This window comes from Uloborus diversus, unplaced genomic scaffold, assembly GCF_026930045.1.
Source record: "Uloborus diversus isolate 005 unplaced genomic scaffold, Udiv.v.3.1 scaffold_14, whole genome shotgun sequence".
NCBI lineage: Eukaryota > Metazoa > Arthropoda > Arachnida > Araneae > Uloboridae > Uloborus > Uloborus diversus.
Window position 1 is genome coordinate 4,975,992 of NW_026558098.1, and position 144,179 is coordinate 5,120,170.

The window sequence follows — 144,179 nt, forward strand, 5'->3', positions numbered from 1 at the left end:
ATCCAATCCAAAATTCATATTATTAGGTAAATCCATTATCTCATCAATGTCGTTGTTTCACAAGCAATTTAACCGAAAAGCGAATACGAAAATTTATACTCACTTTTTCAATTCCGGTATTTGAGTACGACTCTTAAACTGAAGTCAAAAAATACCAAACAAAAGAGCTGCAATAAACTACCGACGTAACGTTAAACCGTAAGTATGCTCGGGTTCGCTCTGCTATAATAATTACGGCTTCAAATCCGTGAATGCGTAGAACTTGCATAAAAACCCTATTTTCGCGCATTCATCCCAGGAGTTCCGTCAGTTGGAAGTTCGCAGATGTACGTAATTATTCATCTAACCCAACGAGTGTCTATTTTGGATTCTATCTGAGTATCAAAATGCAACGAGTGAATTCTCTTACGGCAACCCTGTTGGTTTTAAACACGGCGCGGCGCTGCTTTGCAGTCCACAAAACGCTCGTAGCACCAAAATTGGCGAGGTACAATTTTTTTTTTTTCTGTAAAGCACGAAAATACTCAAATTTTTTTCGTGATTAGGTCAACGAAAAAAGGCATGAAAATCCGTAAAACTTCTAGGAAATCTGGAGGAATTAGCAGGCATGATCCACTCATTAAGCACAAAGAATTATGAATCAATATGTATTTTTAAGTCGTTATTTCAATTAGTTATTAATTAAGTCCGGTTCTTCGATATATCGTTACCGCGGTAATAGCGCGGTACCCAGCCTTAGTTATGCCCAGCCTTAGTTAGTGGTCGCCCAGCCTTAGTTACGACCTCATTCTATCCTTATTTTTTACTTTGATTTTTTTTATTCACTCGTAACAATCGTAAACCATAGGACAAAACAAATTTTGTATTTTTCATTCAAGTTTCAATTTGATTAGAAGTTGGTCTAATAATTTGCTTTCATTGTTGTAATATCATCCTCTATGGAGCAATTTTTGTTTCAGTTCTGGCAGCGTTTCTTATCTGTAACTCTTGTAGTTTTGTTCTGTGTCGTAATGATGTCAGAATAAACATGTGTTCTTGTTCGCAAGGATTCTTTTAATTCCATGTCCATCGTATTCAATTTCTTCTCTTCGTGGTGTTAATTATATCATTAGAGGCGGAAAATGTTCGTAGATTACCATTGATAATTTTTGGGAAATGTTCTAGAAAATGTGATATTTTTCATTAATTTCAGTTTTGAATCGGCATCGCAACGATTTTTTTTTTAAATCGCAATTACTTTTTAGCATCTACTTTATTTCATTTATTGAGCAATCATTTTGCTTATTGTTCTCACTTGATTCTATTTGGCGTTACGCTGATTTTATTTTCCGCTCGCCTCCCTCTGCAGCACCACCATCGACCGGCTCCTCCCGATGCTGCCCCGCTAGCGAAAACCGTCCATAGTTTATGTCCATATCCTACACACACACGCATGCAAACACACACCTACACACACACATAAACACACGCCTACATATACACACACCCACACACTCATGTCTGTATACAGACGCAAACACACATGCGTACACACACCCACACGCCTACATATACACACTCGTGATTGCGAAAAACATAATTTGAATTCAAGATGTCAAAATTCAACTTAATTTTTTTATTTATTTTTTGGATTTGTATCGTAATGTACGAAAGAGAGTTACACCATGACTAAGCCAAACATTTGCTACTACAGCCGCTATATCAATAGGCCGTCCCATCAGCTTAAGTTTAGCCATTTTTGATCGGAATTTCCATTTTTGCGGAGCTAGGGTTACCAGAGCAAAGTTTCGGGTTTCGCCAAATTGACCAAAAATACTACAGTATACTCCCGATTATCCGTGCTAATCACCGGGCGGCGTAGCACGGATAATCGAAAAACACGGATAATCTGAAAAATCATTTCAGGAATATGCAGGGTAACAAAAAAGAGGAAATTAGAAAAAACTAAATAATATATATATACTCACACAAACCAGGAACTTTTCTTCAAGTTTATTGCTTAAAAAAATCGGTGATACATTTTTGTTTTCTTAGTTTGTTTAAATTGTTGTGTATGTCCGTACGAATTTTTCTTACTGCAATTATTTCTCCGTAATCGTAACCTCTTTCACTCATGTAATCCAATAAATGTCCCGCAGATTGTAGAGCAGTAGAATGTGAAATTGTATTTTCTTCATGTTCTTTATCTTCGTCTTCGGTATCATCACTTGCGCCTGAAAGAAGCTTTAAAAAAGTGTGATTCCGAAATGATGCACGGATAATCCGCAAACCGGATAATCCGCACACGAATAATCGGAAGTATACTGTACTTTATTTAATGAACAATTCACGTGCCGCTAATAATTGCTCGATCAAACGAATAACTCGCCAGAAAAAACAACCACTCAAACACGTGCTCCGATCCAAATTAAGCTGATGCTATTCGCAACTCCTATAAACTATAGAGTGCGCTGCAGCCACTCTAATGGCGGATGAAAAAGGTAGAATACACAAATGCCGTAACTTATAACTTGCTTTTGACGCTTAGTAAAGGACATTAATTTTTCATCGTGTTTGTGGGAATCTTTCTTTTTGATTCCTCTGAAATTACATTACACCACACACTGTCTGAAGCCTGTCATTTATCCCAAAGGAAACACGTGGAATGGAATGTTTTACCTTTTTCGGTTGCATTGTTAACCAACGCAAGGTAGCGTATTCGAGCTCTGGAGTTGCGAATATAGGGAGGGGCCTTATTTGCTACCACTGCTGCCAGATGGTCAAATCCAGATTTCCCAATTCCCTGCCAACTTTTCCCCAAAAAGCTATGTTTTCTATCGAAATTCCCCAAATTCAAAAATTATTTTTTCACTAATATTTTCATAAAATGAAAGGACTTTCTCTGATATTTTTGTCTCTTGATTTTTTTCCCCCAAATAGCAAAATTTTCTTATAAAATTCCCCAACTTTTGTTTTCTTCCCATTTTTGCTTATTTTTTGTCTTCTTTATCTTTAGCTTTTTTTTTTTATCTTTACTAATAATAAAGCTGAAAGTCTCTCTTTCTGGATCTCTGTGACGCGCATTGCACCTAGACCGTTCGACCGATTTTCATGAAATTTGGCAAAGAATTAGTTTGTAGCATGGGGGTGTGCACCTTCAAGCGATTTTTTGAAAATTCGATTTTGTTCTTTTTCTATTCCAATTTTAAGAACATTTTCCTGAGCAAAATCATAAGATGGACGACTAAATTACGCATTTATTACTCTGCTTCAGTATGTGCATTTAAATTATGATTTTTGTATATATTTATCCAAGAACTTTCTGCCTCACACTTATTTTTGCTTGTTTCACGAATCGACTAGTAACTCGCGCAGAACTATTAATCTGGATTCCATAGCATAATATTCCACATAATGCGAAATGCGAATTCCATAAAGTTGAGCAAAGGTAAACCAAAGCTGCTTGATACAAACAATGTAACTACCAGATGTCAAGACGCGAATTTAAATACGAATTTTTTTTTTCCCGATGCTTTCCCCCCCCCCCCCCCCCAGGTTTTCCCCAAGAAAAAATCTTTCCCCAAAAAATTCCCCTCAAAACCCAATTCCCCAAATTTTCCCCAGAGAGCACCAGATTTCCCCAAAATGGGGAAATTTTCCCCAATCTGGCAACACTGTTTGCTACTACGATTTTCCTGCATCAATAGGTCCCACTTCGCACTACATGTAAATAAACAGTCCTTTGAAAATCAATGAATCATTTTGGCTCTCATTCCGTATAAATAGATTTATCGTTTGATTGAAACAAGATTTTAATTTCTTGTCATCTCATTAGAACCTAACAAAGATGTTATCAAGATGCAATTCATCTCCTTTTCATCATTACGTCAAGTGTTACTTCAGAATGCTCAGAGTCAAATAATACGATGAGAATGCTTGCGCATGACTTCTGAGTTCGCAAACAACTCCATGAAAACCTAAGGCGTGTCTGCTGAGAGTTGGGGTAACGTGTAGAAAAGTACACTTAACAACACGTTTCGCCAGGTCCACACATCCTCATATAAATAGTAGCCAATGATCGAGTAACAACGAGTTTCAACAATGAAACTCGCGCCACGGCATGGTCATTTGATACTGTGCTTTGGTAATGTTCAACATGCAGGGAAAGGCTTTATCGTGACAGGGCTGAACTGGATCCGTCAACTTAACTGCTTTTCCTAACCTTCGGCGTCGCTTATCGCCGAGAGGAAAAGTTGATTCTTCTGCGCATGCGCGGACGAGCGAAATCGACGTCGTGAGTGGTCACGCCGGAATCACTTGACTTTGATTTCAGCGTCACGCCGAGTAGTGACGCCAAAGCTCGGTGATTTCGCTTCTGGGAAACCAGGGCTTTACTGGTAAGACTGTGGCATTTCAGGGGAATGAAGAAACGAAGAATGGTCAACGATGAACGCTGCCCACTGGAGTTTAGGGTTCATCTACTGGAGTTAGGGTTAAAATGCCAACTATCAAAATATCATCAAGCAGGCAATGGCTGTCTTCAAATGTAGAAGCAATTTTCACCCGTCATACCTTGACGGGCGATTTTCTAGTTAAAATGAACTTCAAGCTAGGCTGAAGCCCAGCACGGGGCCTTTCCCGGTGCAATACACCACGCCCGTGGACAGGAGTGCTCACGGGGGGAGATTATGGCGCAAGTTGCGCCATCAAAATTTTTGGGGGGATTTGAAATTTTTTTTAAAGTTTATTTATTTAAATTTATTTATCGATTTATTTTTGAGTTAAATTATTTTTTATTTTATTTTATTCTGTTTATATTTTATTTCATTTATTTATTCAGTTGGCGTGTGTGTTATTGGTGTAGCGCTCAGAACTTTTCGAATAAAATATTAATAATGATTAAAAAGAAATAAATAAATGAAAAATATTTTTTTTAAATAAATAAAATAAAAAAGGGAGCTAAAAATAAAAAGAGAAAGAGAGTTGAGAAAAAAATGGGGGGGGGGGGGGGGTCAGGAATTTGCGCCATTGAACTTGGGGGGGGGGATATGCACCCCTGCCCGCAGACCACTAACGACTATCAGCTGCCAAAAACCAAGCCAAACTAGGGGCCCTCTTCGTGGATCTAAAGCCCTAGATCGTAGCTTAAGCAGCGACACGTCCGCCATCTTGGGGCTAAACGATGCTCTCCTCTGTCTGCTATGGTGGAGTCGCGTGATTTGTTTCTTGATTGTGAATTCACAAAAACCAAGCTAAACTAGGGGCCCTCTTCGTGGATCTAAAGCCCTAGATCGTAGCTTAAGCATCGACACGTCCGCCATCTTGGGGCTAAACGATGCTCTCCTCTGTCTGCTACGGTGGAGTCACGTGTTTTGTTTCTTGATTGTGAATTCACAAAAACCAAGCTAAACTAGGGGCCCTCTTCGCGGATCTAAAGCCCTAGATCGTAGCTTAAGCAGCGACACGTCCGCCATCTTGGGGCTAAACGATGCTATCCTCTGTCTGCTACGGTGGAGTCGCGTGTTTTGTTTCTTGATTGTGAATTCACAAAAACCAAGCTAAACTAGGGGCCCTCTTCGTGGATCTAAAGCCTTAGATCGTAGCTTAAGCAGCGACACGTCCGCCATCTTGGGGCTGAACGATGCTCTCCTCTGTCTGCTACGATGATGTCGTGTGTTTCGTTTCTCGATTGTGAATTAACATGGAGTTAATAAGAAACCACAATTAAGTAGCAAAACACGCTACTTTTCCACAGCAGGCATAGACAGAGCCTGATTACCGCAGGGGCATGCGGGGCACAGGCCCCTCCTCTTAGATTTCGGGGGGGGGGGGGACCAAAATCCACTTAATTTATCATTCTTATTTAAAATAAATGATGATTTCACTCTGAATCTAGAGTACAGTGGTATCATTGATATTTTTGCAAATGCCAAGACAAGTTAAAAAATCTCTTATTTATTGATAAAAAATCCCCTTAAAAATTTCATCTCTTTGCAAATCCCAAAACCACTTAAAATTTAGTCTGTATTTACCATTAAAAGTTATATCATAGATAATTTTGATGTTTACGATTTACTGCAACCGGCAAAGTTTAACCACATCTCATTTAATTATCGAATAATATATCTTTTCTACTTTTTAAATGTATATACTATATTGTGATATGAGGTACCATCAAATTTAGCATGGTTCTGTTAATACGCAAGTATCCAAATATTTTATAACTTCATTATATTGAATGAGGGGGTGGGGTCGGGGCACGGAATGAATTTCATGCCCAGTGTCTTCAAAAATCTTTGTCCGGCCCTAGGGGGTCCTGAAATAGAAATGTGCCCCATGTCGAATTTCAGAATGATCGGGCTCTGGGCATAGAAGAAAGCATCTTTAGCCCCAAGATGGCGGACGTGTGTCTACTTAAGCTGCGATTCAGGGCTTTACGTGGATCAACCGTCGGGCACCAGTATCGCTAGAGAGGTGGAGTGAGGTGGAGAGAAGTACAATCAATAACCTAAGGCTTCATGCTAAAAATAGGGGGTAAGGGCAGAAAAGAAGTGAGAAAAAACGTATTATAAATATATTATTCAAAGGTGTGTTTTTGTCCATTAGATTAAAAAAAAACTTAGTTTCCCTGTGTAGCTACTTTATTTTATAATTTATATTTATTATTATTATTATTTTAATTATATTTATTTATTCATTACATTCACTCGAGTTTTATTTTCGGTGCACTATTTCTTATCTTATACAGGGTGTTTCAAAATGAATAGCGGGGTTTTAACACGTTATAATATTTATTACACCAAACTTACAGCCACAAGTGATATATCAAATGAAAGAAAAACTCGCACAGTTTTACATAATAGCCTACAAGTGTTCAATGTGAGCACCATTCATCACTCGGCACACGTCAAGACGATATGCGAGTTCTTCCCAAACTTTGATGAGTGTCTCATTAGTAATTGTTGCAACAGCTGTTTCAATCCTGTTCTTAATTCGGGAAGGTCGGCTGGCAGTGGAGGCACATACACACGGTCCTTAATAAACCCCCACAGATAGAAATCACACGGCGTTAGGTCGGGTGACCGTGGAGGCCATGGGAAACAAGCCCTGTCATTAGGCCCCTTACGGCCAATCCAGCAATCGGGTAAAGTTAGGTTAAGCCAATCGCGTACCTCATTATGCAAGTGAGGCACGCACCATCTTGCTGAAAGATAAAACACAAAACGCTAGCTTATTGCAGCAGAAACATTCAACGCGCATGCGCACTGATGCCAACAAACAAAACTTTTTGAGTTTTTCTCTCATTTGATACATCACTTGTGGCTGTAAGTTTGGTGTAATAAGTATTATAACATGTTAAAACCCCGCTATTCATTTTGAAGCACCCTGTATATCCTTTGTATTTTAAGTTATTTCTCATAGACCCTAAGACTTTTCGTTTCTTTTCAGCAATGATATGGAATGCATGTTTTTGGATCTGAACAAGCATGATGCCAAAATTGGATGCCCTCCGTATTAATACACATTTACTAAGAAATTCGATAAAAGAAATTGTTTGAAAAAGCGTATTCAGAAGTTCCGACTGTAATTTGTTCAGACAGTTAGCATTATTTAGCAGTTAATATTTCAAGCAATGTAAACATTCGAATTCTGGTATGTCTCGTTCTTGCTTAGACTGACATCTATTGATCTTAATATAATAAAGTGGATGAGTTAATGAAGGTGATCGGTGAAAATATATGGAAGTGTTCATCAGTTATGAGAGAATATACTGTGAATTCTGCACTAACAAGAAATAATTTGATAAGCAAGAGTTTATTTAATAACTCACGGCTTTAATTTTGTCCTGAGTTCTAATATCAAAGTGGAAAAGGCGGAAAGAAAATAATAATATAATGACTCACTTGATTTTTAATTATAATTTTATTCTACATGCCAGCAAAAGATGATTTAACTAAACAAAGACATTGCGAAAAAGCAAGAACCATGTAATAAAAAAACTGCTAATCAAAAGAAGACTAAGGTTTGCTGTCTGACCCGAAACTTCTCGTTTGATCTCCGTTAAAAACTTCACCGCGTTTCGTGCAATCAGCAGCAATTACAGTTCTAATCTACATGCCAGCAAAAGGTGGTTCAAATAAACAAAAACATTGCGAGGTAGCTAAACAATAACAAAAAAAGCTACTAATCAAAAGATGACAAAGGTGTCTGTCTAACACGAAACTTCTCGTTTGATCTCCGTTCAACATTTCACCGTGTTTCGTGCAATCATCAGTAATTATAGTTCTTATCTACATGCTAGCAAAAGGTGGTTCAAATAAACAAAAACATTGCGAGGTAGCAAAACAATAACAAAAAAGCTACTAATCAAAAGATGACAAAAGTTGCTGTCTGTCACGAAACTTCTCGTTTGATCTCCGTTCAACATTTCACCGTGTTTCGTGCATTCATCAGTAATTATAGTTCTTATCTACATGCCAGCGAAAGGTGGTTCAAATAAACAAAAACATTGCGAGGTAGCAAAACAATAACAAAAAAGCTACTAATCAAAAGATGACTAATCGAAACTTCTCGTTTGATCCCGTTCAACATTTCACCGTGTTTTGTGCAATCATCAGTACCAGGAGTTTAAAACTCATGTATTTATCGTTCTCATGTTTCCCACTTTGTTAAGAAGACCTTGTGCTACATTTATAACTTACTAAATATCGATTCACCCAATTACGAGGGATAAAGTGTGTCGTATTCAAGTTGCAAAAAGCATAATTGCGTTGTTTTGAATTCTCAGATCGCATAAAAATAGTCCCTTAGCAGCACAACAGTAGTTTTGCTTTTCTAAACAGAAAGTAAAAATGCTGTAAAACTAAAAACTGTGATGTAAAAGTCTTTGTGTGTGCAAGAAATATGACTAGAAACCGAATATATACTTCTACTTATGAAATCACGTTCTTTAAAATTTAATTTTGTGTCTGTTTTGCGATAGATCTTCGTCGCAATTTCGTTTTCTAAATCCAAGTATCGTATCCATCGAACCATCTGAAAAGATAAACAAAAAGGAATGTTTGTGAATCTTACCTGGAAAAAACACTTAAAATATGAACACTCTGAAATAATATCTAAGAATAAAGGCTATGAAAATTTTGTTCCTTTTTACAGCCAAAGCCGTTTTAAAGTTTGATTGACGATCTATAGCTAGAATTACTGTGCTTTTTAAATTTTTGCTTTAACGGTTTTTACGCCGACACAAAGTTCTTATTTGAAAAAAAAAAACTTTTCTAGTGGAAAGAGTTTTTAAATGTTTTAGGACGGAAAGTACATTGAAAAACCCCTAATATTGTGAGCTCATCGGACTCGCACACGTTTTGGCAATGGAACATCTTTCGGAGATACATGATGCTGGAAACCAGTTTTCGTGCGAACAGGCCCCAAAATCATTTTCTTTCTCTTCTCGCTTTAAGATGCACACCCGATACCACACTGGCGAGAAGCCAGTGCGACAAGCCGAGAAGTATCCCTGCACGGATTGTTCAAAGGCATTTTACACAGCTTCACTTTTGAAAAGACACGTAATCAGAACCCATACTGGACAGGAACTACATTCCTGTGAAGCTTGCTTTAAGGAATTCAACAACGCTTACAGTTTAAAAACCCATTTGCAAAGCCATGCGCCGTATGCCTGTGAACATTGCTTAAAGATATACTCCCAAGCTTCTAGCTTAAAGAGGCATCTGAGGATTTGTTCCGAGGCATTCTCCGACGATACAAATTTTAAAGCAAGCCCGAGACCCCATGCAAGCGAGAAACCTTATTCCTGTGAACAGTGCTCACAGGCGTTTTCCGCTTCTTCACATTTAAAGTCACACCTGAGAATACACAGTGGCGAGAAACCACATTCCTGTGAATATTGTTTGAAGACATTTTCCACCATTGGGGGTTTGAAATCGCATCTGAGAACCCATACTAAGGAGAAACCTTATTCTTGTGAGCACTGTCCAAAAGTATTTTCCCACCCTACTAGCTTAAAGAGACACCTGAGAATCCACACCAACGAGAAACCTTACAGCTGTGAAATTTGCTCTAAAGCATTTACCAACGGTTCACATTTAAAGACACACTTGAGAATTCATACTGGCGAGAAACCGCATTCCTGTGACCATTGCTCTAAGGCATTTTCCGACGGTACACATCTAAAGGTTCACTTGAGAATCCACAGTGGCGAGAAACCTTTTTCCTGTGAGTATTGTTTGAAGACATTTTCCAGGGTTTCGCGCTTAAAATCGCACGTGACAATCCATACTAACAAGAAACCTTATTCCTGTGAACATTGCTTGAAGACATTCAGCGACATGCCAGGACTCAGAAGACATCTGAGGACCCATACTGGTGAGAAACCATATGCCTGTGAAGTTTGTTCTAAGAAGTTTTCACAGTCGGTACACTTGAAATGGCATTTGCGAACCCATACTGGTAAAAAGTCAGTTCTGTGAACATTGCTTGAAGACATTTAGCGACATGCCAGGACTCAAAAGACATCTGAGGACCCATACTGGTGAGAAACCATATGCCTGTGAAGTTTGTTCTAAGAAGTTTTCACAGTCGGTACACTTGAAATGGCATTTGCGAACCCATACTGGTAAAAAGTCAGTCCTGTGAACATTGCTTGAAGACATCTAGCGACATGCCAGGACTCAGAAGACATCTGAGGATCCATACTGGTGAGAAACCATATGCCTGTGAAATTTGTTCTAAGAAGTGTTCTCAGTCGGTACACTTGAAAAGGCACTTGCGAACCCATACTGGTAAAAAGTCAGTCCTGTGAACATTGCTTGAAGACATTTAGCGACATGCCAGGACTCAAAAGACATCTGAGGACCCATACTGGTGAGAAACCATATGCCTGTGAAGTTTGTTCTAAGAAGTTTTCACAGTCGGTACACTTGAAAAGGCATTTGCGAACCCATACTGGTAAAAAGTCAGTCCTGTGAACATTGCTTGAAGACATTTAGCGACATGCCAGGACTCAGAAGACATCTGAGGACCCATACTGGCGAGAAACCATATGCCTGTGAAGTTTGTTGTAAGAAGTTTTCTCAGTCGGTACACTTGAAAAGGCATTTGCGAACCCATACTGGTGAAAAGTCAGTCCTGTGAACATTGCTTGAAGACATTTAGCGACATGCCAGGACTCAGAAGACATCTGAGGATCCATACTGGTGAGAAACCATATGCCTGTGAAGTTTGCTGTAAGAAGTTTTCTCAGTCGGTACACTTGAAAAGGCACTTGCGAACCCATACTGGTGAGGAGTCAGTCCTTCGAACATTGTTTAAAGACATTTAGCGACATGCCAGGACTCAGAAGACATCTGAGGATCCATACTGGTGAGAAACCATATGCCTGTGAAATTTGTTCTAAGAAGTGTTCTCAGTCGGTACACTTGAAAAGGCACTTGCGAACCCATACTGGTGAAGAGTCAGTCCTTCGAACATTGTTTGAAGACATTTAGCGACATGCCAGAACTCAGAGGACAATTGAGGATCCATGCTGGTGAGAAACCATATGCCTGTGAAATTTGTTCTACGAAGTGTTCTTAGTCGGTACACTTGAAAAGGCACTTGCGAACCCATACTGGTGAAGAGTCAGTCCTTCGAACATTGTTTGAAGACATTTAGCGACATTCCATTACTCAGAGGACAATTGAGGATCCATGCTGGTGAGAAACCATATGCCTGTGAAGTTTGTTCTAAGAAGTTTTCTCAGTCGGTACACTTGAAAAGGCACTTGCGAACCCATACTGTTGAAAAGTCAGTCCTGTGAACATTGTTTTAGAGCACTTCCCGAACTGTGGTCCGCGGGCTCCTTGTGGGTCCCACGCAATATTTGAAAAGAAATAATAATAATGCTAAAGGATATTCAGATAAGCTTTTGCATTTGAAAACAAGAAATACCAACCCCTCATTGAAAAAACAAACCCCATTCTTGCACTAGTCACAACTTAACCTTTGTGAATTTCCGTATTTTGCATTATGCAGTCACCAAAACGATAAAACGAAGCGATCTTAATGCCAAAGACATTCGACCGCATGCACCAAAACTTAAACCAAATACATTAAAATTGTGCCATCTAAAACAACGTGTCACTCTTCCAAATAATTCGATGCTCTACTTTGAATTTTATGATTTTGTTAACCATTGAAACAACGTGTCACTCTTCCAAATAATTCGATGCTCTACTTTGAATTTTAATGATTTTGTTAACCATTGATTTCTGTCTGTTTTATTTGATTTTTGTACTACAGAAATTCTAAATAAACTTCAGCCCTGTACACTACCGACCTCGTGTTTTTTTAAATAGCAATGTTCCTATGTAATTAGTAATGGCTAGTGATCTATTTACTCTAATGACAAGGGTCCGCAGTGAATATTGGTTTATGAAACTGGTCCGCTGCTTTTAAAGTTTGGGAACCTGCTTTAGAGGTTTTTCGGGCGATTCAATTTTAAGAATCAATTCCGGCGGGAAACTAAATACCTGTGAATTCTTCTCTGAGGAATTTCCTCGGCTACCTTTACTGAAAGCACACTTAATTACCTATTCTGAAAAAAAAAAAACCTTATGCCCCTGATTTTTCTTCAAAGGTAATTTCTTATCAGACCGTACTAAAAGCATATTTGAGACGATTTTAAGAGAAGTTAGATTACGTTCTAGAACTTAAGATAAGTTTAAGGACTGCGATTTTTTTATTCGTTCCACTTCTTGTTATCCCCGACTTTTCCCCCTTGTCACAAATCCACAAATGATGTCAAAGCGGGCATCTCATTTGTGGGTGAAACCCTTTGGTGAATAAAAAAGTCAAGTCCAGCCATGGCCACCACTCAATACTTACTGGTCGTTGCAATCGTTGAATCCCATGGCAACAAAGAGGGCGCTACAGGGCGCACCCGTTTTCAATTTCTTTGCCATTGATTGGTGGATGCAGTGCTACTCTGTAGCGCCTCCTGCGGTCAAAATGGGCGACGTCCAATCAAAATTAAACAAACTTTAAAACAATGACATTGATTGGTTGATGCATGAGCTGCATTTGTTCAACACTGAAAAGTCAAACATTGTCAAGGCCCGTTAAGCGCCAGCGATATCTAGTGGGGCCATGGTCAGGCACACTGGTCGTGTCTTTGACTTTGTCTTTCAATCTGTTTGCTTACTGACACCATTGCTGAATTGATACTAAATATTGCTTGTATCTTTTACCGGATGGCTTTTAAAAAATCATTCAAGGTGGATCTATTTAAATGTGGCATAAACTAACTGAAAGGAAAGAATTTATATTACATAAACTGGTAGCGAAACCTAACTTTTGGTTTAAAAAATTAGTATAAATACATTTATGCGTAATTTATAGCCTATGTCACTCAGTAAGAACGCAGCTTCCATAAAGTGAAAGATTTTTTTCAAATAAGTGCAATGGTTCCGGAGATATAAACATAGAAATCTCTCTCTTTATAATATTAGTATAGATTTTATATTTATGTTATGTATATGATACTGTAATGTTCCTCTGTGACTTTAACAGGGTACATGTGTGTAATCAATGTCCAAGAGTCCAGATAAATACATGTTATATTTTATTTTTAAAACATTAACACACTGCACAAATGCAATATAATCTTTTTTTAATGGAGTACACTACTGAACTATATTTTACCACATTCATTTCGAGGTGTTTATTAATGCACGTTTATTCTTTTATGCAGCTATAGTCTGAACTGCTTGATATCGGATTCCAACCGTGGGGATGTCTGATGTTTATTATGTGTCAGCATACACAGTCGTTTGAATTCATCCAAGAATCGGATCCAACCATGGGGATGTCTGATGTTTATTATGTGTCAGCATACACCGTCGTTTGAATTCATCCAAGAATCGGATCCAACCATGGGGATGTCTGATTTTTATTATGTATCAGCATACACCGTCGTTTGAATTCAACCAAGAATCGGATCCAACCATGGGGATGTCTGATGTTTATTGTGTGTCAGCATACACCGTCGTTTGAATTCATCCAAGAATCGGATCCAACCATGGGGATGTCTGATGTTTATTATGTGTCAGCATACACCGTCATTTGAATTCATCCAAGAATCGGATCCAACCATGCGGATGTCTGATTTTTATTATGTATCAGCATGCACCGTCGTTTGAATTCATCCAAGAACTGAATAAATTGTTTGAACTAATGGAACTCAACTGAAGTATTTCTCGCATGTCTATGAAATGAAGTGAAGAAGCGACGACACCCCTGCGAAAATGTATATTCTGGCATCTTCAGCTTTACAGTTAAGATATATGAGCGTTGATGCTGTCGCATTATCCTTAATTTTGTGCTCGCTGTTCGTAGACCTTTTTCTAATGGTTCACTTTTAATGTAGCCAAGTTCTCTTTTGCAGCAATGAGCTGGACTACATGATCTAAAGCATGAAGTTTCGAACCTAACTGCATGCGAAAATTCTACCCGAAATCCATATTCGGGCATTATTGTTCAATACCATCGGAACCGTTTCCGTAACTTTAAAAGTATTTTCTTTTTCTAAAAGAACATGCTTAAACACATATGATTTGACCATTTTAAAAATAATTTGACAAAGTTTAATATTTTTCAACAGTTATTTTAATCGGTGCGCAGATTGGAATTCAGTTTTTACGCTTCTGCACATGACACCACAAGTGATGAAATGCCATTCAATGATGCCATTAGCATACAGAGCAAATGATCATAACCTGGCAACGTGGTTGACAGCAAATTGTAAACATTTAGAGCGGCAATGGAGCAGCGCGCCAAAATACATAACTTGTGACGTACGCCTTATTTCCGAAATCGATAGTTAAAAAATGAAATAAAAATAGCTGTTGGAAAAATAAAAGTTTTTCTAAATCCATGTTTTTTTTTTGCTTATTCTAGCAATTTTAGTGACTAAAAGTAGTACTTTTGACTGAAGAAAACAACCTCTTCAAAGGGACATGAGTGTCCAGGCTGACGAAAAACGTTACCCGTGTGAGTATTGTTTAAAGACATTTTCTCAAAATTCAAATTTAAAGACACATCAGAGAGTCCATACTGGCGAAAAACCATTTTCATGTGACATTTGTTCAAAGAGATTTTCCCAATTTTCAAGCTTAAAGAGACACGTGAAAAGTCATTCCGGCGAGAAACCGTTTTTATGTGACATTTGCTCAAAGACCTTTACTGAATATTCAAGTTTGAAAACACATTTGAGAATTCATACTGGCGAGAAACCTTATTCATGTCAAGATTGTGCGAAAAGATTTAAAGACTTTTCACATTTCAGAGAACATTTAAGAATCCACACTGGCGAGAAACCATTTGCATGTGACATTTGCTCAAAGACATTTACTTACATTACAAGCCTAAGGAAGCATTTAAACTCCCACACAGGCGAAAAACCGTTTTTATGTGACATTTGTTCAAAGACATTTTTACAGTCTCATGACTTAAAGAGACATGCAAGAATTCACACAGGCGAAAAACGCTTTTCATGTGACATTTGCTCAAAGACATTTTCTTTCGCTTGCAATTTAAAAACTCATTTGAGGATCCACACAGGCGAAAAGCCTTATTCGTGCGACTACTGTTCAAAACAGTTTTATGACTGTTCAAATTTCAGAGTACATTTGAGACTCCACGCCGGAGTGAAACCTTCTGCATGTGAATCAAAATCAGAAACGTTTCTGGAAGATCATGATGATCAACCACAATGTGCTTAGTTTCTGCCCTTGTGCTGCCATAGTTGGCGAAAGATAAGAGAGTTTCCCGCTGAAAAGTAACAAGGTAAAACATCTTGGGGCCGTGGTAGCATTGATCGGTAAGGCATTGGACTTGGGACCGGAGGGTCTCGGGTTCGATCCTCACTGGTCGAAGACCCACCGTCGTCATTAATGGTGACTGGGCGACGTTAAATATGCTCGTGGTCACGATGTCCTCCAAGTGAAACGATACCTCTGGGGGTGACAGACTAGGAAGTTATTCGGCTCCTGGCCTGGTTCTAAATTGTCTCGAACTGTCCATAGATGACACCACCATCTATTGTGTTGTCTTTGTACTGTCCTGGAAAAACAAATCCTGGAAACGTTGTAGATTAATAGAGGTATAAGCTTCCTTAGTGGAATATCAGAAACCTCAATCTGTGAGTAAAGAAAGAAAGAAAACACCACTAGGGGCCACTTCAAAGTTTGAAACGCGCTTGTATTAGCCACAGTTAAGTATATTTTTAAACTGTGGGTCTACAATATTAATTACCTCTCTTAAAACTCAATGTGAGTTAAAATAATCATAAATTATCCAACGTATTGAAGCTCAAAACATGCAAATTATTACAGACACGTGTTTTGGTGTTACGAGGAACACCTTTTTCAATGCAAAGAAGTGTGAGCTACTGGATGAAAAGTCATCCGAGAAAAGCAACACGCTGGAACAAGAGATAGTATAAATATCAAAAATCAGAAATTAAACAAAACAAAAAAAGATAAAATGACAAGTTTATTATGTAATTCCCATCAGGAAAAAAACCGTTAAGTAATTAAAAAAAAAAACCCATAAACAATTTAAAAAAAATTTTTTTTTCCTGATGGGAATTTTTTTTTTCCATTGTTTAAGGGTTTTCTTTGAAATTTATTACTTAACGATTTTTTTTCTGATGGGAATTATGTAATAAATTTGTCATTTTATCTTTTTTTTGTTTTGTTTAATTTCTGATTTTTGATCTTTATACTATCTCTTGTTCCAGCGTGTTGCTTTCTCGGATGACTTTTCATCCAGTAGCTCACACTTCTTTGCATTGAAAAAGGTGTTCCTTGTAACACCAAAACACGTGTCTGCAATAATTTGCATCTTTTGTGCTTCAATACGATGGATAATTGATTATTTTAATTTTCAGCACATTCGTTACTCAATGAGAGTATTATAGCCCAACTCCTTCCTTAATCTTCCCATTTTCTAAAAATGCCAGAATTTCAATTTGATTAATACTTTCCAACTCTACCGTTTTTAACGGGAGACTCCCATTTTTTACTTCCATCTCCCGATTTCCCGTTTTTTACCATTTTCTCCCGTTTTTGCAGTTTTTTCAATCAATCATCAAAAAGTTTCACTTTCTTCTCGATAGATGGCGCTCTTTTCTAGCCCTCCACCACCATGAGGGGAAAAGAAATTTTCCGATTAATAACTCATTTGGTAAAAATTTATTTTTGGAAGTTTTCCACACTGTATGTTCAACGCAACACGTGCTTTGCCGAAAATTGCAGCAGATTTCAGTCTTTTGGCATCTTGAAAATATTTCAATAAGTTTCAAAGTTTGAAGTTATTTTAACATGTCTTACCCTATACCTACGTATTTTACATTTTATTTTAATAAAATATTGATTTTTTTTTTGGATATTGATAATTAAAATTTGTAGCGACTTTTTTTGGTAGAGACTAAAATATACAAAATGTTAAGCAAATTTACTCATTATTTGTTTTTTCCTTTTGCGGTATTTTTTATTTCTCTTTCTGCTACCAATTAGCTTACATCTGCAAAAAATCCTCATTTCACTTTAAATGTAGTATTCATATTATTTAAAATTATAATTTAATAATTTTGTTGTAAAATATGTCGCTGGTGAATCCCCTATTTATTAACTAGTTGAATCTCCTGTTTTTTTTTTCTTCGAAGATTGGCAAGTATGTTAATGTTTTATCCACTTTTTCCCAAAACTCAAATTTGATCCAGTACTGGCTACTCCAAAATCTGAAAATTTCAGTTGTTGCCATCTGAAATTCTTCCTTCCGAAATACAGTCAACTGTCGATAACTCAAAGTCCCAAGGGACCGGCTAAATCGTTCGAGGTATTGATTGTTCGACTTATGTGAAGTTTCCACAATTGTCTCAAGGATTTGGGACCCAATGAAAACTTCGAGATAAAGGAATATTCGAGTTTCGACCGTATTTACATTTTACTTACATCAAGTTACAAGTTCAAATAACTGAAGAATAAAATTTAGTATATAAGTTTAGTTGCTTGACTTTTTATTAATTACGACTTTTGATATTTATTTTTAAAGCTACAAATGAAACTAATACCATAGTTTGCTTTTATTCCGATTTGCAGGTGAAAATAAATATATTAAAATAAAAATATGCACTTAAATGAAGTTAATGTGTCATTTTTGCTTCAGGCCAAAAAAAAAAAAAAAAAGACTATCCTTGTACATGAAATACACCGCCAGCTCAGTCATTTCAAACCCGAGGACTGCAGTTTCGTGCTTATTAGCACTCATCAGCCCGGCATAGGAAAGTGACTGAGCTGGAGATGGAAAACCTCTTAAGAAAGCCAAGAGCGCCAAACAAACTGGTAGCTAATATAAAATCAGCACAGACCAAACGAGTGACCGAAGCAATGGTTCGGTTCAACTCGAAGATTGAAGGCAAGACATGATATATTCTGGTATATTGATGAGTGCTAATAAGCACGAAGCTGCAGTCCTCGGCTGGAAATGACTGAGCTAGCGGTGTATTTCATGTATTTCTGCTTTCGCCCTGGCTAATGGGCGGTAATTTACTGACTATCCTTGTGTTCTCATCATAGAGCCACCGGTTACCCCATTTGGCTGATTTGATGCTCAATTCGAACACAAGCCGCAAGGTCTCCAAGTTTTCCCGATCGACAGTCTGTCCGATCGTCTGGTGCCGAATCAAAAAATATTCAAGGATGTCACAGTGACGTGTCATTTACATTTACATCGCCACCTTTACTACCACGTTAATCGTACAAACGAATTTAGACAGTTTGTTTTTGGAGAAATTTTTTTTATTTTTTTTTTGGGGGGGGGGAGGGTACTTGCTTTTTGGGGGGATGTTCGTGAAATTTAGGAGGTTGGGCTCTTGCTCTTAGGGGGCTGGGCATCCCTGGGGTGCAGAGATTTTGGTGTAGGGAAAAAAATGATTCTTACCAATTCATACTAGCTACCCGGTTGGAAGATAAGTACTCCAGTTAGCAAAACAAGTCAGTGTAAATAAGGAACAGTTTTTCCTCCAAATTTACCCTACGCTCCTCCCATTCTATGTTCTAAGTATCTGTGAGGGCCGTGGTAGCCCGATCGGTAGAGTGTTGGATTCGGGGCCGGAGGGTCCTGATTTCGAACCTCGATGGTCGAAGATCCACCGTCGTCATTAAAGGGGACTGGGCGACGTTAAATATGCTCGTGGTCCCAATGTCTTCCAAGTGAAACGATACCTCTTGGGGCGCTAGCACCAGGTAGCTATTAGCTCCTGGTCTAGTTCTAAATTTTCATTAAGTGTTCGATCCGGTGATGGTGCTGCCATCTATCGGTATAAAAAAAATAACGGAGGCAAGGCACTTAGTATGCAGTCCTCGACATAAATACAGTTGTAGTAAGTTGTGACTCGGAATCGAAATCGAAATTCCCGATCGACAGTCTATCCGATCGTCTGGAACCGAATCAGAAAATATTCAAGGATGTCACAGTGACGTGTCATTTATATTTACATCGCCACCTTTACTACCACGTTAATCGTACAAACGAATTTAGACAGCTTGTTTTTGAAGAAAATTTTTCTTTTTTTTCGGTGGGGGCACTTCCTTTTTTGTGGGGGGGGGGGGAATCGTGAAATTTAGGAGGTTGGGCTCTTATCTTAGGGGGCTGGGCATCCCTGGGGTGCAGAGATTTTGGTGGCGGTGAAAAATGATTCTCACCGATTCATACTAGCTACCCGGTTGGAAGATAAGTACTCCAGTTTGCAAAACAAGTCAGTGTAAATAAGGAGCAGTTTTTCCTCCAAAATTACCCAACGTTCCTCCCATTCTATGTTCTAAGTATCTGTGCTTTTTACTCGCAACCGTCAGAATCTCCGAAGCGAGATTGTTTACTCCGTAGCGTGCGATTTGTTGAGAATGATTTTTGCGAACTTCATAAGTCGACAAATTTTACGTGGCTGAGCTAGAAGTTTTGATTGAAAGATTTAGAAGTCGTGAAGAGGAATAATATTTCTTCGTTGATGCTTGGACATACATACTGACTCATACACCTGACCTCGGAAGTTGTTGCACTTGGAACTTAATGTCAGATTGAAAATTTTAATCGATTATCCAGTAAGTTTTTAGATTGTTTTGAAACGTAACGTACATAATGCTTAGAATTTTTTCGTTAAATTACATTCATTGCATTAAAAAGTATTATTCAATCGAAAACATTGACTGCAAAGTGCTAGTGCATTGTGAATCTATATATATATATTTTTTTTTTTTTTTTTTTTTTTTTGAAATATTTTGCGGTAGCATTGAAATAAAAAAAAAAAAATTGTTCATAAAATTTCTCACGACCAAACGGCACGACCTAGAGGGTCACGGATTTGGACAAAATTCTTGCTATAGGTCCATTCCCACTAGATATGAGTGCAGGTAAAGCGGTTTGACTGCATAGGTCCTAGTTTCTCTGCAACGAGGATCCAAATTTGCTAGTTTGACCCCAGAAAGGCAATGGCGTTTCCATTGGAATTTCAGAATTCGACACTATGTTCGATCTCTCAACACCTTTGGCATCTTTTGTTAGTAAATTGAGTATAAGGGAGAACACAGATTTATTTAAGGGCATTATCTAAGTTATTTAAAAAGTCGAAACGATCGTGTATTTTTGTACTTTAGTGTGCCATGTGCAATAAATCATCTCTTCTCCCATTTTTTGCTTTTCAATGTGGGATACATTTGGTAGCAGACAATAAATATCCAGTTAAAGTAAATGCTTTTATTCGCATTTCCAGAGCTCGAATACGCTACCTTGCGGTGATTTACAAAACTGCCGAAAAAGCTAAAACATTGCGTTCCACGTGTTCATTTTGGGCAAAACAAACAGTTTGTTGTTATGTGTTTTTTTTTTTTTTTTTTTTTTTTTTTGCGTAATTCATCATTTGGAATCGTCATTCGCAACAGCATAACATCAAAAATATCTGATATAAACTGAGTACACATTTTATTTATCTTGTTCTGAGTGAATTTGAATAAATATCAGTTTTTCAATTAGATGAAAAAAAGCGGACTTAACAACATTGACTGGACATTATAGGGCCATACTGAAAAATTGCTGCTTTTCCTTAACCTAATTCCACATAAATGATTTAAATAATCTTGTTACTATAGCATCCAACTGAAATGGACAGTATGCAAATAAATTTTCTTGAAAATACTTATCGCAGAACAGATTGAAAAATCCAGAAAGAACGTTAAGAATTTGAACAATAAAAAATAAAAGCTTGGAATTTTTATCGCTAAAATATCGCGCCAAATTTACTTTATTGCTCTGCAAAAGCTGACATTATCGGTGGAAGAATTTCGCCAAAAATCTGTTTATAGGGTTATGGGGTTAGTATTGTGTGAAAGAATAATGTATCTTGAAAATATTTCGCATATCAGTTAAATCATTTCCGTGACGAATGAATTAAATGCATGATGATTTCTTTTGATATCCAATCATATAGTCATAGAAATAAATTATCTAGTGTTAAATGTTACGCTTGACATTCTGTCACGTATGTGCACTATGTGACAAAAATGTCAACAAATGCCGGAAATGTCACGAAACTGGACATAATATGTACTAATGTATAGAAAAAATAGTACAAAATGAAAATGCTGTTCGAAGCGAACCAAAAATTTATGAATACCGAATTCAACATCGTGAAAATGGCAGCTTCAGAACAACTTACTGTGTGTTCTGCATTATTTTTTTACTTTCGTAATACTTTTTGATTTCTAATCTCTTTCTACATGGGTCAAAATAACCAAAAGACTTTGAAAAATCTTTTCAAATGAATAAAGAACAAAAAATCATACCTGCGAATAAAAATTTCTGTCATTTCCCAAGTTTAGAAGCAAATTTATACGTTACGGCGTGCGTTTGTTTTAGTTTTTTCGTCCGCCATTAGACAGTGACTGCAGCGTCCCCTACAGTTTGTTGGAGTTGCGAATTAGCAAACGATCAGTACTTTTTACTGGCAGACGATTAATATAAAACAAAATTAATTCCATTTGCAAACAATGGATATCCTGTAACTATGTTATTTTGGCATTCAAGTAAGTGAAATTAAAAGTAGTAACCAATCTGTATTTGAGAACTGTTTTTTAAAAATTAGTGTTCAAGGTAATTAATTTAAAAAAAAGCATGCAGAGGGCTTATACTATAGTACAATAGTAGAAAAAGCGATAAAAATGGTAATTTTAAAGGTAACTCCATTGCATTTCTGGGTCCAAATTATCAACTTTGGACCCCCTTTGCAGCTGAACTAGGGCCTATGCAGTCAAACCGCTTTACCTGGGCTCATACCTAGTGGGAATCGACCTATATCTAGGATTTTGTCCAAATCCGTGACCCTCAAGGTCGGGCCGTTTGGTCGTCAGATCTGGGCAAGGGAACCTAAGATGTCAAACTTTTAATTTTAAGAATGTGTTTTTTTTTTTTTTTTTTTTTTTTTTTTTGTGATTTCAACTTCTGCAATTGGTTTATTATTCATTAAAAAATGTGCAAAATTTGTCAACAGCTGCTACTAAAAAAATGTTTTGTTTGTAGTATGTAAGATACAATTTATGCAGATAGTATAAGACAGATTAGCTGAAAAGATTTATAAAAGTGATCTTTAACTCGTTGCTCCTGGACTTGCTGTGTAGATTTCACTTTTTTTTTCTGAGTAATGCTAGTGCATCAAATGGAACTTATTCTGTTTTAATGTAATAGTGATTTACATGAGAAGTTTAGCCTATCGGATTTTTATTAACAACAGCAATTTACAGCTCTCACGCTCTGTTTACAATATCTCTTTTGAGCCAGATACAGTTCGACCTCGATATCTCGAATCTCTCGAAACAGGAGAAGAATTCGAGATATTGAGTTTTTGAGTCGTCAAGGTTTTGAAAAAATTACACCACTAAATCACAATTACACACACATATGCAAGATACATTCATATATATATGTACAATAGGATTGCTTTGAATTACGATAAATAAGTTAATCTTCAATATTTTAAATGATTTGAAATTTAATAATTGTCGAAAGTGTACAAGATGAAGTTTTGAAATGAACAACAATTTTGACTTTATTTTTTTTAATCTGAAAATTTTAAAATTTTAATTTTCTCTTCAACCAGTAGCCCCAACACTTTCAAAAACTTTTTGCCAACATTTTGTAGGAGTTAAAAAAGCAGAATGGTAATAATGAGAAACGCATTTTCCATTTTCGCTTGAAAACTGACGAAAAATCAACCTCTCTGTCCCCAAAGTGGGCAACATCTTCATAAGAAATGAATGAAGATTCTCAACTCTGGGGAAAACACTAAGACTACAGCACCCCCTTCATGCTCACACTCCCCTATTATCTTGCCCCAATTCCCAATTCTCGAAATTTCCAAGAAAAGGGATGAAAAACTTGAAGCAATTGTCTTTGGAACTGGTTTTACTACAAAATTTGCTCAAAAAAAACAACAATTGAAATTTATTCCTGTGCAAAAATTTCGACGCATCAAAGGATTTCCAAAAATAAATTTTGAGATAACTATGGAAAATACATGGGAGTTTTTATGGATAATGCGGGAGGAAATTTTTTTCCAGACATCAAGGGTTTCGAGATATCAAGGATCGACTATTACATGTGTGAGAAACTATTCCCCAAAATATAGAATATTACTAGCTGACCCAGCCACACGTTGCTGTGGCTGAGAATGGAAATAATTTTTTACTAATTATTTTAAGACGATCAAATTAATATTTTTGACAAAACTCAAAAAAGTTCAGTCGATTTTCAAATCACAGGGAATTGAGAATGGTCGAGTTAATATTTTTGACGAAGCTCAAAAAAGTTCAGTCGATTTTCAAATCACAAGGAATTGAGAATGGTCAAAGTAATATTTTTGACAAAGCTCAAAAAAGTTCAGTCGATTTTCAAATCACAGGGAATTGAGAATGGCCGAGTTAATATTTTTGACAAAGCTCGAAAAAGTTCAGTCGATTTTCAAATCATAGGGAATTGAGAATGGTCGAGTTTTGCCGAAGTAGGAACTTATTACATTTAGTAAGTACAATGACTAAAATTTCTGTAGTAAAAGCATTACTCACTATACTTACGTTTAGTAAATTTAGTAAGTACTTACTTCGGACAAACGTGCAAAATAACTTGAAAGTGTACGTAAAGTACCGGAATGTTGAAATTTAGCATTAACCAACATACAAATTTTTGTATGTACATTTTATTCATCTAAGCTTTAACTATAGTTTTTGATCAATGACTTCTCACAAAATATACCAAATAAATTGATAAGCTATAAAAATGGAATTTTATAAATAAGGTAGATAACATTGATCTCGAACTATTTTTTCGATTATTTTAAATTACTAAAATTGAATATTATCTTTGTACTAATTTGTTCACAATATATTTGTTAATCTGTCTTTTGCTAACATGAATAGATTTGACGGTTTTTCCTTTAAACTTTCCCGTCAAAATTGTTGCTTCAATAATATTTCCGGTGATCGTTTTGATAAAAATACGTGTATATTTGCGAAATTCGGATGGGTTTAAGTTATGGAGAAGATTTATTGGTGAACCAATTTTTACCTGGAGATTGTGTGGTGTCATTCCTGGTATATCCAGAGAATTTAAAATTCAGTTGGAAATTTTACGGATTCGTTCTCATCAACAATTGTATCGATTGATTTAAATGACTTCAAATTACTGGGCAATAAATGTTGCATCTAAAAAATAATTGTGCCTGCATCAACATTTCTTGCTGCCAAAATAGTGCAATAACAGAGGCAATTATGATTTAAAAAAAAAAAAAAAAATATCCGGGAATGCACTCTCAATAAGTTCACTTTTCGTCTCAACGGCAATGCAGAAATTGTCTGGCTATTTGATGTAGCTTATTTTGATACAGTTAAATTTCACCCTTTCCAATATACAGCAACTGCTTAGAAAATACTTGGGCGAATATGTCATTTTGCATTTGTACTCGCATGTTCATGGTCAATCGCATTATCTCGACATCTATATATATATAAAAATGAATGTTTGTCTGTATGTCAACCATAAACTCAAAAACTAACCGGCAGATTTGGCTGAAACTTTCACCGTTTGTTATTTTTGGTACTGGCAATGTTTATAGACCAGTTCGAAAAAAATCCGATCGATAGTTCCTTTTTTATTTCCCCGGGGCAGTAGCCCCACCTGACCTCCCCTAAATCCGGCCCTGCCTGAAAGTGTTAAAAAGCCATTCAGGCCCGTGTCCAGGATTTCATAAAGGGAGGAGTTGAAACATTTTGCCTTTGTAACTTACGTTGTCAAAGGAAAACTAACTATATATGTTGAATGGTTCATTTTAGTTCAATAACTAGGCTTTTTTTAAACGTTTTGTGTGTTTTTTTAAAAGAAATCTTATTTGTTCGGTTGAACATTTTGTAAAAGCGGAAAAAAGTCACACATATTCCTTTTATGCCACCTAATGTTAGTTTCTTTTTTTTTTCTCTTGTTTTTCCATCAAATAACATTGAACAGGAATTTAATGAAAACAAAAATTTTATTTAAAAAAAAATGCTGTTTCGCATAGAAACATTTTTGTAATGTGTGAAACGACTAATTCATCCAACACTAAAGACGTACCAAAAAAAACCTAATAGTAAGCAAAGTAACCATTTTCCCTGCCCCTAAGTTTTTTTTTTTTTTGGCTACATCATTGTCTAATATTCTTTTAAATAATTTTCCCCTGCATGCTTACACCATTGCCGGACTCTTCAGCCATTCCTCCATCGATAATTTTTTCAAGCACTTAGAAGCGAAGGTGCTTGGGAATCCTACAATTGAGGAAAATGTTAATTGTTAAAGATGTGGAAATATTAAAGAGGGTGAATACTGTATCAAAGTTCAACTCTAAAATTAATTAAAACTTAAAATATGTTTTGGAAAATCGTTTAATGATTCATTGATTTCTTTTTCAATGGGAGGGGTTTAACCCCTAAAACCCTCCCCTTGGACACGGCTCTGCATCCGATACTTTGATATATATCAGAATATTTTGATATATATGCATACATCCGATATTTTCGACCCGTGAAAGTTAGGATATTTTGTAAAAATTTTATTATGGGGCCCCTTTGTTGTGGAGGCCCCGGGGCAGTAGCCCCACCTGACCTCCCCTAAATCCGGCCCTGCCTGAAAGTGTTAAAAAGCCATTTATTGTTAATGTTTGGCCATCAATTATTGTCAGCTCTAGAATACACTCTTTTTCTGAAATAACACTTGATCCTTGCACCGGAAATTTAAAATTATGCTGTTCAGTAAAATTCTGGTGCGATTTAAAAGATGAATGTTCTCAACTGTCACGAAATTCCGTGGTGACACGTTTACTATTTGAAACTAAATTTATGTTCTCAACTTATTGATCGTCAAAAACTAGGTATCACCACCGACTCATTGCTGAACCCGATTCGCAAATTACCTGATTTGAATGCTACCGGGGTGTAACGTAGCAGGCCTTCTCGTGGTGCACCCTGGATAACGCTAAATCAGCTACAGCGTCTGCCGCTCTCCTTGTGATCGGCATTTGTGAAAAAAATTTGAATGCTACTTTCATTCATTAAGTCTGATATTAATGATGTATCTGTCTTAGTAAAACCTTATATCATTAAAATTAAAAGTCTAATTCTGTCTGAAACGAGTTATCGACGTTTCGAGAAATTTGTGTTAAGTTTGAAATGACTTTTTTTTTCTCCCCTTCAGTCGAAATTATGAAATATTGGACTAAAAATGTTGATATTTGGTACACAGCGTACTATGGTAAAGGGTATCTTATAGACAAAATTTTGAGTTTGTAGAGAAAAATTAAAAGAGTTATGGCACGTCCAATATTCCGGACTTATATTTTTGAAATCAATATTTCATATACAAAAACGATAAAATACCGAACAAACTTCATCATAAAATGTTTTACAAACAATTATAAAACATAATATAAGCGTTTGAAACGATTAATTAAAGATTATTTTTTTAAAAAAATCAGGAAAAAACCTCGCTTTTCAGATGAAAATCCATGGTGGGAAAAATGAGCCACTCTCTACCTCTCAATCCTTATATGTCAGTGTTGTCAATCCCAAAACGAAAAATTATTTCACAGATTATAACAAGTAGAATGTAAAAAGTCAACTACAAAAAAAATCAACTAATTAAATCAATCATTAAATGATAAGCAGCTTCATAAATTGTATGTCCGGTATACCGGACACCAAGTCTGAAGGGGTTAATTAAAAAATATTTTTTTCAGTAAAAAAAAATTGTTGGAAATAAACCAATTTTAGAATGTTATATAAAAACTATATACTATTGAGGGAAAAACGGGTTCCACAATAAAAGTCAACATTCGAAATGGTTCATTTTATTAAACATATTAAGAAACACTATAATGTAATGAACCTACCTCGTGTGTTTAAAAATGTTTTTTTTTTTAATGTAGCCTAATTCTTTTTTGCAGCAGCAATAAGTTGGACTGCAGGATCTGAAGTTTCGAAGCGATTGCAAGGGAAAAATGGTGCCTGTGGAAATCCATTTTCCGGCAGTATTGTTCTACAGCTTCACACTTAAAGCGGCATGAGTGTCCACCCTGGCGAAAGGCTTTTTCCCTGTGAGTATTGCTCAAAGACATTTACTCAATCTTCAAATTTAAAGACACATCGGAGAGTTCATACTGGCGAAAAACCGTATTCATGTTACACTTGTTCAAAAACATTTTCTCAATCCTCAAATTTAAAGACACATTTAAAGACGCATTTAAAGATCCATGGTGGCAAAAAACCATGTGTGTGTGACATTTGTTCAAAAGCATTTTTAAACACTTCGGACTTAAAGAGACACATTAGTACCCACTTTGAGGAAAAACCATTCGCGTGTGACATTTGCTCAAAGACATTTGCTCAATTTTCAAATTTAAAGACACATAAAAGAGTCCATAGCGGTGAAAAACCGTATCTGTGTGAATATTGTTTGAAGGTGTTTTCAAGTGCATCAAACCTAAAGTATCATGTTACTACCCACACTGGCGAAAAGAAATTTTCGTGTGACATTTGTTCAAAGACTTTTTCTCAATCTTCTCACTTAGAAGATCATAGGAAAGTCCACACGGGCGAGAAGGGTTATCCGTGTGAATACTGTTCGAAGTCGTTTTCAAAGTTTTCAAATTTAAAGACGCATTTGAGGATTCACACCGGTGAGAAACCGTTTTCATGCGAATATTGCTCGAAGGCTTTTGCTAATGCTTCGGACGTGAGGAATCATGCCAGGACCCACACTGGCGAAAAACCGTTTGGATGTGACATTTGTTCAAGGACATTTTCTCAGTCTTCAAGCTTAAGCAGACACAAAAGAGTGCATGTTGGCAAAACACCTTATTTGCGTGAGACATTTGTTCAAAAGCATTTTTAAACGCTCCACACTTAAAGAGACATATTAGTACCTTCGAGGAAAAACCATTTGCGTGTGACATTTGCTCAAAGACATTTGCCCAATTTTCAAATTTAAAGTCGCATGAAAGAGTCCATAGCGGTGAAAAACCGTATCTGTGTGAATATTGTTTGAAGGTGTTTTCAAGTGCATCAAACCTAAAGTATCATGTTACTACCCACACTGGCGAAAAGAAATTTTCGTGTGACATTTGTTCAAAAACTTTTTCTCAATCTTCTCACTTAGAAGATCATAGGAAAGTCCACACGGGCGAGAAGGACTATCCGTGTGAATATTGTTCGAAGTCGTTTTCTAAGTTTTCAAATTTAAAGACGCATTTGAGGATTCACACCGGTGAGAAACCGTTTTCATGCGAATATTGTTCGAAGGCTTTTGCTAATGCTTCGGACGTGAGGAATCATGCGAGGATCCACACTGGTGAAAAACCGTTTGGATGTGACATTTGTTCAAGGACATTTTCTCAGTCTTCAAGCTTAAGCAGACACAAGAGAGTGCATGTTGGCAAAACACCTTATTTGCGTGAGACATTTGTTCAAAAGCATTTCTAAACGCTTCAGACTTAAAGAGACACATTAGTACCCACTTTGAGGAAAAACCATTTGCGTGTGACATTTGCTCAAAAACATTTGCTCAATTTTCAAATTTAAAGACGCATAAAAGAGTCCATAGCGGTGAAAAACCGTATCTATGTGAATATTGTTTGAAGGTGTTTTCAAGTGCATCAAACCTAAAGTATCATATTACTACCCACACTGGCGAAAAGAAATTTTCGTGTGACATTTGTTCAAAGACTTTTTCTCAATCTTCTCACTTAGAAGATCATAGGAAAGTCCACACGAGCGAGAAGGACTATCCGTGTGAATATTGTTCGAAGTCGTTTTCTAAGTTTTCAAATTTAAAGACGCATTTGAGGATTCACACCGGTGAGAAACCGTTTTCATGTCACATTTGTTCGAAGACTTATGCTAATGCTTCGGACGTGAGGAATCATGCGAGGACCCACACTGGTGAAAAACCATTTGAATGTGACATTTGTTCAAGGACATTTTCTCAGTCTTCAAGCTTAAGCAGACACAAGAGAGTGCATGTTGCCAAAACACATTATTCGCATGAACAATGTTAGATATTTTACAGCACTTCAAAACAGAAAATGCATTTGAGAGCCCCAGCCCATACAAGACAAAAGCCTTGTGAGGTATTTTCTGAAGCTACAAACTTGAAGACGTATTTTGCAAGTCACTGATAAAGAGTCATAATGTCAAAAAGCATTTACACAATCCTAGCATCTGAAGAATATGAGAATCCGTACTTTGTGTGAATTTTGTTTAAAGGTAGTTTCTCATGCTGTAAGCTTAAAACAATGTATGATATGTGAGGATTGGGGTAATTTGCATCATGGTTGGCTTTCTGCCGGCAGAAATTAGTTTTTGCCGTGCCAGTGGCAGAAACTGGTTATAACCGGTAAATACTGACAGAAACTGCCTAAAACTAAAAAGTATCTTTTATAAGTCAAGTCATTACTAAATGATATCTGTTTAGGTAAAAAAAAAATTAACTTTATTTCATCATTGTGAAAAATAAGATCCATTGCTAGTGCCCTTGATTTAGTTTAGAAAGAGAACTTTTCAATCCCAGATGCTCGTAATATCTGTATTAATCTAACAAAGGACAAAATTGTAATAAAAATAAAATAAAGGGATAAAAATAAATCAAAAAGGATAAAAATAAAATATTTTTTCCCTGTGTTTGAGATACATTTGAAATAATTCAGGGGAAATTATTTTTTAGGTCTCGCAATGGCCCTGCATATATGCGTCTTGGGCAAGTTACATAAAAAGCGTTCCTATTTTTTATTTGTCTTGGATATTAACCAACTTCAAATTTTGACAAAACACAATTGTAATTGTTTCTGAAAAAAAAATGTTTAAATTTCATGTTTTCATCGAACATTAAAACTTTTTTTTTTTGCATTTACGGAGGGGGGGCGGGGGTGACACCACAAATAACCATCCCGAGTGTCACATATTCTAGTTATGCCACTGTTTGTATTTAATGACACAGCTTTGCGAAACAACATTGGCCCCATTTCCCGAAACATTATAAGAATATTTTTAAGTTTCTCGTTTGTGCATGTTAAATTGGGAAATTGCTTAGGTTTTTGAAATCACTTTTTCTAAGAGGCAACTGTCGCAAATTTGGCAGAAAGTGGTTTTTGCCATGCCGGTTTTAAGCAGTTTCTACCAGTGGTTTTAACTGTCTCTGCAGAAACTTGCCAACCCTGATTTGCACAAAAGTTCATTTTTCTATTAAATGAAATTGAAACTAATTAATTTATGTATCTACAAAAATGTAGAGACATAAATAGCATCATTATCTGTGATTGTTTGCTGAACATATACAGTATAACTTTGATTTAATGATATCCGATTTAACGACTTCCTCAATTTAATGATACATTTCACTGGTCCGTATTTAACTGTATTGAATGCATATGCGATTAATAATATCCGATTTAACGACTTCCTCAGTTTAATGATACATTTCACTGGTCCGTATTTAACTGTATAGAATGCATATGCGATTAATAATATCCGATTTAATGACTTCCTCAATTTAATGATACATTTCACTGGTCCGTATTTAACTGCATTGAATGCATATGCTCCTTGATTTAACAATAACTTTTTCCAGTCCCTTGACAATCGTTAAAATGGGGTATACTGTACAGAAGAGTCTCTTTATCTGAACATCCAAAGGGCAATTCCATAATAAGGTCAACCAGATGATCAAATTTTCAAAATTAAAATTTCTAACAAATAAGGTATCATTTTAAAGGTAAAGAGTTGTATATTTTGAAATGCCTATCTAAAATTTGATGACTTCAGTTATAAATAAGTTACAGGAGGTTAAACTAAGGTCAACATCTTGAGTATTTTCAAACCATATTTGGCAACTCTCAAAGAAATTTTTTTTCCAAAAAATACATACTAATATTATGAATTGAGATAAATAACCATTTAAAGATACAATGTGTTGCTGGTGATGTTGCAAAAATGTGTCAAAATATAATTCATTTTGATTTGTAAAAGAATTCCTGTAGGGCACATTAATTGTTTTACGTCTGACACCAAAATGTGCAAATAATTATGCTGAGTCAATAATTTTAAAGGTACATGCATGTATTTTTGGGTACAAAGTAAGATTTTCAATTTCATTAATGTAACCTACTTACATTTTGTAACAAGTGAATATTTTTCACTAAAATCTTGATGTCGGACGCAAAAAATATTTTACTTCCGACACTGTTACATTCCATTAAACAGCATAATCTTTGACCTAGAAAAAAATTCTACGAAACCCAAATATATGCAAAACCAATCACTGTTATGAACTATGACATGATCTATGTAAAAAAAGTATGAAAACCATATGCATATTTTAGTTTTTGAGGGGTGACCCACTTATCCCAGTGACCCACTTCCCCCAATCAACCCTACTTTTGAATTTACTTCGTAAATTTTGTTTCAGTATATGTAACCTTTATTTTACATATTTATAACTGTAATCATTGTTATGTATTTACGCTTAAGAGCAATATTTTACGTCCAATATGAATAATTTACATCCTACACCTAAAATTTACGTCCGACACCAAGCTAAAACTATTTTTTAAATAATTTTATTATTTATTATTTTATTTGAAAACTGTGAAATATGTTTCAATCATAAGTACACTTAAGAATTAAGCCGTTTTTAAAATTGAATAGTAAGCCAATTCACAGACTTTTAATAATTTTTAAGTGAACCATCAATTGTACTATTTGTGTGTTTACGTCAGACAACAACTTTTTAATTTGTGCTTTAGGGATCTATTTTGAAAAACTAACATGACTTTTTCTTCAGTGGGATGTAGTAAGTATCTTGAAAATAAATTTAATCGTTTTGGATCAGTTTATATTTGGTAAATAGAATTAAAACTGAGAAAATTTTCTTCATTTTTTCTGGGTTCGTACGCTCCTTCAAAACTCCTCCAATGCTCCTTCATTTATGAAATTGTTTTGAAGGGCCCTTCAAACTCCTTCATTTTGGTTTTAACTCCTTCAAAACTCCTTCTTTTTTAGTTCAAGACCACATACTCTTCCTCTATGACAGAAACTTAAAATACTTTGATCGACAACTAACGTCATGAGAAGGGCGATTTTAATGTAGTCATTTCGTGCATTAATTTTTTTTCAGAAAGATGTGATTTACAAATTGATCATTGTTAAGTAATAAAATTTGAAGGGGAAAATTTTTTTTGAAGACCAAGACATTTCATAAGTGAAGTAAAACATGTTGGTGATTGGTCTCCACCCCCCCCCCCCCCCCGCCAAGTTTTATGATTGCTGTTTTTCCCTCCTCCACACTCTCAGCAGCAAAAGTCAGGTTGTCAAATTATCATTTAAATATTTAAATATAAGTAGATGTACTATGTTAAGTGATTGTGTTAAAAAAAGCAATTGTTTAGTAAATCAAAGTTATGATATTGTAAAATAAAAAGGGTCATCCACAAGTGATGTCATGCCTTGAGGAAGAGACGGGCTCATGAAATTCTGACAAGGGGAGGAGAGAGGGTGACAAAAAGTGACATCACACAGTTATTGTAACAATATGTTATAAAAAATTCGACATGTGACAATAGGAGGAGTTAGCTGAAGTTTGACACTTTGTGATAAAGGGGAAGAGGTCAAAATTTGTTGGAAAAAAATGTGACATCATTTGATGACAGCCTGTTAGTACTCCTTGAAAATCTCAGTTTACTCTTTCATTTTATTTCTGAAATTAAGTACGAACCCTGTTTTTACGTTAGACACCATGGAATTGCCCCTAACGTGATCATTCCGATATTCTGAAATCTGAACACACATTAATGGTCCCTGCAAATTCACATTTCCTGCCTCCGTCTACCCCCATAATGTGAACGCTTTTGTTCTGTCCCATGAGTGTTCAGAATAAGGGTAATCTACCCTATTAGCCTCCCAATATTGGAATTGATGAAAAATAAATAAAGTTTTCTGGAGATGGAAATGCGACCAAACCATCAACTTCTTAATGGTGCTGTTAATTGATCCTTTACCTTTTAGATTCTAAATTTAGGTATGCGTACATTAAATATGTTTGCATCAATTTGTAATTGAATCCACACATTTATCTTTAATAGATCTCATGCAATTAATGATTTTTAAAAATGAGGTATATTTTGTACACATTTGATTTTATGAATTACTAGTGGTACCCGCACGGCTTTGCCCGTAATACGAAAATTAAAAGGTCTTTTGGTTCGCCTGTGTATTTACGAATAATGTATGGTGAATTGGCTTGTGCCCATGTTACGGTTCCACGTTATGATAATTTCGCAATTTACTCGTCCATCTTATGATAGTTTTGTTCTTAAAATTGGAATAGAAAAAGAACCACATCGAATTTTCAAAAAATCGCTTCGAGGTGCACACCCCTATGCTACAAACTAAACTTTGTGTCAAATTTCATGAAAATCGGCCGAACGGTCTAGGCGCTATGCGCGTCACAGAGATCCAGACATCCAGACATCCTACAGACATCCTCCGGACAGAGAGACTTTCAGCTTTATTATTAGTAAATATAATGAAAAATGAATCATTATCATTTGATCATATGCTACATAATTTCATTTTTTAAAATGCTATATAAATGAGCATCTATGTACATTATCATTACCCTGTATCATATATGTTGAAAATCTGTTGGTAACAATGGTATAGGCTATTTATACCATGAATAATTGGTATCTTCGTTATAATTGTGTGATTTTTTGGCTAAATTTAGTTCAACTAAAAATGATTCTTTCAAAAATCTCTTCTTTTCTTTTTTATTGTCAAGCATTAAAAAAAAAAAAAAAAAAGAAAGAAAGAAAACGAGCTGATGTGTGCATCACATGACTTCCTTTTACTCCAATTTAATGTCATTTTTTCATTATTGGTAATTTTAATATGATTCAATAGTTTACTCTCTAAATATCACCGACAACGGCCAAATTGAAATCAGATTTTAAAAAAAATTAAAAAAATCGCCAAATTTGTCGCCAAGTTGGCGACCAAAAGACTGACGATATATCGCCAAGTGTCCGACAAATTATAACACCACTTGAGTTTACATCGAAATTAACAATGATTTCCCCCCAAAAAGGGGCAAAAGACCCCCTTTGGAGAATACGAATACCCCCAAAAAGGAAGATGCACAACTAGACCCCACTAGGAGTCTACGTACCAAATTTCAACTTTATAGGACATTCCGATCTTGAGTTATGCGACATACATACACACATACATACGCACATACAGACGTTACGAGAAAACTCGTTGTAATTAACTCGGGGATCGTCAAAATGGGTATTTCGGGTGTCTGTACGTTCCTAGGCACTTATCCACGTGTGGTCGAGTTGAAAAAAAAAACTAAACATTCATTTGGGGCTGAGCAAAATGGAAATTAAGGCCGATTTTTGGGTGAAATTTTTTTTCGCGAATACAATACTTCCTTTTTACTTCCTTTTACAAAAAAGGAAGTTTTGTGTTATTGTGTGCTTCAAGAAAGTGCCAGAATTTTACTTGCGAATATTAACATAGATTTTTTCGCTATGTCACAGCTTTATAAAAAAAAAATGGCCCCCATTTCTCAAAACTTATTTTTCCAGTCAAATTTTTACCATTACCCCAGTTACTACATGGTGGACCAGTTTAAAAAAATACACAATAGATGAAAGTTTCACAAACATTGCTTGTTCCTTGATGCATTGCCTACTAGCTGTTCTGTAGCAAGACTATTCTAAAATTTCTTGTTTGTGCACATTAAATTGAGAAACTGTTTAGAGTTTAGAAAACACCTTTTCTAAGAGACAACTGCAGGGTTAAAACAACGTCACATTTAAGTTTTAACTGTGAAGATATTGTAATTAAAGTATGCTTTGGGGTTAACAACTAATTATGTTTTTCCATGCATTTTCTATTGTATGTCAGTAATTATTATTATTTTTTTTTTCGAGCAATCACGATTGCTTATTGTCCTCACTTCACCATCCTTGACGTTGTGGTTCCTTTTTCAGCTTGGACCAGAAGCCTCAGCAGCACCACAGCCCACCGTCCTCTGCAGGCGGCGCGGCTGCTCCGGTCCTGAGTTATCCGCTTCTCCTGGTCGGAGGCGTCCATGTCCTACACACACGCACGCTCACACACATACACTCACATACGCCAACGTTCATACACACAGGTCTACGCACACACACAACTATGCACACGCAATCGCCCAGGAGGAGAGGCAGGCTTCGGAGGGGGGGGACAAGAACCGTTTCTAGAAACAATAACTCCAATGAGTAGGGTCCTGTCTCAGTCCGTGATTGCGAAAAACATAATTTGAGTTCAAAATTTCAGAATTCAAATTAATTTTCATTTTTTTAATTTTTTTTTGTCATTTTGTGAGTTTTTGCCAGTTTCTGCCGCAAATGTGGCAAAAAGTGGTTTTTGCCGTGCCGGTTTTAACCGGTTTCTACCAGTGTTTTTAACCACCTCGGCAGAAACTTGCCAACCCTGGCCATAACCCATGCACAAAAAATGCCACATTTATGCGAATGTTGTTTCAAAGTATTTGATACGGATTCAAAAATTAGAGAAACATATTAGGACCTATATTAGTGAGAAACCATTTCAGAGTAAGAAATTACTGCTGGTCCACTGGTCCCATACCAGTGAAACCTGCCTGGGACTACCATAAAAAATAATTGGTAGTCCCTGGGACCACCAACTGTTGTATATTTCTGATCACACTCTTCTTCTTCTTCGGCACTACAGCCTAGGGCGGGCCAAGACCGTCTCAATCAGTTTCCTCCATCCCGCCCTGTCAGAAACAGATTTCCTCCATCCCGCCCTGTCAGAAACAGATTTCCTCCATCCCGCCCTGTCAGAAACAGATTTACTCCATCCCGCCCTGTCAGAAACAGATTTCCTCCATCCCGCCCTGTCAGAAACAGATTTACTCCATCCCGCCCTGTCAGAAACAGATTTACTCCATCCCGCCCTGTCAGAAACAGATTTACTCCATCCACTGAGGCAAATAGTTTTTAAGTCTTTTTCGGCGATCCAGATGGTGCGCGCAAGAGGGTCGCACAGTCGAGGTTGGGCCGCCCACCAACCTCGACTGTGCGACCCTCTTGCACGCACCATCTGGATTTGTGAAGGTGACTTTATGGGCTGAGTCCCTACTACCTAGTCTAAAGAGGTGCCCCAGCCATCTGATGCGATTAGCTTTAATAAAGTGGATAATATCTAGCTGTTTATAGAATTTTTTATACATCTCAAAATTATAGAGAGTGCGCCATCTATTGTTTTCCTGGACAGCACTAAAAATTCTTCTAAAAATTTTCCTTTCAATAACCATTAATCTCTGTTCTTCTGCTTTAGTTAAAGCCCAACACTCACTTCCATAAGTTAGGACTGGCCTTAAAAGGGTCTTGTAAAGGGTGTCCCAAAATTAACGCAAGATTTGAATTTGCCACCATTTTTTCCATAAATTGTTGGCAGCCATGAAAAAAGAACAATTTGACAGTTGAGAGTTTAGGGTTAGTAAAAATGGGGTGTTATTGTGCCATACAGCTAGAGAGAGAGTGAAACATTTCAATGACTGCATAAGGCATTTCTTAGTCGCGTACTCTCTCATTTCGGTCATCAGAATTGGCACCCTAGATCGAGTGATTTAACTTTTTTAAATTTCTTCTTATGGGGTTATTTGAATTCAAAAGTCTATGTCAACAAGCCCACAACCACCCGTGCATTACCGTGTTGCGATACCGAGCGCCAATAACAGTAACTGCTTGACCAACCTCAACTTTCATTATTTTTGAAACAATTGTTCAATAATGAAAGTGCGTTATTGTATCGTATAACGCTCCATTTTTGATTGCCCTAAACTCTCAGCTGTCAAATTGTTCTTTTTTCAGGGTTGCCAAACATTTATTGCAAAAATGGCGGCAAATTCAAATCTTGCGTTAATTTTGGGGCACCCTTTATATGTTTATTTTTGTACTTTGGCGCAGAAGTTTACTTTTTAATTGGCTTTTCCAACCAAAGTAGCATTTGTTTGCCATAGCCAGGCGGCAATTGAGTTCAACGCTAATATCATTGTTTCTATTGATGGCGCTTCCAAGATATTTAAACTCCTCAACGGATTCAAATGAGTAGCCATTAACAAAGAATGGCGTAGAATCAAATGATTTGTGGTTTGATCACACTCTGCTATAAAAAATTCAAGAGCATTTGCTTAGCCAATGTTTAGTTATTTATTAGACAAACCTTTGGTTAACTTATTTTACAATTTTTGTTTTCTTTTCAAAAGTTTTACATAAGTTTAAATCACACATTTTTACATTTTATTCAATATTTATCACACTTAGAGGGGAAAATAACGTCCTGAAACTAAGTAAAAATGATCAAATTAAATTCAAATTTTTGGTAGCCTATCTCAATGGTTGTTTAAATGAAATTTGTTTTCATGCTATATACTTCGCAAATTTAAATGTTTATTGCCAAACTTTGCCAAACGAAAATCTTAAATTTTGAAACATTCAAGTATATTAAAAAATCCTCATCAGTAGAAAAATGTGCTTAAATGTGCTTTGCACTGTTATTTAATTTTAAGTATCCAGATTATTATTTAATATTATGTTTACCATTTTGGACAGTTAAGTGTTTTATTTAATGTTTAATCAATGAGCTAAAATGAAACAGTTATATTTAAAATAACTGAACGAATGTAATCATCCTAAAGTGCAAATAATTTTTGGTGCAAACATATATAGAAGTTTGGCAAGACCTCATTTGGAGTATGCTGTTCAGTTTTGGTCTCCTTATCTTAAGAAAGATATTAATGTATTGGGAAGGGTTCAAAGGAGAGCGACACGGCTAATAAATGGATTTTCCCATTTCTACGATTCCAGGCTTAGAAGGCTAAAAATGTACAGTCTTGAGCAAAGAAGAGACTGAGGGGACATGATTCAGCTGTTCAAATTTATTAAAACGAAAGATGATACGGGCTGAAGTTTAGCACTGAAAACAGGACAAGGGGTCATTGTTTTAAGCTATTTAAATCTCAGGCTAACATGGATATTAGGAAAAATTATTATTATAGCAGGTTAGTGGAACCTTGGAACAGCTTACCGGAAGAGGTGGTCATGAGCAAGGGAGTAGATAGTTTTAAGAGGGCCATTGATCTTCACTGGGGATTGTAAATTGACTAGGACCAGTCTAGCTGGGCCCAGAGCCTGTTGCTGGTCGTCACTTTTGTATTTGTATATTAAGTGTTTAATCTAAAGCGGACCAGTGATGTTTTGAGGACCAGTACATATTTATGTTGACTGGTCTGAAGGACCAGTAGGATTTTTTACTGATTTCTAACGCTGCATTTTCTTTAGAACTTTGTTTAGAAGCATAGTGTGGTATTACAGACTTCAGTATCACTTGACAGTCCTTACTGTTAGGGTTTTTTTTAAATTGAAAATTACAGAATCATAGGAGGGTCGTCGTGGCAATAAAACAATGTCCTGCACTACATCAAGAAACATTCTACTAGGGAAAAACCTTTTCTCTGTGAATGCTGCACAAAAGCATTCAGAACGTGCAAAGACTTAGGGAAATGTAGATGAAGGAGATACAGCTATTTTGTCTAAAAGCGTTTACTTCAGTAGAACTGTCGAGAAGGTCTATTGATGACTGTCCATACGACCAAGAACCAGGCCCTGTATAAATGTTGGCCAAAGACATTTTATTGTTGACTAGTGATACCCGCACGGCTTTGCCCGTAATAGAAAAATCAAAAGGTCTTTTGGTTCGCCTGTATATTTACAAATAATGTATGGTGAATTTTCTCGCCAGTTGGCTTGTACCCACGTTACAGTTCCACGTTATGATAATTTCGTATCTCGCCAATTCGCTTGTGCCCATGTTACGGTTCCACGTTATGATAATTTCGTCGTTAATGATAGTTTTTTCTTAAAATTGGAATAGAAAAAGAACTAGATCAAATTTTCGAAAAATCGCTTCGAGGTGCACACCCCCATGTGGCATACTAACTTTGTGCCAAATTTCATGAAAATCGGCAGAACGGTCTAGGCGCTATGCACGTCACATACATCCTACAGACATCCAGACATCCTCCGGACAGAGAGACTTTCAGCTTTATTATTAGTAAAGAAGATGTCAATTGGAGAGAGGTAATAGAGTTTATAGGCTGTCCATGAATGATGTTAATTTCTATTTGGGGGGGGGGTGAGGGGGCGTTGCAATATTGGGAGAGTTAGCCAACAACTGTGAAATCACTTTTTTGTAAGAGAAATAGCATGACTTTACGACAAAGGATGGGGGGCGGGGGGGTCAAAAGTGTTGAAAAAAAAGTGACCTCATTTATGGTCAGCTCCTTGCTGCACAGAATCACATGAGCATTCACGCCAAAAATATCATGCAAAAATGTTGTAGATCGGGATTAAGCAACACGCTTACAGTGGCGTTTAATCCCGATTAATAATGTGTGTGGCTAATCCCACTTGTGGCTCGCAGCAGCATCTAACCAAGTCCATTAAGAGGAAATCTCGCAGGCACCAAAATACTGCAGTAGGATTGGAGTTCAGTTGAATCCTACCACATCCTATGCACATGAAAATATGGATGCTTCACTTGCCAAATAGATTAACTCCATAAAACCAAAAGTCGAGGAAAGTGATGAAGATAATCCATAGGAGGGTATGTGCCCTCGTGTTACGTTTTCTGCCATCGCAGGATCAGAAATGTACTGAACCGAAAGTTTAATATAAATTCACATTCTAAGCATTGATTAAGCATTATTAAAGCAGAAATGAGGATTTTTTATAAAGAAAAAAAAGTGGAGTTAATCGATTTGGCAACTGAGGCATAAATTTGTGATGGAGTAGCCTCAATGGTGTTGCACTTGGTGCAACTTTCTGTTTCGCCACATGACGTTGGGCCCGAACGCAACGTGGAAATAATTGTCTATTGACATCTACTCTTAGCTTCGTGCAATGCCGCGGCAGAGGCATACCTATCGTGCAAAGGGGCTCTTTTCCAGAAGGAATTGACTTCTAATTTCACCCTTGAGGCAATTTCTGAGAAAGAGAGACAGCCATCACCAGTATAATCTTCAAGGCTGCCCTCCTTAGCCACTACATCTGCAGTCCCATTACCCACATGTGACAGGATCCACTGAAAGTAGACAGCATGATGAAATTTGTCCAAAAGCTCTACAATATTAACAATGCACCCACATGTGACGGGATCCACTGAAAGCAGACAGTATGATGAAATTTGTTCAAAAGCTCTACAATATTAACAATGCACCCACATGTGACGGGATCCACTGAAAGCAGACATCATGATGAAATCTGTCCGAAAGCTCTACAATATTAACAATGCACCCACATGTGACGGGATCCACTGAAAGCAGACAGCATGATGAAATTTGTCCAAATGCTCTACAATATTAACAATGCACCCACATGTGACGGGATCCACTGAAAGCAGACATCATGATGAAATCTGTCCAAAAGCTCTACACTATTAACAATGCACCCACATGTGACGGGATCCACTGAAAGCAGACATCATGATGAAATCTGTCCGACAGCTCTACAATATTAACAATGCTCCCACATGTGACGGGATCCACTGAAAGCAGACATCATGATGAAATCTGTCCGAAAGCTCTGCACTATTAACAATGCACCCACATGTGACGGGATCCACTGAAAGTAGACAGCATGATGAAATTTGTCCAAAAGCTCTACAATATTAACAATGCTACCACATGTGACGGGATCCACTGAAAGTAGACAGCATGATGAAATCTGTCCGAAAGCTCTACAATATTAACAATGCTCCCACATGTGACGGGATCCACTGAAAGCGGACAGCATGATGAAATCCGTCCAAAAGCTCTACACTATTAACAATGCTCCCACATGTGACGGGATCCATAGCAGACAGCATGATGAAATCTGTCTGAAAGTTCTACAATATTAACAGTGCTCTATCTCCATGCTTCCACCATTCTGCCAGATGAAACTTTTTATTTTCACAGCAGGAACATATGATCCGAGTCTTTATGTTTCATCGATTTGGTGCTGTGATGGCAACAGTACGTCCCTAGATTTTTCCTTCTTTGCTCGTGCGATAATAATTTGGATGCACAAAAAGTCATCGTAAAAGCCAGTCCTACGTTGGATGAATATTATTTACTCGCTGCGTGTCGCCCGGCTTTGCATGGTGTATCTCGAATATAAAAGTTATATCAAGTGATACGAGTTCAACAATTAAGCTTTCAGTTAGAGGGAGAAATAAAAGCAAGTACACTGCAAAATTTTCCGTTAAAATAATGATTCTTAAATAAAGTTGTTGGCAAATGAAAAAGTCCGGAATAAATTAAATGCAACCCTCCATCAATGCAACTAAAGTCCTTGATTATTTTCTACTGGCAGTACAAAAAAAGAAAAAGATAAATCGCTGAAAAATAATCAAAAGTGAAAACTTTGCCTCAAAGCAAAAGCAACACTGTTATTTGTTTACAGTCGCGGGAAAAAATGGCAACCAATCTCTCTTCTCAATGGTTTTATTCACGCTAATTTAAACTGAGCTCGTGGCAAACGATAAATTTCTAGTTTGATATTGATATTCCATAAAACATAAAAATGCTTATAACTTTTCTCTTGGTGATTTTACATCCTCGGTTTTCTTTGAAACTCGAAAGAAGTAAAGCCACTTCGGGGTATTTTCCACGGGCTTTCGAAGGAGACCTAAATCAAGAAAATCGGATGATTATTTCGGGTGAAAAAAGCAATTGAATGCCATTTTCGGATCCTAAAATTAAAGTTCATGCGGTTCGGATCTTTTTTGGTGTTCGACCGCCCTCCCCCCCCCCCCTCTGTGGATTTGCATAAGGGACATACAAATACATATGCAATACATATATAGACTTTTATTCTTTGTTTTATTTAGATAGATTTATTATTGCCATGAAGTGAAAACGCCTCATGAATTTTTACGGGATGAGTAACGAGAATAACCTTACTGACTTTCCTAAATCAACTATGTTTTTTTCCTTGTTAGATTTATTATGTAATTATGAAAAATGTCAAATATGGCTTACAAATCTTATTGAGTACTTTTTCTTCTTTTTCGTAACTCATAGCATTTTCGTCTTGTTTGATTTCAGACTGTGAGCTCTGGCATACGAACAGTCGCTGAAGAAAGTCATTTAAGAAACCTTTTCAGGGAATTTCAGCTTGGATTGCAAAATCCAACTGAACTGATGGTCGACTTATTGGTTGAACTCTGGCATACGAACAGTCGCCGAAGAAAGTCATTTAAGAAACCTTTTCAGCGAATTTCAGCTCGGATTGCAAAATCCAAATGAACTGATAGTCGACTTATTAGTTGAACTCTGGCATACAAACAGTCGCCGAAGAAAGTCATTTAAGAAACCTTTTCAGGGAATTTCAGCTCGGATTGCAAAATCCAAATGAACTGATGGTCGACTTATTGATTAGTCCAGAAGAAAAAGAGATCGAATTGGAGGATCAGAGAGCTACGAGCACAGAAATCAGTCCGGGATGGTTTTTCGTTAAATACGAAGTAAAGCTCTGTGCTTTATATTTCTCAAAGATTTGCTGATTTTCAATCACCAGAAATCCATTAACTAGCAAGAAATAAGTGTTTGTACTGCATCAAAAATTTTTTCCCCTTTATGATAGAAAACTGATGTTAATATGAATTCTGTTGGAATAGTATATCTGCTGATGATTGCAGATAATGTTCTAAAGTATTCATCTCGGTAAAGTCTCTTGTTCCGATGATTTCTGTACAAAATGAAAAAACAGGATTTTTTCATTTAAATCACAATTTGTATGATTTAAATTTGTTTTTTTTTTCTTTTTTTTTTTTTGAAATATGAACTCGAATTATCTGGCATGCCTCTAAATTCGAATTTTCCGGCATGTTGGTCAATCTCATGGTAAGTCAGCTAAAAAGCTGTAATACAGTAAACTGATTGCATGGAAAGTTTCAGTATGTTTATGTTTTATTATTTTTATGCATGGAAAACTGAATAACGCAAACTAAGAATTTATTTTCAAATACTTCCATTATTTGCATCAATATTTACTTTATAAACGAACTGAAATACACCATACCAAAATTTATATAATTGATGCTCAGAATGCTGATAAACGTAAAAACTGGACTGTAACTGATATTTTGAATCTACAAATTTTAAAACTTTAATTTTTGAAACTACAATTAGTTTTAAATAAAAATAAAATACACACCACACACACCCGCGCGTGCACAAACATACCAAATTAATTTTTTTAGTTATAAGTTTTCACTTCTGTCGGAAGTCCCATAACTGCTTATTTTTGTTTTTTTTTTTAGAAAAATGGACTTTTGCCCTTTGTGACCCCTTCAATACAGGGTTGGCCGGATCGGACCCAATTGGGTTGGACCCAATGGGTTTTTTTTGAAAAAACCCATAAAAAACCCATCATTTAACCCACTTTTGTTTTTTTTAATTTTCTGAGAAGGGTTTTTTAAAAAAATAATTTAAATACTTTCACAATTTAAACTTCTTTTTTATTTGTTCTTCACCACAGACAATGGACATAAAAAATGAATTTTACACTTTAACAGTATTTCTTATAACTCTTAACGGCATTAAAAATACTTCAAAGATTTTAAATAAATATATTTAACTTTTTTCTTTAACTGGTCAATAAATAACTCAAATTATCTTGACTAAGTCCTGTCACGTCTGATTTTCTCAATATTTGTAGATTGTACAGAGGAAACTACTCTAGCTAAAAGGCTTTCATTTGAATTACTTTCTGCAAACCAACACGTCACAAATCTCGAATAAACAAGGTATATTTTTTAGAAATTAACAGGTGTTACAAACGGTCGGACAGAAAACAGATCAGGATGTACAGTATTTTCAAAATTCAGTATCTTGCGAAAAAGTTTAATATCTCTTACTCTGTACACTGAAATAGAAAAAACAGGCAACATAAAATTCAAAGAAATGTCTTGATTAAGCTGGAATTCAGTAAAAAGGGATTTAAACTACTTGAGGTTCTACGGTTCATTCCATTTCAAATCAGGCAGGCAGGTATGAAAAGTGTCATATGACCATCACCGATTTTTTTGAAAAAAATACAGTAGTTACAACTAAGGTACATATGAACTATCCCAAAAGGATTTTGCAAGAAAAATTTTTTTTCTTCAGTTACAGCCCATTAAAATTCTGCACAAAATCCGCCATTTTGGAAAAAACCGGCAAAACACTCCATTTGAAATGGACACTATTTCGAAAGTATTTAACCTATTCGAATAATTATTTTTTCTAAAAATAAACAAGGACCCATATATCCTCTAGACATCGTTTTTGGAAGTTTAGTTAGGTTTTTTGATAAAGAAAAAAATTCATTTTTGCCGCCAAAAAACTGCATTTTTACCAATTTTATGATTTTTTTTCTCCAGAAAAAAAAAGTTTTTTTTACTAAACGGAGATGGCAGTCTAAAGCCCTTATATGATAGTTTCATAACATATTTTATTAGAATCCTTGAGTGCATACAGCCTCGTAAATAAAATATGAAATTTTGAAAATTTTCAAAAATTAGCGATTTTTGAAGTGATTTTACTCAAAAAACCCATTTTTTAAAAATCTAAAAATTGGCTCATTTGTACCCCATATAATGCTTAACTAGTGTACAGACACCGCATCCGGTATTTTTTCCCATAAAATGTTTTATGATTTTTTGAAAGTGACCTTATCGCCCATGGCATGCATGTAAAATAAAAATGTCTAATAATTTCAGTCACTGAAAATCTGATTATATTAATGCCCAATAGCTACAAAAACGGTGCACTTTATCAGGAACAACTAAAATCTTACTGACTTTTAAGAATATATTAGTAACAAACTGCTTTTGATGATCCAGTCAATTCGTATTTTTGTAAGACTCTGTGTGTAGTTTATAGGTAGAAGAGCCTTTGGTGATTATATTAATGACTAGCTATGATAATGATGTACTTTATCAGTAACAGTTAAAATCTTTCCTTTTTTTAAATAAAAATTAGTTTATTTCGTCTCCAAAGCTATGCATTCACCGTTACTTTCATATGCAGCAACAAATCATATTTTTTCTCTTTCAATAGTCATTCTCTTCAACTCAATTACACAACAGGGGAAATCATCAAAGGGAAGAACAATACAATGCATTTAAAACGATTAATTTTAATTTCGTGCTTTGGTTGTCATTGGCGAATGTTGTCACATAATTTTTGGATCCTACCTCGTATGATTACTTTTATACGTAAGAATATTTATACTAAATTCAAACCGCAAAACTCACTTGTAGTTTAAGACTTTAAAAAGCCCACCTGTTTTATGAGAGAAGTAATCAATTGAACATGGTTGTAAGTTGAGGTAACCAAACAGATCTCACTAAAGGTGACTATTATAGCCAGGGATCCAATTTCTAACAAAAGAAGTGCATGATCCCTATAGTCTTCAGAACTTGTTTTAATGCTTTAAGTGGCCTGAATTCGGTCAAAAATACAAAAATTCGAGTAAAACAAATAAGGAAGTATGGGAGCTCAGCTCCCATAACAATTAAACGCTGATCAACAGAAAAATATATTTATATAACGAAATACAAAAAGGCAATTGACTGGGTCATCAGATATTTTGAAAAAAAAAAACTGCTGGGTTTTATTCAGAATGGCATAGGAATGATGTGAAAAAAAATTGGACTTCATATTCGAATTCAGTTTTGCGTTATTTTGGTTTTACTACAAAATTTCAAGGTGTACGAACGCTTTTGGGAGCCACTGAATTAGTCATTAATATAATCACCAAAGGCTCTTCTATCTAAAGGCTACACACAGAGTCTTACAAAAAGACGAATTGACTGGGTCATCAAAAGCGGTTTGATATTGCTATATTATTAAGAGTCAGTAAAATTTTATTTGCTGCTGATAAAGTGCACCATCATTGTAGCTATTAGGCATTAATCCATTAATATGATCAGATTTTCAGTGACTGAAATTATTAGAAATTTTTATTTTACATGCATACCATGGGCGATAAGGTCACTTTCAAAAAATCATAAAACATTTTATGGGAAAAAATACTGGATGCGGTGTTTATCCACTTGTTAAGCATTATATGGGGTACAAATGAGCCAATTTTTAGATTTAAAAAATGGGTTTTTTTGAGTAAAATCACTTTAAAAATCGCTAATTTTTGAAAATTTTCAAAATTTCAAATTTTATTTCCGAGGCTGTATGCATCCAAGGATTCTAATAAAATATATTATGAAACTATCATATAAGGGCTTTAGACTGCCATCTCCGTTTAGTAAAAAAAAACTTTTTTTTCATGGAGAAAAAAAATCATGAAATCGGTAAAAATGCAGTTTTTTCGCGGCAAAAATGAATTTTTTTCTTTATCAAAAAATCTAAATAAACTTTCAAAAATGATGTCTAGAGGATATATGGGTCCTTATTTATTTTTAGAAAAAAGAATTATTCAAATAGGTTAAATACTTTTGAAATAGTGTCCATTTCAAATGGAGTGTTTTGCCGGTTTTTTCCAAAATGGCGGATTTTGTGCAGAATTTTAATCGGCTGTAACTGAAGAAAAAGAATTTTTCTTGCAAAATCCTTTTGGGATATTTCATATGTCCCTTAGTTGTAACTACTGTAATTTTCTCAAAAAAATCGGTGATGGTCATGTGACAGACCCTGCCTGATCTGAAATGGAATGGCTCGGTAGTTTTGCATAACCAAATGAAATATGATAAAATGCAAAAAAAAAAAAAAAAAAAAAAAAAAAAAAAATGTAGCAATTAAAAACGAACAAACGAACAAAAGATTTTATCACTCGAGAAGTAACTTTGCCTTAACTGTTGATAATTATGGAAACTAAAAAATCTGAAACTTTACCATTCCTGAGTTTCGTCGTCTTTTAAACTTTTCTTCAGAAAACGCTGAAATTTTCCAGCTTTTTTTACCCTAAGACAATTTTTGTGCTTTGTCCATATACTTATGCTACAAGTACCCACATTTTCGCTAAAAAAAGACAAAAAAATCCACATTTCTTTTAAAAAAAACCCAGCTTTAGTTGGGTTTTATTTAAAAAAAACCCAAAAAACCCTGAGTCCATGTGCTTTTTTTTTTTTTTAAACGGGTTTTTGCCAACCCTGCTTCAATAACCTGAAAGTCTAGTTAAGAGTGCTAAAAAGTAAGTCAAAAAACAAATTTTTTTCAAACTAATTTATGATTTTGAAAATAAACGACTATAGAAAAATAACTAACTATAGACTATAGAAAATAACAAACCGACAAAAATAGTTAGTGAAGTCCGTATGCTCAAAATCATCATCAAAGGAAATACTCTTCTTGTATTTTCTTCTTTCTCTCGTCTTGTTTTTGGGAAATAATAAATACTGAAGTAAAAATATGCGACAAATAATAAGAATTAGAAAACTGGGAAAAAATTAAAATGTTCATAACAGTATAAGATTAATTGTCTTCATGAGATACACCCTCTTTTTAGATCTATTATCCTTTTTATCATTTTCTTTTCTGGTTTTTCTGGGTGAAGTAACTAGTTCGATATACAGGGTGTCTCAAAAGGTCGTTTACAAACTTAACATGCTGGTCTGTCATATCATGATGAACAAGATTTACATAGGAACATGTGTTCGCAAACGCAATGCTGGCGCACTCCATGCACACAAAGTCAGACACTAACGGATGCACAACATGTCACATATCTATTATACAAAGACGGTTTTATACAACATTTTAGTCTTTTAGGAAAGCTTAAAGCAGTTGCTAAAATGTAGTCCTGCCAGCTCTCATAATCACGTTGCAACGACAACGCAGCGATCAGAGAAATCTTGTCAGAATGGATCGTTATTTCGACGGTCAGTACTTCGTTCGTTGCGACGGTGTCTGACAGTTAAAGGCAGCAAATTTCAACAACAGCTATAAGCCTTCCTTGAAAACTAAAATGTTGTGTAAAATCGTCTTTGTGTAATAAATATGCCACATGTTCTGCATCCGTTAGTGCCTGACTTGGTGTGCGTAGTGCGCCAGCATTGGGCTTGCGATACTATGTAAATCTTGTTCATCATGATATGGCAGACCAGCATGTTAAGTTTGTAAACGACCTTTTGGGACACCCTGTAGAAATGAATGTGATTAAGGTCAATGTACTGCATCATCTTCTTGACATCAGTTATTTTCTCTGCAATTATGGGAATTTTTTCCTTGATATGCATTTGCTAGAAGAGGTCGGTTAATTGATCAGACTCACTTTGAATGGACAAAAGTGTGCTCATTGAAGACCAATCAATAAAAGGCCTAGATTTAATCACTCTTTGGTGCTCTGCCGAAATTTCTCACATCATGAAAATGAAGTGAAATTGGTGTTTAAATTGTAAATGCTGATTGAAATATTTGAACATTCATAAAGGTTGAAAATTTATTTATTTATTTATTTATTTATTTTTTTTTTTTTTGAGCAATCACGATTGCTTATTGTTCTCATTTGACTGCTTTTGGCGTTACGCTTATTTTATTTTCCCACCGCCACCCTCCGCACCATCACCGTCGACCGGCTCCTCACGATGCTGCTCCTATAGCGAAAGCCGTCTCCAGGTTTCATCCATGTCCTACACACACGCGCATACATACACAACCACACACACGCACACATACAAACACGCATACATACAGACACCCACACATACACACAGATACACACGCACACACACACACAGAAACACATACACACAGAAACATACACACAACTACCCACACATTCATGCCTGCACACAGACACACAAGCGCATACATACACAACTACACGCACACGCACACACACACAGAGAAACACATACACACACATACATACATACAGACACCCACACATACACACACAAAAACATACACACACATACACACAACTACCCACACATTCATGTCTGCACACAGACACAAACACATATGCCTACACACACACACATTCATACACACAACTACCCACACACTTATGTCAGCACACAGACACAAACACGCATGCCTACACACATACACATACCCCTACACAAAACACACATACCCCTACACAAAACACACATACCCCCACACACAAACACACACGCCTTCTTACACATACTCGTGATTGCGAAAAACATAATTTGAATTCAAGATGTCAAAATTCAAATTATTTTTTTTTATTCTGTGGAACTTGTCTTTCCCAAGCTCTCATTTGAAAGACAAGTTCTCCTACATAATGAAGGTCACCAGCCTTTGAAGTCGTAAATTTCCTTTTCTTTCCACAGATTTGACTGTGAACTTTGACGTAATTTCCACAATTCCACTCATAAGAGATGAGATTTCACGATGTGTCGCATCGGTTTCACTTTCGTTTTAGAGCTCCAAAATTTCGGTCGCAAGGGAGAAAGGAATGTCTTTGCAGAGGAAAGTAATGTGGGGGAATGTGGGGCAAATTGAAACAGTTGAGATGATTTAGTTTTTTCAAAATGGGCAAATTGGATTTTTTTTTAAATTACAGTACATGAAGAAACAGTTTTTGATATGCCTTCAAAAAAAAAAAAGTGGAAAGTTTTGATTTTTTTATGGGGCAAAGTAAAAAAATGAAATATTTTTCTGATGAAATAATTTCTATTCAATTGTAAAAAATACTTTTCATCCAATGAATGAGTAAATAAAAGGATGAGTGAATAAATGGAACGATAATGGAACAGTCCACTAATGTGGAAACTAGCTGACAAGCCCCAACTCAACTACGATTTCGATTCCAAATCACAACTGACTACAACTGTATTTATGTCGAGGACTGCATACTAAGTGCCTTGCCTCCATTATTTTTTATACCGATAGGTAGCAGCACCATCACCGGATCGAACAGTTAATGAGAATTTAGAACTAGACCAGGAGCTAATAGCTACCTGGTGCTAGCACCCCAAGAGGTATCGTTTCACTTGGAGGATATTGAGACCACGAGCATATTTAACGTCGCCCAGTCCCCTTCAATGACGACGGTGGGTCTTACACCATCGAGGTTCGAACTCAGGACCCTCCGGCCCCGAATCCGACACTCTACCGATCAGGCTACCACGGCCCAACTCAACTACATGACAAGAGATCGTGCAGTGGCGCTGCCAGCGTCTACGTGGCAGCAAGAGTATCACCTAATCGCGCGGGAAAGCGGATAGAATGCAGGGTTGCCAACCTATGGGTTTCCCCCTAGATTTAGGGGGGATTTTAGAAAGGGGGTTTTTTACGGGGATAAAATTTTTAGGGGTAAATTTAGGGGTTTACATTTTAGGGTTTTATCAGGTAAAATGTTTTTTTTTTAACCTATGGGAATGCAATGTTCGACTGTGTTATTTCCTTTTTTTACTTGCATACATTTTTTGAAGCTTTTTGAACCATTAGTTTTGATCAGAAATGACATAAAAATGGAAAAAAAAAAAAAAAAAGCCTTAACTCTCTCAGCATAGAAAATAGCAATGGTCACGTGACCTTTTTATTTGCCATGTGTGACGTCACAGTAAAAATCACGCGACTTTATGACGTCACATGAATCTATCCAATCGCATTTAGGGGTTTTATGAGTTGCGTTTAGGGGGAAACATTTTTAGGAATTGGCAACCCTGATAGAGTGCGTTTGACTGCGGTCTAGAGAGGGGACCTGTGTGGTTCGCGCCCCTTGAAAGACTTGGCTGAGGTCGAGTACCGCTTCAAGTACCAGTGCTGGAAGGTACCGTGGTACCATAAGCCGGATTAAGACCGGATGCCGTGGTATCCAGAAGTAGTTAGAAGACATTCATAGTCATGTGTAAATATATCATCATCCTCGTTGAAGAATCATTCAAATACAAATACAAATGTGACGACCAGCAACAGGCTCTGGGCACAGCTAGGCTGGTCCTAGTCAATTAATTAGACCCCAATGAAGATCAATGGCCCTCTTAAAGCTATCCACTCCCTTGCTCATGACCGCCTCTTCCGGTAAGCTATTCCAAGTGCCCACGACCCTGCTAAAGTAGTAGTTTTTCCTGATTTCCAAGTTAGCCTGAGATTTAAATAGCTTAAAACAATGACCCTGCTTTCCCCGCAAAAATTTAATCCATTTACATCTTTCATTTTGATAAATTTAAGTAACTGAATCATGTCCCCTCTGACTCTCCTTTGCTCCAGGCTATACATGTTAAGCCTATTAAGTCTGGTATCATAATCTAAATCTGAGAGCCCCCTTACTAATTTAGTTACCCTTCTTTGAACCCTTTCCAATACAAAAATATCTTTCTTCAGATAAGGCGACCAAAACTGAACAGCGTGCTCCAAATGAGGCCTTACTAAACTCCTATATAAAGGCAGAAGAACCTTCTAAGATTTGTTTCAAATAGATCTATTGATAAACCCAAGCATTTTGTTGGCTTTGTTACTAGCAATACTGCACTGTTGACTAAACTTAGTCCTGATTTATAAAGATACCCAGATCCATAACATTTCTTGCCTGATTTATGACTGAACCCTGTAAACGATATCTCATACGCTTATTTCTATGACCTAAGTATAGCACTTGACATTTCCCTACATTAACTGCCATACCCCATTTATCTGCCCACTTAGTAATATGATCTAAATCCTCTTGCAGCTGTTTTACTTGTTCATCATTTTCGACAATCCCCATAACTTTTACATCGTCAGCAAAACAATTCATGCTTCCAGAAATATTTTCATTGATGTCATTCATAAATATAATAAACAAAATTTATTATAAGTTATTCGTAGATAAGCACCTAATAAATAATTACTCAGTTAACGTGGAAGTCTATGCGTCCCCCCACACCAATAAATAAATAAATTAATCAAATTAATATATGAGGAAAATAAATGAGTGAATAAAATAGGGAATGAGTAAGAAAATAAGGGAATGAATGAATAAATAAGTAATGGAATAAGAAAATAAGTAAATGAATGAATAAATAAGTAAGGGAATAAGAAAATAAGTAAATGAATGAATAAATAAGTAAGGGAATAAAAAAATAAATGAATGAATAAATAAGAGATTTAGTAAATTATTAAATGAGTGAACAAAATAGGGAATGAATAAGAAAATAAGGGAATGAATGAATAAATAAGTAAGGGAAGAAGAAAATAAGTAAATGAATGAATAAATAAGAGATTTAGTAAAATATTAATTGAGTAAAGGAAATGAATTATTTCACTTTGTCCCGTATGCACTTGAGTAAGTGTGTAAAATATTCAAAATAAAAATGTGTCTCATATTAACTAAATAAACACTGCACCAAATATTAGTAGGCCTCAATATTAATATTTAAAATGTTGATAACTATATTTGGGGCAAACCTAGCCTGACAGTCTCGTAATGCTGTGATTAAGGTCTGCGTAGCTTTCCCAATACTGCCAATTTAGGTTTGCCTCAACTATAAAACTTTATCATTCAAAAAAACAATAATAATTTTTGACTTACGACAAAGTATTACAATTTGAGTATCGATACTTGAAAATTGATTGGATTATCATATGCTTTAATCTCTAAAGTATTTTTTCACTTCAATCGACTACATCTGCTACTACATAGTTAAAATGTTAATAGATAGGTGACGCTAAAAGCAGAGTAAATATTCCATCATCTTTTCAATTTTTTTTTTTTTTTTTTGACATTGTCAGGAGATCAAGAGATGGAAAAATCTTACTACCGTGTGGTTTTAATTTTGTCCGGCACATTCTTCCTTGAAAACACACAATTCCTTTCCAATGCAATCGGCCTGGTCGAGTCCTTAAAGTAAGCTATAGAATATCCCCAATTTTAGGACGATCGGTTCCCCTCCCAACCCTTCCGTAAAATATTTTGAAATGGATGGAAAATTCAACATTTTGAGGCCTTATAAGGGTTAACTGGAACGATAAAAGTATCATGAAAGAAATAGGCAGACAAAATTTTTTATACAATTTTACATTCTTTTACAGAGCAATATCAATCAAAATAGAAGTGTCTTTTGATTCGACAAATCGACAGAGAGAAACATCCAGGGAGGGGAACACAAAACGCCTCGTCACTTGCTCACATTGAGTTTCTGAAATGTTAGTTTTTGATCGTGTCACCAACAAACACAATATTGGATTAAATGTAAAAGGGATCAATAAAAAAAAATGCATAAAATGTTTTAAAAGAAATGGTTTACAGACTTATAAAACAGGTTACGATAGAGTAATACCCTGGGCATTCGGACAATAAATGGTTCTGATAAGAAATGAAAGTGAAGCACATTTCAAATGAGTTCCAAAGACTTCTTTAATTATTTTCAAGGACTCTAGAAAATTAAAAATGATTTAAAGTACTTTCCAGTCTCTGATATTTTGGTTGCATTGTTTTACAGAATTGATCTAACTTTGTAAGAAACACCTATTCTAAAGTGCTATTCCAGGATTCCTTGTAGACAAAATTACTTCCACACTTCAGAGGAAAATGGCTTTTTCTGCAGCATGTGTTCTCGTGCACTTTCATGATTGCAAGTAGAGAAAATTCCTTTGAACAAATTTCACAGCAATTTCGTTTCTCGCCAGAATGGGTTTTCAAATGTAATTGAAGTTCGCAACGTGGAAAAATGCCATTGAAAATTGTTCACAGGAATACGGTTTCTCGCCAGAATAGGTTTTTCAGATGTAATTTGAAGTTCGCAACGTGGCAAAATGCCATTGAAGATTATTCACAGGAATACGGTTCCTCGCCAGAATGGGTTTTCAGATGTAATCTGAAGCTCGCAACGTGGCAAAATGCCATTGAAGATTATTCACAGGAATACGGTTCCTCGCCAGAATGGGTTTTCAGATGTAATTTGAAGTTCGCAACGTGGCAAAATGCCATTGAAGATTATTCACAGGAATACGGTTTCTCGCCAGAATGGGTTCTTAGATGATTAGATAAGTGTGAAGCATTAGAAAATGTCTTTGAGCAATGCTCACAGGAATATGGTTTCTCACCAGTATGGGTTCTCAGATGTCTCTTTAAATCGGAAGCGTCAGAAAATGCCTTTGAGCAATGTTCACAAGAATACGGTTTCTCTCCAGTATGTAATCTCAGATGTTTCTTTAAAGCGGAAGCATCAGAAAATGCTTTAAAGCACTGAACACATGAATAAGGTTTCTCGCCAGTATGGGTTCTCAGATGATTCTTTAAATTGGAAGCGAGGGAAAATGCCTTTGAGCAATGCTCACAGGAATACGGTTTCTCTCCAGTATGTAATCTCAGATGTTTCTTTAAATCGGAAGCACCAGAAAATGCCTTTGAGCAATGTTCACAGGAATACGGTTTCTCTCCAGTATGTAATCTCAGATGTGCCTTTAAAGCGGAAGCAACAGTAAATGCTTTAAAGCACTGAACACAGGAATACGGTTTCTCGCCAGTATGGGTTCTCAGATGTCTCTTCAAACCTTCAGCGAGGGGAAATGCCTTTGAGCATTGCTTGCAGGAGAACGGTTTTTCTCCAGTATGTACTCTCAAATGTGTTTTTAAATTGGAAGCGTCGCAAAATGCTTTTGAGCACTGAACACAGGAATACGGTTTCTCGCCAGTATGTACTCTCAGATGTGTCTTTAAATGGAAAGCACGGGAAAATGCTTTTGAACAATGTTCACACAAATAACTTTTTTCAGAGCCATGAAGGATCTCAGACTGATATGTCATTGCGAAAGAATGTAAAAAAAAAGGTTTTTTTTCCATAAAACTCCCAAGATGATGGATTTTTTTACGCAGGAAACATTTCCTCGTTTCAGTTTCCCTGTGTGGACGAATAGATCTTTACTTAAGCAAAGCAAGAATTACTGCTCCATGAATTTCAATGCAAGCAAAGCTTGAGATATTTACCGGCGATATCGCGAACATTGAAATCGGACATCCACGGTCTGCACTTCGTCCAATATGCTTTAGTCTTCCGTTTGCTGCTGCTGCTACAGGAATGTATGTGAACTTAAAAATTGCAGAAATTCACCAGACGAAAGAGGAAACAAAGGTGGAGGCCTGTCAAAGCTCAGCACCATACTTGCTGCATTCCAACAGCATGTAATCTTGATTTAAGCTGAAAAGAAATGAAAAGAATTAAGAGTCAAAGCACATTAAAATATATATACCTTTAAGCGCAAGCAGGGTAGTTAGGTGCTTAATATGCGAGTTTATATGGTTTTGACCATGGTTTTTTCGTCAAGCCAAAAACTTGCCCGTTAAAATTTTCAAAAGCTTGTTCAATAAGCATTAACTGCTGCTGCCATGAAATTATGCATTTGCATTGAACCTTAATAACTGTCAGGAACCAGAGATAATTGTCTATATCAGAGAATACAGCACTATAGAGTATCATTTTTACGAATTATACTTTGTTACAAAGTCTCAAATTTTGAGAACATACTTCATTTAAAAAATGTTCGCGTTAAAGTATCATTTATGTTTTTTGGTGTAAAATACACTCTATAACACACAAAAAAAAAAAAAAAAAAAAAGACGCACCAAGAAGCAATCATACAATTGCTTCTTGGAGATTCGAAAATGCTGGCAAGGATGGGTGGAAAATGGCAGAGTTCAGCGCCAGGATGGTAGCTGTCGACCAAGCTACATAACAGATCGTGAGGACAGAGTGATTGTCCGATCAGCTGTCACAGCGCCTTCTTCATCTCTATCAACCATCAGACGTTCAACCCATTAAAACAGACAGTTGAGACTGCGAAATCTTCGCTGGCGCCAACCATTACGCCACCTGCCGCCGACGCCTGCATACTGCCGAGCCAGACTACAGTGGTGCATAGTGCGTTCAGGTTAAAATGATGCCGACTGGGGACGCGTAGTCCTTAGCGACGAATCCCGTTTCCAACTGTGTCTTGACGATCATCGAAGACGTGTTTGGAGACACCCACGGCGAAGGGCGGATCCTGCTTTCAGTATTGCACGCCGCACCAACCCTCAACAAGGCATTATAGTCTCCGTTGCATTTTCCTTTGATAGCTGGACCCCTTTGGTCGTAATTAGAGGTACACTTACTGCAGAGCGGTAAGTCGACGACATCCTAAGACCGGTTTTGCTATCGTTCCTTTTGCAGTAGGGTAGACCGAGGCACTACACAGTGCCCTTTTTTCAAGACGAGTTATAAATGGAGAGCCAACAGTCATACCAGATGGATGCTACTCCCTAGAAAATATTCTCACAAATTTTTGAGCATCAGTCGAGCTTAGGTTTAGCAGGCGGATAAAAAAATGTTTTCTACCGAGCCGAGTAAATTTTGTGTTGAACGTTTTAAATCTTATTGTGAATAAATAATGCTTTCTTATAAAAACAAATAAATATATGAAAAATAGCAGAAATTCATCTTTTTTTTTTTTGAGAATTGTATTTATATGGACAGAAAAGTTATTAAATTTTGTAGCACGTTAGAAATAAATCCAAACTTTCCGCCGGGGCCAGTTTACGCATTTTCATCGGGGCACATTTACGCATGTTCTTACTGTGCAGGCGCGGATCCAAAGGGGGGGGGGGGGGCAATGGGGGAAATTGCCCCTCCCTGGGAAAATCAAGGGCGCCAGTAGGAAGGGGGCGCCGAAGGCGTCCCCGGACGAATATTTAAATACCAAAAAGAAAGAACGAAAGGTAGTTGGAATAAATATAAACAACTGCGTGAATAGCAAACACATGTAATTCTGAAAAAAAAAAAAAAAGTCTAATTCTAATAGCTGCAGTGCGTTTAGATTCAGTTTTCAATTTCAGATATTAAACATGTTTCGCTTTCCAATAAGTTTTCCAAAAAAAAAAAAAAAAAAATGCGGATTTTTATATTTCTTACAACAAGAACTTTTGTTCGGGATTTTTGAAAGAAAAAACGTGACTTAAAATGATTGGCATGAAAGTTTTAAATAAATATTTGTTTTCAGGACTTTTTTTCTTGTGGTTCCTTTCTGCAGTTTCAATGTTAATGAATGCTAATCAGTGGTGCCATACCTATGGGGGAAGGGGCATGGCGCAGACACCGCTAATGAAATTTTTAGGGGGGGGGTTGTTAAGGGGTATTTTTCTCACTTTGGAGGGCTTCTGATTTTGGGGGATATTTGTGATATTTGGGAGAGGTGGCAATGCTCTTTCTGATGGAGGAGATGGGCACCCCTGTGATATTTCACCTTTTTCTAAATTGCAATGATATATCTAGCTAAGAGAATTGAGTTGGAGCAAATACTTCCAGCTGATTAACTGCCAAGTTATTCTGCTTGATATTAAATATCCTAAGGGGGGAGGGGGCATTTCTCAACATCAGTAAAGCACTTGCTGACAAGATATCAGTTTTTTCTCTTACTATTTCTTTTATGTGTGTTATGTCCACTGGAAATAAATAGTAATAAAAACAGAATCTTTATCAGTATGATTGCAATCAAGTTTTTTTTAAACATTTCGATACAGAATATTTTTTTCAAAAATGTGATCAAACCCATATTAAAATATTAACTAATTCAACAAAGTATTCAATGCTTTGTCATGGAATGCAATATTTTTTTCATAATTGTAACATGATATAGAAACCAAAAAAGTAGCCCGTTTTATTTTTTTCTGAAAATGTTAATTTTTGGACACGTCATGATTGATGATAAGACAACATCAAAGTTTTTAGATTTTCGTTCATTTCATAGAAAGTAACCACATTACTTAAAAATAATAAAATATAAGGGTCATTCTTCAAAAAGTGTAACTTTTCAATCACACGCCTTTAAACTGCAGTAAAAACTTGAAACAATTCATTTAATAACGTCTTTTAAGTTCATCAAAAATATATTTATTTAAACCTACCAGCAACCTGCCAACAGTTTTTTAATAGCAATTTATATTTAAATGTATGTTTGGAGCACATCATGTGAATTCTCACCTCCGTGGCATGTCACACAACTCGTGTGACTGTTTGTGTTGCTTGACAACTTTTTTAATTGAAAGTATATATTTATTTATTTATAATTTCTTTCACAAGTGCCTCAAATACTAATTGTTTAAGTATGTTAAGTTTTTTAACATAATGTGGCAGTGATGAGATCACATTTCACTTACCATGATACAAGGGGGCTGAAAACAAACACCCCCTTGTTCTTTTTCAGCCATAAAGAAGTTGTGAGATTTTTGACGAAAAACAAGAAAATAGATTTTGTCTTAAAAACTGAGTGAAGTTACTGGGAATTCTCACCTCTGAACTCGAATCTCAGGGATGTGAATTAACGTTAAACGAGCTGATGTGAGCATCACATGACTTCCTTAGACAATAATTTATCGTTATTTCCCCATTATTACTATTTTAATGTGATTCAATGGTTAATTCTCTAAATATCACCAACAGTATAATTCACGCGTCGATAATTTAACCTCCTACAGCTTACCATTTTGAGGTATCACTTATGAGAGATACATACGTACATCCAGCCGCAAAAAACAACGCAATAATTAACTTGTTTGTGCCTGAATGCAGTATTAAAAATTCTTTCAGGGATGACTACGATAGAAATTCTTACTGAAATTTAAGTAAAAAATTTTATACGAAAACAATAACTCCTTTTACTTTGTACGCATTTAAAAGTAAAACAGCAAAGGTCCTTTATTTTTCGGAAACATTGGCATATTCCATCGGTTTTTCGATGTTTTTTTAAGACAGATTGGCCGATGTTTCCTCCAAGTTAGCATCGGCCTAGTCGAGTCCTAAAAGTAAGCTATAGAATATCCCCAATTTTAGGAGGTTCAGTTCCCCCCCCCCCCCTCCCTCCGTTAAATATTTTGAAATGGATGGATAATTCTGCATTTTGAGGTCTTATAAGGGTTAACTGGAACAATAAAAGTGTCAGGAAACAAATAGGCAAACAAAATCTTTTTAACAGTTTTACGTTCTCTTACAAAACAATATCAATCAAAATAGAAGTGTCTTTTGATTCGAGAAATCGACAGAGAGAAAAATCGAGGAAGGGGAGCACAAAACGCCTCGTCACCAGTCTCGCATAATATACACGAACAAGCGAACGGCGATCGCAGAAAATTTTTGTCTCTGCAGAAATTTTTTCTGAAACTGCCAACGTTAATAAAAAATGAAAAAAATAAATAAATAACAATAAAAAAATTTTAAGGAAACTTTTTTAAAAAAACCAAATTTATTTCTGTTGAAGCCTTTCTCAAAAGGCCTTTTAAATCACAAGTGTGAAAAAAATAATGGTTTTGGCAGTTTTCTTCAGTTGGTGAAAATTAAGCACAAACTATATGTTATTGTAAAAAAAAATTAAATGATTGTTTTTAGCACTTTTTTTGACCTTTTTCATATTCGAATATAAATTTAATTTTTTATTCAAATGTGAGTTAGGCAAAATAATTATTTGCAGAAAATTTTCCAGTTAGGATTTGTGTTCTCAGAGAGCATTTCATTTTTAAGTCTACTCGTTACTTGCTCAAATTAACTTTCTGGAATGTTAGTTTTTGATCGTGTCACCGACAAACACAATATTGGATTAAATGTAAAAAATATCAATAGTAAAAAATGCATAAAATGTTTTAAAAGAAATGGTGTAGAGACATATAAAACAGGTTACGATAGAGTAATATCCTTGACATTCGGACAATGAATGGTTCTGATAAGAAATGAAATTGAAGCATATTTCAAATGAGTTTCAAAGATTTCTTTAATTATTTTCAAGCACTCTAGAAAAGTTAGAATTATTTGAAGCACTTTCCAGTTTCTGACATTTTGGTTGAATTGTTTGACAGAATTGTTCTAACTTTGCAAGAAACACCTAGTATGTATTCTAAAGTGCTATTTCAGGATTCCTTGTAGACAAAATTACTTCCACACTTCAGAGGAAAATGACTTTTTCTACAGTATGAGTGTTCTCAAGTGCGCTTTCATGATTGCAAGTAGAGAAAATTCCTTTGAAGGAATTTCACAGTAATTTCGTTCAACGCCAGAATGGGTTTTCAGATGGAATTTTAAGCTCTCAACGTGGCAAAATGCCATTGAAGATTATTTACAGGAATACGGTTTCTCAATAGTATGGGTTCTCAGATGATAAGATTAAGTGTGAAGCATCAGAAAATGTCTTTGAGCAATGCTCACAGGAATACGGTATCTCTCCAGTATGTAATCTCAGATGTGTCTTGAAATAGGAGGCATCAGAAAATGCCTTTGAGCAATATTCACAGGAATACGGTTTCTCTCCAGTATGTACTCTCAGATGTTTCTTTAAAGCGGAAGCAACAGTAAATGCTTTAAAGCACTGAACACAGGAATACGGTTTCTCGCCAGTATGTACTCTCAAATGTCCTTTTAAATTGGAAGCGCTGTTAAATGCTTTTGAGCACTGTAGACAGGAATGTGGTTTCTCGCCAGTGTGGACTCGCAGGTGCGTCTTTAAATGAGAGGCACAGGAAAATGCTTTTGAGCAATATACACAGGAATACGGTTTCTCTCCAGTATGTTATCTCAGATGTTTCTTTAAAGAGGAAGCAGCAGAAAATAAATTTAAGCAATATTCACAGGAATACTAGAGTATGTTTCTCTAAAGCGGAAGCAACAGTAAAGTGAACACACTGTAGACAGGAATGTGGTTTCTCGCCAGTGTGGACTCGCAGGTGCGTCTTTAAATGAGAGGCACAGGAAAATGCTTTTGAGCAATATACACAGGAATACGGTTTCTCTCCAGTATGTTATCTCAGATGTTTCTTTAAAGAGGAAGCAGCAGAAAATAAATTTAAGCAATATTCACAGGAATACAGTTTCTCTAGAGTATGTACTCTCAGATGTTTCTTTAAAGCGGAAGCAACAGTAAATGCTTTATCCACTGAACACAGGAATACGGTTTCTCGCCAGTATGTACTCTCAAATGTCCTTTTAAATTGGAAGTGCTGTTAAATGCTTTTGAGCACTGTAGACAGGAATGTGGTTTCTGGCCAGTGTGGACTCGCAGGTGCGTCTTTAAATGAGAGGCACAGGAAAATGCTTTTGAGCAATATACACAGGAATACGGTTTCTCTCCAGTATGTACTCTCAGATGTTTCTTTAAAGCGGAAGCAACAGTAAATGCTTTAAAGCACTGAACACAGGAATACGGTTTCTCGCCAGTATGTACTCTCAAATGTCCTTTTAAACTGGAAGCGATGTTAAATGCTTTTGAGCACTGTAGACAGGAATGTGGTTTCTGGCCAGTGTGGACTCGCAGGTGCGTCTTTAAATGAGAGGCACAGGACAATGCTTTTGAGCAATATACACAGGAATACGGTTTCTCTCCAGTATGTACTCTCAGATGTTTGTTTAAATCAGAAGCACAGGAAAATGCTTTTGAGCACTACACAGGAATACGGTTTCTCTCCAGTATGTACTCTCAGATGTGTCTTTAAATGGAAAGCACGGGAAAATGCTTTTGAGCACTGTACACAGGAATACGGTTTCTCTCCAGTATGTACTCTCAGATGTTTGTTTAAATCGGAAGCACAGGAAAATGCGTTATAGCAATGTTCACAGGAACACGCTTTCTCTCCAGTATGTATTCTCAGATGTTTCTTTAAAGCGGAAGCAACAGTAAATGCTTTAAAGCACTGAACACAGGAATACGGTTTCTCGCCAGTATGTACTCTCAAATGTCCTTTTAAATTGGAAGTGCTGTTAAATGCTTTTGAGCACTGTAGACAGGAATGTGGTTTCTGGCCAGTGTGGACTCGCAGGTGCGTCTTTAAATGAGAGGCACAGGAAAATGCTTTTGAGCAATATACACAGGAATACGGTTTCTCTCCAGTATGTTATCTCAGATGTTTCTTTAAAGAGGAAGCAGCAGAAAATGCATTTAAGCAATATTCACAGGAATACAGTTTCTCTAGAGTATGTACTCTCAGATGTTTCTTTAAAGCGGAAGCAACAGTAAATGCTTTAAAGCACTGAACACAGGAATACGGTTTCTCGCCAGTATGTACTCTCAAATGTCCTTTTAAACTGGAAGCGATGTTAAATGCTTTTGAGCACTGTGGACAGGAATGTGGTTTCTCGCCAGTGAGGACTCGCAGGTGCGTCTTTAAATGAGAGGCACAGGACAATGCTTTTGAGCAATATACACAGGAATACGGTTTCTCTCCAGTATGTACTCTCAGATGTTTGTTTAAATCAGAAGCACAGGAAAATGCTTTTGAGCACTACACAGGAATACGGTTTCTCTCCAGTATGTACTCTCAGATGTGTCTTTAAATGGAAAGCACGGGAAAATGCTTTTGAGCACTGTACACAGGAATACGGTTTCTCTCCAGTATGTACTCTCAGATGTTTGTTTAAATCGGAAGCACAGGAAAATGCGTTATAGCAATGTTCACAGGAACACGCTTTCTCTCCAGTATGTATTCTCAGATGTTTCTTTAAAGCGGAAGCAACAGTAAATGCTTTAAAGCACTGAACACAGGAATACAGTTTCTCGATAGTATGTACTCTCAGATGTTTCTTTAAAGCGGAAGCAACAGTAAATGCTTTAAAGCACTGAACACAGGAATACGGTTTCTCGCCAGTATGTACTCTCAAATGTCCTTTTAAATTGGAAGTGCTGTTAAATGCTTTTGAGCACTGTAGACAGGAATGTGGTTTCTGGCCAGTGTGGAGTCGCAGGTGCGTCTTTAAATGAGAGGCACAGGAAAATGCTTTTGAGCAATATACACAGGAATACGGTTTCTCTCCAGTATGTTATCTCAGATGTTTCTTTAAAGAGGAATCAGCAGAAAATGCATTTAAGCAATATTCACAGGAATACAGTTTCTCTAGAGTATGTACTCTCAGATGTTTCTTTAAAGCGGAAGCAACAGTAAATGCTTTAAAGCACTGAACACAGGAATACGGTTTCTCGCCAGTATGTACTCTCAAATGTCCTTTTAAACTGGAAGCGATGTTAAATGCTTTTGAGCACTGTGGACAGGAATGTGGTTTCTCGCCAGTGAGGACTCGCAGGTGCGTCTTTAAATGAGAGGCACAGGAAAATGCTTTTGAGCAATATACACAGGAATACGGTTTCTCTCCAGTATGTACTCTCAGATGTTTGTTTAAATCAGAAGCACAGGAAAATGCTTTTGAGCACTACACAGGAATACGGTTTCTCTCCAGTATGTACTCTCAGATGTGTCTTTAAATGGAAAGCACGGGAAAATGCTTTTGAGCACTGTACACAGGAATACGGTTTCTCTCCAGTATGTACTCTCAGATGTTTGTTTAAATCGGAAGCACAGGAAAATGCGTTATAGCAATGTTCACAGGAACACGCTTTCTCTCCAGTATGTATTCTCAGATGTTTCTTTAAAGCGGAAGCAACAGTAAATGCTTTAAAGCACTGAACACAGGAATACAGTTTCTCGATAGTATGTACTCTCAGATGTTTCTTTAAAGCGGAAACTCTCAAATGTCCTTTTAAACTGGAAGCGATGTTAAATGCTTTTGAGCACTGTGGACAGGAATGTGGTTTCTCGCCAGTGAGGACTCGCAGGTGCGTCTTTAAATGAGAGGCACAGGAAAATGCTTTTGAGCAATATACACAGGAATACGGTTTCTCTCCAGTATGTAATCTCAGATGTTTCTTTAAAGCGGAAGCAGCAGAAAATGCGTTTGAGCAATGTTCACAGGAATATGGTTTCTCGCCAGTATGTACTCTCAGATGTGTCTTTAAACGGAAAGCACGGTAAATGCTTTTGAGCACTATACACAGGAATACGGTTTCTCTCCAGTATGTACTCTCAGATGTTTGTTTAAATTGGAAGTACAGGAAAATGACTTTGAGCAATATTCACAGAAATACGGTTTCTCTCCAATATGTAATCTCAGATGTGTCTTTAAATAGGAAGCATCAGAAAATGCCTTTGAGCAATATTCACAGGAATACGGTTTCTCTCCAGTATGTACTCTCAGATGTTTCTTTAAAGCGGAAGCAGCAGAAAATGCGTTTGAGCAATGTTCACAGGAATATAGTTTCTCGCCAGTATGTACTCTCAGATGTGTCTTTAAACGGAAAGCACGGTAAATGCTTTTGAGCACTATACACAGGAATACGGTTTCTCTCCAGTATGTACTCTCAGATGTTTGTTTAAATCGGAAGTACAGGAAAATGACTTTGAGCAATATTCACAGAAATACGGTTTCTCTCCAATATGTAATCTCAGATGTGTCTTTAAATAGGAAGCATCAGAAAATGCCTTTGAGCAATATTCACAGGAATACGGTTTCTCTCCAGTATGTACTCTCAGATGTTTCTTTAAAGCGGAAGCAGCAGAAAATGCGTTTGAGCAATGTTCACAGGAATATGGTTTCTCGCCAGTTTGTACTCTCAGATGTGTCTTTAATCGGAAAGCACGGTAAATGCTTTTGAGCACTATACACAGGAATACGGTTTCTCTCCAGTATGTACTCTCAGATGTTTGTTTAAATCGGAAGTACAGGAAAATGACTTTGAGCAATATTCACAGAAATACGGTTTCTCTCCAATATGTAATCTCAGATGTGTCTTTAAATAGGAAGCATCAGAAAATGCCTTTGAGCAAAATTCACAGGAGTACGATTTCTCTCCAGTATGTACTCTCTGATGTTTGTTTAAATCGGAAGCACAGGAAAATGCTTTTGAGCAATAATCACAGGAACACGGTTTCTCTCCAGTATGTATTCTCAGATGTTTCTTTACAGAGAAAGCAACAGTAAATGCTTTATAGCACTGAACACAGGAATACGGTTTCTCGCCAGTAAGTACTCTCAAATGTCATTTTAAATTGGAAGTGCTGTTAAATGCTTTTGAGCACTGTAGACAGGAATGTGGTTTCTCGCCAGTGTGGACTCGCAGGTGCGTCTTTAAATGAGAGGCACAGGAAAATGCTTTTGAGCAATATACACAGGAATTCGGTTTCTCTCCAGTGTGTTATCTCAGATGTTTCTTTAAAGCGGAAGCATCAGAAAATGCCTTTGAGCAATGTTCACAGGAATACGGTTTCTCGCCTGCATGTACTCTGAACACAGGAATGTCTCTCTTGTAGACAGGAAAATGTCTTTAAATGAGAGGCACAGGAAAATGCTTTTGAGCAATATACACAGGAATTCGGTTTCTCTCCAGTGTGTTATCTCAAGCACAGGAAAATGCTTTTGAGCACTGTAGCACAGGAAAATGCTTTTGAGCACTGTACACAGGAATACGGTTTCTCTCCAGTATGTAATCTCAGATGTGTCTTTAAATCGGAAGCACGGGAAAATGCTTTTGAGCACTGTACACAGGAATACGGTTTCTCTCCAGTATGTTATCTCAGATGTTTCTTTAAAGAGGAAGCAGCAGAAAATGCATTTGAGCCATGTTCACAGGAATATGGTTTCTCGCCAGTATGTACTCTCAGATATGTCTTTAAATGGAAAGCACGGTAAATGCTTTTGAGCACTATACACAGGAATACAGTTTCTTTCCAGTATGTACTCTCAGATGTTTGTTTAAATCGGAAGCACAGGAAAATGCCTTTGAGCAATATTCACAGAAATACGGTTTCTCTCCAGTATGTAATCTCAGATGTGTCTTTAAATAGGAAGCATCAGAAAATGCCTTTGAGCAATATTCACAGGAATACGGTTTCTCTCCAGTATGTACTCTCAGATGTTTCTTTAAAGCGGAAGCAACAGTAAATGCTTTAAAGCACTGAACACAGGAATACGGTTTCTCGCCAGTATGTACTCTCAAATGTGCTTTTAAATTGGAAGCGCTGTTAAATGCTTTTGAGCACTGTAGACAGGAATGTGGTTTCTCGCCAGTGTGGACTCGCAGATGCATCTTTAAATGAGAGGCACAGGAAAATGCTTTTGAGCAATATACACAGGAATACGGTTTCTCTCCAGTATGTAATTTCAGATGTTTCTTTAAAGCGGAAGCATCAGAAAATGCCTTTGAGCAATGTTCACAGGAATACGGTTTCTCTCCAGTATGTACTCTCTGATGTTTCTTCAAATTAGAAGCACCAGAAAATGCCTTTGAGCAATGTTCACAGGAATACGGTTTCTCTCCAGTATGTAGTCTCAGATGTGTCTTTAAATCGGAAGCACGGGAAAATGCTTTTGAGCAATATTCACAGGAATACGGTTTCTCTCCAGTATGTAATCTCAGATGTGTCTTTAAATCGGAAGCACGGGAAAATGCTTTTGAGCAATGTTCACAGGAATATGGTTTCTCGCCAGTATGTACTCTCAGATGTGTCTTTAAATGGAAAGCATGGGAAAATGCTTTTGAGCACTGAACACAGGAATACGGTTTCTCGCCAGTATGTACTCTCAGATGTGTCTTTAAATGGAAAGCACGGGAAAATGCTTTTGAACAATGTTCACACAAATAATTTTTTTCAGAGCCATGAAGGATCTCAGACTGATATGCCATTGCGAAAGAATGTGAAAAAAAGTTTTTGTTCATAAAACTCCCAAGATGATGGGTTTTTTTACTCAGGAAAAATTTCCTCGTTTCAGTTTCCTTGTGTGGACGAATAGATCTTTACTTAAGCAAAGCAATAATTACTGCTGCACGAATTTTAATGCATGCCAAACTTGAGGTATTTACTGGCGATATCGCGAACATTGAAATCGGACATCCACGGCCTGCACTTCGTCCAATATGCTTTAGTCTTTCGTTTGCTGCTGCTGCAACAGGAATGTATGTGAACTTAAAAATTGGAGAAATTCACTAGACGAAAGCGGAAACAAAGGTGGAGGACGTGTCAAAGCCCAGCACCATACTTGATGCATTCCAACAGCATGTAATCTTGATTTAAACTGAAAAGAAATGAAAAGAATTAAGAGTCGAATCACATTAAAATATATATACAGTTAAGCGCAAGCAGGTCGGTTAGGTGCTTAATATGCGAGTTTATCTGGTTTTGACCATGGTTTTTTTGTCAAGCCAAAAACTTGCTCATTAAAATTTTCAAACACTTGTTCAACGAGCGTTAACTGCTGCTGCCATGAAATTATGTAACAGCATTGAACCTTAATAACTATCAGGAACCAGAAATAATTGTCTATGTCAGACCATACAGCACATACAGATCATACAGAGTATGCATTTTTACGCATACTCTTTGAGAACATACTTCATTTGAAAAATGTTCACATTAATGTGTCATTTATGTTTTATTGGTATAAAATACACTCTAACAAAAAAATAGACGCACCAAGAAGCAATCATCCGATAGCTTAGAAATTTTGTATGCATGAGTATTTTGACCAGATATGCAAATGATTAAAATTTCGTGTCCATTGAATGATAAGTTTGATCTCCAGTGCATCCAAAGTGTGCATCCAGCAAATGTATATTAAGAGCAGTTCTTCAACGGTCCTTGAAAATTTTGGCTTGGTTGCAGTTCAGATTCCCTTTCAACAACTTAAAAAATGCCTTGCCGCCGGGTTCGTGCTCATTACGAGCAATTGTCAGTATTTGAGAGAAATCGTATCATTGGATTGAAAGAGGCCGGTAGCGCAAATGGGAGAATCGCCCGTCATTTGTGTCGAAGCACGGCCCCTTTAAATTTCCGCTTACGCTTACGGGCCTTGACAGTTTTGACTTTTCTGTGTTAAACCAATGCAGCTCACGCATCCACCAATGTCAATGTTTTAAAGTTTGTTTATTTTTGATTGGATGTCGCCCATTTTGACCGCAAGAGGCACCACAGGCGCCACTGAATTCACCAATCAATGGCAAAGTAATGGAAACAGGGGTGCCCTGTAGCGCCCTCTTTATTGTCGTGGGTTTCGGCGATTGCCACGGCCTATAAGAATGAAGTAGGGCCATGGTCGAAGTGATGCGGCGATTCGAAAATGCTGGCAAGGATGGGTGGAAAATGGCAGAGTTCAGCGTCAGGATGGTAGCTGTCGACCAAGCTACACAACAGATCGTGAGGACAGAGTGATTGTCTGATCAGCTGTCACAGCACCTTCTTCATCTCTATCAACCATCAGACGTTCAACCCATTAGAACAGACGGTTGAGGCAGCGAAATCTGAGCTCGCGCCGACCATTACTCCACCTGCCGCCGACGCCTGCATACTGCCGAGCCAGTTAACAATGGTGCATAGCTCGATCAGGTTGGAATGATGTCGACTGGGGACGTGTGGTCCTTAGCGACGAATCCCGTTTCCAATTGTGTCTTGACGATCATCGAAGACGTAATTGGAGACAACCACGGCGAAGGGCGGATCCTGCTTTCACTATTGCACGCCGCACTGGCCCTCAACAAGTCATTATGGTCTCAGGTGCCATTTCCTTTGATAGCCGGACCCCTTTGGTCGTAATTAGAGGTACACTTACTGCACAGCGGTACGTCGACAACATCCTAAGACCTGTTTTGCTGTTCCTTTTGCAGTAGGGTAGACCGAGGCGCTACACAGTGCCCTTTTTTTCAAGAGGAGTTATAAATGGAGAGCCAACAGTCATACCAGATGGATGCTACTACCTAACAAATATTCTCAAATTTTTGAGCATCAGTCGAGCTTCGGTTCAGCAGGCGGACAGAAAAATTGTTTTCTACCGAGCCGAGTAAATTTTGTGTTGAACGTTTCAAATCTTATTATGAATAAATAATGCTTTCTTATAAAAACAAATAAATATGTAAAAAATAGCAGAATTTTATCTTTTTTTTTTGAGAATTGTAATTATATGGACAGAAAAGTTATTACATTTTGTTGCACGTAAGAAATAAATCCAAACTTTCTGAAGGGGCCAGTTTACCTATTTTCATCGGAGCACATTTACGCATGTTCTTACTGTGTCTTACTAGTTACTACTCTGTCTCTCTTCTAAACGTGCCCCGGACGCACATTGCCATATTGTCTACCGGCGCAGGGCAAAACAACTAGGCAACACCTAAAACCCGTCTTATTTTCACCACAGTCAAAAGACAATGTGGCAAAGTGCGAAAGAGACATGTGCGCTTGGTGAAATGCGATAATGTCATTTATTGACGTTCAACTTCGATGGGTTGCCTTTTTCTGAAAACTGCAGGAGGAGGAGGGATTTGTTTCTCTTTTCTTTCATTTTGGGGGGGGGGGACAAAAAAGAAAGTTTAATGTCACCATATTTGCATTCAAGAAAAATTTGAACCTAGATTAAATTAATATTTATAACTGGAAGCCTTACAAGGGGGAAATATTATTTCGGAACTGAAATATTCAATTTAGCATGGAACATGAATTGAATTTTACAGTCAACTTTGATTATAAACTTCTTTCTTAAAATTTGTAAATAAAATAAAGTATTTAATGACTTACGAAATTCGCATAATACATATGAAAAAAGAAAATAAATATAAACAACTGCGCGAACAGCAAACATATGTAATTCTGAAAAAAAAAAAAAAAAAGTTTAGTTCTAATAGCTGCAGTGCGTTTAGATTCAGTTTTCAAATTCAGATATTAAACATGTTTCGCTTTCCAATACGTCCCCAACCCCCTAAAAAAAAATAATGCAGATTTTTATATTTCTTTCAACAAGAATTTTTGTTCGGGATTTTTGAAAGAGAAAACGTGACTTAAAATGATTAGCATGAATGTTTTAAATAAATATTTCTTTTCAGGACTTTTTTTTCTTGTGGTTTCAATTTTAATTAATGCTAATCAGTGGTGCCATACCTATGGGGGGAGGGCATGGCGCAGACACCGCTAATGACATTTTTAGGGGGAGTTGTTAAGGGGCATTTTTCTCACCTTGGGGGGCTTCTGAGTTTGGGGGATATTTGTGATATTTGGGAGAGGTGGAAACGCTTTTTAAATGGGAGGAGATGGGCACCCCTGTGCTATTTCACCTTTTTCTAAATTGCAATGATATATCTAGCTAAGAGAATCGAGTTGGAGCAAATACTTCCAGCTGATTAACTGCCAAGTTATTCTGCTTGATATTAAATATCCTAAGGGGGGAGGGGGCATTTCTCAACATCAGTAAAGGACTTGCTGACAAGACATCAGTTTTTTTTTTCACTTACTTTTTCATTTATGTGTGTTATGTCCACTGGAAATAAATAGCAATAAAAACAGAATCTTCATCAGTGTGATTGCAATCAAGTTCTTTTTAAACATTTCGATACAGAATACATTTTTCAAAAATGTGATCAAACCCATATTCAAATATTAACTAATTCAACAAAATATTAAATGTTTTTTCATGGAATGCATTTTTTTTTTTTTTTTTTGCATAATTGTAGCCTGATATAGAAACCAACAAAGTAGCCCGTTTTATTTTTTCTGAAAATGCTAATTTTTGGACACGTCATGATTGGTGATAGGGCAACATCAAAGTTTTTAGATTTTCGTTCATTTCATAAAAAGTAACCACATTACTTGAAAATAATAAAATATAAGTGTCATTCTTCAAAAAGTGTAACTTTTCAATCAGACGCCTTTAAACTGCAGTAAAAACTTGAAACAATTCATTTAATAACGTCTTTTAAGTTCATCAAATATATATTTATTTAAACCTACCAGCAACCTGACAACAGTTTTTTAATAAGAATTTATATTTAAATGTATGTTTGGAGCACATCATGTGAATTCTCACATCCGTGGCATGTCACACACCGGATGTGACTGTTTGTGTTGCTTGACAACTTCTTTAATTGAAAGTATATATTTATTTATTTATAATTTCTTTCACAAGTGCCTCAGATACTAATTGTTAAGTATGTTAAGTTTTTTAATGTTATGTGTCAGTGATAAGATCACATTTTACTAACCATGATACAAAGGGGGCTGAAAACAAACACCCCCTTGTTCGTTTTCAGCCATAAAAAAGTTGTGAGGTTTTTGACGAAAAACAAGAAAATAAGATTTTGTCTTAAAAACTGAATGAAATTACTGGGAATTCTCACCTCTGAACTCGAATCTTCCTCTTACAATAATTTAACGTTATTTCCCCATTATTACTATTTTAATGTGATTCAATGGTTAATTCTCTAAATATCACCAACAGTATAATATACACGTACGATAATTTAACCTCCTACAGATTACCATTTTGAGGTATCACTTATAAGATACATACGTACATCCAGCCGCAAAAAACAACGCAATAATTAACTTGTTTGTACCTGAATGCAGTATTAAAAATTCTTTCAGGGGTGACTACGATAGAAATTCATACTGAAATTTAAGTAAAAAATTTTATACGAAATCAATAACTCCTTTTACTTTGTACGTATTTAAAAGTAAAACAGCAAAGGTACATTTTTTTTCGGAAACATTGGCATATTAAATCGGTTTTTCGATGTTTTTTTAAGGCTGATTGGCCGATGTTTCCTCTAAGATAACATCGGCCTAGTCGAGTCCTAAAAGTAAGCTATAGAATATCCCCAATTTTAGGAGGTTCGGTTCCCCCGCCCCTCCCTCCGTTAAATATTTTGAAATGGATGGAAAATTCTGCATTTTGAGGTCTTATAAGGGTTAACTGGAACAATAAAAGTGTCAGGAAACAAATAGGCAAACAAAATCTTTTTAGCAGTTTTACTTTCTCTTACAAAACAATATCAATCAAAATAGAAGTGTCTTTTGATTCGACAAATCGACAGAGAGAAACATCGAGGCAGGGGAACACAAAACGCCTCGTCACCAGTCTTGCATAATATACACGAACAAGCGAATGGCGATCGCAGGAATTTTTTGTCTCTGCAGAAAATTTTTTCTGAAACTGCCAACGTTAGTAAAAAAAAAAAAAAATTAAGGAAATTTTTTCAAAAAATCCCAGTTTATTTCTGTTGAAGCCTTTCTCAAAAACCCTTTTAAAGCGCAAGTGTGAAAATATAATGGTTTTGGCAGTTTTCTACAGTTGGTGAAAATTAAGCACAAACTATATGTTATTGTAAAAAAAAAATTAAATGATTGTTTTTAGCACTTTTTTTGACCTTTTTCATATTCGAAAATAAATTTAATTCTTTTTTCAAATGTGAGTTAGGCAAAATAAGCAGAAAATTTTCCAGTTAGGATTTGTGTTCGCAGAGAGCTTTTCATTTTATCTAAGTCTGCTCGTCACTTGCCAAATTAAGTTTCTGGAATCTTAGTTTTTTATCGTGTCACCGACAAACACAACATTGGATTAAATGTAAAAAAGATCAATAGTAAAAAATGCACAAAATGGTTGAAAAGAAATGGTGTTGAGACTTATAAATCAGGTAACGATAGAGTAATATCCTTGACATTCGGACAAGAAATGGTTCTGATAAGAAATGAAATTGAAGAACATTTCAGATGAGTTTCAAAGAATTCTTTAATTACTTTCAAGGACTCTAGAAAAGTTAGAATTATTTAAAGCACTTTCCAGTTTCTGACAGTTTGGTTGCATTGTTTTACAGAATTGTTCTAACTTTGCAAGAAACGCCTAGTATGTATTCTAAAGTGCTATTCCAGGATTCCTTGTAGACAAAATTACTTCCACACTTCAGAGGAAAATGGCTTTTTGTACAGTATGTGTTCTCAAGAGCGCTTTCATGATTGCAAGTAGAGAAAATTCCTTTGAACGAATTTCACACTGATTTCGTTCCCCACCAGAATGGGTTTTCTGATGGAATTTTAAGCTTTCAACGTGGCAAAATGCCATTGAAGATTGTTCACAGGAATACGGTTTCTCGCCAGTATGGGTTCTCAGATGATAAGATAAGTGTGAAGCATCAGAAAATGTTTTTGAGCAATGCTCACAGGAATACAGTTTCTCTCCAGTATGTAATCTCAGATGTTTCTTTAAATTGAAAGCATGGGGAAATGCTTTTGAGCACTGTACACAGGAATACGGTTTCTCTCCAGTATGCACTCTCAGATGATTCTTTAAATTCGAAGCGAGGGAAAATGCTTTTGGGCAATGTTCACAGGAATACGGTTTCTCTCCAGTATGTAATTTCAGATGTTTCTTTAAATCGGAAGCAACAGAAAATGCCTTTGAGCACTGAACACAAGAGTACGGTTTCTCGCCAGTATGGGTTCTCAGATGTCTCTTCAAACCTGCAGCATGGGAAAATGCCTTTGAGCAGTGCTTGCAGGAATACGGTTTTTCTCCAGTATGTACTCTCAAATGTGTTTTTAAATTGGAAGCGTCGCAAAATGCTTTTGAGCACTGAACACAGGAATGTGGTTTCTCGCCAGTGTGGACTCGCAGATGCATCCTTAAATGAGAGGCACAGGAAAATGATTTCGAACAATACTCACACAAATAATTTTTCTCAGAGACGTGAAGGATCTCAGACTGATATGACATTGCGAAAGAATGCAAAAAAAAAAGTGTTTGATCACAAAACTCCCAAGATGATGGATTTTTTTACTCAGGAAAAATTTTCTCGTTTCAGGTTCCCTGTGTGGACGAATAGATCTTTAGCAAAGCAATAATTACTGCTACACTAATTTCAATGCAAAGCTTGCGATATTTACCGGCGATATCGCGAACGTTGAAATCGGACATCCACAACCTGCACTTCGTCCAATATGCTTTAGTCTTCTGTTTGCTGCTGCTGCAACAGGAATGTATGTGATATTAAAAATTGGAGAAATTCACCAGACGAAAGCGGAAACAAAGGTGGAGGGGTGTCAAAGCCCAGCACCGTACTTGCCGCATTCCAACAGCATGTAATCTTGAGTTAAGCTGAAAAGAAATGAAAAGAATTAAGAGTCAAAGCACATTAAAATATATATACCTTTAAGCGCAAGCAGGGCGGTTAGGTGCTTAATATGCGAGTTTATCTGGTTTTGACCATGGTTTTTTCGTCAAGCCAAAAACTTGCCTACAAAATTTTCAAAAGCTTGTTCAATGAGCATTAACTGCTGCTGCCATGAAATTATGTAACAACATTGAACCTTAATAACTGTCAGGAACCAGAAATAATTGTCTACGTCAGATCATACAGCACTATAGAGTATGCATTTTTACGCGTTATATTTTGAGAACATACTGTTGGGCTAAATGCCTTTATTTTTGTTTCTTGAAGGATTTCACGAATATTGTTTAAAAAAAAAAAAAAAAAAGGATTTGTAACTTACCTTTTGCCATTCCGGGAAAAACCTTCACGGGAAATCCCATCCACCTGCCACTGACACTAAAATGTTTGAGTTTGAATCGGAAGTGTTCGGAAAATTTGTGGCATGCTATGATTGGTTGCCGCCATTCGGCAGAAGTCGGTAAACTTCCGACAAAGCACATGTCGATCACATAAGATAACCTGTTGAGGTGTTGGGTGCTGAATGTCGAATTAGATAAGAATTGTGCAACCTGCAAGCTGTGTTTTTCCGGAGTTGAGCTGTTCTTGCAAGATGCAAATGAGGTAACATGACATCGTTATGAGCACGGTCAGATCTGGCAATAAATATTCGGACCGACCATAGCTCGATCTTCCTCTCTCACTCATCTTCTCATTTTGTGTTGTTTGTGTATGTGTTCGTCCATGTCCTCATAAAGTTTTGCTACTGGCCTCTCAGGGGAGGTCGGATTTTTCCGAATGATTCGTCATTGATGCCCCCAGTTTGGAAGCGCCTGCTGTTATGATGTTCATAAAAATGAAAAGTTATAGTCCAACTTAAGTGGGTTGTTTGGTCTTCAATGCTAAGGAAAGGAGTGAGTCCATCTACAATGTTTTCCTGGATATGGTGAATTTGACGCCTGAGGTATGAACTGACCTGCGTGCACTTATGAGGAATTGCGATGCCGTCCTTCTGCCTGTGCGGAATTCACTGTGGAAAGCCGACAGAACTTTTGACATCTGCATATTCGTCTTGACTCAACATGGACTTACTGTAAGATCTTTTTGACCTAGCATAATTTAATATTTTTTGAGGACGAAACTATTGTAATGTAACTATTTTTATAATACATGTTAAATAAATGTTACAATGTTAAAAAGTGATTCATGTTTTATTTTCTTCAGGCAGACCACTCCCTCAAAATTCAGTTGGAAATGAGTTGCCTAATTTTCAGCTTAGCTGTAGGCTATTAACTCTATATATAACATCTAAATATATCCAACACATACTTCATTTGAAAAATGTTCATGTTAATGTATCATTTATGTTTTTTGGTGTAAAATACACTCTATAACAAAAAAAAAAAAAAAAAAAAATAGACGCACCAAGAAACAATCATCCGATTGCTTAGAAATTTTGTATGCATGAGTATTTTGACGAGATATGCAAATGATTAAAAATTTGGTGTCCAATGAATGAATAGTTTGATCTCCAGCGCATGCGAACTGCGCATCCAGCAAATGTATATTAAGAGCAGTTCTTCAACGGTTGTTCAAAATTTTGGCTCGATTGCGGTTCAGATTACCTTTCAACAACTTAAAAAATGCATTGCTGCAGGGTTCGTGCTCATTACGAGCAACTGTAAGTTATTTGAGAGAAATCGTATCATTGGATTGAAAGAGGCCGGTTGGACAAATGGGAGAATCGCTCGTCATTTGAGTCGAAGCATGGCCCCTTTAAATTTCCGCTTACGCTTACGGGCCTTGACAGTTTTGACTTTTCTGTGTTAAACCAATAAAGCTCACGAATCCACCAATGTCAATGTTTCAAAGTTTGTTTATTTTTGATTGGATGTTGCCCTTTTTGACCGCAAGAGGCACCACAGGCGCCACTGAATTCACCAATCAATGGCAAAATAATGGAAACAGGGGTGCCCTGTAGCGCCCTCTTTGTTGTCGTGGGTTTCGGCGATTGCCACGGCCTATAAGAATTAAGTGGGGCCATGGTCGAAGCGATGCGGCAATTCAAAAATGCTGGCAAGGATGGGTGGAAAATGGCAGAGTTCAGCGTCAGGATGGTAGCTGTCGACGAAGCTACACAACAGAATGTGAAGACAGAGTGATTTTCCGATCAGCTGTCACAGCGCCTTCTTCATCTCTATCAACCATCAAACGTTCAACCCATTAAAACAGACGGTTGAGACAGCGAAATCTTCGCTCGCGCCGACCGTTACGCCACCTGCCGCCGACGCCTGCATACTGCCAACCCAGATTACAGTGGTGCATAGCTCGATCAGGTTCGAATGATGCCGACTAGGGACGTGTAGTCCTTAGCGATGAATCCCGTTTCCAACTGTGTCTTGACGATCATCGAAGACGTGTTTGGAGACACCCACGGCGAAGGGCGGATCCTGCTTTCACTATTGCACGCCGCACCGGCCCTCAACAAGGCATTATGGTCTCAGGTGCCATTTCCTTTGATAGTCGGACCCATTTGGTCGTAATTAGAGGTACACTTATTGCAGAGCGGTAAGTCGACGACATCCTAAGACCTGTTTTGCTACCGCTCCATTTGCACTACCCTCGGCTGGTTTTTCAGAAAGACGATGTCAAATCACACACAGCAAGCGTTGCTATGAACTGTCTGCAAGCTTGTCAAACACTTCCTTGTCCTGCCAGTTCGCCAGATCTTTCTCCCACCGAGCATGCCTGGGATATGATAGGAAGGGGATTACCTCCGGCACGGAGTGTTGATGACCTCGTTTGACAATTGGAGCTTAGAATTGGTTCTCGTCTGAGGGGCGGCTGCAGCCTCATAGATGCTCCCTTTTGATTCTCCACCGCAAGTTTACCAAATTTAAAAGCTGCGGACACAAGACAGGTCCAAATAAAAAATTCACATGCCCAGTTTTTTATACTCGACTTACGGCCGAGCGCTTGCCGACTTGGCCGATGATTCTTAATGATTTTCCGTTTGCCCAAATATGATTTCAGCCGAACCGATTGAAATAAATTTTGAGTTCCGGAAAGGATACCCTTTCAATAAAATGGGAAATAATAAAATTTTAAGGAGAACTATCTGGTTAAAAAATTTCATGAACAGCGGGGCATGTAAGGCTAAAAGATTCATGCCCTATTGGAATTTTTACATGCCCCGGGCATGTCGGGCAATGAAATTTTCGAGCTCTGACAAATATTGAAACACGATTGATTACTGACACTTACAAATTTGAAGCCAAAATTTGATATTGGGTTCTGAAAAACAGATGCAGTTAATAAAGGAAGCATCAAGTAGTGATAAAAACAATTATTGGTTTTTATTTATTTTTTTCCTTTTCCATATTTTCACATGTTATTTTGGAATTTTAAAACTATTTTAAAAGTATGTATGTGTTTCAGCCCACAACAATCACTTCAATGAGAGGTGCAGTATTCGGGTCGAAAAAGGATGGCCACAATTAGAGACGTACCGAGTACTCGGCCTTTCACTACTCGGCCGAATTACCGAGTACCAATTATGTTTTATGAAGAACCACCGACACACACGTGATCAATTTTTAACTTATTGGAATAGTAGTATAGACCTCATTGTCCATATAAAAGTTTTTAAAACTAAATTCCTGCTGAAATTTAATTTCGCATAATTTAAAAATTTTTTTTAATGTCAAGAATTTTACAAAAAAATTATTTTTAAAATTAAACATAAATAAATAAAAGGTATGATTAATCAAGTTGGAATTAAAACAAACTATACCAATCTATTACAGTTATAGTCCGCCAAACATAAATAATACAGACACCTACACATACATACAGACACCTACACATACACACACCTACACACAATTACCCACACATTCATGCCTGCACACGGACACAAACACATATGCCTACACACACATACCCCGCCCCCATGCATATTCATACACACAACTACCCACACACATGCACGCATACATACAGACACCTACACATACATACAAACACACACACACACCTACACACAATTACCCACACATTCATGCCTGCACACAGACACAAACACATATGCCTACACACATATACCCCGGCCCCATGCACACATTCATACACGCAACTACCCACACGCACGCATACATACACATACACACACATACATAACACACAAACATGCATACATACAGACACCTACATATACACACACCTGCACACAATTACCCACACATTCATGCCAGCACACAGACACAAACACATATGCCTACACACACATACCCCGGTCCCATGCACACATTCATACACACAACTACCCATACGCACGCACGCATACATACACATACACAAACACATACATAACACACACACACATGCATACATACAGACACCTACACATACACACACACCTGCACACAATTACCCACACATTCATGCCTGCACACAGACACAAACACATATGCCTACACACACATACCCTGCCCCCATGCACATATTCATACACACAACTACTCACACACATGCACGCATACATACAGACACCTACGCATACATACAGACACCTACACAGACATACAGACACCTACACAGACATACAGACACCTACACGTACACACACACCTACACACAATTACCCACACATTCATGCCTGCACACAGACACAAACACATATGCCTACACACACATACCCTGCCCCCATGCACATATTCATACACACAACTACTCACACACTCGCACGCATACATACAGACACCTACGCATACACACAGACACCTACACATACACACACACCTACACACAATTACCCACACATTCATGCCTGCACACAGACACAAACACATATGCCTACACACACATACCCCGGCCCCATGCACACATTCATACACACAACTACCCACACATTCATGCCTGCACACAGACACAAACACATATGCCTACACACACATACCCCGGCCCCATGCACACATTCATACACACAACTACCCACACAACTACCCACACACATGCACGCATACATACACATACACAAACACATACATACCACACACACACATGCATACATACAAACACCTACACATACATATAGACACCTGCACGTACACACACACCTACACACAATTACTCACACATTCAGGCCTGCACACAGACACAAACACATATGCCTACACACACATACCCTGCCAACATGCACATATTCATACACACAACTACCCACACACACGCACGCATACATACAGACACCTACACGTACACACACACCTACACACAATTACCCACACATTCATGCTTGCACACAGACACAAACACATATGCCTACACACACATACTCCGGCCCCATGCACACATTCATACACACAACTACCCACACGCACGTATACATACACATACAAGTTTGTACATACATAGTTGTACAATATCTTTATTGTACACTAGTTGTTCCCGTACGGCTTCGTCCATAGCAGAATAATAAAAGGTCTTTTGATTCGCCTGTATATTTACAAATTAATGAGTGGTGAATTTCTCGCCAATTGGCTAGCCCATGTTACGGTTCCACGTTATAATAACTTGGTAATTTACTCGTCCATCTTATGATAATCTTGCTCGGGAAAATGTTCTTAAAATTGCAACAGAAAAAAAAATAAAATCGAATTTTCAAAAAAATCGCTTTGAGGTGCAGACCCCAAGGCAACAAAAAAATTTTGTGCCAAATTTCATGAAAATCGGCAGAACGGTCTAGCTGCTATGCGCGTCACAGAGATCCAGACGTTCAGCTTTATTATTTTTTAAAGAAGCTCGCTTATTTGGTTTCCGATGAAAAAAGGGCGCGAAAGAAACGTCTAATTCCAACATTTTCCTGTCATTAGTTCCCGCTTAATCAAATATCCTTGGTTACAAGAAATTTCATTCCATTAAGCGGTCTATTTGATTAAGTGGGGAAATATTATTTACCTTTCCTCTAAATTGACAACATTTGTCTTAAACGTAATAATAATAAATCAAAAGCTATATAAAAGAAATAATTAAAGTTATATTGGCGAAAGGTTTTTGAAGTAAGTTGAAGAACAAAACAGTTTAAAAATTAGCATGAAATAGCTGACAACTTGAATCATGAAATCTGTTTTCGTACTTTTTTCTGTGCATTATTTTTTGGAAAAGTCCACAACAGTGAATTGCTTGCTTAACCCCTTCAGTCGGAATTATGAAATATTTGACCAAAAATGTTAATATTTGGTACACAGTGTACTACGGTAAAGGATATCTGATAGACAAAATTTTGAGTTTGTGGGAGAAAAATTAAAAGAGTTATGGCACGTCCGATATTCCGGACATATTTTTGAAATCAATATTTCATATACAAAAACGATAAAATACCGAACAAACTTCATTATAAAATGTTCTACAAACAATTATAAAGCATAATATAAGCATTTGAAACGATTAATTAAAGATTATATATTAAAAAAAAAAACAGGAAAAAACCTCGCTTTTCAGATGAAAATCCATGGTTGGAAAAATCAGCCACTCTCTATCTCTCAATCCTTAGAATGTCAGTGTTGTCAATCCCAAAATGAAAAATTATTTCACAGATTATAATAAATAGAATGTAAAAAAGAGTCAAATACAAAAAAAAAAATCAACTAATTAAATCAATTATTTAAAGTGTATGTCCGGTATACCGGACACCAGGTCCGAAGGAGTTAAGGTCTTCTGGTAACACTGTTCCGATTCCCTTTCCCCCTTCTACGCTAGGGTCTGTCAAGGTAATTTTGGTATAAAAATGATCTACTTTCCAATCTTGTAATAAATTTATGTGCACATATTTTTTTTCTTTTTCTTGTTTCTGCTTAGCATTAGGACTTTCCAGAATAGTTTTCTACAAAGTGCATGTTAATAGACTCATTTACATATAAATGGCAAACATAAGATTCACTATACCCAAATTACCCCATGGATGGGGGAATTTAGGTATACAGTAGAAGACCGTTATAACGCTGACCTGTATAACGCAATTATCTATAAACCGCACTACTTTTCAGAAGTAAACAATAGGTTTTGAAGTTTAAAAAATCCCTCTGTTTTGCTTTGCAAGCATAAAAATGGTTAGGAAAATTAAATTTTGGAAGTTTTTCATCTTTCCATCTTATTTCAAAGCTTTTAAATTGAAAATTAGTACTCATAGTAAACAGAAAATAGCAGATGGCTCTTGAAAATGCAGCTGTTATGCAAACCCTGAAGCTAGCAGAAGTGCAGGATTTTGATTGTCAAACATATTTATTTGTGAATAACTAATTGTAGTATTGGTACTTTAATACTCACTGCAGATAAAACTCATTCTGAAGTGCTAATATATATAGATATATTCTGAATACTAGTTTCAAAATTTGTGAAATGATCTATATAACGCAAAAACCTGTATAACACAAAAGCTCTGGTCCCAAGGTGTGCGTTATAACGGTCTTCTACTGTATTACGAATCCTATTTTTTTAAGTATTAAGATGGATTTTAGACTGAAAATAGCCTAATATGACAAGCGGTTAATGGACAGGAAGTAGTTTTTTGTTACAGAACATTTAAGAAAATTTAAACAACCTTCCATTTCATTTTTAGCATATATTAACTTAGGTAGTGAGGATGCACATACATACCTATGTTTGTAGTCCAATAAAATTATTATTTGTCCTCCTGATAGGTAAAATGTAATGTATACCCAAATTACCCCATGTTTTCAAATCATTAATTACATGAAGACTAATTATGTTAAATGTTTCAATTTAACGCCGAATTAAAGTAAACGTATTTAATGTCTATATACTAAAAACTTGAAAAATATAGAGTAGCAGGTTAATTAGCAGCACTATTTGGAAGTAGTTGGTTTGCATTGCATTGACATCTTCAAAAAAATGAATTTATTTTTTATCAATATCAAAAAGAGTGTTGGCAACTTGTTTTCAATATATATTCGTAGGTAAGGATGACATTTATAACTGTGAATTTTTGCAGGTGTATCAAAAGAATAGTTTTCATTTTATTCAATAAAATATAACTTATACTCAAATTACCCCGACTACCCAAATTAACCCCAACAGACCCTACTGTATTTTACATTCAATATTTTATCAATTTATTATTGCTTAAAATGTATATATATTTCTTTGTGTTATTTAATTTAATTATTGATTGCTTTATCTTTTTTTTTGTAATCGCAAAGACGAAAAAAATTTGGTAGAACATATTAAATGTTCTGACGGAATATGAATGTTGTTTTTCTCGCCTGTTGTTGGAGAAAAATATTACTTTATATTTTTATGTCAGTAATTGTTTGTACTTAATTTATTCAAAGAATTTCTCATCAAAAATATTCCCGAAAGCTAATCAATATTATTCGATTATCCGGGGAAACTGTTCAATTAAGCGGGGATCTTTAACATGCGTCTATGGGGAAATATTCGGTTCTGGGAGGTTTTGTTGTATAAGCGGGGGTATTTGTTTATCCGTTGCCCGATTAAGCGAGGCTGACAGTATCTCGAAAACTTATTTCTGAAGCTACTGCTGTTTACCTGCACACGACAGTATAAGCGATTTTAGCTGTACAGTCAACCCTCGTTTATCGCGATTAATTCGTTCCAGACTTTACCGCGATAACTGAATTTCCGTGAAGTAGGATTTTGTATATATTTTTCTACTTAGAGAGCATAAAACATACTTACGGCAATTCAAATAGGTTTTTTTCATAGTTAGAGCCCCCTAGACATAAAACAGCACCTTTAGCCACCATTACATTTGTATTACTTAATATATTGCACAAAATATGAGATAATTAGATACGTTAGACGTTATTGATATCACATTGTTAATTATTCGGAAATAAACTACACACACACGCAGTTCTTACACACTATTACTAGTCTATGAAAAATCCTCAACTTGTTCGATGATGAATCAATTGCCCGTTAGTGACCGTAGGTGCCCCCATCCTTTCCTTTACATTTATGTATGTAAAAAGCTAGTACATTGTTGAACACCATTTACAGATGTATTTATCCCCTAGTAATAATCCAGTGATTTATACTTTCCAGTTAGTGCCTAATGGTTAAAATGAGATAGCAATTCCCTACACTTTCTTTGCCAGAGCCCAATACAGGCTGATTTTGCCACCGTTTTTCAGTACCTTCACAAAAATCTTGTTTCGAAATCGGTACTTTCACAAAAATCAAGTAATAAAATCAGTAGCTTCATAAAAACATCAAAAATTTCAAAAATTCACATTTTAAAATATAAAATTTATTTCTTTGTTTAAAACAAAATTTACTCATAAAATTCTAAGCTGGTTATATGAACAATCGCTTAGAAACCGTTTTGTAGTATTTTAACTAATTTTTAGCTGTTTCTCGCCAAAGTGTATTTATGCAATACTATCGCAATCTTTCAACATCTGTTTTGGGAAACCGTTTTTCTCATAATTTCCTATATTGTACACAGTACATAGCCCATTAAGAACTGAGATAGCTGAAACTACGATGGTATTTTTTGTACTTCTTAGGTTTTTAGTCCCCCCCCCCTCCCCCCCCCCAAAAAAAACAAAACCTGTAAAAAATAATACTAGATGACATTTACACTTTTGGAACTAAAATTTCACTTATTCTACTTCTCTTTTACAAAAATAAGGATGCCTCTTTCTAAAACTTCACAAAAACAGTGCAAATGATAAAAAAAAACTTTCACAAAAATAGAATGATGCAATACTTTCACAAAAATAGGTAACGAGAAAAAAATCCTGGATTGGCCCCTGTTTGCGATTTTATACCTCCACGTACAACTTGCCCCTCAAACATTAGTTAAAAGCTTACCTTACTTAAAAGATAGACATTTAGTTATTCTTTTGAAGAAAAAAGTTTACACGAGCGCATAAAAAAGGCTAATTACTATATTTGAAAAAAAAAAAAGAAAGAAAAAACCGCGATGTAGTAAAGTCGCGAAAGTCGAAGCGCGAAGTAGCGAGGGACGACTGTATAGTAAAATTTTGTTTAAGTTGCAAAGCAATCCAAAGTTGAAACATATGTGACGAGGTCTCGTAACGACCAATTGTTCTCGGAATGGCAGGTGGTCGCTCTTAAGTTTTCCTATTAATCTAACTGATTCGGTGGCAAATCCAGGATTTTCTTCTCAAAGGGACTGAGGTCATAAAAGTTTTTATTGCCTTAGTGTCTCTAACTTTCACTAAAGTAAATATAAAGACTTTTTTTAAATAAGGCCGTCACAAGTTTCAATGAGCTGATGTGTGCATCACATGACTTCCTTTTACTCCAATTTAATGTCATTTCCCCATTATTGGTGGTTTTAATGTGATTCAATTGTTTACTCTCTAAATATCACCAACAGTGGCCAAATTGAAACCAAATTTAAAATTTAAAAAAAATTGCCAAATTTGTATTCAAGTGGGCGACAAAATTTGGTGCCAACTATCAATATATCGCCAATTGTCCAACAAGTGATAACACCACTGGGGTTTACATCAAAATTAACAATGATTTCCCCCCACAAAAGGGCAAAAGACCCCCTTAGGAACATCCGAATGCAACCAAAAGAGAAGGTGCACATTTAGGCCTCACTAGGAGTCTACGTACCAAATTTCAACTTTCTAGGACATACTCTTTATGAGTTATGCGAGATACATACACACAAACATACATACATATGGACGTTACGAGAAAACTTGTTGTAATTGTTTTGTATGCACAATAATATAACATCGCTTATAAAAAACTAAACATTTAATAACGCTGCTACTAATTTAATAATTACTACTACTAATCAATTCATGGAATGCAGTCTTGTTGCCAATTGCTATTATAAAAAGTCCTGTTGCCGAAACATGCGAATATATTACATTAATTAACTTGGGGGTCGTCAAAATGGATATTTCGTTTGTCTGTAGGTTCACAGGCATATATCCACGTGTGGTCGAGTCGAAAAAAAAACTCGACATTCATTCGGGGATGAGCAGAATAGAAATTAAGGCCGATTTTTTAGTGAAAATATTTTCGCGAATACAATACTTCCTTTTTTGTAAAAGGAAGTAAAAATTGGAAGGGGGGGGGGCGACTCTGGGCAGTCATTCAACGTTAACAAACATACAGTGAGAGCAAGAGGGCCCAGCTTTAGTTTTCGAGGAGCGAGCTGGGGTTGGGGGGTCCTTACTAGCATTTGAGCACACAAATCATGAGAAATAGGTTATATACGGAGAGAAAGAGAATCTTTAAAATTAACCTACAGCCATAAATCAATTGAATTGATCACGGCCGCACTTAATACTTACGGGCCGTGGCAATCGCTGAAATTCATGGCAACAAAGAGGACGCTACAGGGCACCCCTGTTTCCAATGCTTTGCCATTGATTGGTGGATGCAGGGGTGCAAAGTGGCGCCTCTTGCGGTCAAAACGGGCGACGTCCAATCCAAAATATAAACCAACTTTGAGACATTGATTATGATTGGTGGATGCATGAGACGGATTGAAACGTTGACAATGATTGGTGGATGCACAAGATTCCATTCAGCGCCTCTTGCGGTCAAAATGGGCGATGTCCAATCAAAAATATAAACAAAATTTAAGACATTGATTATGATTGGTGGATGCAAGAGATGGATTGAAACGTTGACAATGATTGGTGAATGCATGAGCTGCATCAGTTTTACACAGAAAAGTCGAAAATTGTCAAGGCCTCTTAAGTGCCGGCGCCATCTAATGGGGCCATGAATTGACTTACAGGGTTCATGATTTTTTTTATTTATTTCAAAAAATCGAAAAAGGCGGATTTTTTAAATTTAAATTGGATTTTTTTTTAAATGTTCGAAAATTTATAGATATTAATAGCTTTACATTTATAAATATAATATTTTTCATACAATAGACGAATCCATTCCACTTACTTTTAAAATTAAGATAAGTTCTCCAACACTATTCAATAATATTTTAAGATTTATAAAAATCTGTTATAATGCTTAGATAAGATGTGATTTTGTTTTATGCTTCGCTTTAAGATAAGTTTTCCATTGTCATGTACGTTTTTAATGTAAAATACTATGATGAACAATTACTTTTCTGAACTATATTTAGTCGTGGTGAATAAGAAAAACTCCAAATTTTTATTTTGTTCTAAACTGTAATTTTCGAGTAAAAGCAATAGAGTGAAAATCTGTCACACACACAGAAAGAGGGATCTGTGTAGTTTTGCCTGTTGACGTTAAGATAGTATAATGCAGTGTACTTAAATTTTGAGCAATACATTCTAAAAATGCAAAAATAATTTATAAAAGTAAAATCAACTGATTCTAATTTATCAATTTCTTTAAAAAATCACTTTTGATTTAAATCAATGATTTAAAAAAAATTTTTGATTTAAATCATGATTTTAATCACGATTTACATCAAGCTGATTTCAAACAAACCCTAAAATAAACTGCAAGAAAATTTTGAAATTTAAGTTTAAAAAATACAATTGAAGGTAGTCTTTTATAACAAGGGAAATGTTCACCGAAGTGTTTAAATTAGACGATTTTTACTTATGTGGTGTTATTACTCCCCCAGGGATCGCTCAAAAATTGAACTCTAAAAATTCAATTATATGCTTTTGATAAAGTTGGGGTTTCAGACTCTTAAACGGATTATTTTCAAAATCGAATTTTAAAAAGAAATTGAAGACCATTTTTGATGACATTCGGGGAAGGATTGAGGAACAGAGACTCTCTCTCAGAAAGTTTTCGAAATTGCACTTCTAAAAATGAAATGTTAAAGGATTTTAGATGATGACGGGGATAGGTGGATTTGTGGACTCTCTCCCGAAAAGTTGGAAGAATAAACTAAACTCAATCTTCAAGGACGCTGAGGGGAACAGGGGAGCTGGTCCGGGGGGAAGCTGCAACCCCCATAGCCCTCATCTGCTTCGTCACTGAACTAATTTGCTGAATTCTTCACCACATAAACAGCATATAAACCACATATTTCAGAAAAATCTTTTTTTAAAAAGAATATCAGGACTTACTTCAGAGTGAGCCACCTTTTAGAATGAATGGAAAGTTCAATAACAACAACCATTTCGATCCTGTTGCTTGTCAAACAAACACGAAAAAAAGCTTTTTGTCTAAAATGCTTCCAATTTTGGGTTCAAAATACGAAAAGAAGATATCAAAATTTCATGCGAAACTCTCAAATGCAGCATTTATCAATTTATAACGGTAAACAATCTTATTCTAATCCCTCACGTTGGAAAGTAAAAAAGTAAACAACGCATTTTTCTGACGGTTGCAGTTAAATAGCAGAGATGCTCGGACGGAGGAGAGGAGTGCAATACTTATCTGGAGGAAAAACTATTCGTAAAGCGCACTGACCCATTTGACAAACTGAAGTGCCATCTTCCACAGTAATTCAAGCTGTAAATTTTTCAAGCGGCTCAAATACTGTTTGATCATCGATTACCACTGACCTGTATTCTAGCTGGACTGAGCATCGCAGTTTCCGAGCTGAAGTGATTTGAACGCCATCTTGCTCACCCCACTGACCTGTATCACCCCCAAGTCAGTGTTGATCGAGCGTTCTGCTACTGTTATCGCTTTGCATTTTTTCTCAAATTCACTTTTAAATCAAGATTTTCTTTTGCCATTGTTATTTTATGTTGATTTTATTCAGTTTTTTGTTGCTTGTTGTTTCATTTCTGCCACATATTTATATTTGCTTGTTGCTTTTTCTTATTAAAGTATGCCTACCTGCAGTGCAATAAATTGCAGTTACAAACATTGCAGGCAAAAAACTCCAGGAAAATCTATTCATAGGTGAGTGATATAGAAGAAAATTATAATTTTACACTTTTAATTGCAGTAGCTAGGAGTTTTCAAGCTATTTCATTGATTCACTCTTATTTTTATTTAAATGTGCTCGGGCATTTAAATCAAGCTTTTCAAACAAGAATTTAAATGCTCCTTTGATTTTAAACTGAAGTTTCGTCGAAAGCAATTGGCAATTTTATGTAATTACTTACAGTTTTAAAATCAGTTATTTTTTACGTGAAAAGAAATTAAACTTTTTTTTGATGAGATATCTTTTGTTGGTCTGCGTGGTAATTTTGAAATTCCATGCTGCTATATATTTTATATTGTGTAAAAAATTTTATTTATTAAGCTACAATATCCTTTAATCTGTAAAAATCAAAATTAAATTTTATGCACAGGAGCATTCACCGGAATTGAAAAAAGTATTAGGGGTAAACCCACTGTGTTTTAAATAGTTCTTTAGTACGTATTTGATTTAGAGCAAATGATTAAGACCGGGGATTTAAATCAGCATGTTGATAAAAACATTTAGGGTATTGATTAATATCAGTGCCTTTACTTATATCTTAAAAAATTACTTATTTCATCTTGGATATTATAAATAAATACAAGTTCAGCATTATTTCCTAAAACAATGCTTTAAATATTTTTAACCACTATTTTTTTTAGATTATATATTTTTTAAAAATCACGTGGGTGACCCACTTACCCCATCATTTTTTAAAAAAGTCATTATTTGACAAAAGGAAACACTTGGATAGTTAAATTTTGCAGTATTTTAATTTTCAAAGTTTTACTCCGTAAGGCAGGGGAGGGGGGAGGGCTGCGATCCGAAGTTTCTGCAAACTTTAGGCTGACAACACATTCTAATGCAGAAAAATTATTTTTAAAAAATATTAACTTCTAAAATGTGTTTTTTTTTAAATGATTTTTGTGTATGTTTGAAGAACTTCCTCATAGTTTCAAAAAATTTTACTCGAGTTCATACCATATGCAATATTAAAAATTGTTTAAAAACAAATTGACTTTTTTGAATAAATTGTAACGATATTTCAAGCAATATCAATTTGTTCAGAATTGCTGATAAACATATTTTATTTTTTACTAATTATATTTAATATAGACAAATTTAGGAGTTCTATGGAAATACATTTTTAGTGTATAAAACATTCTTTATTTAAAATTGGACAGAGGCAAAAATTGTACTGTTAAATTTTTTTTTAATCAAATATTCGGTAAGCGGGCGTATCTCTTACTTATATTTTGAAAAAATAGGAACCTTTTCTTAAATTAAACAATTCTTTTCTAATCCGGCCTTTAGTTAAAAAATAAAAATACTTTAAAAACAAAATAAGACGATGTTTCGGTTTTAAAATGGCGGGGGGGGGGGGGGGTCTGAATCGGTATAATATTGCACTGACGAATCTCATCACGGTTTTAACACCCATTTTTCGACAGGTTTCTATTTCATTAAAATTAAAAACTGAATGTTTTTAACGTCTGTTCCAGACGAAACGATGCTAGACTTTATATGATGTTAGTTTTTCAACATGAAACGGTTTTTTCGCTTATATTTAGTGAAATAACTAAATTTAAAGCGCGCAACTCAATACACCAATCATTAGTTTCACTTCGAGTTGGGGGTGAGCATGGCGGATCCCAAGAGCTTCTATTCGCTTCTACTTCTCCGCGCGTCAGAACGGGGCCTTCGTTATTCTGACGGGCCTGCTTCCTTGTTGCCATCCCAAAGTATGAGTCATGCATTGAGTCCTTCACGACCATGTGCGCTAAGCGTTGGTGCAGCTGGATTGTTCATGTATGGTTTATAATTTGTGATTGTTACTACTATATTTACCCGATTTTCATTAAATAATGAAGTATCGTTCATCTTACCTCGGATAAATTCATGTGACAACGTTAAACGTAAGTTCCTTTTGTTGTTTTGAGTTGAAAACTGATTTATTATTGAGTGCATGTGCATCTAATAACATAGCTTCATCGTTTAAAAAAAACAAAGAAAGAACACACTCGCCGTGTTCAATAGTAAAATTTAAACACCAATGACGATTTTTTTTGTAGGTTTGTATTGAATATTGATTTCAGCTATCGGCATCAACTCAAATCGCTATTTGTTTTTATTTGCATCGTTCTTATCAGGGTCTTGAGTAAAAATTTCGTAATTACAAATAAAATGAATATTCAATTACTTGAACCTTGTTTCAAGTTTCATCTATAAAAAGTGACACATAGCACCCTATTTTGTTGATGTTGCAAGGAGAAGTTAAATTTTAAAGCGATATTAAAGAAGCACTTGTTCGATTTGACTAGTACGTATTATCAGGCAACTGAAAGGTTTACAATTGCATTTTTTTTTTTTTTTTTTTTTTTTTTGAGCAAAAGAGCTAGCTTCCAATCCAGTGATATAGTTTTGAAGTAGTCAGCTTTAAATTCGCATTTGTTTTTGATTAATTTTGTTCTGTAACTAATTGTTCTTTACAGAGCTGTAAAATATAGATCAAAAACGATTTATTAATAAATTATCTTTCAATGCATTTCGAACCGTCACCAGTGTTATGTCTTTCAACTTGATGAGCGGCTTTTATTTAGAGGATGAAACATATATTTAATTTTACATCAGTGAAACAACTTGTTTCTTTTTTAAGAATAACTCATTGTTAACAGTGAAATGTGCTGTTGTTGGTGAAATTTGATGGATAACTGCACGTAATATTGACATGATTTTACTTTTTTACTCATGTTTAGTGCTACTTTTAAAATATAATTTTCTCAATATAGGGAGAGAAGATATGATTTTCTCTTACCCGTTTCATGTAATGACAAAATATCTGTTGAGCCAAAATTATTTTTGCTATGAAACTGTCAACTACAGACTCTCGATATCTCAACTTCGCTTAACTCGAATTTCCGCTTATTTCGAAGCATTTGTATGGTCCCAAACTTGTGTTAATGTTCTATAATGGATTTTTTTTCCTCTAATTCGAAGTCCACTCCGCTTATCTCAAAGCTTCATTCAGAAATCTCTTACCATTTGTGGTCTTGATTTTCGCCAGTTTGGTTTTTGGTAGCAAAACCAAACAACCATTTGATCCTAAAGTGTATGAGAATTTTTCTCCTGCCATTTTTACCACCTGCTCCTTTAGTTAGGATTTCGAAAACGGGGGCTTGACTGACAAGTCACCACCTCTTTTGACAAAAGAAAGAGCGGAAAAGAAATGCACTCCTAGCTAAACTTTTTCTTATGTCCTTATTGAAAGATAAATCCTTTTCAGTGACTGTTAGAAATAGATGTTGATAAGGGATTAACAAAACAAAATGTTCCTGGCACTGTTATACTTACATTGTCTAGCACATGAAAATTTACCAAAATGTCAAGAAAAGGAGCATTGTGTTCTACCCAATGGTTGTTATATTTTTTGGTATCTCGAACTTCGCTTATGTCGAATATTTTTCATGGTCCCTCGAACTTCGAGATATCAAGAGTCGACTGTATTACAATTTGCAATAACTTTCAAGCAACTCGCGATTTAAGGCTACTGTATGATTGTTGTGCATTCTGGTTTATTTATGACCAAAGTATTTGCTTCTTGTATTTTCTAATGTGTTGCTTTTCTGATTATCGTGTAATGAATGGTAATTTTTTCAAAATCATATTCGAAATTAAATGAGTTTTAAATTTTAAAACGATTTTGTTCTTTTTCCTATGTGAAATATTACAAAGCTGAGTCATATTTGTATGTTTGTCAAACTGCAAAAATGAAGAACTAATTGATTTATAAAATCAAAAGTGAGTATACTTGTCAAAACTTTTCAGGATCATAAATTAGGAAATCAAAAATTGAAAAAAAAAAAAAATAAAAGTAAAAAATTATATATATTTTTTTTTTAACAAAATGGTCTAGAGATTATTAGTATTGCTCTATATTACCTCGACTCTTATCCCTTCTATTACAATTAAGTACTTGTTAACGTGTGATGAATTAATGTAATGTATGATCAATTCATGTTAATTATTTTAAAATATATTATAATTGGTTGATGGGTGTATGATAGCGTGTAACAAGGTGCAAAAAGGTGCCCCACCCTCTATTTAACTGCAAAAGATATGTTTCCTGTGTTACTCATAGTGCCCCCCCCCCCCCCCGCCACCGGGTTGAGGGGAGCACTATGTACACCACTGCAAGTGAAAATACTTCCAGGCATGTCCACAGATTTTTATAATGTGGCTTCTTATGAAGTTTTTTACAGGTAAATTTTGCAAATGACGTAGCATCTTTTACGAGTTTTACTCAACTTATAAGTTTTGTAACAGAAGTTGAAATATCTTGAAAGCAACATAATAAAATATTTTGCAGCGTCATTCAACAAATGTTACACATTTCTTCCGAAATAATGCCTTTTAAAATATGCCATTTTGCAAAATTAATTATGTTTTTTTTTCCTAGATGCCTAGGAAGTGTTTTGTGCCAGGTTGCACTTCAAATTACAATAACCAGGCAACATATACACCTGCATTTTCATTTCCAAAGGATGAATCAAAAAGAAAGAAATGGATAGCTGCCATCAATAGAGAAAATTTCATCCCTGGTCCTTCTGCTGTGGTATGCATAAATCATTTTGACGAACGCTTTGTAGTGAAAGAAGATAAGTTTCCCCAAAAAGATGGATCCGTTCTTACAATTCCGAGAAAAAAAATTGCCCTGACTGATGATGCTTATCCTACAAGTTTTCCCAATCAGCCACACTATTTATCAACATGTCTCCCAAAAAAAAGAAAACCACCATCAGAACGTCAAGAAGCAATGCATCTTAGGGATGAGGAACAATTTACACAGTGGTGTGAAAACGATTTGATAAAAAATGTTGCTGATCTTAAATTAAATATAAAAGAGAAGATTTCGAATCCTTGGTTGGTAAAAGTTGAAGATCACCTTTTGTTTATTTACAAAATAGATGTGTTTGCATGTCCGGAAGTTTCAGCGACATTGAAAATTTCAGAAGATTTGACTGTTGAATTCTTCTACAGAAAAGAACCCATAGAATCAAAAACTGTTCTTGGATTCCTGTTAGGGAAAGAAAATTCCATTCCGGTGAAAGGAGGTATGCTTACTAGTGAAACCGAATTTGCTCTGTTGCACACAACAAAAGCATTGATTGATGTGGCAAAATATGTTCTTGAACATTACAAGTCGAAATATGTGCTGCTAGGTAAACTGCAAACTGATTGCTTAGAGGCTAGATTTGGACAATATCGGCAGATGTGTGGTGGGAATTATCACGTGTCTTATCGTCAAGTAATTGAATCAGATAAGAAGTTGAGAATTTTAAGTTTGATAACTATGGTATCTAATCACGCTGGAGAATTTAGCTTAAAACTACTTGACTGCACTGATGTTGAATCCAGTGAAACTATTGAAAAAGAACAAATTCAGGAATTTTCGGAAATTATTTACTTATCGGACGAGTTTAAAATTTCCAAATCTACTCAGTCCATATTGACATTTATTTCAGGATATGTTGCTCACAAAGTATGCAATAGATTAGTATGCGAGGAATGCATGATGATGTTGTCATTGGATAAAATTCTTACTTGGGAAGCTACTGATGAAATTCAGGATTACTTAAAATTAATTGACCGAGGGGGACTTAAATGGCCTATCAATTTCACTCATACCATTATAGTGACAGCTTTTTCTATATTTGAGCTACTTATATCCAAGGATTATGAAGGTAAGTTCTTAAAAGCAGCTAATATGAAGGGCATCATAATGAAACTGGCTATGGAAAAAATAATCATCACAAATAGAATTTGCTTAAACATGTGTCCATGTGGGACATCTTCTGATGTATTGGTTAAAAAATGTCTTTCTGTCATTGCAAATGTATTGCTAAATAATTATTGTAAGAAAAAAAATGATAACATTCAAAGGGATAAAAGTAAGAAAAGGAAACTATCCACTTTAACATCTGCTAGTAAATGAAAGTAAAATTAAGTTAATTTAGCATATGTGTCTGTAAATACTCTTGTTATTTTAAATGTTAAATGTTAACTTATCTAACGAAACAGGGTCTCATTAGAAGCTGCTAAGAATAAATTGCAGATTCTGATGTTGGAATTGTGTAACAATGTCGTACTTTTACAATTAACAAAATTCGATTAAATTTCAAGTTGTACATATGTTTTATTTGTAAAATATTTAACATTGTATCTATTTTCCAATAGTGATTTATTTACACATCCCAATTTTCACAGCAGCATATAAACCTAAAATTAAAATTTCCATAAATATCACTAGAACTCATTTATTATTTACTGCGTTAATGACTGGAAAACCCAAAAATTTAATGTTGTACATAATGTTAAATAATATCATTACATGCATGTGTTTTGCATTACAGTTTTGATACATAGCTTACATGTTAGCTATTTAGTTGAATAAGGCTTTGGAAATTTCTCACGAATCTTTCTAGTGTACAGAAAAAAGATATATTCATAAAGTGAATTTTTATTATATGTAATACATGATGTATTGTCTTTTAACAATAATATAAAAATTAAATTTATCTGCTCAATTGTTTCAAAAAGCTATTCGATTACTGTTCATATCATACTTGTAAATATTTAAAAGCACTGTTCATAATGTATAATGATATTTTCACAAATAGCATCAAATCAATTTCTTTAAATAGTGACAATGACAGGCAGAAAATCCTATAATTTAATGTTCTGCATTAAAAAAAGATTAAAAAAAAGTCATGTTTGATGTTTCAAAGAAATATTGTTAAATTAAGTTTTGATTAGTCTTACTTAAGTAAATAAGATTAATATATTTTTTAACAAGAATTCAAATATAATTTCTTAGTTTAAATGTTCTGAAAGGCAATTTGTTCATAACTTTTGAATCGCTGAACTTCCTGTTTATAACCTACGATGCAATAATTAAAAATTGCAAAAATTCATTTGTTTATTACAAATAGGAGGATGATAGCAGAGTACTTTATCATATTAGATGTGTTTAACAATGCATGTTAAAATAAATCTTTATTTGTATTATATGAAATCTCTGCTGAGCAATATATATATATATATATTATCTTTTGATGCTTTATATTTTGCTCAAATGTTAAAAAAGAATGAATTTTAAAGATGGCATTTTTAATGCGCTACTTAGATTTAGTATTGGTTTTCCATAAATTTACATCAAATCCTTTGTTAAATGCAAGCTAATAGTAACTAGCACAAAATATTACAATTGAGTATAGTTGTTATTTTTTATGTTGTACAAAATTTTTTATTTGATTAAATTTTGATTTATATGTACATAAATGTTGGTAAATAAAATGTAACTTATTTTCTTTAATATTATTCAATTATAATTTAGGTTAAGTGTTTCAAAAAGTGATTTTCATTTCTTGTAAATTTTCAAATTACTGTTTATATCATAATATAAGACTTGTTTCTCTAAATTGCTTTAAACCATTTGTTTGTTGTGAACTGTTACTTACAATAGTAGCAAATCCTGTGTTTTAATTTTTTACATTAGTATTGTGCTCTGATTAATTTCTTACAAAATTTACTATATTCTTATAAACATTGATTTGTATAAATAGAAACCCTTGGTAAGCAATACATATCTTAACAGTGGTAATAGAATATAAGTGTTCAAATATTTCAAAACAGTTTGTATGTAGTTGTACATATTGAATTGATCAAAGTTTCAATACGCTATTTATTGCCATGACATTTCTATAAATTGCATGAAATCAATGGTTCATTCTAAGCAGATAATGAGGATAGCAGATAATCTCACATTTTAATGCCATACTATCGTAAATTATGTTATCAAAATGTTTTGCAAAAATAAACTTTTGAATTGTATCTATAACAAGTTTTAGCAAATCTCTCAGCATATAATATATTCTTGCAGCTACATTAAAATTTTACTGCTTAATATCCTTTTGGGATTTATCTGTATAAAGGCTTCAAAAACCAATACTGATGCAAATTTATCTATACTTCTATGAACTTATTAATACTTCTATGTATACAATTTTATGTGTAGAGTGTAGTAATGTTTTTATATTGTTAATGATGGTAAATTTATAGATTCATTTGTATATAATTAGGCGGCAATAGTGTAAAATATTTTTCATATAATATCTTAAGTTTTTGAAGAGGAAAAAAGAATTGGGATTCATAGTGTTATATCAGTGACAAAGGAGTCTATTAATAATATTTTAAAGCATTAATGAAATCCTTAAGTACTTAATTATATACCAAGAAAAGTGTGTGTAATTTTTGCTGTTTGTGAAACAAAAATCTGGTAAATTCAGTTGGTTCACCATTAATCCTAACAGCAATTGTTTTTTTATATAGTATTTGTATTAGTGCATATGTACAATATATTTGATGCAAATATTTGTGATATAATTTGTTGTGCTTGATTCAAAAAAGATGATGCTTAAAATACTTATGATTTGAAATGATGTAAATAAAAGTTTGCAAACTGCTTTGTTTCATTTATTGTATTTTAGATATGCATAATTCTCCATCTGAATTTATCAAACATAAATAATTCTTTTTTATAAATCATTTGAAGCAATATCTTAGGTCTTATACTAGAAATAATGAATAGTTAATTTCCCAACGCTTATGTTTATATGAGTTCAAACAGCGATTTAATGCGTAAGTGATGGGAGAAACAGCGAAGAAGGAAGGACTCAATGCATGACTCATCATTTCCTCCGCGCAGGCCCGTCAGAATAACGAAGGCCCCGGTCAGAACCTGCGATGCGCGGTCCAGTTAGTATACAGGTCAGTGTCGATTACATGGAAAGGCTAATATCCGGTTTACAGGCGGAAATGGACGTATCTATTAGTTTATAGGGATGTTAGTTGGTTTGTTTCAGATGGGCACTTTTGCCTCTCTATTATTCAGTCTTAGTTTTGTACAGATGAAAATTTGCCTTTTTAAATCTAAAGTATATTCGATCCATATTCTCACGGCAAATATTAATTGATTTATTTATTCACTACAAAGTTTTGAGCTTACCATTTTGCTTTTACGTTCCTGAACGAAATAAAAATATTTTTTCTTTTTGTTGTTTCTGCGGTAACTACTTTTGTTTCCTCTTATTTTATTTTTGAGAATGCAATAAATGACTAAGGCATTAATGACATTATAAAACGCGTGCATGAAAATCCCATCGTTATTTTCTCTTCCTCCATGCTAGATTCATTCAGATGGAATCGTCTTTACTTGGCACATTATCTTATGCGCACAATTTTTAATTCCCCAGTTCCAATGAAAATAACATTATTAAACCCCTGTCCTGCGGACACCTTTGACTAGAATCACAAGAATATGGTTTTTTCTTTAGTATGTACCCTCAAATGTTTGTTCAAGTTTGAACTCTGCGAAAATGACTTCTGACAATAATCACAGGAATATGGTTTTTCCTTCGTGTGTACCCTCAAATGTATTTTCAAAGCTGAACAGTCAGAAAATGTCTTTTTACAAACCTCACAAGAATATGGTTTTTCCTTAGTATGTGTCCTCAAATGTGTTGTCAACTTTGAATTCAGCGAAAAAGACTTCTGACAATAATCACAAGTATACGGTTTTTCTTTAGTGTGCACCCTCAAATGTGTTTTCAAACTTGAATTATGCGAAAAAGTCTTCTGACAATAATCACAAATGTATGGTTTTTCATTAGTGTGCACCCTCAAATGACCTTTAAAAGTTGAATTATGCGAAAAAGTCTTCTGACAATAATCACAAGCATATGGTCTTTCACTTGTGTGCACCCTCAAATGTATTTTCAAAGTTTTATTAACAGAAAATGTTTTTTCGCAAAACTTACAAGAATATGGTTTTTCTTTTGTATGTACCCTTAAATGTACCCTCAAATTATCACTCTGGGAAAAAGTCTTCTGACAATAATCACAAGTATATGGTTTTTCCTTTGTGTGAACCCTCACATGTGTTTTCAAAGCGTATAAGTCATGAAACGTTTTTTCACAAAGCTCACAAGTATTTGGTTTCTCTTTTGTATTTACTATCAAATGTGTTGTCATATTCGGTTTATGCGAAAAATTCTTCTGACAATAATCAAGAGAATTTGGTTTTTCTTCCGTATGTATCGTCAAATGTATTTTCAAATTTGAAGCGTAACTTAACGTTTTTTTTTTTTTTTTTTTTTTTTTTTTTTGCAATATTCACAGACCAATATTTTTTTTCTTTTTTACAGCATGTTTATGGCAATCTTCCTTTTGTGCAACCGACAAGTTACAATTATCACAAAAATATTACTTTTAAATAGTGGTCTCAAATGCTATATTCTGTTTCAATTTCAATGGCTATAGAACTAGGGGAATCCCTGTACTTTGGCTTTCCAGCAGGTAGGTTCCTCTGAAAAAAAAAAAAAAAAATTGTATGACATCATTGATGACGGAAAAATGACTGGTTTTCCATTAAAATTAGAAATTATCGTGAAATTTGTGGGGAAAAATTGTTTCTTTTGTAATGCAGAAACACAAAATATGTCTGCTTGCTCTAACTAGGTTCCGGATAAATTTGTGCATTTAGGAGATCCTTTTTTTTTTCTAAGAGTGGTTTTTTATGAAACATTTTGAGGTCATACCGAGACAGCTCAGAGCTTTTAATATTTGACACTTAAAAATATTGTTATGATGTAATTGTGAGACGTGATCTTTTGTAGTCTACTTTTCAAGTAAAAGTCAGAGAAAGAAAAGAAAAGCATGAAAGAAGGCTTAATGCATCTTAAAAACATCAACGGAAAGCAAAAAAAAAAGCCAAAAATAAATAAAATAACTGACAAAATATAGAAAAATCAAAAATTGGACAGTAAGGTATTGAGATGGGGAAAAAAGTCAGTTGGTCTGTCTGTCCCCCCCCCCCCCCAATAACTTTTGAGTGAATACTCCGATTCAATTTTTTTCCAAAAGATCTCAGCAAGGGCACCTCATTCCCACACTTCACTTTTCGGAGGAACACTCACTTTAGGAAAACGTTTTTGAAGAGCATGTACAGAAAATATCTTTTTGATTTGAAAGGTTTTTCATTCAATTTTGAACAGTTCAAATCTTTTAACATTAGTGCCTATGGCGAAAATAAAGACAATGTAGATCCTGAACTAAACGGCGGATTTACTTCAAACAAATTTTGTTGGAAATAGCTCTTGATGATCAACTCCCCGACTCCGACTTTTAGAATTTTGCGGCAGCCGACTCTGAGTCCGACTCCTGTACCCGAAATATAGTCGGACTGCGATTACACGACTGCGAAGCTTTGGCAAAAACTTAGGCATGGAGGGGAAATAATTGACCGCGACTCTTGGAAATTTAATATCTTCAGCACCGACCACAACTCCTTTATCTCAAAATAAGTCCAACTCCTCAAACATTGGCAGAGTTGCGAACTTAGAGGGAAAGTGACCGATTCCTTCTCCGAGTCTTTGAATTAAAAAGCTTCGACTCCGGAATCTTTTAACCCCAAACCTCCTTAACCCCAAAACGAGATTGACTCCAACGCTTTGGTTTTTACTGTGAAATAATTATTGTTGATATGATTTGTTATTTTTACACTTAAGGTTTAATTTGTATTTAGTTTTTACGGAGAAATTCGGAGTCCTTTATGTTTTAGCATAAAGATAAGAGCAGACGATTGTTTTTCTAATAATGAAAATTATTTTATTCAATTTTTAAACCTATTTTTTGGAAACAGGGAAAAACAATCTTTTTTTATATGTATTTTTTTTAATGAGCCTATTATTTTAAATTCTTTTAGAAAACAATTACAGATTTTTTTCAAATGCAAAATAATATATTATTTACTTTGCTTAAAAGGTGCTGCTACTTTATCTGTTCGTTTATTTTTAATATATCTATTTTTTTAGATGGGCGAGTCATATTTTATTTCTAGAAATCAACTTAAAATGATAAGATGTTATGTTCGAAATAATTTGCGATTTTTTAATTAACTTTGAGAATATTGATCAGATACTAAAAAGTCGATACTGGTATACGGGAAAGTAGGCTCGTTTAGTTCTGGATGGAGCTTCTTTTTGAATCAATCTTTCTAAATTTATTATTTTTAAATTAATTCTTTCATAAAAAAAAATGATTAACAAAATCACAAATGTTGATGTTGGGGAAAAATCGATGTTTTGGGTTCGACACTTTTTCGATGTCCATGTTTTTGGATTTTAATTGAAAATTAATAAAATTTTCCCCAATTTTCTAGCTCGTAATTAAGTTTTCTTATGGAACTGCTCAAAAAAATTTTGCCGACATTTCATAAGATCAATTTTTCGGTGCAGAGGCAGAGGATGATTTTTGGGACGATCATTACAAGATGGTAAGAGATGACTGGAGTGTGAGAAAGTAATTCACAGTAATTTCGTTCCTCGCCAGAATGGGTTTTCAAATGTAATTTGAAGTTCGCAGCGTGGCAAAATGCCATTGAAGATTATTCACAGGAATACGGTTTCTCGCCAGTATGGGTTCTCAGATGACTCAATAAGTGTGAAGCGAGGGAAAATGCCTTTGAGCAATGCTCAAAGGAATACGGTTTCTCTCCAGTATGTACTCTCAGATGTTTCTTTAAATCGGAAGCGTCAGAAAATGCCTTTGAGCAACGTTCACAAGAATACGGTTTCTCTCCAGTATGTAATCTCAAATGTTTCTTTAAAGCGGAAGCATCAGAAAATGTCTTTGAGCAATGCTCACAGGAATATGGTTTCTCATAAGTATGTAATCTCAGATGTTTCTTTAAACTGGAAGCATAGGAAAATGCTTTTGAGCACTGTACACAGGAATACGGTTTCTCTCCAGTATGTACTCTCAGATGTTTGTTTAAATCGGAAGCAAAGGAAAATGCCTTTGAGCAATATTCACAGGAATACGGTTTCTCTCCAGTATGTACTCTCAAATGTTTCTTTAAAGCGGAAGCAACAGTAAATGCTTTAAAGCACTGAACACAGGAATACGGTTTCTCGCCAGTATGGGTTCTCAGATGTCTCTTCAAATCTGCAGCGCAGAAAAATGACTTTGAGCAGTGCTTGCAGGAGAACGGTTTTTCTCCAGTATGTACTCTCAAATGTTTTTTTAAATTGGAAGCGTCGCGAAATGCTTTTGAGCACTGAACACAGGAATACGGTTTCTCGCCAGTGTGTACTCTCAAATGTGTCTTTAAATGGAAAGCCCCGGAAAATGCTTTTGAACAATGTTCACACAAATAATTTTTTTCAGAGCCATGAAGGATCTCAGACTGATATGCCATTGCGAAAGAATGTTAGAAAAAAAAAAAGTTTTTTTTGCATAAAACTCCCAAGATGATGGATTTTTTTACTCAGGAAAAATTTCCTAGTTTCAGTTTCCCTGTGTGGACGAATAGATCTATACTTAAGCAAACCAATAATTACTGCTGCACGAATTTTAATGCATGCAAAGCTTGAGATACTTACCGGCGATATCGCGAACATTGAAATCGGACATCCACGGCCTGCACTTCGTCCAATATGCTTTAGTCTTCCGTTTGCTGCTGCTGCTACAGGAATGTATGTGAACTTAAAAATTGGAGAAATTCAACAGACGAAAGCGGAAACAAAGGTGGAGGCGTGTCAAAGCCCAGCACCATACTTGCTGCATTCCAACAGCATGTAATCTTGATTTAAGCTGTAAAGAAATGAAAAGAATTAAGAGTCTCATCACATTAAAATATATATATCTTTAAGCGCAAGCAGAGCGGTTAGGTGCTTAGTATGCGAGTTTATCTGGTTTTGACCATGTTTTTTTCGTCAAGCCAAAAACTTGCCCGTTAAAATTTTCAAAAGCTTGTTCAATGAGCATTAACTGCTGCTGCCATAAAATTATGTATTTGCATTGAACCTTAATAACTGTCAGGAGCCAGAGATAATTGTCTATATCAGAGAATACAGCACTATAAAGTATGCATTTTTACGAATTATACTTTGTTACAAAGTCTCAAGTTTTGAGAACATACTTCATTTAAAAAATGTTCACGTTAATGTATCATTTATGTTTTTTGGTGTAAAATACACTCTATAACACACACAAAAAAAAAAAAGACGCACCAAGAAGCAATCATCCAATTGCTTCTTGGCGATTCGAAAATGCTGGCAAGGATGGGTGGAAAATGGCAGAGTTCAGTGCCAGGATGGTAGCTGTCGACCAAGCTACACAACAGATCGTGAGGACAGAGTGATTGACCGATCAGCTGTCACAGCGCCTTCTTCATCTCTATCAACCATCAGATGTTCAACCCATTAAAAGAGACAGTTGAGACAGCGAAATCTTCGCTGGCGCCGACCATTACGCCACCTGCCGCCGACGCCTGCATACTGCCGAGCCAGACTACAGTGGTGCATAGTGCGTTCAGGTTAAAATGATGCCGACTGGGGACGCGTAGTCCTTAGCGACGAATCCCGTTTCCAACTGTGTCTTGACGATCATCGAAGACGTGTTTGGAGACACCCACGGCGAAGGGCGGATCCTGCTTTCACTATTGCACGCCGCACCGGCCCTCAACAAGGCATTATGGCCTCCGTTGCCTTTTCCTTTGATAGCTGGACCCCTTTGGTCGTAATTAGAGGTACACTTACTGCACAGCGGTGCATCGACGACATCCTAAGACCTGTTTTGCTATCGTTCCTTTTGCAGTAGGGTAGACCGAGGCACGTTTACGCAGTGCCCTTTTTTCAAGACGAGTTGTAAATGGAGAGCCAACAGTCATACCAGATGGATGCTACTCCCTAGCAAATATTCTCACAAATTTTTGAGCATCAGTCGAGCTTAGGTTTAGCAGGCGGATAGAAAAATCTCTACCGAGCCGAGTAAATTTTGTGTTGAACGTTTTAAATCTTATTGTGAATAAATAATGCTTTCTTATAAAAACAAATAAATATATAAAAAATAGCAGAATTTCATCTTTTTTTTTTTTTTTTTTTGAGAATTGTATTTATAAGACAGAAAAGTTATTAAATTTTGTAGCACGTTAGAAATAAATCCAAACTTTCCGACGGGGCCAGTTTACGCATTTTCATCGGGGCACATTTACGCATGTTCTTACTGTGCAGGCGCGGATCCAAAGGGGGGGGGGGGGCAATTGCCCCTCCCTGGAAAAATCAAGGGCGCCAGTAGGAAGGGGGCGCCGAAGGCGTCCCCGGACGAATATTTAAATACCAAAAAGAAAGAACGAAAGATAGTTGGAATAAATATAAACAACTGCGTGAATAGCAAACACATGTAATTCTGAAAAAAAAAAAAAAAGTCTAATTCTAATAGCTGCAGTGCGTTTAGATTCAGTTTTCAATTTCAGATATTAAACATGTTTCGCTTTCCAATAAGTTTTCCAAAAAAAAAAAAAAAAAAAAAAATGCGGATTTTTATATTTCTTACAACAAGAACTTTTGTTCGGGATTTTTGAAAGAGTAAACGTGACTTAAAATGATTGGCATGAAAGTTTTAAATAAATATTTGTTTTCAGGACATTTTTTTCTTGTGGTTCCTTTCTGCAGTTTCAATGTTAATGAATGCTAATCAGTGGTGCCATACCTATGGGGGAAGGGCATGGCGCAGACACCGCTAATGAAATTTTTAGGGGGGGGGGGGTTGTTAAGGGGTATTTTTCTCACTTTGGAGGGCTTCTGATTTTTGGGGATATTTGTGATATTTGGGAGAGGTGGCAATGCTCTTTCTGATGGAGGAGATGGGCACCCCTGTGATATTTCACCTTTTTCTAAATTGCAATGATATATCTAGCTAAGAGAATTGAGTTGGAGCAAATACTTCCAGCTGATTAACTGCCAAGTTATTCTGCTTGATATTAAATATCCTAAGGGGGGAGGGGGCATTTCTCAACATCAGTAAAGCACTTGCTGACAAGATATCAGTTTTTTCTCTTACTATTTCTTTTATGTGTGTTATGTCCACTGGAAATAAATAGTAATAAAAACAGAATCTTTATCAGAATGATTGCAATCAAGTTTTTTTTAAACATTTCGATACAGAATATTTTTTTCAAAAATGTGATCAAACCCATATTAAAATATTAACTAATTCAACAAAGTATTCAATGCTTTGTCATGGAATGCAATTTTTTTTTCATAATTGTGACATGATATAGAAACCAAAAAAGTAGCCCGTTTTATTTTTTTCTGAAAATGTTAATTTTTGGACACGTCATGATTGATGATAGGACAACATCAAAGTTTTTAGATTTGCGTTCATTTCATAGAAAGTAACCACATTACTTGAAAATAATAAAATATAAGGGTCATTCTTCAAAAAGTGTAACTTTTCAATCACACGCCTTTAAACTGCAGTAAAAACTTGAAACAATTCACTTAATAACGTCTTTTAAGTTCATCAAAAATATATTTATTTAAACCTACCAGCAACCTGCCAACAGTTTTTTAATAGCAATTTATATTTAAATGTATGTTTGGAGCACATCATGTGAATTCTCACCTCCGTGGCATGTCACACAACTCGTGTGACTGTTTGTGTTGCTTGACAACTTTTTTAATTGAAAGTATATATTTATTTATTTATAATTTCTTTCACAAGTGCCTCAAATACTAATTGTTTAAGTATGTTAAGTTTTTTAACATAATGTGGCAGTGATGAGATCACATTTCACTTACCATGATACAAGGGGGCTGAAAACAAACACCCCCTTGTTCTTTTTCAGCCATAAAGAAGTTGTGAGATTTTTGACGAAAAACAAGAAAATAGATTTTGTCTTAAAAACTGAGTGAAGTTACTGGGAATTCTCACCTCTGAACTCGAATCTCAGGGATGTGAATTAACGTTAAACGAGCTGATGTGAGCATCACATGACTTCCTTAGACAATAATTTAACGTTATTTCCCCATTATTACTATTTTAATGTGATTCAATGGTTAATTCTCTAAATATCACCAACAGTATAATTCACGCGTCGATAATTTAACCTCCTACAGCTTACCATTTTGAGGTATCACTTATGAGAGATACATACGTACATCCAGCCGCAAAAAACAACGCAATAATTAACTTGTTTGTACCTGAATGCAGTATTAAAAATTCTTTCAGGGATGACTACGATAGAAATTCTTACTGAAATTTAAGTAAAAAATTTTATACGAAAACAATAACTCCTTTTACTTTGTACGCATTTAAAAGTAAAACAGCAAAGGTCCTTTATTTTTCGGAAACATTGGCATATTCCATCGGTTTTTCGATGTTTTTTTAAGACAGATTGGCCGATGTTTCCTCCAAGTTAGCATCGGCCTAGTCGAGTCCTAAAAGTAAGCTATAGAATATCCCCAATTTTAGGAGGTTCAGTTCCCCCCCCCCCCCTCCCTCCGTTAAATATTTTGAAATGGATGGATAATTCTGCATTTTGAGGTCTTATAAGGGTTAACTGGAACAATAAAAGTGTCAGGAAACAAATAGGCAAACAAAATCTTTTTAACAGTTTTACGTTCTCTTACAAAACAATATCAATCAAAATAGAAGTGTCTTTTGATTCGAGAAATCGACAGAGAGAAAAATCGAGGAAGGGGAGCACAAAACGCCTCGTCACCAGTCTCGCATAATATACACGAACAAGCGAACGGCGATCGCAGAAAATTTTTGTCTCTGCAGAAATTTTTTCTGAAACTGCCAACGTTAATAAAAAATGAAAAAAAATAAATAAATAACAATAAAAAATTTTTAAGGAAACTTTTTTAAAAAAACCAAATTTATTTCTGTTGAAGCCTTTCTCAAAAGGCCTTTTAAATCACAAGTGTGAAAAAAATAATGGTTTTGGCAGTTTTCTTCAGTTGGTGAAAATTAAGCACAAACTATATGTTATTGTAAAAAAAAATTAAATGATTGTTTTTAGCACTTTTTTTGACCTTTTTCATATTCGAATATAAATTTAATTTTTTATTCAAATGTGAGTTAGGCAAAATAATTATTTGCAGAAAATTTTCCAGTTAGGATTTGTGTTCTCAGAGAGCATTTCATTTTTAAGTCTACTCGTCACTTGCTCAAATTAACTTTCTGGAATGTTAGTTTTTGATCGTGTCACCGACAAACACAATATTGGATTAAATGTAAAAAATATCAATAGTAAAAAATGCATAAAATGTTTTAAAAGAAATGGTGTAGAGACATATAAAACAGGTTACGATAGAGTAATATCCTTGACATTCGGACAATGAATGGTTCTGATAAGAAATGAAATTGAAGCATATTTCAAATGAGTTTCAAAGATTTCTTTAATTATTTTCAAGCACTCTAGAAAAGTTAGAATTATTTGAAGCACTTTCCAGTTTCTGACATTTTGGTTGAATTGTTTGACAGAATTGTTCTAACTTTGCAAGAAACACCTAGTATGTATTCTAAAGTGCTATTTCAGGATTCCTTATAGACAAAATTACTTCCACACTTCATAGGAAAATGACTTTTTCTACAGTATGAGTGTTCTCAAGTGCGCTTTCATGATTGCAAGTAGAGAAAATTCCTTTGAAGGAATTTCACAGTAATTTCGTTCAACGCCAGAATGGGTTTTCAGATGGAATTTTAAGCTCTCAACGTGGCAAAATGCCATTGAAGATTATTTACAGGAATACGGTTTCTCAATAGTATGGGTTCTCAGATGATAAGATTAAGTGTGAAGCATCAGAAAATGTCTTTGAGCAATGCTCACAGGAATACGGTTTCTCTCCAGTATGTAATCTCAGATGTGTCTTGAAATAGGAGGCATCAGAAAATGCCTTTGAGCAATATTCACAGGAATACGGTTTCTCTCCAGTATGTACTCTCAGATGTTTCTTTAAAGCGGAAGCAACAGTAAATGCTTTAAAGCACTGAACACAGGAATACGGTTTCTCGCCAGTATGTACTCTCAAATGTCCTTTTAAATTGGAAGCGCTGTTAAATGCTTTTGAGCACTGTAGACAGGAATGTGGTTTCTCGCCAGTGTGGACTCGCAGGTGCGTCTTTAAATGAGAGGCACAGGAAAATGCTTTTGAGCAATATACACAGGAATACGGTTTCTCTCCAGTATGTTATCTCAGATGTTTCTTTAAAGAGGAAGCAGCAGAAAATAAATTTAAGCAATATTCACAGGAATACAGTTTCTCTAGAGTATGTACTCTCAGATGTTTCTTTAAAGGGGAAGCAACAGTAAATGCTTTATCCACTGAACACAGGAATACGGTTTCTCGCCAGTATGTACTCTCAAATGTCCTTTTAAATTGGAAGTGCTGTTAAATGCTTTTGAGCACTGTAGACAGGAATGTGGTTTCTGGCCAGTGTGGACTCGCAGGTGCGTCTTTAAATGAGAGGCACAGGAAAATGCTTTTGAGCAATATACACAGGAATACGGTTTCTCTCCAGTATGTTATCTCAGATGTTTCTTTAAAGAGGAAGCAGCAGAAAATGCATTTAAGCAATATTCACAGGAATACAGTTTCTCTAGAGTATGTACTCTCAGATGTTTCTTTAAAGCGGAAGCAACAGTAAATGCTTTAAAGCACTGAACACAGGAATACGGTTTCTCGCCAGTATGTACTCTCAAATGTCCTTTTAAACTGGAAGCGATGTTAAATGCTTTTGAGCACTGTAGACAGGAATGTGGTTTCTGGCCAGTGTGGACTCGCAGGTGCGTCTTTAAATGAGAGGCACAGGACAATGCTTTTGAGCAATATACACAGGAATACGGTTTCTCTCCAGTATGTACTCTCAGATGTTTGTTTAAATCAGAAGCACAGGAAAATGCTTTTGAGCACTACACAGGAATACGGTTTCTCTCCAGTATGTACTCTCAGATGTGTCTTTAAGCGGAAAGCACGGGAAAATGCTTTTGAGCACTGTACACAGGAATACGGTTTCTCTCCAGTATGTACTCTCAGATGTTTGTTTAAATCGGAAGCACAGGAAAATGCGTTATAGCAATGTTCACAGGAACACGCTTTCTCTCCAGTATGTATTCTCAGATGTTTCTTTAAAGCGGAAGCAACAGTAAATGCTTTAAAGCACTGAACACAGGAATACGGTTTCTCGCCAGTATGTACTCTCAAATGTCCTTTTAAATTGGAAGTGCTGTTAAATGCTTTTGAGCACTGTAGACAGGAATGTGGTTTCTGGCCAGTGTGGACTCGCAGGTGCGTCTTTAAATGAGAGGCACAGGAAAATGCTTTTGAGCAATATACACAGGAATACGGTTTCTCTCCAGTATGTTATCTCAGATGTTTCTTTAAAGAGGAAGCAGCAGAAAATGCATTTAAGCAATACTCACAGGAATACAGTTTCTCTAGAGTATGTACTCTCAGATGTTTCTTTAAAGCGGAAGCAACAGTAAATGCTTTAAAGCACTGAACACAGGAATACGGTTTCTCGCCAGTATGTACTCTCAAATGTCCTTTTAAACTGGAAGCGATGTTAAATGCTTTTGAGCACTGTGGACAGGAATGTGGTTTCTCGCCAGTGAGGACTCGCAGGTGCGTCTTTAAATGAGAGGCACAGGACAATGCTTTTGAGCAATATACACAGGAATACGGTTTCTCTCCAGTATGTACTCTCAGATGATTGTTTAAATCAGAAGCACAGGAAAATGCTTTTGAGCACTACACAGGAATACGGTTTCTCTCCAGTATGTACTCTCAGATGTGTCTTTAAATGGAAAGCACGGGAAAATGCTTTTGAGCACTGTACACAGGAATACGGTTTCTCTCCAGTATGTACTCTCAGATGTTTGTTTAAATCGGAAGCACAGGAAAATGCGTTATAGCAATGTTCACAGGAACACGCTTTCTCTCCAGTATGTATTCTCAGATGTTTCTTTAAAGCGGAAGCAACAGTAAATGCTTTAAAGCACTGAACACAGGAATACAGTTTCTCGATAGTATGTACTCTCAGATGTTTCTTTAAAGCGGAAGCAACAGTAAATGCTTTATCCACTGAACACAGGAATACGGTTTCTCGCCAGTATGTACTCTCAAATGTCCTTTTAAATTGGAAGTGCTGTTAAATGCTTTTGAGCACTGTAGACAGGAATGTGGTTTCTGGCCAGTGTGGACTCGCAGGTGCGTCTTTAAATGAGAGGCACAGGAAAATGCTTTTGAGCAATATACACAGGAATACGGTTTCTCTCCAGTATGTTATCTCAGATGTTTCTTTAAAGAGGAAGCAGCAGAAAATGCATTTAAGCAATATTCACAGGAATACAGTTTCTCTAGAGTATGTACTCTCAGATGTTTCTTTAAAGCGGAAGCAACAGTAAATGCTTTAAAGCACTGAACACAGGAATACGGTTTCTCGCCAGTATGTACTCTCAAATGTCCTTTTAAACTGGAAGCGATGTTAAATGCTTTTGAGCACTGTAGACAGGAATGTGGTTTCTGGCCAGTGTGGACTCGCAGGTGCGTCTTTAAATGAGAGGCACAGGACAATGCTTTTGAGCAATATACACAGGAATACGGTTTCTCTCCAGTATGTACTCTCAGATGTTTGTTTAAATCAGAAGCACAGGAAAATGCTTTTGAGCACTACACAGGAATACGGTTTCTCTCCAGTATGTACTCTCAGATGTGTCTTTAAGCGGAAAGCACGGGAAAATGCTTTTGAGCACTGTACACAGGAATACGGTTTCTCTCCAGTATGTACTCTCAGATGTTTGTTTAAATCGGAAGCACAGGAAAATGCGTTATAGCAATGTTCACAGGAACACGCTTTCTCTCCAGTATGTATTCTCAGATGTTTCTTTAAAGCGGAAGCAACAGTAAATGCTTTAAAGCACTGAACACAGGAATACGGTTTCTCGCCAGTATGTACTCTCAAATGTCCTTTTAAATTGGAAGTGCTGTTAAATGCTTTTGAGCACTGTAGACAGGAATGTGGTTTCTGGCCAGTGTGGACTCGCAGGTGCGTCTTTAAATGAGAGGCACAGGAAAATGCTTTTGAGCAATATACACAGGAATACGGTTTCTCTCCAGTATGTTATCTCAGATGTTTCTTTAAAGAGGAAGCAGCAGAAAATGCATTTAAGCAATATTCACAGGAATACAGTTTCTCTAGAGTATGTACTCTCAGATGTTTCTTTAAAGCGGAAGCAACAGTAAATGCTTTAAAGCACTGAACACAGGAATACGGTTTCTCGCCAGTATGTACTCTCAAATGTCCTTTTAAACTGGAAGCGATGTTAAATGCTTTTGAGCACTGTGGACAGGAATGTGGTTTCTCGCCAGTGAGTACTCGCAGGTGCGTCTTTAAATGAGAGGCACAGGACAATGCTTTTGAGCAATATACACAGGAATACGGTTTCTCTCCAGTATGTACTCTCAGATGTTTGTTTAAATCAGAAGCACAGGAAAATGCTTTTGAGCACTACACAGGAATACGGTTTCTCTCCAGTATGTACTCTCAGATGTGTCTTTAAATGGAAAGCACGGGAAAATGCTTTTGAGCACTGTACACAGGAATACGGTTTCTCTCCAGTATGTACTCTCAGATGTTTGTTTAAATCGGAAGCACAGGAAAATGCGTTATAGCAATGTTCACAGGAACACGCTTTCTCTCCAGTATGTATTCTCAGATGTTTCTTTAAAGCGGAAGCAACAGTAAATGCTTTAAAGCACTGAACACAGGAATACAGTTTCTCGATAGTATGTACTCTCAGATGTTTCTTTAAAGCGGAAGCAACAGTAAATGCTTTAAAGCACTGAACACAGGAATACGGTTTCTCGCCAGTATGTACTCTCAAATGTCCTTTTAAATTGGAAGTGCTGTTAAATGCTTTTGAGCACTGTAGACAGGAATGTGGTTTCTGGCCAGTGTGGAGTCGCAGGTGCGTCTTTAAATGAGAGGCACAGGAAAATGCTTTTGAGCAATATACACAGGAATACGGTTTCTCTCCAGTATGTTATCTCAGATGTTTCTTTAAAGAGGAATCAGCAGAAAATGCATTTAAGCAATATTCACAGGAATACAGTTTCTCTAGAGTATGTACTCTCAGATGTTTCTTTAAAGCGGAAGCAACAGTAAATGCTTTAAAGCACTGAACACAGGAATACGGTTTCTCGCCAGTATGTACTCTCAAATGTCCTTTTAAATTGGAAGTGCTGTTAAATGCTTTTGAGCACTGTAGACAGGAATGTGGTTTCTGGCCAGTGTGGACTCGCAGGTGCGTCTTTAAATGAGAGGCACAGGAAAATGCTTTTGAGCAATATACACAGGAATACGGTTTCTCTCCAGTATGTTATCTCAGATGTTTCTTTAAAGAGGAAGCAGCAGAAAATGCATTTAAGCAATATTCACAGGAATACAGTTTCTCTAGAGTATGTACTCTCAGATGTTTCTTTAAAGCGGAAGCAACAGTAAATGCTTTAAAGCACTGAACACAGGAATACGGTTTCTCGCCAGTATGTACTCTCAAATGTCCTTTTAAACTGGAAGCGATGTTAAATGCTTTTGAGCACTGTAGACAGGAATGTGGTTTCTGGCCAGTGTGGACTCGCAGGTGCGTCTTTAAATGAGAGGCACAGGACAATGCTTTTGAGCAATATACACAGGAATACGGTTTCTCTCCAGTATGTACTCTCAGATGTTTGTTTAAATCAGAAGCACAGGAAAATGCTTTTGAGCACTACACAGGAATACGGTTTCTCTCCAGTATGTACTCTCAGATGTGTCTTTAAGCGGAAAGCACGGGAAAATGCTTTTGAGCACTGTACACAGGAATACGGTTTCTCTCCAGTATGTACTCTCAGATGTTTGTTTAAATCGGAAGCACAGGAAAATGCGTTATAGCAATGTTCACAGGAACACGCTTTCTCTCCAGTATGTATTCTCAGATGTTTCTTTAAAGCGGAAGCAACAGTAAATGCTTTAAAGCACTGAACACAGGAATACGGTTTCTCGCCAGTATGTACTCTCAAATGTCCTTTTAAATTGGAAGTGCTGTTAAATGCTTTTGAGCACTGTAGACAGGAATGTGGTTTCTGGCCAGTGTGGACTCGCAGGTGCGTCTTTAAATGAGAGGCACAGGAAAATGCTTTTGAGCAATATACACAGGAATACGGTTTCTCTCCAGTATGTTATCTCAGATGTTTCTTTAAAGAGGAAGCAGCAGAAAATGCATTTAAGCAATATTCACAGGAATACAGTTTCTCTAGAGTATGTACTCTCAGATGTTTCTTTAAAGCGGAAGCAACAGTAAATGCTTTAAAGCACTGAACACAGGAATACGGTTTCTCGCCAGTATGTACTCTCAAATGTCCTTTTAAACTGGAAGCGATGTTAAATGCTTTTGAGCACTGTGGACAGGAATGTGGTTTCTCGCCAGTGAGGACTCGCAGGTGCGTCTTTAAATGAGAGGCACAGGACAATGCTTTTGAGCAATATACACAGGAATACGGTTTCTCTCCAGTATGTACTCTCAGATGTTTGTTTAAATCAGAAGCACAGGAAAATGCTTTTGAGCACTACACAGGAATACGGTTTCTCTCCAGTATGTACTCTCAGATGTGTCTTTAAATGGAAAGCACGGGAAAATGCTTTTGAGCACTGTACACAGGAATACGGTTTCTCTCCAGTATGTACTCTCAGATGTTTGTTTAAATCGGAAGCACAGGAAAATGCGTTATAGCAATGTTCACAGGAACACGCTTTCTCTCCAGTATGTATTCTCAGATGTTTCTTTAAAGTGGAAGCAACAGTAAATGCTTTAAAGCACTGAACACAGGAATACAGTTTCTCGATAGTATGTACTCTCAGATGTTTCTTTAAAGCGGAAGCAACAGTAAATGCTTTAAAGCACTGAACACAGGAATACGGTTTCTCGCCAGTATGTACTCTCAAATGTCCTTTTAAATTGGAAGTGCTGTTAAATGCTTTTGAGCACTGTAGACAGGAATGTGGTTTCTGGCCAGTGTGGAGTCGCAGGTGCGTCTTTAAATGAGAGGCACAGGAAAATGCTTTTGAGCAATATACACAGGAATACGGTTTCTCTCCAGTATGTTATCTCAGATGTTTCTTTAAAGCGGAAGCAGCAGAAAATGCGTTTGAGCAATATTCACAGGAATACAGTTTCTCTAGAGTATGTACTCTCAGATGTTTCTTTAAAGCGGAAGCAACAGTAAATGCTTTAAAGCACTGAACACAGGAATACGGTTTCTCGCCAGTATGTACTCTCAAATGTCCTTTTAAACTGGAAGCGATGTTAAATGCTTTTGAGCACTGTGGACAGGAATGTGGTTTCTCGCCAGTGAGGACTCGCAGGTGCATCTTTAAATGAGAGGCACAGGAAAATGCTTTTGAGCAATATACACAGGAATACGGTTTCTCTCCAGTATGTAATCTCAGATGTTTCTTTAAAGCGGAAGCAGCAGAAAATGCGTTTGAGCAATGTTCACAGGAATATGGTTTCTCGCCAGTATGTACTCTCAGATGTGTCTTTAAACGGAAAGCACGGTAAATGCTTTTGAGCACTATACACAGGAATACGGTTTCTCTCCAGTATGTACTCTCAGATGTTTGTTTAAATTGGAAGTACAGGAAAATGACTTTGAGCAATATTCACAGAAATACGGTTTCTCTCCAATATGTAATCTCAGATGTGTCTTTAAATAGGAAGCATCAGAAAATGCCTTTGAGCAATATTCACAGGAATACGGTTTCTCTCCAGTATGTACTCTCAGATGTTTCTTTAAAGCGGAAGCAGCAGAAAATGCGTTTGAGCAATGTTCACAGGAATATAGTTTCTCGCCAGTATGTACTCTCAGATGTGTCTTTAAACGGAAAGCACGGTAAATGCTTTTGAGCACTATACACAGGAATACGGTTTCTCTCCAGTATGTACTCTCAGATGTTTGTTTAAATCGGAAGTACAGGAAAATGACTTTGAGCAATATTCACAGAAATACGGTTTCTCTCCAATATGTAATCTCAGATGTGTCTTTAAATAGGAAGCATCAGAAAATGCCTTTGAGCAATATTCACAGGAATACGGTTTCTCTCCAGTATGTACTCTCAGATGTTTCTTTAAAGCGGAAGCAGCAGAAAATGCGTTTCAGCAATGTTCACAGGAATATGGTTTCTCGCCAGTTTGTACTCTCAGATGTGTCTTTAATCGGAAAGCACGGTAAATGCTTTTGAGCACTATACACAGGAATACGGTTTCTCTCCAGTATGTACTCTCAGATGTTTGTTTAAATCGGAAGTACAGGAAAATGACTTTGAGCAATATTCACAGAAATACGGTTTCTCTCCAATATGTAATCTCAGATGTGTCTTTAAATAGGAAGCATCAGAAAATGCCTTTGAGCAAAATTCACAGGAGTACGATTTCTCTCCAGTATGTACTCTCTGATGTTTGTTTAAATCGGAAGCACAGGAAAATGCTTTTGAGCAATGTTCACAGGAACACGGTTTCTCTCCAGTATGTATTCTCAGATGTTTCTTTACAGAGAAAGCAACAGTAAATGCTTTATAGCACTGAACACAGGAATACGGTTTCTCGCCAGTAAGTACTCTCAAATGTCATTTTAAATTGGAAGTGCTGTTAAATGCTTTTGAGCACTGTAGACAGGAATGTGGTTTCTCGCCAGTGTGGACTCGCAGGTGCGTCTTTAAATGAGAGGCACAGGAAAATGCTTTTGAGCAATATACACAGGAATTCGGTTTCTCTCCAGTGTGTTATCTCAGATGTTTCTTTAAAGCGGAAGCATCAGAAAATGCCTTTGAGCAATGTTCACAGGAATACGGTTTCTCGCCTGCATGTACTCTCAGGTGTCTCTTTAAATGGAAAGCACAGGAAAATGCTTTTGAGCACTGTACACAGGAATACGGTTTCTCTCCAGTATGTAATCTCAGATGTGTCTTTAAATCGGAAGCACGGGAAAATGCTTTTGAGCACTGTACACAGGAATACGGTTTCTCTCCAGTATGTTATCTCAGATGTTTCTTTAAAGAGGAAGCAGCAGAAAATGCATTTGAGCCATGTTCACAGGAATATGGTTTCTCGCCAGTATGTACTCTCAGATATGTCTTTAAATGGAAAGCACGGTAAATGCTTTTGAGCACTATACACAGGAATACAGTTTCTTTCCAGTATGTACTCTCAGATGTTTGTTTAAATCGGAAGCACAGGAAAATGCCTTTGAGCAATATTCACAGAAATACGGTTTCTCTCCAGTATGTAATCTCAGATGTGTCTTTAAATAGGAAGCATCAGAAAATGCCTTTGAGCAATATTCACAGGAATACGGTTTCTCTCCAGTATGTACTCTCAGATGTTTCTTTAAAGCGGAAGCAACAGTAAATGCTTTAAAGCACTGAACACAGGAATACGGTTTCTCGCCAGTATGTACTCTCAAATGTGCTTTTAAATTGGAAGCGCTGTTAAATGCTTTTGAGCACTGTAGACAGGAATGTGGTTTCTCGCCAGTGTGGACTCGCAGATGCATCTTTAAATGAGAGGCACAGGAAAATGCTTTTGAGCAATATACACAGGAATACGGTTTCTCTCCAGTATGTAATTTCAGATGTTTCTTTAAAGCGGAAGCATCAGAAAATGCCTTTGAGCAATGTTCACAGGAATACGGTTTCTCTCCAGTATGTACTCTCTGATGTTTCTTCAAATTAGAAGCACCAGAAAATGCCTTTGAGCAATGTTCACAGGAATACGGTTTCTCTCCAGTATGTAGTCTCAGATGTGTCTTTAAATCGGAAGCACGGGAAAATGCTTTTGAGCAATATTCACAGGAATACGGTTTCTCTCCAGTATGTAATCTCAGATGTGTCTTTAAATCGGAAGCACGGGAAAATGCTTTTGAGCAATGTTCACAGGAATATGGTTTCTCGCCAGTATGTACTCTCAGATGTGTCTTTAAATGGAAAGCATGGGAAAATGCTTTTGAGCACTGAACACAGGAATACGGTTTCTCGCCAGTATGTACTCTCAGATGTGTCTTTAAATGGAAAGCACGGGGAAATGCTTTTGAACAATGTTCACACAAATAATTTTTTTCAGAGCCATGAAGGATCTCAGACTGATATGCCATTGCGAAAGAATGTGAAAAAAAGTTTTTGTTCATAAAACTCCCAAGATGATGGGTTTTTTTACTCAGGAAAAATTTCCTCGTTTCAGTTTCCTTGTGTGGACGAATAGATCTTTACTTAAGCAAAGCAATAATTACTGCTGCACGAATTTTAATGCATGCCAAACTTGAGGTATTTACTGGCGATATCGCGAACATTGAAATCGGACATCCACGGCCTGCACTTCGTCCAATATGCTTTAGTCTTTCGTTTGCTGCTGCTGCAACAGGAATGTATGTGAACTTAAAAATTGGAGAAATTCACTAGACGAAAGCGGAAACAAAGGTGGAGGACGTGTCAAAGCCCAGCACCATACTTGATGCATTCCAACAGCATGTAATCTTGATTTAAACTGAAAAGAAATGAAAAGAATTAAGAGTCGAATCACATTAAAATATATATACAGTTAAGCGCAAGCAGGTCGGTTAGGTGCTTAATATGCGAGTTTATCTGGTTTTGACCATGGTTTTTTTGTCAAGCCAAAAACTTGCTCATTAAAATTTTCAAACACTTGTTCAACGAGCGTTAACTGCTGCTGCCATGAAATTATGTAACAGCATTGAACCTTAATAACTATCAGGAACCAGAAATAATTGTCTATGTCAGACCATACAGCACATACAGATCATACAGAGTATGCATTTTTACGCATACTCTTTGAGAACATACTTCATTTGAAAAATGTTCACATTAATGTGTCATTTATGTTTTATTGGTATAAAATACACTCTAACAAAAAAATAGACGCACCAAGAAGCAATCATCCGATAGCTTAGAAATTTTGTATGCATGAGTATTTTGACCAGATATGCAAATGATTAAAATTTCGTGTCCATTGAATGATAAGTTTGATCTCCAGTGCATCCAAAGTGTGCATCCAGCAAATGTATATTAAGAGCAGTTCTTCAACGGTCCTTGAAAATTTTGGCTTGGTTGCAGTTCAGATTCCCTTTCAACAACTTAAAAAATGCCTTGCCGCCGGGTTCGTGCTCATTACGAGCAATTGTCAGTATTTGAGAGAAATCGTATCATTGGATTGAAAGAGGCCGGTAGCGCAAATGGGAGAATCGCCCGTCATTTGTGTCGAAGCACGGCCCCTTTAAATTTCCGCTTACGCTTACGGGCCTTGACAGTTTTGACTTTTCTGTGTTAAACCAATGCAGCTCACGCATCCACCAATGTCAATGTTTTAAAGTTTGTTTATTTTTGATTGGATGTCGCCCATTTTGACCGCAAGAGGCACCACAGGCGCCACTGAATTCACCAATCAATGGCAAAGTAATGGAAACAGGGGTGCCCTGTAGCGCCCTCTTTATTGTCGTGGGTTTCGGCGATTGCCACGGCCTATAAGAATGAAGTAGGGCCATGGTCGAAGTGATGCGGCGATTCGAAAATGCTGGCAAGGATGGGTGGAAAATGGCAGAGTTCAGCGTCAGGATGGTAGCTGTCGACCAAGCTACACAACAGATCGTGAGGACAGAGTGATTGTCTGATCAGCTGTCACAGCACCTTCTTCATCTCTATCAACCATCAGACGTTCAACCCATTAGAACAGACGGTTGAGGCAGCGAAATCTGAGCTCGCGCCGACCATTACTCCACCTGCCGCCGACGCCTGCATACTGCCGAGCCAGTTAACAATGGTGCATAGCTCGATCAGGTTGGAATGATGTCGACTGGGGACGTGTGGTCCTTAGCGACGAATCCCGTTTCCAATTGTGTCTTGACGATCATCGAAGACGTAATTGGAGACAACCACGGCGAAGGGCGGATCCTGCTTTCACTATTGCACGCCGCACTGGCCCTCAACAAGTCATTATGGTCTCAGGTGCCATTTCCTTTGATAGCCGGACCCCTTTGGTCGTAATTAGAGGTACACTTACTGCACAGCGGTACGTCGACAACATCCTAAGACCTGTTTTGCTGTTCCTTTTGCAGTAGGGTAGACCGAGGCGCTACACAGTGCCCTTTTTTTCAAGAGGAGTTATAAATGGAGAGCCAACAGTCATACCAGATGGATGCTACTACCTAACAAATATTCTCAAATTTTTGAGCATCAGTCGAGCTTCGGTTCAGCAGGCGGACAGAAAAATTGTTTTCTACCGAGCCGAGTAAATTTTGTGTTGAACGTTTCAAATCTTATTATGAATAAATAATGCTTTCTTATAAAAACAAATAAATATGTAAAAAATAGCAGAATTTTATCTTTTTTTTTTGAGAATTGTAATTATATGGACAGAAAAGTTATTACATTTTGTTGCACGTAAGAAATAAATCCAAACTTTCTGAAGGGGCCAGTTTACCTATTTTCATCGGAGCACATTTACGCATGTTCTTACTGTGTCTTACTAGTTACTACTCTGTCTCTCTTCTAAACGTGCCCCGGACGCACATTGCCATATTGTCTACCGGCGCAGGGCAAAACAACTAGGCAACACCTAAAACCCGTCTTATTTTCACCACAGTCAAAAGACAATGTGGCAAAGTGCGAAAGAGACATGTGCGCTTGGTGAAATGCGATAATGTCATTTATTGACGTTCAACTTCGATGGGTTGCCTTTTTCTGAAAACTGCAGGAGGAGGAGGGATTTGTTTCTCTTTTCTTTCATTTTGGGGGGGGGGGACAAAAAAGAAAGTTTAATGTCACCATATTTGCATTCAAGAAAAATTTGAACCTAGATTAAATTAATATTTATAACTGGAAGCCTTACAAGGGGGAAATATTATTTCGGAACTGAAATATTCAATTTAGCATGGAACATGAATTGAATTTTACAGTCAACTTTGATTATAAACTTCTTTCTTAAAATTTGTAAATAAAATAAAGTATTTAATGACTTACGAAATTCGCATAATACATATGAAAAAAGAAAATAAATATAAACAACTGCGCGAACAGCAAACATATGTAATTCTGAAAAAAAAAAAAAAAAAGTTTAGTTCTAATAGCTGCAGTGCGTTTAGATTCAGTTTTCAAATTCAGATATTAAACATGTTTCGCTTTCCAATACGTCCCCAACCCCCTAAAAAAAAATAATGCAGATTTTTATATTTCTTTCAACAAGAATTTTTGTTCGGGATTTTTGAAAGAGAAAACGTGACTTAAAATGATTAGCATGAATGTTTTAAATAAATATTTCTTTTCAGGACTTTTTTTTCTTGTGGTTTCAATTTTAATTAATGCTAATCAGTGGTGCCATACCTATGGGGGGAGGGCATGGCGCAGACACCGCTAATGACATTTTTAGGGAGAGTTGTTAAGGGGCATTTTTCTCACCTTGGGGGGCTTCTGAGTTTGGGGGATATTTGTGATATTTGGGAGAGGTGGAAACGCTTTTTAAATGGGAGGAGATGGGCACCCCTGTGCTATTTCACCTTTTTCTAAATTGCAATGATATATCTAGCTAAGAGAATCGAGTTGGAGCAAATACTTCCAGCTGATTAACTGCCAAGTTATTCTGCTTGATATTAAATATCCTAAGGGGGGAGGGGGCATTTCTCAACATCAGTAAAGGACTTGCTGACAAGACATCAGTTTTTTTTTTCACTTACTTTTTCATTTATGTGTGTTATGTCCACTGGAAATAAATAGCAATAAAAACAGAATCTTCATCAGTGTGATTGCAATCAAGTTCTTTTTAAACATTTCGATACAGAATACATTTTTCAAAAATGTGATCAAACCCATATTCAAATATTAACTAATTCAACAAAATATTAAATGTTTTTTCATGGAATGCATTTTTTTTTTTTTTTTTTGCATAATTGTAGCCTGATATAGAAACCAACAAAGTAGCCCGTTTTATTTTTTCTGAAAATGCTAATTTTTGGACACGTCATGATTGGTGATAGGGCAACATCAAAGTTTTTAGATTTTCGTTCATTTCATAAAAAGTAACCACATTACTTGAAAATAATAAAATATAAGTGTCATTCTTCAAAAAGTGTAACTTTTCAATCAGACGCCTTTAAACTGCAGTAAAAACTTGAAACAATTCATTTAATAACGTCTTTTAAGTTCATCAAATATATATTTATTTAAACCTACCAGCAACCTGACAACAGTTTTTTAATAAGAATTTATATTTAAATGTATGTTTGGAGCACATCATGTGAATTCTCACATCCGTGGCATGTCACACACCGGATGTGACTGTTTGTGTTGCTTGACAACTTCTTTAATTGAAAGTATATATTTATTTATTTATAATTTCTTTCACAAGTGCCTCAGATACTAATTGTTAAGTATGTTAAGTTTTTTAATGTTATGTGTCAGTGATAAGATCACATTTTACTAACCATGATACAAAGGGGGCTGAAAACAAACACCCCCTTGTTCGTTTTCAGCCATAAAAAAGTTGTGAGGTTTTTGACGAAAAACAAGAAAATAAGATTTTGTCTTAAAAACTGAATGAAATTACTGGGAATTCTCACCTCTGAACTCGAATCTTCCTCTTACAATAATTTAACGTTATTTCCCCATTATTACTATTTTAATGTGATTCAATGGTTAATTCTCTAAATATCACCAACAGTATAATATACACGTACGATAATTTAACCTCCTACAGATTACCATTTTGAGGTATCACTTATAAGATACATACGTACATCCAGCCGCAAAAAACAACGCAATAATTAACTTGTTTGTACCTGAATGCAGTATTAAAAATTCTTTCAGGGGTGACTACGATAGAAATTCATACTGAAATTTAAGTAAAAAATTTTATACGAAATCAATAACTCCTTTTACTTTGTACGTATTTAAAAGTAAAACAGCAAAGGTACATTTTTTTTCGGAAACATTGGCATATTAAATCGGTTTTTCGATGTTTTTTTAAGGCTGATTGGCCGATGTTTCCTCTAAGATAACATCGGCCTAGTCGAGTCCTAAAAGTAAGCTATAGAATATCCCCAATTTTAGGAGGTTCGGTTCCCCCGCCCCTCCCTCCGTTAAATATTTTGAAATGGATGGAAAATTCTGCATTTTGAGGTCTTATAAGGGTTAACTGGAACAATAAAAGTGTCAGGAAACAAATAGGCAAACAAAATCTTTTTAGCAGTTTTACTTTCTCTTACAAAACAATATCAATCAAAATAGAAGTGTCTTTTGATTCGACAAATCGACAGAGAGAAACATCGAGGCAGGGGAACACAAAACGCCTCGTCACCAGTCTTGCATAATATACACGAACAAGCGAATGGCGATCGCAGGAATTTTTTGTCTCTGCAGAAAATTTTTTCTGAAACTGCCAACGTTAGTAAAAAAAAAAAAAAATTAAGGAAATTTTTTCAAAAAATCCCAGTTTATTTCTGTTGAAGCCTTTCTCAAAAACCCTTTTAAAGCGCAAGTGTGAAAATATAATGGTTTTGGCAGTTTTCTACAGTTGGTGAAAATTAAGCACAAACTATATGTTATTGTAAAAAAAAAATTAAATGATTGTTTTTAGCACTTTTTTTGACCTTTTTCATATTCGAAAATAAATTTAATTCTTTTTTCAAATGTGAGTTAGGCAAAATAAGCAGAAAATTTTCCAGTTAGGATTTGTGTTCGCAGAGAGCTTTTCATTTTATCTAAGTCTGCTCGTCACTTGCCAAATTAAGTTTCTGGAATCTTAGTTTTTTATCGTGTCACCGACAAACACAACATTGGATTAAATGTAAAAAAGATCAATAGTAAAAAATGCACAAAATGGTTGAAAAGAAATGGTGTTGAGACTTATAAATCAGGTAACGATAGAGTAATATCCTTGACATTCGGACAAGAAATGGTTCTGATAAGAAATGAAATTGAAGAACATTTCAGATGAGTTTCAAAGAATTCTTTAATTACTTTCAAGGACTCTAGAAAAGTTAGAATTATTTAAAGCACTTTCCAGTTTCTGACAGTTTGGTTGCATTGTTTTACAGAATTGTTCTAACTTTGCAAGAAACGCCTAGTATGTATTCTAAAGTGCTATTCCAGGATTCCTTGTAGACAAAATTACTTCCACACTTCAGAGGAAAATGGCTTTTTGTACAGTATGTGTTCTGAAGAGCGCTTTCATGATTGCAAGTAGAGAAAATTCCTTTGAACGAATTTCACACTGATTTCGTTCCCCACCAGAATGGGTTTTCTGATGGAATTTTAAGCTTTCAACGTGGCAAAATGCCATTGAAGATTGTTCACAGGAATACGGTTTCTCGCCAGTATGGGTTCTCAGATGATAAGATAAGTGTGAAGCATCAGAAAATGTTTTTGAGCAATGCTCACAGGAATACAGTTTCTCTCCAGTATGTAATCTCAGATGTTTCTTTAAATTGAAAGCATGGGGAAATGCTTTTGAGCACTGTACACAGGAATACGGTTTCTCTCCAGTATGCACTCTCAGATGATTCTTTAAATTCGAAGCGAGGGAAAATGCTTTTGGGCAATGTTCACAGGAATACGGTTTCTCTCCAGTATGTAATTTCAGATGTTTCTTTAAATCGGAAGCAACAGAAAATGCCTTTGAGCACTGAACACAAGAGTACGGTTTCTCGCCAGTATGGGTTCTCAGATGTCTCTTCAAACCTGCAGCATGGGAAAATGCCTTTGAGCAGTGCTTGCAGGAATACGGTTTTTCTCCAGTATGTACTCTCAAATGTGTTTTTAAATTGGAAGCGTCGCAAAATGCTTTTGAGCACTGAACACAGGAATGTGGTTTCTCGCCAGTGTGGACTCGCAGATGCATCCTTAAATGAGAGGCACAGGAAAATGATTTCGAACAATACTCACACAAATAATTTTTCTCAGAGACGTGAAGGATCTCAGACTGATATGACATTGCGAAAGAATGCAAAAAAAAAAGTGTTTGATCACAAAACTCCCAAGATGATGGATTTTTTTACTCAGGAAAAATTTTCTCGTTTCAGGTTCCCTGTGTGGACGAATAGATCTTTAGCAAAGCAATAATTACTGCTACACTAATTTCAATGCAAAGCTTGCGATATTTACCGGCGATATCGCGAACGTTGAAATCGGACATCCACAACCTGCACTTCGTCCAATATGCTTTAGTCTTCTGTTTGCTGCTGCTGCAACAGGAATGTATGTGATATTAAAAATTGGAGAAATTCACCAGACGAAAGCGGAAACAAAGGTGGAGGGGTGTCAAAGCCCAGCACCGTACTTGCCGCATTCCAACAGCATGTAATCTTGAGTTAAGCTGAAAAGAAATGAAAAGAATTAAGAGTCAAAGCACATTAAAATATATATACCTTTAAGCGCAAGCAGGGCGGTTAGGTGCTTAATATGCGAGTTTATCTGGTTTTGACCATGGTTTTTTCGTCAAGCCAAAAACTTGCCTACAAAATTTTCAAAAGCTTGTTCAATGAGCATTAACTGCTGCTGCCATGAAATTATGTAACAACATTGAACCTTAATAACTGTCAGGAACCAGAGATAATTGTCTACGTCAGATCATACAGCACTATAGAGTATGCATTTTTACGCGTTATATTTTGAGAACATACTGTTGGGCTAAATGCCTTTATTTTTGTTTCTTGAAGGATTTCACGAATATTGTTTAAAAAAAAAAAAAAAAAAGATTTGTAACTTACCTTTTGCCATTCCGGGAAAAACCTTCACGGGAAATCCCATCCACCTGCCACTGACACTAAAATGTTTGAGTTTGAATCGGAAGTGTTCGGAAAATTTGTGGCATGCTATGATTGGTTGCCGCCATTCGGCAGAAGTCGGTAAACTTCCGACAAAGCACATGTCGATCACATAAGATAACCTGTTGAGGTGTTGGGTGCTGAATGTCGAATTAGATAAGAATTGTGCAACCTGCAAGCTGTGTTTTTCCGGAGTTGAGCTGTTCTTGCAAGATGCAAATGAGGTAACATGACATCGTTATGAGCACGGTCAGATCTGGCAATAAATATTCGGACCGACCATAGCTCGATCTTCCTCTCTCACTCATCTTCTCATTTTGTGTTGTTTGTGTATGTGTTCGTCCATGTCCTCATAAAGTTTTGCTACTGGCCTCTCAGGGGAGGTCGGATTTTTCCGAATGATTCGTCATTGATGCCCCCAGTTTGGAAGCGCCTGCTGTTATGATGTTCATAAAAATGAAAAGTTATAGTCCAACTTAAGTGGGTTGTTTGGTCTTCAATGCTAAGGAAAGGAGTGAGTCCATCTACAATGTTTTCCTGGATATGGTGAATTTGACGCCTGAGGTATGAACTGACCTGCGTGCACTTATGAGGAATTGCGATGCCGTCCTTCTGCCTGTGCGGAATTCACTGTGGAAAGCCGACAGAACTTTTGACATCTGCATATTCGTCTTGACTCAACATGGACTTACTGTAAGATCTTTTTGACCTAGCATAATTTAATATTTTTTGAGGACGAAACTATTGTAATGTAACTATTTTTATAATACATGTTAAATAAATGTTACAATGTTAAAAAGTGATTCATGTTTTATTTTCTTCAGGCAGACCACTCCCTCAAAATTCAGTTGGAAATGAGTTGCCTAATTTTCAGCTTAGCTGTAGGCTATTAACTCTATATATAACATCTAAATATATCCAACACATACTTCATTTGAAAAATGTTCATGTTAATGTATCATTTATGTTTTTTGGTGTAAAATACACTCTATAACAAAAAAAAAAAAAAAAAAAAATAGACGCACCAAGAAACAATCATCCGATTGCTTAGAAATTTTGTATGCATGAGTATTTTGACGAGATATGCAAATGATTAAAAATTTGGTGTCCAATGAATGAATAGTTTGATCTCCAGCGCATGCGAACTGCGCATCCAGCAAATGTATATTAAGAGCAGTTCTTTAACGGTTGTTCAAAATTTTGGCTCGATTGCGGTTCAGATTACCTTTCAACAACTTAAAAAATGCATTGCTGCAGGGTTCGTGCTCATTACGAGCAACTGTAAGTTATTTGAGAGAAATCGTATCATTGGATTGAAAGAGGCCGGTTGGACAAATGGGAGAATCGCTCGTCATTTGAGTCGAAGCATGGCCCCTTTAAATTTCCGCTTACGCTTACGGGCCTTGACAGTTTTGACTTTTCTGTGTTAAACCAATAAAGCTCACGAATCCACCAATGTCAATGTTTCAAAGTTTGTTTATTTTTGATTGGATGTTGCCCTTTTTGACCGCAAGAGGCACCACAGGCGCCACTGAATTCACCAATCAATGGCAAAATAATGGAAACAGGGGTGCCCTGTAGCGCCCTCTTTGTTGTCGTGGGTTTCGGCGATTGCCACGGCCTATAAGAATTAAGTGGGGCCATGGTCGAAGCGATGCGGCAATTCAAAAATGCTGGCAAGGATGGGTGGAAAATGGCAGAGTTCAGCGTCAGGATGGTAGCTGTCGACGAAGCTACACAACAGAATGTGAAGACAGAGTGATTTTCCGATCAGCTGTCACAGCGCCTTCTTCATCTCTATCAACCATCAAACGTTCAACCCATTAAAACAGACGGTTGAGACAGCGAAATCTTCGCTCGCGCCGACCGTTACGCCACCTGCCGCCGACGCCTGCATACTGCCAACCCAGATTACAGTGGTGCATAGCTCGATCAGGTTGGAATGATGCCGACTAGGGACGTGTAGTCCTTAGCGATGAATCCCGTTTCCAACTGTGTCTTGACGATCATCGAAGACGTGTTTGGAGACACCCACGGCGAAGGGCGGATCCTGCTTTCACTATTGCACGCCGCACCGGCCCTCAACAAGGCATTATGGTCTCAGGTGCCATTTCCTTTGATAGTCGGACCCATTTGGTTGTAATTAGAGGTACACTTATTGCAGAGCGGTAAGTCGACGACATCCTAAGACCTGTTTTGCTACCGCTCCATTTGCACTACCCTCGGCTGGTTTTTCAGAAAGACGATGCCAGATCACACACGGCACGTGTTGCTATGAACTGTCTGCAAACTTGTCAAACACTTCCTTGGCCTGCCAGTTCGCCAGATCTTTCTCCCACCGAGCATGCCTGGGATATGATAGGAAGGGGATTACCTCTGGCACGGAGTGTTGATGACCTCGTTCGACAATTGGAGCTTAAAATTAGTTCTCGTCTGAAGGTCGGATGCAGCCTCATAGACGCACCCTTTTGATTCTCCACCGCAAGGTTACCAAATTTAAAAGCTGCGGATACAAGACAGGCCCAAATAAAAATTTCACATGCCCAGTTTTTTAAACTCGACTTACGGCCGAGCGCTTGCCGACTTGGCTGATGATTCTTAATGATTTTCCGTTTGCCCAAATGTGATTTCAGCGGAACCGATTGAAATAAATTTTGAGTTCCGGAAAGGATACCCTTTCAATAAAATAGGAAATAATAAAATTTTAAGGAGAACTATCTGGTTAAAAAATTTCATGAACAGCCGGGCATGTAAGGCTAAAAGATTCATTCCCAATTGGAATTTTTACATGCCCCGGGCATGTTGGGCAATGAAATTTTCGATCTCTGAAAAATATTGAAACACGATTGATTACTGACACTTACAAATTCGAAGCCAAAATTTGATATTGGGTTCGTAAAAACAGATGCAGTTAATAAAAGAAGCATCAAGTAGTGATAAAAACAATTATTGGTTTTTATTTATTTTTTTTCCTTTTCCATATTTTCACATGTTATTTTGGAATTTTAAAACTATTTTAAAAGTATGTATGTGTTTCAGCCCACAACAATCACTTCAATGAAAGGTGCAGTACTCGGGTCGAAAAAGGATGGCCACAATTAGAGACGTACCGAGTACTCAGCCTTTCACTACTCGGCCGAGTTACCGAGTACCAATTATGTTTTAAGAAGAACCACCGACACACACGTGATCAATTTTTAACTTATTGGAATAATAGTATAGACCTCATTGTCCATATAAAAGTTTTTAAAACTAAATTTCTGCTGAAATGTAATTTCGCATAATTTAAAAATTTTTGTTTATGTCAAGAATTTTACAAAAAAATTATTTTTAAAATTAAACATAAATAAATAAAAGGTATGATTAATCAAGTTGGAATTAAAACAAACTATACCAATCTATTACAGTTCTAGTCCGCCAAACATAAATAATACAGACACCTACACATACATACAGGCACCTACACATACACACACACCTACACACAATTACCCACACATTCATGCCTGCACACAGACACAAACACATATGCCTACACACACATACCCCGCCCCCATGCACATATTCATACACACAACTACCCACACACATGCACGCATACATACAGACACCTACACATACACACACACCTACACACAATTACCCACACATTCATGCCTGCACACAGACACAAACACATATGCCTACACACACATACCCCGGCCCCATGTACACATTCATACACACAACTACCCACACACATGCACGCATACATACACATACATAACACACACACATGCATACATACAGACACCTACACATACATACAGACACCTACACGTACACACACACAAACACATATGCCTACACACACATACCCCGGCCCTATGCACACATTCATACACACAACTACCCACACACACACACACACGCATACATACACATACACAAACATACACATACACACATACACAAACACATACATAACACACACACACACATGCATACATACAGACACCTACACACACACCTACACACAATTACCTACACATTCATGCCTGCACACAGACACAAACACATATGCCTACACACACATACCCCGCCAACATGCACACATTCATACACACAACTACCCACACACACGCTCGCATACATACAGACACCTACACATACAAACACAGACAATTACCCACACATTCATGCCTGCACACAGACACAAACACATATGCCAACACACACATACCCCACCCCCATGCACACATTCATACACACAACTACCCACACACTTATGCCAGCACACAGACACAAGCACACAATGCTTACACATACATACCCCTTACACACAAACACATACGCCTACATACACACACTCGTGATTGTGAAAAACATAATTTGAATTCAAGATGTCAAAATTCACATTAATTTTTCTTTTTTTGCATTTTTGTCATCTATTGTACAATATCTTTATTGTACACTAGTGGTTCCCGCACGGCTTTGCCCATAGCAGAATAATAAAAGGTCTTTTGATTCGCCTGTATATTTACAAATAATGAGTGGTGAATTTCTCGCCAATTGGCTAGCCCATGTTACGGTTCCACGTTATAATAACTTGGTAATTTACTCGTCCATCTTATGATAATCTTGCTCGGGAAAATGTTCTTAAAATTGCAACAGAAAAAAAAACAAAATCAAATTTTCAAAAAATCACTTCGAGGTTCATACTTCAATGCTGTGCCAAATTTCATGAAAATCGGCAGAACGGTCTAGGCGCTATGCGCGTCACAGAGACCGATCCAGACATTCAGCTTTATTATTTCTTAAGAAGATTGCTTATTTAGTTTCCGATGAAAAAAGCGTGTGAAAGAAACGTCCAATTCCATCATTTTCCTAGCATTAGTTCCCGCTTAATTAGTGATGTGGATCGGGTAAATACCCAGTGGGTAGGTAAATATTTTTTGGGTAATTACCCAGGTATTTACACAAGGCCTGGGTAAATACCCAAAAACTGGGTATTTTAGAAAAAAATGCAAAAAGTGAATGGGAAATTTTTTTTAAAATCTAAATATGAAATAATTGGTAAAACAGATACATACATATGTATAACACAGTTTATAAAAATTTTTATTGAAAGATTTGATGAAATTATGAAAGAAACTTAACGTGAACCAAAGAATCTTTCTTTTCAATGTCATAATTGGAGAAGTATAAGTAATTCAATGATGAACTTCAGGATTTCAAAATAATAATCTAGGTTAGTCATATCCAAAAAGGAAAGAAAAAAAAGGAAGCATGAGGGATGTTTGGAAGAATAAATTGAAAAGTTATTAAGACTATGATGTTATTTATTTATTTTACTGCTGTTTAAGTGATAACCTGGCAAATATAGAAACAGTTTTCACATTAATAAGCAAAAAAGAAATCAAAATATTGTTTTCTGTTGCCTTGCTCATTTGCATTTGCTCCTCGGTACTTCATAAGGAAAATGTGTTCAAACTATTTTTAATACACGTAAGAAGTAATGTAGGGTGGGAAGGTTAATATTTTTTTGGGTATTTATCCAAAGGCAGGGTAAATTACCTAGTAATTGCACATTTTGCAAAAAAAAAATTAGGTGATATCAAAAAGTGATGATTTTCTTTTTAAAAAACATAAACCGTAAAACATCTTCAAACACATTTTACTGAAAAAGGAATGATCAAGTATTTTTATGCTAACAATTTTGTTGTACTACATTTATTTTTAGTATTAAATTATTTTGCTCTTTAAATTAAAGCATATCAGCTGCAACGTCTATTTTTTCTCACACTCAATACATATGCTTGAAATACAATATGAAGTGAAAGTCAAAATATCAAAATGAATTCAGCGAACTAAGGACTGATACGTTATCTGCAGAATACACCTCAACACTTGAACTTGGTTTGGAGAAAATTTCTGCATGTAGGATATAGGTAAATAAATATTAATAAAAAAATTGAGCGGCATTTCGTTACATTTTGATGTCATGCAGGGACTTATTACTGGGTAATAAAAGACTAAGACCTTAAAACATTGATGTTTGCTTTTTTGTAACCAGTTAAGCTTTTAACTTTTTGTAGAATGGCTTTTTATATCTGAAATTTGGCTATAAACATTGATTAGGCATATCTAACACATTTAATGCGAATACGTATTAGTTTGCTAAGTTGTTTCACACAATAATTCTTTGAATATGTGATCAAAATACAATTTTTGGGCAAAAATGTATTGTTTTGTATATGGTTAGTTATATATATACATAGTGGAATACATACAGAAAAGTATTTTAGTTGAATATAAATATTTGAAATAAATACCCGGGTATATACCCAATTTGTATTTACCTGGGTATATACCCTGGGTATTTACCCCTAAAAATAAATATCCAGGTATTTTACATCACTACGCTTAATCGAATATCGTTGGTTCCAAGAAATTTCATTCGATTAAGCGGTCTATTTGATTAAGTGGGGAAATATTATTTACCTTTCTCCTAAATTGACAACATTTGTCTTAAACGTAATAATAATAAATCAAAAGCTTATATAAAGGAAATAATTAAAGTTATATTGTCGAATGGTTTTTGAAGTAAGTTGAAGAACAAAATAGTTTAACAATTAGCATGAAATAACTGACAACTTGAATCATGAAATCTGTTTTCGTACTTTTTTCTGTGCATTATTTTTTGGAAAAGTCCACAATAGTGAATTGCTTGCTTAACCCCTTCAGTCGGAGTTATGAAATATTTGACCAAAAATGTTAATATTTGGTACACAGTGTACTATGGTAAAGGGTATCTGATAGACAAAATTTTGAGTTTGTGGGAGAAAAATTAAAAGAGTTATGGCACGTCCAATATTCCGGATTTATATTTTTGAAATCAATATTTCATATACAAAAACGATAAAATACCGAACAAACTTCATTATAAAATGTTCTACAAACAATTGTAAAGCATAAAACAAGCGTTTGAAATGATTAATTAAAGATTATATATATTTTTTAAAAAAACAGGAAAAAACCTCGCTTTTCAGATGAAAATCCATGGTTGGAAAAATCAGCCACTCTCTATCTCTCAATCCTTAGAATGTCAGTGTTGTCAATCTCAAAACGAAAAATTATTTCACAGATTATAATAAATAGAATGTAAAGAGTCAAATACAAAAAAAAAATCAACTAATTAAATCAATTATTTCAAGTGTATGTCCGGTATACCGGACACCAGGTCCGAAGGGGTTAAGGTCTTCTGGTAACACTGTTCCGATTCCCTTTCCCCCTTCTACGCTAGGGTCTGTCAAGGTAATTTTGGTATAAAAATAATCTACTTTCCAATCTTGTAATAAATTTATGTGCACATATTTTTTTTCTTTTTCTTGTTTCTGCTTAGCATTAGGACTTTCCAGAATAGTTTTCTACAAAGTGCATGTTAATAGATTCATCTTAATATATAAAAATCTTCTGTGCGGACGTTTGTCACCATAAGGCTTTTAAACGACTGGACCGAATTTGATCAAATTTTTTGCATGTAATCAAGTTGTGGCAAGCATGGTTTCGAAGCGCGATGGATCGAATCCGAAACGTTTTTGTTAATTAATTAATTAATTTAAACATTGGATGGCAAAATCTCCTAAATAATTAATATTCATTTTAAACTATTGTTGAGCGAGAACTGAAATAAATATTTAACCCGTTGCCAAAGGACAATAAGAAAGCCAGGTCTGCTTTTTATAATGAAATTTCCTACTGTGATATGTCAATTGAGAATAGAAAAAACATAGAGAGTGAGAGTGAAGCCTTCATTTCTTAAAAGCAACGATTTTAGGTCCAGTGATATATTTTAAAGTAAAGTACGGCAAGGTTCACGCAAAACGTGTGTTCTGCCGTCGTAGTTGAACCATGTGACCGGATCGGTGCTTTAGGTTTTCCTAACCAAATGACCAGTAAGTACCGTACATAGCAATATTTGTTTCTCGGCTGAAATCCATCTGAGTTTTGGCACCAATGTCAAGAATACTTTAAAGATTATTTAACTAATCAGTACATTATTAAAGGAGAAGATGATGGAATTTAAAGACGAAAAATATTTTATTTTCATCCAGATAAATTACAACAGGGTAGTTCTGTACACAAAATAACAGTGCAGTGGGAGATCTTTATCTTTGGTGGAAAGAACAAATTAGGCAATATGTGAAGCTCAAAAAGTTTTGGTTCAAAAGATCGGACCACTAATCGGTCAGATTTAGCTTCTTTCACTGATCGGCTGGATTACAGTAACATGGTGGTTTGGCGATTTTGACTATAAACAATAAGAGTTGTGCGATCATTTGTTTACATTTTAAAGATACTGCTAATGTAATTTTTTTTTTTCATAAAATATTTCAAATTGCAAAGGATTGCTTTTTGTTTTTAAGAGTTTTTAGTCATTTTAGTTGAAGAGTGTTTATTTTACATCGGGAGGGGGGGGGGGGAGGGATGAGAAATTTTCGCTTATACAGAGTATTGTTTTTACTTTTATTATTTTTTAAACGATATCCATTCTATTGTTTTATTCTTTTTCACGTGGGGGTTGTTGCAGCGGGATTCCCCGTTTGTTCTAGATGGGTAGTTAGTTTTTCACACTTAATATCTGAGGATGCTTTATATCCTTTGAGTATGGCTGAAGGAACAAACTATCAGGTGCGGGAGAAAAAATAGTTAAAAAAACAACTGCTCAGTGGGCATTAGATAAATTAAGTTGTAATAAATATATGCATTCTGAAACCATAGCAGCTAAAAACACTTTTTTTACTTCTTTTTTTCTATAGAACGGTTCACGCACTTGATAGTTTATAGAAATTTTTTATCTTTTCAATTTACAAAGTTTGAACAGAACAACGTCTGTCGGGTCCTCTAGTTTACATATAAATGGCAAACATAAAATTCACTATACCCAAATTACCCAATGGATGGGGGAATTTAGGTATAGTAATTTGGTTAAAGAGCAAAACATGGTTTAAATAACAATCTTACTCAATTTTTTCAAACTTAGGTTGAATGTAGGTACAATAGAAATAATGGAATATTACGAATCCTATATTTTAAGTATTAAGATGGATTTTAGACTGAAAATAGCCTAATATGACAAGCGGTTAATGGACAGGAAGCAGTTTTTTGTTACAGAACATTTAAGAAAATTTAAACAACCTTCCATTTCATTTTTAGCATATATTACATTGGGTAGTGAGGATGCACATACATACCTATGTTTGTAGTCCAATAAAATTATTATTTGTTCTCCCGATAGGTAAAATGTAATGTATACCCAAATTACCCCATGTTTTCAAATCATTAATTACATGAAGACTAATTATGTTAAATGTTTCAATTCAAGGCCGAAATTAAAGTAAACATATTTAATGTCTATATACTAAAAACTTGAAAAATATAGAGTAGCAGATTAATTAGCAGCACTATTTGGAAGTAGTTGGTTTGCATTGCATTGACATCTTCAAAAAGTTTAATTTATTTTTTATCAATATCAAAAAGAGTGTTGGCAACTTGTTTTCAACATATATTCGTAGGTAAGGATGACATTTATAACTGAATTTTAGCAGGTGTATCAAAAGAATAGTTTTCATTTTATTCAATAAAATATAACTTAAACTCAAATTACCCTGACTACCCAAATTAACCCCAACAGACCCTACTGTATTTTACATTCAATATTTTATCAATTTATTATTGCTTAAAATGTATATATATTTCTTTGTGTTATTTAATTTAATTATTGATTGCTTTATCTTTTTTTTTTTTGTAATCGCAAAGATGAAGAAAATTTGGTAGAACATATTAAATAATCTGACGGAATATGAATGTTGTTTTTCTTGCCCGTTGTTGGAGAAAAATATTACTTTATATTTTTACGTCAGTAATTGTTTGTACTTAATTTATTCAAAAAGTTTCTCATCAAAAATATTCCCGAAAGCTCATCAATATTATTCGATTATCCGGGGAACCTGTTCAATTAAGCGGGGATCTTTAACATTGCGTCTATGGGGAAATATTCGGTTCTGGAAGGTTTTAGTGGTATAAGCGGGGGTATTTGTTTATCCGTTACCCGATTAAGCGGGGCTGACAGTATCTCGAAAACTTATTTCTGAAGATACTGCTGTTTACCTGCACACGACAGTATAAGCGATTTTAGCTGTACAGTCAACCCTCATTTATCGCGGTTAATTCATTCCAGACTTGACCGCGATAACTGAATTTCCGCGAAGTAGGATTTTGTATATATTTTTCTACTTAGAGAGCATAAAACATACTTACGGCAATTCAAATAGGTTTTTATCATAGTTAGAGCCCCCTAGACATAAAACAGCACCTTTAGCCACCATTACATTTGTATTACTTAATATATTGCACAAAATATGAGATAATTAGATATGTTAGACTTAATTGATATCACATTGTTAATTATTCGGAAATAAACTACACACACGCAGTTAGTCTATGAAAAAATCTCAACTTGTTCGATGATGAATGAATTGCCCGTTAGTGACCGTAGGTGCCCCCAATCCTTTCCTTTACATTTATGTATGTAAAAAGCTAGTACATTGTTGAACACCATTTACAGATGTATTTATCCCCTAGTAATAATCCAGTGATTTATACTTTCCAGTTAGTGCTTAACGGTTAAAATGAGATAGCAATTCCCTACACTTTCTTCTGCGATTTTATACCTGAACGTACAACTAGCCCCTCAAACATTAGTTAAAAGCTTACCTTACTTAAAAAACAGACATTTTGTTATTCTTTTGAAGAAAAAAGTTTACACGAGCGCATAAAAAGGGCTAATTACTATATTTGAAAAAAAAAATAGAAAAACCGCGATGTAGTGAAGTCGCGAAAGTCGAAGTGCGAAGTAACGACTACTGTATAGTAAAATTTTGTTTAAGTTGCAAAGCAATCCAAAGTTGAAACATCTGTGACGAGGTCTCGTAACGATCAATTTTTCTCGGAATGGCAGGTGGTCGCTCTCAAGTTTTCCTATTAATCTAACTGATTCAGTGGCAAATCCAGGATTTTCTTCTCAAAGGGACTGAGGTCATAAAAGTTTTTATTGCCTTAGTGTCTCTAACTTTCACTAAAGTAAATATAAAGACTTTTTTTAAATAAGGCCGTCACAAGTTTCAATGAGCTGATGTGTGCATCACATGACTTCCTTTTACTCCAATTTAATGTCATTTCCCCATTATTGGTGGCTTTAATGTGATTCAATTGTTTACTCTCTAAATATCACCAACAGTGGCCAAATTGAAACCAAATTTAAAATTTAAAAAAAATCGCCAAATTTGTATTCAAGTTGGCAACAAAATTTGGTGCCAACTATCGATATATCGCCAACTGTCTGACAAGTGATGACACCACTTGGGTTTACATCGAAATTAACAATGATTTCCCCCTACAAAAGGGCAAAAGACCCCCCTTAGGAACATCTGAATGCAACCAAAAGAAAAGGTGCACAACTAGGCTTCACTAGGAGTCTACGTACCAAATTTCAAATTTTTAGGACATACCGCTTATGAGTTATGCGAGATACATACACACATACGTACGTACATACGGACGTTACGAGAAAACTCGTTGTAATTAACTCAGGCATTGTCAGAATGGATATTTCGTTTGTCTCTAGGTTCCCAGGCATATATCCACGTGTGGTCGGGTCGAAAAAAAAACTCGACATTTATTCGGGGATGAGAAAAAGGGAAATTAAGGCCGATATTTGAGCGAACATTTTTTCGCGAATGCAATACTTCCTTTTTTGTAAAAGGAAGTAAAAATTGGAAGGGGGGGGGGCGACTCTGGGCAGTCATTCAACGTTAACAAACATACAGTGAGAGCACGAGGGCCCAGCTTTAGTTTTCGAGGAGCGAGCTGGGGTTGGGGGTCCTTACTAGCATTTGAGCACACTATAGACTAATAATAAGAGTAGACCGAGCTTTCAGAGACTTGCTAATGAAAAAATTGGTTCATGGATACATCATGTGACTAGTGGGAGGCTTGGGGAAAACCTTGGCAACATGGTTGCTAGATGGCAACATTATCTATAGTTTGGCCCTCGACATATATTTTAAGACGTAATGTGTTTTCATTATAATTCTTTTTTGCCAGGTGCAGAGATGATTGAACTGTTTTTCTTTTAGTTATGCATTACTTTGACATTAGTAATTAGTTTTTGATCACAGTTTTCAGTCACTTTTATTTCATTCGGAACTGCTACGTCAGCGTTGGCGCAAACGTTTTGCGTTAACGCAAAAATGTACTAATCGGTATCTTAAATTGAAATTGTAGGTAAAAATCTTACCGTTTGCCGATTCCTTTTGGGCCCTTGCATCTTTAATTGCTTAGAGAGTTATTGAAATTGAATAAAGAAAATGTACAATACTATCTAAACGAAAAACTCGCTATATGAACAAAATATTTACAACTTAGAATAACAAATTTAAAAATGGGACTTTATAAAACATCATTCTTCCATCAATTCTATTTATTTCTCGTGGCCGTTGATCGTCTGCTACGATCAACGCCCGCTGTTGCTAGGATATCCACCAGTCACATGGTTTGGTTTATGAGCAGCAAAAGGGTTGCCATAGCTCGGTCTATTCTTATTATTAGTCTATGGAGCACACAAATCATGAGAAATAGGTTATATACGGAGAGAAAGAGAGTTTTTAAAATTAACGTACAGCCGTAAATCAATAGAATTGATCATGGCCCCACTAAATACTTACGGGCCGCCGTGGCAATCACTCAAATCCATGGCGACAAAGAGGGCACTACAGTGCACCCCTGTTTCCAATGCTTTGCCATTGATTGGTGGATGCAGGGGTTCCGAGTGTCGCCTCTTGCGGTCAAAATGGGCGACGTCCAATCAAAAATATAAACAAACTTTGAGACATTGATTATGATTGGTGGATGCATGAGCTGCATCAGTTTTACACATAGACTAATAATAAGAGTAGACCGAGCTTTCTCAGACTTGCTGATGAAAAAAATTGGTTCATGGATACATCATGTGACTGGTGGGAGGATTGGCGAAAACTTTGGCAGCATGGTTGCTAGATGGCAACATTATCTATAGTTTGGCACTCGACATGTATTTTAAGACGTAATGTGTTTTCATTATAATTTTTTTCCAGGTACAGAGAATGAACTGTTTTTCTTTTAGTTATGCATTATTTTGACATTAAGTAATTAGTTTTTGATCACAGTTTTCAGTCACTTTTATTTCATTTGGAACTCCTACGTCAGCGTTGGCGTGAACAGAATTGCATAAACAATTTGCATTAACGCAAAAATGTACTAATCGGTATCTTAAATTGAAATTGTAGGTAAAAATCTTACCGTTTGCCGATTCTTTTTGGGCACTTGCTTAGAGAGTTATTGAAATTGACTAAAGAAAATGCACAGTAGTATCTAAACGAAAAACTCCTTATATTAACAAAATAATTACAACTTAGAATAACAAATTTACAAATCGGACTCCATAAAAGCTCATTCTTCCGTGTTCCATCAATTTTATTTTTAATTTAATTTAATTTCTCGCAGCCGTTGATCGTCTGCTACGATCAACGCCTGCTGTTGCTAGGATATCCACCAGTCACATGGTTTGGTTTATGTGCAGCAAAAGGGTTGCCATAGCTCGGTCTACTCTTATTATTAGTCTACGGTTTTACACAGAAAAGTCAAAAAATGTCAAGGCCTGTTAAGCGCCGGTGCCATCTAGTGGGGCCATGAATTGACTTACAGCGGTCTTTGAATAGCGGTATTCAAAGAAGAAAGTGTCTTCCCTCGCAAAATTTTTGCAGTGCCTAGTAATTTTAAAAATAGAAAATCAGGCGATCTCAGGTAAAGTTAGGGGTAGGAGAGGTTGACATTTTATGAATTTCCTAGGAAACTTTCTTGGAAATCTCTTAAAATTAAAGTTCTAGAATTGCAGCTAAGACTTTTTTGACTAAGACTTTTTTTATGACTGAGTGCAAGAGGGGGTAAGAGGGGGGAATCTAGGCCATTCTATGTAATTTTCAAATCAAAGTCCGATAAAAGCAATTGCAGGTCATCGTTCGATGAAGGGGAAAGAAGAATGGGGTTTGGGACCCTTCCTCTACAGCTAACTTAAAAATGAGTTTGGAATGTAATCGTTGGCCTTGTTTGATAATAAGGAGAATGGTTTGGATTTTGAGACCCGTCCACGGAAATTTTTCGAAATTTAAATTCTAAGGCAATTTTTTTGCACCTGTTTTAATGATGTCGAGAGAGAAGGAATGGAAGTAAACCAGGGTTCATGATTTTTTTATTTATTTCAAAAAATCGAAAAAGGCGGATTTTTTCAATTTAAATTGGATTTTTTTTTTAAATGTTCGAAAATTTATAGATATTAATAGCTTTACATTTATAAATATAATATTTTTCATACAATAGATGAATCCATTCCACTTACTTTTAAAATTAAGTTAAGTTCTCCAACACTATTCAATAATATTTTAAGATTTATAAAAATAAGTTATAATGCTTAGATAAGATGTGATTTTGTTTTATGCTTCGCTTAAAGATAAGTTTTCCATTATCATGTATGTTTTTAGTGTAAAATACTATGTTGAACAATTACTTTTCTGAATTATATTTAGTCATGGTGAATAAAAAAACTCCAAATTTTTATTCTGTTCTAAACTGTAATTTTCGAGTAAAAGCAATAGAGTGAAAATCTGTTACACACACAGCAAGAAGGATCTGTGTAGTTTTGCCTGTTGATGTTAAGATAGTATAATGCAGTGTACTTAAATTTAGATCAATACATTCTAAAAATTCAAAAATAATTTATAGAAGTAAAATCAACTGATTCTAATTAATAAATTTCTTTAAAAAATCACTTTTGATTTAAATCAATGATTTAAAAAAAAATCTTGATTTAAATCATGATTTTAATCACGATTTACTTCAAGCTGATTTCAATCAACGAACCCTAAAGTAAACTGCCAGAAAATTTTGAAATTTAAGTTTAAAAAATACAATTGAAGGTAATCTTTTATAACAAGGGAAATGTTCACCGAAGTGTTTAAATTAGATGATTTTTACTTATGTGGGGGGAAAGTAAGCACACCCCCAGGGATTGCTCAAATATTGAACTCTAAAAATTCAATTATATGCTTTTGATAAAGTTGGGGTTTGAGACTCTTAAACGGATTATTTTCAATATCGAATTTTAAAAAGAAATTGTAGACCATTTTTGATGACATTCGGGGAAGGATTGAGGAACAGAGACTCTCTCCCAGAAAGTTTTCGAAATTGCACTTCCAAAAATGAAATGTTAGAGGATTTTAGATGATGACGGGGATAGGTGGATTTGTGGACTCTCTCCCGAAAAGTTGGAAGAATAAACGAAACTCAATCTTCAAGGACGTTGAGGGGAACAGGGGAGCTGGTCCACGAGGAAGCTGCAACCCCCATAGCCCTCATCTGCTTCGCCACTGAATTAATTTGCCGAATTCTTCACCACATAAACAACATATACAGCATATAAAACACACATTTCAGCAACAACTTTTTTTAAAAAGAATATCAGGACTTACTTCAGAGTGAGCCACCGTTTAGAATGAATGGAAAGTTCAATAACAACAACCATTTCGATCCTGTTGCTTGTCAAACAAGTCAAACAAACACGAAAAAAAGCTTCTTGTCTAAAATATTTCCAATTTTGGGTTCAAAATACGAAAAGAAAATATTAAAATTTCATGCGAAACTCTTCAAATGCAGCATTTATCAATTTATAGCGGTAAGCAATCTTATTCTAATCCCTCACGTTGGAAAGTAAAAAAGTAAACAATGCATTTTTCTGACGGTTGCAGTTAAATAGCAGAGATTCTCGGACGGAGGAGAGGAGTGCAATACTTATCTGGAGGAAAAACTATTCTTAAAGCACACTAACCCATTTGACAAACTGAAGTGCCATCTTCCACAATAATTCAAGCTGTAAAATTTTCAAGCGGCTCAAATATTTACATTATTTCCGTTTGGGGCCGTGGTAGCCCGATCGGTAGAGTGTCGGATTCAGGGCCGGAGGGTCCTGGGTTCGAACAATGTCCTCCAAGTGAAACGATACCTCTGGGGGTGCTAGTACTAGGTAGCTATTAGCTCCCGGAGTAGTTCTAAATTCTCATTAACTGTTCGATCCGGTGATAGTGCTGTCATCTGTCGGTATATAAAATAATGGAGGCAAGGCACTTAGTATGCAGTCCTCGACATAAATACAGTTGTAGTCAGTTGTGACTCGGAATAGGAATAGCTGTAAAATTTTCAAGCGGCTCAAATATTTACATTATTTCAGTTTCTGTTTTCACGTGCAGTTTGTTTTGTTTCTTTTAAATGCGGTATGTTTTTGAAGAGAATGAATCAAAGATAAGAACAGGTCCAACAAAAATTTTTGAAACAATTAAAAAAGCGGGGACATTTCATTAAATGAAATGACCCTGACCATGCTGTGGCCAATGGTTCATTTAACTTTTCGTCTGTGGCAAATGCACTCGACTACTGATTTTTATAAGTAAATATATACAGTATGAGCCGCTTAATGCGATTACGGTTAATGTTGTCATTTGCTTAATGTTATCAGAATCACAAAGACCCGGAACACTTGTATATTGGCATGCGTTAAAAAAAACGGATATTGTAATCAGTGTATAAGCCTATTGTTATCACTTTTTCATAGATTTTCAATTTTTTCCCCTTTTTTTGGTTCCTCAATCACCAGAAATGCAAAGACAAACACTTCCTGGAAATTAAGTTGCCTTCTCATCAATAAAGCAGAAGAAATTTTCTTTTTAAAGACTTTGGCAATTCAACCATGATGAGTCAATGCTGTACATCTAAACATTTCTCAGTCATTACTTTGAATGTTATAAAAAAAAAATAATTAAAAACTAATTTGAATTCTTAAATTTTGAATTCAAATTATATGTTTCGCAATCACGAGTTGGGACAGGACCTTACTCATTGGAGTTATTGTTCCTAGAAACGGCTCTTGTACCCCCAAGCTTGCCCTTCCTCTTGGAAGGTTACACGTGTACAGGTGTGTGTGTGTAGGCTTGTGTGATTGCATAGACCTGTGTGTATGCATCACGTAGTTGTGTGTGTGTGTGTGTAGGACATGGACGTTACCGACTGGGAGAAGCGGAATACGGGCGACAGTGCTCAGGACCGGAGCAGCCGCGCCTGCAGAGGACGGTGGGCAAAGAAACGGACACCAAAGATAGTCAAGTGAGAACAATAAGCAATCGTGATTGCTCAAGAAAAATGTGACGTGATTGAAAACAAATTGAAAATTTAGACAACAAGCGAAACCGTGCTGGAAATGATGGTGAAGTTGAATCTGCTTTGAAACTGTGGTTTACGAATGTCAGAGAACTTGATGCGCGAGTAAATGGTCTGTTAAAGCAGAAAAAAAATATCCTTAAAAATTTTTTCCTGGCTTTTAAAATGGGTGAACAATACTTTAGCATCGGATGGATGGTTTATTCGATGGAAAAAATTAACTATGTCACTCAGCTAATTTATAATTTTAAACTGCGTTTAATTGAGTAATTGTAATTTCAATTTACAGTTGTATGCTTCTTAATTGAAAAAATCTTCATTTTGTGCTTTCTTGATTCCTCTCGGCTATTGCTATCAATCGGTTATTGTTATCAAATTATATTTGTCCCAAAGTGATCACATTAAGCGGCGCCTATACCATGTGCGCGGCATACGAAGTATTTCGTTCGAGTGTTCTTACCAGAAGCGCAGTGATAAATAACATTAGATATATTTCGCGAATATTAAATTTTCTCTTTTAGGATATGCTTGAGAAAATTGCAAAAATTAAAGCTTAGCGTAAATAAGAGCTTTTACAACATTATGCATGGAGCATAAAAGAAAAGAACACCTTAGATTAAAAAATATAGATTTTATAAGAGAAAAGTAGAGCATTTTCATAAACGGCTGCAAATATATCATTCAACAAAATTGCGAAGAAAAGCCTTTTTTACCAGTTACACACACTAATGAGCTGACATTGATTGGAAATCAGAAAAGAAGCGATGACACATTGACAAAAAAGTTTTTTAACATTACTCACGAACTGGGCTTTTTGCAAGCAGAGGAACTTTCATGTGATGCTTTAAGTTTGAAGAGTCATAAAAAGTCCTTGAACAATGGTCACACGAATGTGGCTTTTTGCCAGTGTTGACTTTCATGTGATGCTTTAAGTTTGAAGCGTCAGACTTTTTTTAAACCTTACTCACGAACTGGGCTTTTCGCCAGCGTGGAGTTTCATGTGATGTTTTAAGCTTGAAGAGTCATAAAAAGTCTTCGAGCAACATTCGCATGAATATGGCTTTTCGCCAGTGTGGACTTTCATATGATGTTTTAAGTTTGTAGCGTCATAAAAAGTCTTTGAACAATGGTCACACGAAAGTGGCTTTTTGCCAGTGTGGACTTTCATGTGATGCTTTAAGTTTGAAGCGTCAGACTTTTTTTTAAACCTTACTCACAAACCGGGCTTTTCGCCAGCGTGGACTTTCATGTGATGCTTTAAGCTTGAAGAATCAGAAAAAGTCTTTGAACAATGGGCTTACGAATACGGCTTTTCACCAGTATGAACCCTCAAATGAATCTTTAAGCTTGAACTGCGACAAAATGCCTTCGAGCAACATTCGCATGAATATGGCTTTTCGCCAGTGTGGACTTTTATGTGATGCTTTAAGTTCGTAGCGTCTGAAAAAGTCTTCGAACAATGGTCACACGAATACGGCTTTTCACCAGTATGAATCCTCAAATGTGTCTTTAAGCTTGAACTGCGAGAAAATGTCTTCGAGCAACATTCGCATGAATATGGCTTTTCGCCGGTATGGATCCGCACATGTGTCTCTAAGTGTGAACTCAAAGAAAACGCCTTTGGGCAATATTCACATGCAAAGGGTTTTTCACCAGTATGTACTCTCATATGTTTTATTAAATTTGAAGATTGAGTGAATGCTTTAGAGCAGTGATCGCATGAATATGGTTTTTCGCCAGTGTGAACCCTCAAATGCTTCTTAAATTGTGAAAGGAAAGGAAATGTCTTTGAACAATCTTGACAAAAGTAACGTTTTTCGTCAGGTTCACATGAAAGCTGTTTTTCACGGTTCTGTGCTTGACACGCCATTGCTAGAGTACAAAATTTCGCTTTTGAAATCTTCGTAAGGATCAAGTTTCGAATTTTCTGTCAGTGATCAAACATTTGAAAATGCCTCCAATTACAAAATGTCTTTGAACAATTTTGACAAGAATAACGTTTTGCGTCAGGTTCACATGAAAGCTGTTTTTCATGGTTTTGTGCTTGACACGCCATTGCTAGAGTACAAAATTTCGCTTGTGAAATCTTCGTAAGGATCAAGTTTCGAATTTTCTGTCAGTGATCAAACATTTGAAAATGCCTCCAATTACAAAATGTCTTTGAACAATTTTGACAAGAATAACGTTTTGCGTCAGGTTCACATGAAAGCTGTTTTTCACGGTTTTGTGCTTGACACGCCATTGCTAGAGTGCAAAAGTTCGCTTGTAAAATCTTTGCACGGATGAAGTTTCGAATTTTGTGTCAGTGATCAAACATTTGAAAATGCCTCAAATTACAAAATGTCTTTGAACAATCTTGACAAGAATAACGTTTTTCGTCAGGTTCACATGAAAGCTGTTTTTCACGGTTCTGTGCTTGACACGCCATTGCTAGAGTGCAAAACTTCGCTTGAGAAATTTTCGCAAGGATGAAGTTTCGAATTTTCTGTCAGTGATCAAACATTTGAAAATTCCTCCAATTGCAAAATGTATTTGAACAATCTTGACAAGAATAACGTTTTGAGTCAGATTCACATGAAAGCTGTTTCTCACCAAAACGGTTCTGTGCTTGACACGCCATTGCTATAGTGCAGAAGTTCGCTTGTAAAATCTTGGCAAGGATGACGTTTCGAGTTTTCTATCAGTGATCAAACATTTGAAATAACCTCCTATAACAAACCACAAAGAGTCTTTGAAATACGATTTCTTACATTCGTTGGGAAAGAAATTTTGACTCAAAAGTGTAAAGCTTTGAAGAACTGTAACCTGGGACTTAAACGAAA

At 36.0% G+C, this 144,179-nt stretch overlaps 5 protein-coding genes across 5 annotated transcripts; 2 read left to right on the forward strand and 3 right to left on the reverse strand.

The window, feature by feature from the left end:
* Nucleotides 1-14,990: 14,990 nt before the first annotated feature.
* LOC129232859 (zinc finger protein 271-like) lies at nucleotides 14,991-15,755 on the forward strand. The gene is made up of 2 exons (XM_054866958.1): nucleotides 14,991-15,228; nucleotides 15,511-15,755. Exons 1-2 carry the CDS (start codon nucleotides 14,991-14,993, stop codon nucleotides 15,753-15,755), a joined length of 483 nt encoding a protein of 160 aa, XP_054722933.1.
* An 8,847-nt stretch (nucleotides 15,756-24,602) lies between these two features.
* On the forward strand, nucleotides 24,603-29,087 carry LOC129232860 (zinc finger protein 678-like). The gene is made up of 3 exons (XM_054866959.1): nucleotides 24,603-24,674; nucleotides 28,249-28,471; nucleotides 28,765-29,087. The coding sequence occupies exons 1-3, from the start codon at nucleotides 24,603-24,605 to the stop codon at nucleotides 29,085-29,087; spliced, it is 618 nt and encodes a 205-aa protein (XP_054722934.1).
* Nucleotides 29,088-54,604: 25,517 nt separating this feature from the next.
* Nucleotides 54,605-116,722, reverse strand: LOC129232861 (zinc finger protein 383-like). The gene is made up of 3 exons (XM_054866961.1): nucleotides 116,518-116,722; nucleotides 101,749-101,959; nucleotides 54,605-55,808 (listed from the first exon to the last, which is right to left on the reverse strand). The coding sequence occupies exon 3, from the start codon at nucleotides 55,451-55,453 to the stop codon at nucleotides 54,605-54,607; it is 849 nt and encodes a 282-aa protein (XP_054722936.1). The 5' UTR covers nucleotides 55,454-55,808; nucleotides 101,749-101,959; nucleotides 116,518-116,722.
* LOC129232862 (zinc finger protein 479-like) lies at nucleotides 66,151-68,788 on the reverse strand. The gene is made up of 3 exons (XM_054866962.1): nucleotides 68,726-68,788; nucleotides 66,615-66,954; nucleotides 66,151-66,446 (listed from the first exon to the last, which is right to left on the reverse strand). Exons 1-3 carry the CDS (start codon nucleotides 68,786-68,788, stop codon nucleotides 66,151-66,153), a joined length of 699 nt encoding a protein of 232 aa, XP_054722937.1.
* LOC129232863 (zinc finger protein 479-like) lies at nucleotides 115,360-117,997 on the reverse strand. The gene is made up of 3 exons (XM_054866963.1): nucleotides 117,935-117,997; nucleotides 115,824-116,163; nucleotides 115,360-115,655 (listed from the first exon to the last, which is right to left on the reverse strand). Exons 1-3 carry the CDS (start codon nucleotides 117,995-117,997, stop codon nucleotides 115,360-115,362), a joined length of 699 nt encoding a protein of 232 aa, XP_054722938.1.
* Nucleotides 117,998-144,179: the final 26,182 nt, after the last annotated feature.

Bases quoted from the DNA above. Each gene is read 5' to 3' on its own strand.
- LOC129232860 (XM_054866959.1), top strand. From the start codon at position 24,603: ATGGGTTTAAGTTATGGAGAAGATTTATTGGTGAACCAATTTTTACCT. The intron at 24,675-28,248 runs GTATATCCAGAG...TCGTTTTCAAAG, and splicing joins ATTGTGTGGTGTCATTCCTG to TTTTCAAATTTAAAGACGCA. The intron at 28,472-28,764 runs GTGAGACATTTG...CTTCTCACTTAG, and splicing joins TGGCAAAACACCTTATTTGC to AAGATCATAGGAAAGTCCAC.
- LOC129232863 (XM_054866963.1), bottom strand. From the start codon at position 117,997: ATGCAGGCGTCGGCGGCAGGTGGAGTAATGGTCGGCGCGAGCTCAGAT. The intron at 116,164-117,934 runs GTCTGTTCTAAT...TTCCATTTAAAG, and splicing joins CAGATTTCGCTGCCTCAACC to ACACATCTGAGAGTACATAC. The intron at 115,656-115,823 runs ATCTGAAATTAC...ATTTAAAAGCAC, and splicing joins TGCTTCCGCTTTAAAGAAAC to ATTTGAGAGTACATACTGGC.
- LOC129232861 (XM_054866961.1), bottom strand. From the start codon at position 55,453: ATGGAAAAAAAACCTTTTTTTTTACATTCTTTCGCAATGACATATCAG.
- LOC129232859 (XM_054866958.1), top strand. From the start codon at position 14,991: ATGAGTGTCCAGGCTGACGAAAAACGTTACCCGTGTGAGTATTGTTTA. The intron at 15,229-15,510 runs GTTTGAAAACAC...GAATTCACACAG, and splicing joins GACCTTTACTGAATATTCAA to GCGAAAAACGCTTTTCATGT.
- LOC129232862 (XM_054866962.1), bottom strand. From the start codon at position 68,788: ATGCAGGCGTCGGCGGCAGGTGGAGTAATGGTCGGCGCGAGCTCAGAT. The intron at 66,955-68,725 runs GTCTGTTCTAAT...TTCCATTTAAAG, and splicing joins CAGATTTCGCTGCCTCAACC to ACACATCTGAGAGTACATAC. The intron at 66,447-66,614 runs ATCTGAAATTAC...ATTTAAAAGCAC, and splicing joins TGCTTCCGCTTTAAAGAAAC to ATTTGAGAGTACATACTGGC.